Below are 144,179 nucleotides of genomic sequence, written 5' to 3' on the forward strand. Positions count from 1 at the left end.
CACTCAAGCTGCTTTTTTTTATGAATGGCTGGTCTTTGCTCATGCTTCACAACTTCCCAAATCCTATCAAACAAGCAATGGCTGGCTTCAGTGAGCCCCAGGCCTGGCTCTAGCAGCTGCCAGCCTACATGCACAGTTTGGCTTCACCTGGGAATCTCCAAGTCAGCACAAGGAACAGCCATCTCAGATTGCTTTATAGCTCAGGCAGTGTGCCCTAGGTTAAACACAGGTTGGGGCTGACCTTGGCATGCATCACCTGGGAAACCTTAGAGGGAGCACACCCAGTGGGTACCTACAGACAATGCTAGAGCACTGTTACCCTACTCCTGCACAGCTGATCCTCCATGGAGGGTGGGAATTGGTAGTCAGTGAATTTGACTGGCCTGGGTAAATCCCTCCCATTGATCTGCCAACAGCAACCAAGACTCAAGTACAAGAGGAAGGTGTGTTCAGCCTACACTAAGGCTATGCCTTGAGTACCCATCTAGGGAAGGCCTCTGGACTGTACAGGATACATACTACATTAGTTCACACTGATGGGAAACTCCCTGTCTAGTTTCAGGAACCGTAGACCAGCTGACAGTTTGTCCCCAAGGCTGAAAATAAGAAGGTCTTGGAAAAACAGACCACTGAGGAGACGAAACCTGTCTCCCTGTCAGGGGCTGTGCCCCTTCACATCACCCTGCTTGGCCCTGTGATGGTTGGCTAGTCAAGGACAGGTAAGATCTCTCACAAGGAGAGACGACCTAAGACAGACACGGCCAGTATGGGCAGCAGACAAGGAATTGGGGGACATGGAGAAAGGACAAAAAGGCCCATACCCCTTGGCTCAGCTTGGACATGGCTGGAGTCCTCTTTCTATCTGAAAGAAGTCTCTTTGTCTTTTGGTGGATCCCTCCCTCCACCTGACTCATGCTCAAAACAATACTGGAGACAATCCTAAACTGGATCTTGTGGTTCCTGGGGGAAATCAGGCCTAAAAGTAAATTCTTTAAAGCATGCTTTGTTTCTCCCTCAAAAGCTATGATAGCCAGTTCATGCTAGCAAGGAAATTGATTCACAGACTCTAACCCTATCCCCTTTGGTGCTCTCATGTTTATGCTCTCATGTTTATTAGTTTCCTCTCAGATCCATGTAAATCAGCGTGTTCCTGCCATTTGTTTTCTTCAAAACATCATCTATTCTCTGTAAACATTAACATACTGATATAATGAAATAAGCTACACATTCTTATTACCTAGCCCCAATGATAACCCTTTCAATAAAAGCCTTTGGACAAAGGGGCTCGGGGTTTCTCCACTAGAGGGAGGTGCCCTTTCCCCTCTCCTGAAAAACAGATAAGTGTTTGTGACAACTCATTTTTATTTCCCCCATCCGTGACAACCCTGGGACAGGCTCTGCAGGATCCAGAGCCCCACTCCCTCCTCAGCTGGCCCTGGACAGTAACCCTCAGATCCGGGATCCCGCACTCCCTGAGATGCATTGTTCCCCACGACACTGCACGACCAAGACACGGAGTCAAGGCAGCTTTACCTAATACATAGAAACAAATGCAGGAAGGCTGCCAAAATGAGGAGACAAAGAAACATGGCCCAAATGAAAGAACAGATCGAAACTCCAGAAAAAGAGCTCAACAAAATGGAGATGAGCAATCTATCACATGCAGGGTTCAAAACACTGGTTATAACGATGTTCAAGGAACTTAGCAAGGACCTCAACAGTACAAAAAAGACCCAGTCAGAAATGAAGGATATACTAATTGAAATAAGGAACAATTTATAGTGAAACAACAGTAGAGTGGATGAAACCAACAATCAAACCAATCATTTGTAATATAAGGAACCAAAAAACAATCAGAACAATAAGAAGAAAAAAGAATCTAAAAAATTAGCATAGTATAAGCAACCTCTGGGACAACTTCAATAGGTACAACATTCTCATTATAGGGCTGCCAGGAGGAAATGAGAAAGAGCAAGAAATTGGAAATCTATTTGAAAAAATAATGAAAGAAAACTTCCCTAATGTGGTGAAGGAAATAGACATGCAAGTCCAGGAAGCACAGAGGTTTCCAAACAAGATGAATTCGAAGAGGCCCACTCCAAGACACATCATAATTAAACTATAAAACATAACCAAAGGTTAAAGATAAAAAGCGAATCTTACAAGAAGCAAGAGATAAGTTACTTACCTGCAGGGGAGTTCCCATAAGACTGTCAGCTGATTTCTCCAAAGAAACTTTGCAGGCAAGAAGGGATTGGCAAGAAATATTCAAAGTCATTAAAAGCAGGGACCTACAGCCAAGATTTCTCTAACCAGCAAAGCTATCATTTAGAATCAAAGGGCAGGCCTGGTTGGTATGGCTCAGTGGATTGGGTGCCAGCCAGTGGGCCTGTGAATGAAAGGTGGCCAGTTTGAATCCCCGTCAGGGCACATGCCTGGGTTGTAGGCCAGATCCCCAGTTAGGGGTGTGCAAGAGGCAACACGCATTAATGTTTTTACCCCTTTCTTTCTTCCTTCCTTCCCCTCTCTCTAAAAAATAAATTAATAAAATCTTTTAAAAAATGTTTAAAAACACAGAATCGAAGGGCAGATAAAGAGCTTTCCAGACCAAAAAACAAAAACAAAAAAACAAAAACAAAAAACTAAAGGAATTCATCATCACCAAATGATTATTATATGAAATGTTAAAGGGGTTTACTTAAGAAAAAGAAGATTAAAACTATGAACAATAAAATGGTAAAAACAAACAAACAAACCCCGAAACAAAACCCCAAACATGTCTATCAATGATTGACTCTAAAAAGCAAACTAAGCAAACAAGAAGAACAGAGACAGAATCATGGATAAGGAGAACGTTTTGATGGTTTCCAGATGGGAAGGGGATGTGAGGAAATGAGTGAAGAGGTGAGGAGATTAAGAAGTACAAATAGGTAGCTACAGAATAGCCATGGGGATGTACAGTACAGCATAGGGAATGGAGCAGCCAAAGTGCATTTAGGCATGAGCCATGCACCTGGACAAAGGTGCGGGGGCTGCCTGAGGGGGTGGGAGGCGCTCAGTGGAGGGGGGACAAAAGGGGGAAATCAGGACAACTGTAATAGCATAATCAATAAAGTATAATTCTAAAAAAAGAATTTAAAAAGTCTTTAATCTCTTCCAGATAGTACACAGCTATAATAGAGAGGAGGGGCAAAATCACTTCTTCAAACAGAGACCTTGTTAAATTGAGAAAATTCACTTAAAAACTTTTTTCAGAAAATTCACTTTTTAAAAAGTGGGGAGAGGGAAAGAAGCCAAGGGAATATTGGAAAGAGGTGTGGCTTGCCTGACAGCCATAGCTGGCAAGCTGTCACAGAGGGAGGATTTCGCTCCACTAATTATTTCGTACTTTCACAAGTTGTCACTGCCATAACAATTTCATTGTCCTCAGACCTGCCTGCTCTCTATTCACCTACTTCCTTGCTTTCTGTTCTTCTGGAAGAGAAGACAAAGAAGAAACTAAGGCTGTAAGTTTCTGAGTCTCTGCCCCTTGAGAAAAAACGAGGCAGAGCTGATGGATGCAGATTCTCACTCTGAGCTCCAGCTCGGGCCCCTCTGCCGCCTGCTCCACACCCTGCTCGGCCGCTGCCTGCTGTCCCTGCCGCGCTGCCTGCGTCTCAGCTCTGTTCTTCAGAAACCTCTTTTCTGTGTTTGGTATTTCTGAAATTTGCCTATTTCATCAACTGTGCCCCAGCATCTCCAGCAAAACAAACAAACAAAAAAAACAAACCCTCCAAAAAAGAAACCCCACGGAAATACACTGTTTACACCCTTCAGAAGCCCAGCGACCTCCAGGTCAGTGGAAATCAGTGCTGTCTTCCTGTCCGTTAAATCGGACCTTCAGGGAATTTGTTCTCAGCAGTGAGCCAAGTTCAACTCCCTTGAGACCAAATAACTAAATAAAGTCAGAATTTTTTAAAAAATAAACAGTCAAATTTAGAGACTTTCAAAATTTGTTAGTTTTCATGGTTATAACCAGCTTTAATATTTTTGTGTCTCTTTCTAGACTGTCTTCTATGTGTATATTTACATTTGAAAGAATGTGAATTATATCACTTTCTTTAGTATTTCACTATTTTCATTAAATAAGTTATGATAAATATTTATGTAAATTAAGCAGACCGTAAGGTTTCAGCTGTTCCTACCTCTCTGAAGGTGGGTTGGAAGTAATAGCTTAGCAAGTCCTGAAATTCAGATGGACTTATTCAGGGGGCAGCCTTCACTTGGGCAGCCTGGAGAGGCCAAGTCAGGTGGAATCTTGTTTTGAGTTTAATGTTACAAGTTGCTGTGAGCACTTACTGACCAACAAGCATCCAAATTGCTTGGAATAGTGAATGGTCCTGTCACTCAGCCTGCGATGTTATTGAACTTTGGAGCCTAACTCAGTTCCCAAATATTCACTAACACATGAGGTTTTCAAATTTGCAGAAGTACCCAAGGGTGCCATTTCCTTTTTACACTCTCTAAAGCCATCCCCAGATCCTTGGAATGCCCCTTTCAGAATGTTTAAAGAATTCTATAATCCTCTTATTTTGGGAACCTGATTTGCAAACGCTAAGAAGGGCGTTATATGCTTCTAGGAGGCTTATTAGAACTAACAATTGCAAATATCCCGCCAGACCCAGCCATCTGACTTAGGATAAAACTCTGAGGGGCGGTCATCAAATGTGCTCCTTCGACAGACATTTTCTGTGTGCCTTCTCTGTGCCTTGCAGAACACAGGGCAGCTCAAGCCACCGGAAAACATTCTCCTTTAAGATGAAGTCTGACTCCTACAGCTCCCCCAACCATGGGAGGCAGTGGAAAAATCACAAATGTGTTTAACTCTCAATATGCAATCCTTGCTCAGTATGAAGGAATTCCAACATGAGAAATAAAGTGAATTCTCCTCTGAGCCTCTGACAGTCCACAGATGTAGATCTGGAAGGATGCCCAGAAACTTCGATGGGTACGGTTTGGACACATCAGGTTAGTTTCTTTTAACATCGTGGAGTCCAGTCTCTTTGGTTGCTTTCAATCTACGCATCAACTCAATCCATGGATTTTTCAAATAATTGATTTGGCATGTTCATTATGATGGCCCAGCATGTGACTGATTCACTCAATGTTTTATTTTTCACTGGATGTTTGGCACATATCCCTGGATACTATAATTATTCTACCTTTTTTGTTTCTCCTCATTATACATGAAGTGCTGGAGTGAGGCCATCCTTTCTGACTGAACACTGATATTCTCGTTCAGCCCTTTCATGGAATGTGTTGGTTTGCACACAAGACACGGGTGTGGGAATAGGTGAATTAGCCATGATTTTTGAAACAGCTGTCATCTGCATTTTTATAGCTGTCACAGGTCCCATTGACCTCAGTTTCTGTACCTTGAAAATGGAAATGACAAATCTTGTGCCATTTCAAGAGAAAGCATGTTGAGGACTAACCGAAAAGGCCTCAAAATCTCAAAACAAAGCACTCTATGACACCACATAACCCAGGTGCTGACCCTCTCTGGGGTACCCATGGAAGGGCTCCTCACAGTTTCTAAATAGGACAGGAAAACAAAGCCTCCAACCAGATCTGTGATTGACTGGTGATCAGTTGTGAGCCCAGATGTCATTTGTGAGCCCAGCTGTCGGCGAAGCAAAAGGGCAGATGAACAAAATGTACAAAGCGCATCTCATCTTCTGATCAGAGACACATTCCCTGTGGAATGGCTGCGTTCTGAGAGCATCCTGACCTCTGACAGCGGTGGCAGTTGCAGTGACTTTCTAGACCAGCGCCATCCAGTGTACGACACCTCAGAGGCACTGTTTACATGCTGGGTGCTCAGGAGCCACGCATGCTAGCGGCTGCCGCATGGAACAGGACAGGTAGAGAACACTTCCACCAGCACAGAAGGTTCCCATGGACAGGGCGCGTGGACACCGATGGATCTTCCCTCTTACAGCCACTCCAGCTGGCCGCCAGTCCGTCTCTGCACGAACATCACGTGGGGCCATCTCTCCCAAATGAAGAACAGTTACAAGTAACGGTGCATAGTAACAAATGTATTTTCACACTTTGCTTCACTTAAACCCAGCATAAGAGGCTAAGATGAACCAAACTGTATGCTACAAAGAGATTTTCCAACCAGTAATCAATATCTAATTTTAAAAAGAATCATACCATGGGACAGGACATGAAAATACTCTGTTTTCCTTTGTGTGTAAATTCCACTTGATTCATGGTCTGCATGCCCACATTTGATCACTCCTATCCCCTCATGCTGATTCCCATGTGAATTAAAGTTTGATTTTATTATAGGCCCAATTGTTCCTATCTGTGGTTATCACATCTATTTGAAAGAGAATGCAACATTGGCAGAGATTTGTTTTGCTTGTCATATATGCAAAAAAGCTAAACATCAAATAGAGACCCAAGCTAAATGGCTTCAAGTGCATTGTTTATCATGCCTTATTTTATTGCTAATTTCACATAGATCTCACATCTAACAGGAACAGACCTCACACACCCATAAAGAGCCTACAAACCAAGCTATTGAAAGAGTAATATTTAAGCATAGCATTCATAAAATAGGTAATAGAATTATAGAGCTGACAGGTAGCATAAAACTGTCAAGAGATATGGATGTCAAACTATCTCTTTTCAAAAATGAGAACACTGAAGTCGAGAGAGGAGCAGTGCCACAAAGTTACTTTATGAGTGACGGAGTCAGGATTAGAACCCAACTCCCAGGCCTGGACGCAGGGCTGTTTTGGACACCTTTTTCTTTGTCCTCTCCTCTGACAAGGAGGATGAAGGTGAGCTGGGAGGGGAGAAAGTTGGCATCTCTCAGACGGCAGGAAGGTCAGCCCTCCTGGCTCCCGGCCAGCACCTCAGCCATCAGTCACTGCCGTGCATGGGACATGCCCTTTCTTCTTAGCCTGCACTAGCACCTCAAGTGTGCCACCTGGCTTTAGAATTGCCACACCCCAGAGTGACCTAAATGCCTAATCGATGGGACTTCTGGACCCAGAGAACAGGTGGTCTGTCCTGGTTAGTTAACGTGTGCCTTTACAATGTCTTCCTTGTGAAAAGCTCCTTCTCTCAAATGATACCAAAGTATTTATCTTGAAAAGTCATGGTTTTAGGGGTCTGGACATCTCCTGAAAAGTAAAATTCAGCTCAGTCTGCAGCATTCATTAGTAATTATCAAAGATGTCCACAATTGAAAAAGGTTAAGTCTGTCAATCAGGGGAGAAGAGAAAGACGTGCTTTGTAAGAAATAAAAAAACAAAAAACCAACAAAGAACCCAGAAAAACCGGTATAATGATCATAAGGTATAATAAACACCAATTTAATAGAAATGGAGAATGCAAATAAGAGATTACAATGCTCAAGGAGCCCAGAAAGAAATAAAGATGAAGCTCTATTTCTCTCTTTTTCTTCACTCTTTTAAATTCGAAGAGTTACAAATGGACTTCTTCAAGTCAGTGCAAAGGAGCCCCTCCCACCCTGTCCCCAGCACGGCAGAGCGGGGCAGAGCAGGGCAGCGGGGGACAGGCTCACACAGGCTTCCTGACGTGGACCGCAGGGCACTGCATGCGACAGGCCCCGTGACTAGTGGCGCTGCCTTGCCGCCCACACACAGCTATAGGGGTGGTAGCTGTTAAAAGGGGCAAGTAGGCGTCCCGTCAATGTTGCTCTCATAAAAGGATTCCCGCAAACTCTCTCTCATATCTCTGGACTAGACTACGCCATAGGAATGAGAAAAGGCCCCAAATACCATGAATTAACATGGAAATGCAGCACCCCTCATTAGGTGACACTGGAAGAGAACAAGGACCAAGACAGGAAGGGGCAACTTCTGCTTCTGCAGAGATGCTGCTGGGACTCTTTGGGAAAAAATGCGGCTGTAGAGGAGGTGCTGAGGGGCTTCGGCCAGAAGCAGCAGCTGGACCCAAGAGGGCCTGGGCTGCTGCAAACCCTTCCACTGTCCCTCCCAGAAGCTAATGACGGCAGCCGTCACCTCGGTCCATGCTAAGGGAAGAACCAAATGGAAAAATAATTTCACCTTCCATTTCATTATTTGGGGGAAGACATCTATTAATATGTTCTATTCAGTTAAAACAATAGAATTGAGAAGTGCCATATACCAAATAGCAGGGGAATGTTCACAGGAATCCGGAATACCAGCTATAATTTTGGACTTAAAATGACATTGAAAAACATGTGGGAATACAAATCATGAATTTAAAAAATGTTTGAACTAGATACATGGGCACATGGGCCACTAGTACGTTTGCCTGAAGTGTTTGACTATTGGCGCAGCACAGTTCACCTGGCTTTCGGGCTCGTTCCTCCGTGTTTCAGGACGCTGCCCATCAGCATCAGCCTCCAGGGAGTAGTGGCGTAGCCCCGCTGGGTAGCACATATTCCTGATAAGAACATTTCGGTGGAATTTTTAAAAAAGAAACTCTCACTGGTGTTGACTCAAACACACTTTGAAAATATATGGTATAAAATTCTTCAATATCAAAAGACAGGATATAATGACTTATATATTTATTTTGACTTTACATGCGGTGTTAAAAACCCAAAGTACATATTATTTACACATCCACAATACAAGTTTACAAGATCTCTATACATGTTAAAGTACTCTATAAAACAGTATAGAGCCACTTTGCTTCAGGGTTACTTTTTATGCTGTAACATTAAAAAAGATACAATCTGTGTTTACCTTTGCACAAATGGATAAAGCATTTAAAAATTAAATTAACAGGATAGAGACTAGATTTAATGTTAGAAACTTCAACATAAATACTGATAGAACTCACATTACAAACTACAAGGCAGCACAATGTTACAAAATGTTATCCGGGTATCACACAGAGTTACTGTTCCGTTTTGCGCACGCCGGGATTCATATCGGTAAGGTGAACTCAAACGCGTTTGTCGGCGGTGGGCTGCGCGGTGTTTATCGTTGGTTGGTTTAATTTATTATTAATCTGTAATATTTTAGTTGCAAAGCTGAAGTATTTCAAGAACAGAAGTTTTAGCTTTTGAGCTTCCAGAGATCTCAGGGAATCACATTCTTTATAAAACAATATTCTCAAAGGAAAAGAGTAACTGTATCAGTATTCTACATTTTGTATAAAAATGCTCTGGTCTTCTGTCACCTATCCTCCCCCAAGTAATGGATATCACCAGCATTATCACAAGAAATCGGTTGAGCTTATTCGTCTGACTAGGTCAGGAGCATTCCTCTGCCTGGGTCCTTTCTAGATCAGGGTCAATGAACCATGGTGTGACGCTCCCTCAGCAGATTCACTGAAACAGGCATTAGGGCTGCCCATCAACAACTGTGAGAGGCTTCTGCAAAGCTACGAATAAATGACTCTATGGTTTCTGCAGGTGTCACATTACCCTGGAAACCTCATTTGACTTCACATTATCGCCATCTCATCCTTAGGAAAGCAGGAATGGAATGTCTATCATGGCAAAGGACGTAATGCTGCTATTTGGGTGGACTGTTTTACAATTACTTGTTCTAGGTTGTTTTTATGATTTTTTAAAAAGTCCTTTCAGGTGCTGGTTGAAAAACATTTACAACTGGCACTCAGTAAATGATGTGCTATACTGAAAACACTTGACATATTTTAGTACTTCTATCATTCTCATGAATAAGGCACAAAATGCACAGATTCAGGTAAACTCACATGTAATATTTACAGTATTTTGTCATTACCTGCATGACTTAGGAGGAAGTTCTCACATAACACAACATAGACAACATGATTGCACCACTGGTAGGTTTTCAGAGACTGTGTCTTTTAAGCCAATTACAATTCTCTTCACATTTCCTTCTTTTGTCTTTTTAAAAGATTTTTAAAATCTTGGCAGTGGGAGGAGTTAAAGGAAGAGACATTTTACTATGTGGGGGAAAAAGCAAACACAATAAAAATAAAACCTTATTAGTGTGCCCAAGGTTAAATAGAGTGACTCAGGCTTGGATTCACAGTGGACAGGTAAATTTTACTACTGTAAAATACTTTTGGATAAATCAAGGATACCTCTTAACATCTCTGTCTCCTTAAGCTGGCAAGACTGTAACAGAAGTTTTAATGAATAGCAGCACACAAGTACTTGGGACTCATACTCTGGCATTGGGTACAACGTAAGTCAATCATAGTGATGGTCAAATCAGCCTTGGTTTTATGTCTTTCTCAAAGCCGAACCCAATGGACTGCTGTGGGAAGTAGTTATTGTCTCTTATTCAGTCATGCTCAATGTAAACAACTCCATAGCACAAAAAGATGCAATGGGCACCTAAAAAATCCTAGTGAGTACAGAACACACACACGCACGCACGCACACACACGTACCACAGTTCATTGGTGGCATGAAAAAAATGCCCCACATGAAAAAAATGCTACAGTTTGGGTCAGAGACTGAATTTTTAGCAAATTGTTTGGTAATCTACAAGTTTGTTTCTTTGAGACATTACCATTGTTTTTGACATTTGTGCAAGAGGCAAGGTGAATGCATACATAATAAAATGTTCACATTTAATGGGAAGACCACACATAATGGCAGTCTTAAGTTGAACCCATTTTCAAGTATTTGCTCACAGATTCTTCTGCATACTGTATCAGCTCTTTACACTGGGAAGGTAGCCCCTCAGAGCAATACCTCTCTTTAGCTTCAAACAAAAGAAATGGAATGGCCAGCACCTTCCTTTGTTTTCCACGTAAGTACACAGAAGCTTTGTTGCAGTAGCTACACGTGGCAAGTTCTGATGTTGCCAAAGTTTGAAAGAGTTTCTTTGGCCACTTGGTTCTCTTAAAAGACAAGCAAGTCTCTTATCTTAAGGTACCCTTACAACATCATCCTCTCAACAACATGGACAGGATAAAGCCACATGGAGAATAGCACACTTGAGGCCTAGTAAGTGTATTTGTTCAGTGGTCTGACCGACGTTGTTTGAGGAGCAAATGAAGGCTTTGGTGGCACGTCAGGTTTTAAGGACGGTGTCCTCTTTAGCCCCGTCCTCGGAAGGGTGCCATTACTGGTGTAGCTGCTCTGTCTGGAGAGGGAAGGCTGCAGGTGAACACTCACTGGTGTTCCCTGAATGTAGTCCACCTTCGCCCCTGTCGGTGTGGGCATGTACCCGCCACGGTTCATGCTAGGCTGTCTAGACAACAAAACACCATTTGGTGAGTTTAAGTTTTTAGGCATAGCAGATATGGAGTGCCTCTGGGAGGAATTTTTGTGGTAACCTCTTTGTCTTTCCAGAGAAGTCATTGGGACGCTGGGGGTGGTGGGGACATCCACTCGCTTGGTTGGGCTATTTCTGGGGAGAGTTGAAGGAGGAGAGTAGAGCGATGCCTCTCGGTTAGGGACCTTGGGAGGGACCTCAGACATCGGTCCCACTGGATCCAGCATTAGGGTCTGGTGGGCCATTTGGATGTCTCCCATGATGGCTTTGGGGTTACTATTTGGGTCATTTAGATGCTTCAGGAGATCATTGAGGGTATTTCTGGAATCCACAGAACGCCGGTGATCTCTTTTACTAGATGACTTTGTGAGAGGGTGGTCAACGTGTTGAAGCTTCTTTTCAGCTTTGTGAGCATTGGAGTTTGAAAAAGACGTGTTGTAGTCATGGGTAGCATTAGGAAGCACAATGGCACTGGGGATATGCCCATGACTTAATGGGGAGTGGGGTGGAGGACTAGAAGGGAAGAACTGGGGGGTTTCTTTCCTTGAAGCTCCATGGCCATGGGCCTTGTCTGAGTGGCTCTTCATGGCCTGCAGGGTCTTCTGGTGCAACACAGGCGTGGACTCAGGTGTGGGCAGTGCAGCCAGCTCAGGTGGTTGGCCTCGATGGTCCATTACCATGGATTTAGTGTCGCCAGTGGGTGGCAGCTCTTTGCGACTGGTTAGCAGGTTACTATACAATTTGGGAGAATCGATATTCTGCTGATATTCCTTGACTGGGCTGTCAAAGAGACCATTCAGTTTGGCAAAACTTCCACTGGAGTCTGTGCACGACTGGGCAGATTCTGCATCTTTATGGATCTTTCTGTTTTTCCGCATAAACATGTCACGATAGCAGTATACTGCCACACCTGCAATGAATGCACCCAAAACAAAAGCGGCAAAGACACAGGTGATGAGGACATTCATGTGAACCATCTGATTGGACTCTCCGGACTGGACTTCCCATCGTACACCTGCAACAGACACAGGGAAAGCGTCTGAGTGAGGTGCTCTTTGAAACAGCGTTAGCCAGCAAATGGCTCCCATTGAGCCGCCAAACACTCCCTTTACATGGTCTATGTGCTTAGCTTGGAGGGTCAGGTAGACTCTGAAATTCCATGTATATATTTTTTTTCTTTAGTCACAATAGGATCCCCAGAGACATCTGACTGCTGTAAATGGCAGGATAACTCTAATCTCCCATTAATCTAAATTCTCTCTTTCCTCCCCTAATCCCTATTAAATAGTTGCTACATAACATCAGAAATTTTAAGAGTTTCTACCTAAAAATTAGAATTGCAAAGTGTATGTTTTCTAAATGACCTGCTTGAAACTCATGGAGTGTTTTTCTCATGGTTTTCTCCTAACTCATGAATCAGCATTAAAGGGCAGCTGCTAGGATAAGGGAAATGCATGAACTGGCATAAGTATATATGCTAATATAATCATGCTAATACAATTTTGCTACCTTAGCTGGAATAAAAACACATAATCTGTTCACAAACTAAAAGCATCTGCTTGGTCATTGTTAGCTACAAATACAGACTTTTGTGTTTGCCTTGATTTATTTTTTCATTCCACCTTGGGGTGAAGCACTCTTGAATTGCCTGCTGTGAAAGAAATCTAAACAGTCTAAGGAAATATACTTTGCATTAGTTAAGTAAGATGACTCAAGTATCTTAAGATATTTAGAAATATTTAAGTTAGACCAGAAGAAGAGTGAATTAGTTTTAATTACTTGAATTTTTAATGCAACCACAGACATCTAACAGTCAACCAAAGAAATGTTAGTTTAAGAGGTATCCAAGTCTGTTACATGCTATAAACACAGCTATCCCAGATTAAGGTAAGTCAGAGTGATTTTGAAGATTTGGTTGCTTTAAGTTAGTACTAAGGCCTTTGAACGTTAGTTGTTTTTAACCAATGTCCAGGGTTATGTAACTCAGTGGCACTTTGAAAGACAAAGAAGGAAAAGTAGAAATGGTACTACTAAAAAAACAAAACAAAGCAGAAAGAATGATCATAAAATTGTTCACAATGAAAATATATAAAACCAAAATCAACAGATGTGAAACATAAATGACAATGCACTGTCACAGACACTGACTGGAAACCTGATCCCATAGTTCAATAAGCACTAAAGAATAGATCCCCCCCCCACCAGACTAATATATCTAAGAAGCCTACTCCATAAGCAGCTATGTTATAACTGCTTCTATTATGGGCTAAAAAGAATAGTTTTGGATAAACCCTGTTATGTCTTATTGCCTGTGGCATTCAAGCAGCTTAGCACCTCACGTATCCTCTTCATATGCATTTTGAACTGTAGATCAACAAAAGTCTGGGACAGGCTCCTAGGCAAAACATCTGATATCTGAGTGTCTGCAATTAACACGTTTTGTTTTCTGATCTGGCTGAGTGACCCTCGAAATTCCCTGATATCCTGAAGTCTCCAGCTCCTTCAGACAGAAATCAACAGATTAGACTGTCTGAGTGGCTGTTTCACTACCCCTTCGTGAACAGTGTCCCGCCCCTCTTGTCTTTTAAGGAATGCGCTCCAGGACCTGGAGTGACGCAGCCAGTGGAGGTGGTGGGAGCGCCAGCAGCAGCTCCCTCCGGGTTGTCTGTGGAGAGCCCTCAGCCCTAAGGCTTCTCAGAGACAGTAGGAATCAGGTTTCCACTCAGGAAGAGGTGATTTCCCTGGTGAGGCCTTACCCTTTGGGATACCTGATAAATGATCAGTAAAATCAGAAGTGTTTGGGTCATCTTGAACTACAAATTTCCGGGAGCTCGTCAATTTAGGTCTCCAGGTATCAATCACTTTAGGTGTGATTTCTGGGATACTTGCTGTGGTAACAGAAGATGTAGATACCTCCATGTCTGTGGTGGCAAACAGATTTCTATTAACGTGGGTCATGTCAGCGGATTTTCCTGACTGGTCTGTTGCGTTTTTAAGTACAGTTGAAGTAAATTTTCAGAGAAAGCCTGTTCCAAGATTTCGTCAAAACACATCCACAGAGACTACACCAAATCCTTTTCTTACAAGGGAAAAATAAACACTAAAAATTAACGATAAAGCTCTATTAAGCAGATTTCAAAATTCACCATACTCAAAATACTCCTATGGCTGCCCCTGTGGTGACCAACGACACTTGCAGAAAAGGTAATTCAAATCCCAAAGATTAATTGCTACTTTTTTCATCCTTTTGTGAGACAACATCACTTCTTTCCTTTTTGTACGTATTTTCCAAGCACTTCCAGAGACGGCTGGAGACTATATTCCTTCACTGGGGGAGCCTAACTGTAGTTTCATCAGAAAGCACCTGGGTAGGTCTGTGTTAACGCTTGATTTGGGACCCAAGAGACCACCTCTGCCTATGTTGTCTTGCTTTGGCGGGGACCCCATCCATCTGGAGATTATTCTCTGCACTGAGGGCTCACTGTCCACGGGAAAGCACTGAAGCAGGGATGAACCTTGCCCGTGCCTTCCAAAATGCCCAGGGAGTTTCTTCCAAAGAGTTAGCAGCTACTCATGCAAAAGAAACGGCATTTACAAGCTGAATTAGGATGTTCTGATACATAAATCTGTCACCCCTTCCCGCCCGCCCCCGCCCTGCCTGAGGAATGAAACTGCTGGTGAGTTTTAGAAGCAGCAATACGATCGGGAGTAACTTAACCTCTAAGCGTATCTATAACTGATATTTTCCTTCAAAATGTATGCGTATGACTTTAGGTTAAAACCCCAGAGACCCCAATTCAGACTGGCATAATGGTCACAGGTGAGGACTCCAAAACAGATACAGACAGAGGGACGTGGGGAGCCCACTAAGCAACTTAATACATCAGAAACCAACTTTATTCAACCAGGAGCCTTTTTCATACCACTGAGACCATAACATTCAAAGTTTCCCAGGATTACTGCAAACCATTCAAAAAAGATCTCTAAAGTTTATAAATACACATTTTGGGGAAATGTGTATTTGTTTACTAAGTTTGAGGAAAGATGAGGAGAGGAAGGGGAAAATAATGAAATTCTGCCATCCATTAAATGGAGATGGCCAGAGGGAACATTCACAATGCACAAGGGTGAGAAGAAAGCTTGGGTGGACGCGTGCAGCTGGAATGTAGTCTATGTTAATCCATTTGATTTTCCTTAGAGGATGTGCCTTGGCCAATGATGGACTGTTAACATGCTCCACAGGGTGAAGTACTGAGTAAGAAAAAGTCTTTTGGTACCATCAGTGGGCGTATGAGTCAAAGCACAAAAATGAAGGGCTGCCAAACTGCGCAAAAGGAGGGGAGAAGGGGCTGAAAATGCTGAACTGAAGGAAAGAAAAGGTTGTTAATTCAAAAAAATTAAAAAAACTAACCAGATGTTGGACCGCCAAATATTTTGTAATCTGGTGTAGTTGAAGTAGGCAAAATTTCTAAAAGAATTAAAGGAACAAGTAATCAGTAAAAAGTAACCAAAAGAAAGCAAAAATGTATGAGTTCCAATTAATTAAAAAAGTCAAAAGAAAAGACTATAAATGAAAAGATTAATCTACTGGTTAGACTACCTTTCTCTACATTTCCTACAAAATTGTAAATGGTGAAGAAAAAAAAAGTTAGATTCTCTAAGGAAAAAAAAAAAAAGTAAGATTCTTCTCTAATGTATCCCCATGACCAAAGAGCTCAGCTTTTGCGAAGTTTAAGTTAAATGCTAGGTGGCATGTGTCCTGAGTCATTAAAAGGCTGGTTGTAAAATAACGTTCACGTGCAAATGTGGTCAAAAAGAAGTGCCAGGAGGACAAGGAAGATTCGGTCTTACCATGGCAGTCCCCTAGATGGGCCGTGTTGCCGTGTTCCGTGTCTTGTTCATATCCTCCAGTGCTGTGGTTATGGAAAGCAAAGAAGTCTTCAGTTAACAGCCTTCATAGGAACACAAGTGATCACCAGAGCAGAACCAAAAACACAAATCGATTAGTAGTAAGAATAGGCAGAGAGAAAAAAAAATGGACATTTCAACACAGCTGAGTATGTCTGTTAAACTTTTGGTAACTGGAATGCTTAAGAAAGCAGAAGAGAATTGTCTTTCTCACAGGTATTATACTGTCTATAATCTCCCTTCCTTCTCACAGCTCCAGATTTTCCCTTTCTTTTTTTACTTCAACAACAACAACAAAGGAAAGAAAGAAAGAAAGAAAGAAAGAAAGAGAAAAAAGGGGGAAAAGTAAAAGTAGTGTTATTGGGAGTTTTCTAAAATTTCTAGCTTTAGAGACATGGGGAAGATAGGAGCAGATGTGGATATCTTGGCCAACGTGACAAAGTGTACTCACAACATCCCTTGGGTGACTCTACCACAGGCCCCCTCGCTTAACAACCAGCCACAGTAGGGGTCCCGAGATGCAATACAAGACCTGCACAAAACCAAAGAGAAGGTAACTTGGGTTTTCTCATCATCAAAGGTCTTAATGCTGCCAAGACCCAGGGTAAGAACAGAAACATCAGCTTACTTTTTACATGATCCATAACGCTCACAGCGACTGAGGGGGATGCGAATAACGCAGCTGGAAAATGCCACATACAAAGTGTGATGATCTTTATCCAACTGCAATGAGATGACCTTTTTGTCCTCCTCATTCTCAGCGTTACATCTGTATTGTGGGAACACATTGTGAAGCCATACATTTAGTAAGTCAAAAGCTACATGAAGTATACCAGGCAAGTGGGGTTTGCTTTTTGCAATTACTGAGAGCTAGGGAGGTCGTAAGGAATGTTCTCAGTAGCAAACCAGGCAAGTACATAGTTTGAGAAGTAATAATTATGTGATTCATCTTCTACTGCTCTGCATGGTTAGTTAAATTTCAGGCTGGACAAAAGGTTTTTTGAGATTGCTTTCCCATTCTGATGACTGAAGAAAATTATATTTGTGAAGATCATTTTGGACTATACAGGGAAAACAAAGGATAACATTTTAATGCGTTTATTTTATTTTTTTATCCTCACCCGAGGATTTTTGTTTTTCATTGCTTTTGGAGACAGAGGAAGAAAAGGAGAGAGAGCCCTGAATGGTGTGGCTCAGTGGGTTGGGTGTCATCCCACAAACCAAGGGATCACTGGTTTGATTCCTAGTCATGGTACATGCCTGGGTTGTGGGTTATGTTCCCAGTTGGGGTCATGGAGAGGCAACTGATCAATGTTTCTCTTCCTCTCTTTCTCCCTTCCTTCTCCTCTTCTAAAAATAAATAAATACAGTGTTTTTAAAAAGAGAAAGAGAAAGAGGAGTATCGATGTGAGTGAGAAACATCAATTGGTTACCTGCTCGTACATGCCCTGACCAGGGATCAAACCCAAAACCTACGTAGGTGCCTGCACCGGGAATGGAACCCATGACCTTTCAGCCTATAGGATGACATTCCAACCACCAGAGACACACCAGCCAGGGCTGTTTCAATGCAGTTAATCTTTCTGTGCTGGGTGTTTCTGGGATCTCTCTTTAGTCTCTTTTGCTCTATTTCTCTCATCTCTTTTTTGTTTTAATGATCTCAATATCTTTTATATCTGTGGTTGGAAAAATTGTATTCTGTGTATGTGTGTGTGTGCCTGCAACTGTTGGCTGTGTGAAGCACCCTGAAATTTATCTGCAAGGTAGGAAGGGTGGTGCTAAAATGCTCTCAACTTTCACAGGTGAAATAAAAGGGCTGAATTATTTTTAAACTCATCAATGCCCACCTCCAAGCCCCAGTACACTCAGGGAGAAAACAAACCCAGGATTTATTTCAGTGAGAATAAAAAAAAAAAAAACCCAAAACACTAATATGCCAAACCACTGCTAATTTAGAGGGCTGAAAGGAAATGACTAGATGAAATAAACTCCGGAAATTTTTGAGCAGAGCTGAAGAGTATTCTCGTAAAATATACCTACTTTGCATGGTTGTATGCTTCAATCTCTTCCAGTAATACGCTGTCATTCAAAGAGAAAGAACTGGTCTTTGCCAAAATTTTAAGTACCACACCAGCTTCTGAGCCAACGAAGATGACAGTGTAGTTCTGGTAGGGTCCAGCAGAATGGTCGACAGCGATGGCCGTCAGCCTGTACCTGCCGGACAAGGAGGTGAGCCAAGTCAGGGGGTGAGGCCAACAGGAAGGGAAGGTACTGGTTGGAAGCGGGTCACCCCTTCCGAGTGGTGTTACCTGATCCGAGTCTTTGTGAACCAGGGCTCCTCTGCAATGGGTGGGACTGCAGAGTCCATCAGGGGGTGGGATTTGATGAATGACAGGGTTTCATCCGGAAAATCAATGGAGGTCTTATAAGCTTCAGCGAGGCCATGCTTTGCACAACAGCCGGGCCTAAAAGGAAAACAGTGTTTTTTGCCCCCGCATCATAAATCGTATCTAAGGAATAAGTAAGTGTCCATTCTGAAAGAAGAGGTCAAGAGCAAAAAAGAGTAAGCGAACACTAAAGAGCAGTGCTATTTCCCCAATTCCGGTGGCTTTTCCACATCCATGCTCACAGGGTTATGCTGACTGACTGATTGACTCTCTGTCTGTCATGCTGCACGCAGACCCTTCCCAGTGTGGCAAGGTGGCCTGTCTGCTCCCTGAGGATGGGTGCTCCCAGTGGCCAGACGGTTTTGCTAGAGACAAAAACCCTTTTTGTCTTTCTTTACCTTGGCTTTGGTACTTTGTCTTCGGGGACTGCTGTCCAAACAGAATCTGGAGTTTTCTGTTCTTTAAATCGTCCTTTGAATACTTTCTCAATGTCATCCATGCTAAACGCACAGACTGCAGAACCGGGAATGCTGAAAAGGGGGACAACCGTCAGAAACCCATCAGGCAACAACAGGCCTGTTCGTGGGTCCCACAGGCCAGCACAGAATGCCTTTTGAGGTGCCCAGGGTCGGTTCTCACCTGTTGAGCTGGGTGGTGAACACCCCGACCACTGTGGGGATGCCATTGATTTGTATTATGTCTGTAATCGACTGCAGAACATCAAAGTAGAAAAACGAATCTCCAGGGACAGAGCAGTTAAGCCGAGCCTTCAAGAATGACGTCCAGTGCTTCTCCAGGACCCGCTGGGAGCCACCCATGTCGTTTTTACATATGCGGGCCACACGGGAATAGACAGCCTGCCCACGGGACAAAGGAGAGCAAGGGGTTATGGGCATGGAGGGGGAATGAAAAACTAAAGCTGCTATTTACGGGAGCGACAAAACATGCTACAGATATATCTGGTTAAAAAGAATCTAGCAGTCTTGTCTCTAGGGATCTGTAGCCTAAGAATGTAAATGAGAATTACCTGTGAGGAAAAAAAAGGCCGTTTTCCTGTTCTACCAAATGAGCTCCCCAACAAGTGAGCCATGGAACTGCCTGGCTGAGTGGAAACCATTCCCACACTTTATGTCGCACTTTGCTTCTCCTATTGCTAATGAAATGCGCCACCCTTAAACTTGACATAGAAGGGGTGGCAATAATTTAAACTCAGATGGGCTTTTACCGAAGCACTTGAAATTGAACAAAGGCCTCTACTTTCCATCCTGCCTTTGACACACAGAAACAATAAACTATCAATGGATTGCTAAAGAGTTAAAGAAGCATCCCAAGCTCAAGGGTGCCTGGAGAGCACTCTCTGTCGAGACAGGAAAAATGAAACCTTCCCAAGGTCCAAGGCTGTTGTTCCAGGTCAGGCCATTGTTCAGGTGTTTCTCAGCAATTATTCTCATGATAAGCTACTCGCCTCTCTGCACTTGGCCCTGAATGCAGTGAGTGCTGGAAAACATGCAGAGACCCTATCTCTACCGCAGCGGGCTCAATTCCATGCAGTAAAAGTCCACCATGCAAGTCGAGCACATATACTTGCCTTGCCTAAATTATTATGTTCCACAGCAATTTCTCGAAAGAAGAAATAGACATAGTTTCCATATTCTATGGCGTGAAGAAAGTGTGGCTCTGAAAGAAAAATTACAAACAAACTGGTTCTTAAAGGATAATTCAATTAGTGTACAACCCTGACTGCTAGGCATGACTGACAGATGTCACATAGCTACATTCAAGCCAATGAGAACTTGGATGCATCAGTGAGTCTGAGGAGTCCTGACATGGGCGGGTTGAAACTCCAGGGAATGCAGGGTCTTTAATGTCAGCTAATGGGCTGTAAAAAGCCTATAGGGAACTGAACTACAGCAAAGGTCTTTGTTTCAACAGATTTATTCATTAGTCTATTTAACTAGGGAAGAAAACCTCTTATGTTGAGAATTTTTTTAAAATCTTGATTTCTAGACTCCAAAAAATAAAATGATTCTGCAGATATGACCTAATCGATGCTCACTGTTGACTTTCCAGGATAGGTAGATGAGAGGGGGCAAGGAGTATTGTCACACTGAAATGGGATCTCTTTTTTTTTTTTTTTTGAGGTCACCTAAGATAAAATCCTGGATGACTCTACTTTCTTGCCTTGGCAACAGGTCTCTTCATTCCATCAATGCCCCTGTTCACAATCAAGCAGCTTATATTTGGTCTAAATACACATTATAAGGCCATGTACAGAACCTCCCGATGCCCACAGGTCCTGTTCCCACCTGTCCGTCTCGCTACCCCGGGCAACCCCACAACTCTGCTCTTCAAAGATACCTTTTATCCATTTGGAGTCATATTTTATTGTACGAAGGGCAGACCCATCACCCATGCTTCGATAAATAACAGCATCACTGGCCAAGAAGTCAGCCACCGTGGCAGAATACAGTTTCCCATCTGAAATCAAAGTTATAATTTGAATAAAATAATCATAATTATCCTGCAGTGTGTTGACCTATGTAGTGTGTTATACTCTCTGAGTGCTTTCACCTGTTATCCCCATCTATAGAAATAAAGCTGAACCCGATGCTCATCATCAACCTGTAACAGGTTGGCCCATAATTTACCTAATTTTATAGATGAAGAATCTAAGTATCAAAAAAGTTAAGCAACTTATTCAGGGTCACTAGTCTAGCTAAAAACAGAACCAAGAATACTATATTATAATATGCTTACTTTAATTCTTTGTTGGGAAAATTTCCATAGCCTTTAGACTTTGAAACACTTGTATCGAGGTAGCTATCCTATTTTTGAGCTTTTTTCTTCCTTTAAATTCCTTTTGCACCTTCAATGTCATTAATCATTTATATTCATTACACTAAAGGATCTTACCAGCAAAAAGGGCAACATTGGTTTGTCTGGCATCAAATGGGCATCTTGCCAGGCCACTAATTTCTTCCCCATCATATTCTAAGGTATTCAACTACAAAAGAAAAATAAATAGCTAGTGTCACATCTGTTCAATGTACCTGTTTGAAAGCAGTACTGTTTTATTTGTACTGAAATTCTATTTGAAGAATTCTGTCTTTATTCTTCCATAGCATTAGAGATAAAACAAATTACTAGGTTATAATAGAAAGGGTTGAACTTAGCATACTAGTAAAAGAAGAAAAATTAGTGAAAAAAAAGCACATCATATAAAATATACTTACTCTATAGTATCTGCACATGGGATTAAATGCATTGGTACCACATACAAAAACCATCTCATCGTTTCTTGGAACAAATACTTTAATAAAGTTGTGGCATTCATCCTAAAAAGGTAGTAATGACATTAATATTAGATATTCCATAAGCTGACATTGTGGGGTCAAGACCACAGAAAGAATAACTATAGCAGTCACTTGTCTGTTTTACTTACTTTATGTTTGCCTTTCATAGCGCAGTTTTCTCGGTCCTGTTGTCTTGACCGCCATGTCAGCTTCTGTATTAATCAAGCAAAACCAAAGTTCAGTTTTTGACTGTGAAAATTTTGGGAGGGGTGGGGGACATTATCCAAGTTCTGAGGGAATGCAAGTAAATTTGCCAACTACACTAGCTTACCTTGGTCGGTATTACTTCTGTTTTGGGGATTTCATTTAAGTTTACTGTATAAACTTGATCCCTGTTGGAAACAAGGCAGTAAGTCATATCATGTGAATGCATAAAAATGTTAAGCTGCTTCTTATTTTATTTTTACAGATCTGCTTTTATTGTGTTTTTGAGATCATTTGGATTTTCTCTGTCTCCAGCAAAGTCAACAAAGGGTACTTTTTCATTAGTCAGAAGCTTTTATATATCACTATGGTTAGGGAGCAAAGAAAGCTCATCTCTCCAGGCGTGGGTCAAACTGCTGCTCGTATTAGCATGGAGAAACTTCTAATATTTGCTTGAATAATTCCAAGTTAAAAAAGAATAAAAAAAGATTATTTTCCCCTGCTGCTTTAGGAATAAAGAATGATATATGCTTTCTTGATGGCAGCAATAAAACCACACCGCTGAAGGGTTTTGCTCTGCATTTTGTTCCTGGTACACAACACTGACTCTTCTCTGTGAATATTTTTGGCTACTTGCGATTTTTGATCACAATCACATATTAGCTTTTCACGAACTAGACACATTAATGCAAGCGCCACAAGAGAAAGGAATTTTAATCTAATAAGCCAATGAGAGGAAAATTACCTGCCAGCAATATAAAGTGTGTCTCGAATTTTCAGCATCAGCTGAAAGTCCAGCCGGTGCTGCGATTCATTGCCTGAAGGGCGTCCTCTAAAAACCGGATATTGCCTTGAATCTGCAAGTAAAAATGGGCTAAACCATCAGTCAGGATTATGGAGCTAAAGAATCAATATACAGCATTGATTAACTGTATATACTAGTTGTAGAAGGGTTTTAACCAAATTCCTCTCTTCAGGTCTTGAATATAAATGAATAAGGGACAGTAAATGCCAGCAAATGGTCTTTTTCTTTTAACTGAAAATATATAACCTATATATGGGCTGCTTTAGAAAAGCACCCAACAAAACTGTCCCATGTTCTCCAAACACAACTGTGAATAAATTAATATGCAAAATATTTTTAAGGCATTCCTATAAAACTCTCTAAAAACAAATACGCTTAGAAAAATCAAAACCAGGAAAGCTTCCTTCTTAGAAAAGGAGAATGTTCTTGGGATCACTTACAGTGATAGTCAACAGTATTGAGGGGTTCGTCATCTTCAGGAAAGCTGACCGCCCTCAACTGGGAGATCATCAGGAGCAGCATGTAGGCACAAAGCAGGAAGAACCTCATGGTGGGCCAAGGTCAGGTCAGAGCTGCCCCTCCTCAGGAATCCCACTTTGCTACCTAGAAAACAGTAACAATTTGGAAAGACCTCTGTGCTGTGATGTACCTCTTTTCTTACTTGTAATCAGCTCAGTTCTCGCCACCAGCTCCCTCCGAAGCCCTCCTCCCTCCAGGAGCGCTGGCCGTGGTGAAGGAGGTATCTCTGAAAACACAGGCAAAAGACGGCAGTGGGCCAGTCCTGACGAAAGCACCTGCTGGGCATATGGACGTTCTAGGCGAATTTGCAAGAGTTTTTGAGGTAACTATGTACGTCATCACAGCAAAATCCCCAGAACCACAAACAGAAATGCTGGCTGCTGACTTGGCAAGAAGATGGGCAATGCTGGGATTAGAATTTTAATTAAACTCCAATCTGCTTCCCTGCCCCCAGCCCTGAAATATATCCAGTAGAGCTCGCCTCTGCCCCTCATGAAATGCCCAGGCTGCCTCACAAATATCTGGGGAGCTGAGGGTCCTGTGGCCCCTCATCTGATCTTTGCTTAAGGCATTGCCAAATCCCCAGCATTATTCAAGCCAGAGCTCTAAATTCTTAAGTAGAACAGTTCCCTAAGCTTAGTAACACCAACATGGAAGCAATGACATGAATGACCTTGAATCAGGGCTAAAGAGAATTAAAAGAAATGAAATGATTTCACGATCAATCAATCAAGCAAAGCAGGCCAGGGATGAAGCGGCACAGCTGCCGCCAGACCACTGGGGATGTCTACACTTTGCATAAAACCATTTGGAAGCAAACCAATACCCTAAGTACGCCTGTCCTCTTAGCTTTATTGAACTTTAGAGCCATAGGGGGCCTTAGGGACCATCTAGTCCAACCTCCTCATTTTTCAGATGAGAACGTTTTCTGGAAGGGCTGGAAAAATGGAGGGACTCACTGAATTCCATGAAGCTATTTAGGAAAAGAGCAGAGTCCAGACTCACATCACCTGAGTCCCATCCAGGCCCTTTTCATCCAATTAGATGATGGATTTTTGTCCTCAAAAGTATCGCATTACAAAACATCTTTTTGGGGTAGTGAATACATTCATTATTTTTATTGAAGTGGTATTTCACAGGTGTATGCATATATTAAATTTTATCAAATTGTACATTTACATATGTGTAGTATATTCTGTCAATATCTCTATAAAGCTTACAGCATTGATTGTATAATATTAAGTGTCAAAAATTTTTTTTAAATCTTCAAATGCTATTCATTTATTACAAAAATAAATTAGGGCCCTACTGGGCCAGGTGGGTGGGTATTTTTGTGAAACTGTAAATGTTCCCAATAACACCACCCCTTCCTCAACCAAAATAATCACTTACAATTACCATATTGAACAGTAAAAACCTTAAGGTTTATCTTCAGTTTCATGTGTCTAATAACTTTAGGGGAGAAGATAAGAATTGCTTCAAATTCTGGGGGATTCCAACCACTCAACCAGGTACTTACTATGCCTCTTTTATCTTCTGAATGTTAAACACACAGGCGCATAGCGCTCTATGCAATGCTTCACTATTTCTCTTTCTCACTAAAGTAAAAGCCAGGTCTACGTGAGTTTTAGAATCCTAGTTTAAAAAAAAAAAAAAGAGCATGAGAGAGAGAACAATATTGTGATACAATTTTTCTTCACGGATAAGTAATCCATTGGTAAGTTAGTGGGATCTGGGGCAGCGTCTTTTGTACTCGGGTGAAAGAGTGGGGACCTTGCAGTCAGTCTGACTGGGACAGAACTCCATCACTTACTAGCTCATTGACCCAGCAAAGGTTCTTTAATTTCTCTCAGCATTAGTTTTGCTTTTTTAAAATGTATAATATGTGGATAGTACCACCTTCTCTACAGGATGAAAAAGAACTAAATGCCTGGCACATACAGATGGTGAGCAAAGTTAGTCTTCCTCACCCATTTCCTGCTGGACATCATTCATATGACTAAGTTGACCTTACAAGTCTGAGAAGGGCCTGGGAGAAAGAGATCATAAAATATTAAAGGTATTTAGACAAATTTCTTTTTCAAAAATGAAGAGTTATTTTACAATGTAAAAGAATTATTTTTAGAATAAATTTTACAACTTGAGCCCTTATCACTCCTGGAAAAACAAGTAAAAACAAAACCCAACAACCCTACCATTCTAATTCAACAACTGTGATGACTGGGTTCTAGTCTTCTCACCACATGCACCTATTTTCAATCATGACAAGAGGACCTCTTTCAACCCACCACTTCTCCTGAAGCAGTGTCTTCCTGTCTTGCCTTCCCAGGGTCTTGCCATTTATAATAGCCCTACGTAGTCGAAGCAGTATGAAAATACAAAATGTTGCCCTGAAAACCAATTCTGTTGTGACATTAATCCAAAACTTCGTTCTCTGAAAATAAAGTCACTGATGTTTTTTCAGAGTATCAGGGAAAAAAATTAAGACACACCAATCAATCCTGAAGAAACTTAGAAATAACTGTGTGAAAACAAGAAAACAGTTCTGTGTGTGACTCTTTTTTCACCAGGACAGGTAAGTGAATGGTTCATATCACGGGGGCAGAGCTGCAAAAGCAGGGCCGGGAGGGCTCTCACCAGGAAGAGTGTCTGTCACAGCTACCTGTGATTACCGCACTGAGGTTGAGGACGGACTCACTGCTGACTCACTGGCTAGCACCAGGCTGCTGGATGAGTTATCATTTCCTGTAACTCATCCATCTGACATGGCAAAAGGCAATTTCTCCTCAGACCCCTCCCCCTGCCAATCTCATCCTCCAAAAATAAAGCCTCACCACTAATTGTTTCCTGTCCCTGACTACAGCCTTTTTTTTTTTTTTAAAGAATTACTTTTAGATTTGCCATGGAAATTATAAATGGAAGTATTTAATGTAAAATATATATCAAAGAAAGGCTGAGTAGGAGAGGGAAGGATCTAGAAATACCTGAGAGAAGGTACCAGGAAGGAAATTTATTTGCATGTAAACCCTCAGACTACATAGCTATTACCTTATTTAAGGTACTAGCTGAGAATTCTAGGTCTCAGTAAAACCATGAAACTAGTTATGCTGAAAAAGGGCCAGTGAAGAGGCAGGACAAAATGTTGGAAAAGAACATAGACCGTGGGGTTAGAATAATCCATGTTCAAACTTACGTGTGCCATTTACTTCCTGGCTCTGGGACTCTGTTTAAAGTACACTTAACCTCTTTAAGCTTCAGTTTCCTCAAGTGTAAAATAGAAATAATTACATTTTCTACCTCATAGGCTCTCCTAAGGATTAAATGAGATAATCTATATAAAAAAATCTAACATAGAACCTGGTCCACAGTAAGTCTCTAGGAAATTTCTGTGAATATTGTCATGACTATTATTGTTATAGCTACTGCGGCAAACATGCAAACACAAGGCGGGGGGGAGAAGAAATGTTTAGTCTTTCATCTTGCACAACTATTTGCAAAACTGTTTATGTGTGCCATCATAACAACGCTAGGGGGATTACAGCACAGCTTCACAGATGCAGACGCCTCCAAGGCGGGGAAGGGAACGACCTTCGTTATATGTAAGCTTATAGTAAAGAACGTAACTATATAATGTTATTCCTTTCAGCCACAGAACAGATATACCTCAGTATATTTTGCCATTTTTGGTGTTCTAGCAGCTTCTTCCATATATTCCCGACGTTAAAACCAAATTATGAGGGAAGCTCTTAAAAGGAGTTAAGAGCTACCAAGGCAGCCAGGGTTTGAGTGGCAGGATCCTTGAGAGAAGGGTGGTGAAAGGAAATGAGCCCCACACTCAGCATTTGATGTTACATTATGGGATTTGCTAGTTCTTAAACTGTACACATATGAAAGAGTAGTTATAAAGAAAAGCCAAAAGTATGGCAGTCTAAAGTTTAGGACCCACCAGGAAGGGGTTCTAGTAAATGTCCGAAGGCTCTCATTTGGGCCCTTGAAGATCTATACCCCAAGGAGACGAGGCAAACGTGAGATAGGCCAAACCTTACACAAATTCCAACTTGATCTTTGGTAAGCTCAGTCCTAGACTGGATAAATGTTGTCTCCTCCTACTCTAGCTACTTGCAGAAAAGATGAAGTGAATCTTCTCTAGACAACAATAGCATCATCCAGAGACTACATGTTTTTTTACATAAAATTCTCAATATTCAATCAGCAATTACTAGACATTCCAAGAATTAAGACTAAGAAAGAAAATAAAGACAATAGAAATAGACCCACAATTACATCTATGTTATTTGACATAGATTTTTTAAAAATGTGTTTATTTTGTTAAGGAAAAAAGATGATAAAATGGAAAAATTTACCAGAGAAATGGAATCTATTTAAAAAGAATTAAATGAAAATTATACAACTGAAACCCACAATACCTAAAGCTTCCTAACAGATATTTTTTAGCAACATATTTCTTGCAGCTGAAGAAAGGATTTGTCAACTGAAAGATGGATTATCAGATAGAAACATGGAGAGCAAATAAGGTTGGAAAAAACAGATAAGAGAGTAAGAGACACACAGGATCTTCTGAAAAGATCCAACATACTGAAATCCCTGAGTGGGGGTGGGGGAAGATGGAAAGAAGCACTATTTGACAAGATAAAGTCTGCATTCTATTTCAAAACTGACAAAAGACCATAAGTCACACATTCAAGAAACTCTAAGAACTTCTAAATACAAAGAAAAACACACTTAAACACACCATAGTCAAGATGCTAAACACAATGACAAAAAGAGTTAAAAGCAGAAAGATATATTACTTTCAAAGAAGAATAATACTGACATCTGACTTATCAATAGAAACAATGGAATCCAGTAAACCATAGAATGACATTTTTACAGGGCTAAAAGAAAATAAATGTACAGCTTAGAATCTATTACCAGTGAATATATTCTTCAAAAATGAAGGCAAAATAAAGATGTCTTAGACAAACAAAAACTGAGAGATTTGTTGTTAGCGGACCCAAACTTAAAAGAAACACTAAAAGGGATTCTTCAAGCAGGGGAATTTATAGGGTTGCAAGTTCTTTTTTATGGTTAATGCAAGTTCTTTTTATGGTTACAGCACAGTGGCCACATTTGAAATTTATGAATTCCAGATAGAGAAATTGGTCTATGATCCTTGCCTCTCTGAAAGCTATATTAATTCAAAGGAAATGAGAATTCAGAAATGGAGTGAGCTCACTATCCCCAGGCCAAAGAACTGGGAAGACACCTTGCTGCTTGTAAAGTTCTCCCCTGGCTCTCTTCTGAAGAGGCCACTTCTCATATGTCACCTACCTCAGGATCTGAAGGTAGTGTCAGTCCTCCCTGTTCCCCAATGATTCTTTGAGACCTTGGGCTTCCATGATCTTATCAAAAAAAAAAAAAAAATCTTTGCTTACTTGAGGTTGTGCCTCTCCTCCTCTCTTTTAGCTGATAACTTCCCAGCCACTTTCTCTAAGGAAGACATTCCAAAGACTTTAGCAGGCCCAGTGCATGGTTCCACTCTGGGAGTTGTTATGCTATGAAATCAGCTATGAAATCATAAAATCGAGCATTATATGCTTTGCTGCTTATCTCTTGTTTTCCCAGCGTGCCTGTCTGACCACTTTCACCATCATGTCCTTCTCATCAGGACCTTCTGTCCTACCAACTGCTCCCCCTTTACCCCATTTAATAGCTTTCCTGAATCTTGACAATTTTACACATCTTACATGTGATAGTTCTTAGCTACTCATTCCAATAATACATTGGCTATCCTCTAGATTCTCTCATCTTTTGTCTCTGTGTCAGCATTTCCTGCAAAGTTCTTACCCAGGATGCACTTCACCGCTCGCCTTCTGCACCTGCGCCAGTACAGCTGCGCCCTCGTGAAGACAGCCACACTCGGGAGCAATCTGGCAGTCCTATCACAGGATTCTTGATCACCAACTACTGTAGCACTGTAAAACTCTGTGAGGAATCCTATGTTTCTCTACCAGATTTGCTCACTCTGCAAGGCAATAAGTTTAAGTTTTTTCCATTTTCCTCAAGGCCCTAATCAGTTCTCTCCCCTTCCTCTACTGCAATCTTCCCTCCTGCCTCCTCCCCTACCCAGATGCTTCACATAGAAAATAAAAGCTACAGAGGGGAACTTCCTCCACACCCCCCCTTCCCATTACCAAATATAACTTATCTGCATCTTCATCTAGTTTTTCCTCCTTCATTTCTGTTTTAAGAGAAGGTTTCATTCCCAACTCCTCTCCACATGTTTAAACCCAATCCTTTCTGTCTTTCCTGAAACAGAAAAAAGCATTGATACTTTTCTCTCTCGAAATATTCTATAACTTTGTATTGATTAAATACTATACATTGGGACTTCAATTTGCCAAGTCTCTCTCACCCCCCTCAAAAAAACCAAAAAAACAGGGATGAAAAAGCTCCAGCGACGCCAGACCCTCCTGCAGCCACCACCTAACTCTTTCCTTCCATGCACAGACACTGAAAAACAGTTTTTATGCTCAACTGTTGTCACTTCCTACTCCTTCTTCTACTTTATCTGCTTTGCTCCTCTCTCAATACGGTGTCAGTAAAATCACCGATGGCCTCCAGGTACCTAAACAGTCCTGTGTCCTGTAATTGCGCAACAGCTCTAGAAACAGCTGAGTGTCCACAGCCTTTCAAAATACTTCCTTTCCTTTCCTCCCCTTGTATCACGTTCTCCTGCCCTTTACCTACTTTTCTGTCTGCCCCTTGTTTTCCTCCCATTCATTTTCTAGATGAAGCGAGAAATATGCTTTTTAGAACGTGTCATCAGATAACCTCATAATCCTCCAATAGCTTCCCCGAACTCTTAGGAGAAAGCCCAGATGTCTGTAAGTGTGGTTTTAGGTGTTCTGAGTCCTGTCTCCCTCTTCAGTCTTCAACAAAAGAGGACAGTAGACCCAGGGAGGGTGGACCTTGTTCCCAGAGAGCATCCATTTTTTTTCAGCTGAGTGCTTTGAACTGCAGGAGAGAATGGGGGTACAACTAGATCTGAAGCATGAGGGCACCCTTCGCCCTATAGTCCATAAAGTTCCAGGGCGCGTGGTTTGCACGGTAGTTAAGGCAAAGGACAGTCCCTGGATTTACAAGACTCACAGGTCTACCACCCAACAGCCCCCCATGATCAAATGGAAAGGAGTGAATGATGGGTTTAGGCAGATTAAAAAAAAATAGCAAAGAGAAACGAGTTAACTGCTATTCCTTGGAGCCTACCAAGAGAGAGGGTTGTAGCTGAAAGTCTTTATGAAAGAGAGGCTTCTATTTCTACAGCACCCACATGTCTACATTCTAGGCAGCGTGTTCTCTGTAAGGCTGTGGATGTTAATCAGTGCTCAACATCAGTACTGAACCAGAATGGTATGACACCCAGGCTGACAGCGTAACCCTTGGAGTGTAAGAAGGTGAAAGGCGATGATAAACCACCATTAGATACACACGGGTTCCAAAAAGCTCCTCAGTGAAGCCGAGGCAAGGGCCCTTCTGAGCAGTGTGGGCAGATGCTTGCATCCAGGCTCACCGAGTCACTTGACTGATGAGGTCTCTTGGGAGAGCACTGGCTCTTTCATTTAAGGAATCTCTCCTGCCACCCACCCTACCCCCACACAATCCTCTCCTGACCAGGTTTGGGGACCAGGTGCCATGAATGAACAAATATCCTCCCTTACTCTGGACCAGCAAGAGGTGGCTGAAAGGCCCTTAATTCTGAGGCCCTTCCTCCCTCTGGGAACTTGGGTACTCAGGTGAGACAGAGGCTTCTAGCACTGCTGTATTAATGACACCTTACAGTTAACCACATAAAACTTTGCCCATGGCACATTGACAGCAGCTGACTCCCCCTCCACAGGGCTGAAGACCCGCTGACACATCAGCATCCGGCAGGACATGCAAACTGAAGGAGCAGGGAGAGCCGCCCCGGAGGCCTCAGGACTCAGAGCCATGAAGAACATCTCGGGGATTCTTCTGCTCCCATTGACAGTGGCAGCAGGACAGGAAAGGCACCAGGTACCAGGAGGTCTGGTGTCATGGGTTTGCTGTGTGACCATGGACAGGTCGCTTCGCTTTTCTGACTCGAGTTTCTTCAGGTAATAAAAGGTGGGTAAGTTGAAAGTGTAGGCACACATTTTTCATGTGAGTCCCTGATTTCCTTCTGAGGGCTGGAAAGGAGAATCCTGCTTCTCTACCCACTCGGAGAAGCGTCCTGGTGTGATCCCCACCGCTTCTCAGGTTCTTCCTCCTCTGCCTATATTCCAGCACCTCCAGGGGCCCGAAAACAAGCAGTATGCCCCCTGTTTTTGAGGCTGCCTCGGTTACCTCCCCGTCTCTCCCCAGCGTCTCCAGCTTCTTTGAGTCTGAGCCCATTGTCTCCATTTTCTCACGTAAAAATTTTCAACCCACATCAGTCTAACTTCTGCTTTTGCCCATCAACACCTAAATGCCAAAACCAACTCAATCCTCATTTTAAATCTTTCATTTCCCTGAGGAATTTAACTTAATGTTGGTCCCCCCCCATCAGATCTTGAAACTACCTTTGACCTTCATAGTTATCTCACTCTAGCTACTCCTTTGCAGCAACCTTCCCAAACTCGTCCAAACGCACGCACCCGTACCTGTGGTTCATCCTGGCACTTCTGTGCTTTACCCAACATTACACCCACCTTCTTTACTACCGCCAGTGAATTGAGGAATCCCAATGCCCAATGTCCAGCACAGACCACATCCTTCAATTCCAGATCCAGCTGTCCAACTCTCAGCCAGATATTTTGACCTCGGTAAAATATAGGCAACTTAATTTGGTATGTGCAAAACTGAATTTAAGATACTTTGCCTTGATTTGTCTTCCTGCTAAATTCCTCAGAGAGCACAGGCTCCGAGCTCAGAGTGCCTGGGTTCAAATTCATGCATTACCACTTACCAGCCACTGAACCTCAGACAGGCCTGTTACTTCACTTCCCAAAGTCTCAAGTTTTCCTGCCCAAGGGGAGGTTATTATAGCACTAATATTATGATTTTTCAATGAAATAGTCTATGTAAAGCACATAGCAAACCCTTTGTGCCTGGTAAGGATCCAGAAATTACAGCTATTATTAATATTGTTATTGATATTTTTGATATCCTACTTATAGTCACGTCAGCCTTAAACCTGGGTGTCATCCCAGATCTCTCCTTTTCCATTATCCTCTTTCCAAACTGTCAGCATGTCCTATTGATTCTTTCTTGTCTTTGTCCTAGAGTCCACTCTTAACTGGGCTCTGCTCTCCTAGACCTCTACCTCATTCTCTACAAAGCCACCAGAATGACCTTTCCAAAGCACAAATAGTATCATGTTATTTCCCCGTCTAAAAACAGTTTCATGGTTCCCGAAGACCTATATGATAAAGTCCAAATTCGTTTCCAAGATTTACAAGGTCTTCCACAATCGGATTTCTTGCCAGCTTCTGTTTCAGTAACCAATGCTTCCCCGCTTTCATCTCAAAGCAGTGTCTTCTGAATACACCATTCCCTCTAAGATGCCCTTCCTGGAAATTGTCTACTCACCAGCTCAAAACACCCCTGGACTTCTCCCCTCTCCCATTCTTCCTCCTACCCCAAATCCCTCTTCCTCAGCCACACTGCTCCCCTCAGGATGGCCGATCATACTATGATACCATGCATGTAAATACTTTTGTTATAGAAGTTACCACGTCCTAGTGATGTTACGTATTTTCGTATTTGCTCTATCAAACTGGGCTGCTTGAGGAAGAGAGTACATCTTCCTCACCCTCTTTATCTCCAGCATTAGGCACAGGGCCTGGCACCTTGGAGGTCCTTAGTCAGTATTTAATGAACAGAGGAAGAACTAAGTGAAGGAAGTAGCACACATGACTGGACTCGGCCGTGGCACAGGTTCCACATCGTGAGCACCTCTCCACTACCACCCCAAACACTTAAGAGTCTTGAGTCTCCCACGGTTTTCCTCCACTGTTGGCACACATACCTCATTGGCTCCCAGTCCATGAGTTTCCAGGTGCTGCATAGCCAAGAGGTTCTCACAATCAGCAACAGATGCCCCTTTTCACACCGACCCATCATTAACAAAGTGCTCTTTGATGCAAAGGAGATGGGCAACACAGGCCAAAGGAGTAAGTGATTTCTGTCACCTCCCAGAACAAAGGGAAGTAGAGCCATTCCTGAGATTAAAGAGCAGGACATATTGGGCTGGCAGAGAAGGAAGCCTACTTGGCTCCCCACGACCCAACAAACAAAAATAAAATAAAAATCAGCTTGCCTCATGGCTGGCTGACGTCGGGGATTCTGCAAAGGGAAATTCTTTTCCTTGGCTGATAGCCTTTTTTCCAGTTATAAAGTAAGTAGTGTTAGAGTGTAATATAAGCCAGAAATCAATATGAATACATTTACATGACTTTTTTTCTTGCAGCTAAATTCTGATAGAAGAGAAAGGAAAGAAAGGTGGCAGTAGATACCATGGAAGGGAGAAAAGGGCATACTGTGGAATCCAGAGTCTGTTGTGTTCTTTCGTACTACCGTGTTTTTATAAACAATGTTTTCCTAAAAGTTAGGTCAGTTGTGTTTATTTTCATATTTTACATGCATGAGGAAAGCTGGCTATTTAAAGGAGTTTCCTGAAAATTAAAGCAGCTCTTACCGAAGATTTTCCCTTTAAGTCTGAATTTTCATTGCTTCTGGACAAATTATTAATAATTCAAAGAGAAATTGAACTTAAAAGGAACTGGGCAGGAAGGGACACGAAACAGGATCTAACCTGCCTTTGCCAAATTCTAAGCAAACCTGAACAGGGATCCCAGAATTTGACCTCTGATCAGCACCATGGCTCTGGGAAGTAAATCCTAGTGACAACCTGCCTACAAGTTTTGGCCTGTCCACCCTTACTTACCTTGGGCAACATTTTAAAGCTAAGTCATCCTAGAAACAGTCTTCATTTAGAATGATAATAACACAAGAGACTAACAGGCCCTGTCTCTAAGCAGAGAGAATCTGCTATCCAGGCAGATGACAAAACACATTAACTTCTGAGGAGATAAAAACGAGGACTTGCTTTGTGAAAATATAAAACCTAGGAACCTTCTACAATCACAAAAGAACAACAACAGATAGCAGAAGATGGCTATGGCAGAAATGAGCACAAATATGTGTTGTGTTTTTCAGGGAGAGCAGGGCTTTCAAGGCTAACTAGTAACAAGAGAAATTAAAAGGCTTTTCCTTTGTTATCTCCTCCATACAGTGGTCCCAGCCGGGGGTCTGGAGGTAGGGGCGGGGCGGGTGGGGGGTGGCTGCTGCCCTTTGGCTTCCAGGAAAGGAACTATCCCAGACAAAGGAAGGGCTCAGGGTTCCAAGGGACAAGTGAAGACGCCAAAGGACTCAGCCAGTCTTTGGAACATCGGCTTATTCTACCAGACGACCTGCTGGGGCTGCCGTATGGCCTGCGCATGACAGTCTGTTCAGGATAATAGGGCCTGGGTCCATGCCTGTTTCTGCCCTCCGGGCAGGGATCACAGAAGTAAAGCATGTTTGTTCTGATTCCACTGGCTCGTCTGATGCCACCACTGTGGAGCCACAGCTTTCTGTATCCTCCACAGTGCCTTTTCAGGTTTTCAAAAAACACGACTAGTACACAGGCAAGGAAGGACTGAGCATGGGTCTTGCTGCTATTCCTGGGAGAGAGTAAGATAAATTACGGGACTTAGGATCCCAGAGTGGTTAAGCCAGCACAGAACCCAGATGTCACGAGAGTGCAGTGATCTATGTTTATCACCGCTGCCAACAACAAGGGGAATTTGCTCTATATGAAGGAGCTCGTGTCTTCACATTTTATATTCTGCAAACCACCTTGCCAGAGGTTCCCAGGTGATGTCATGATTTAAAACAGTGGATGAAGGGTTCACAAAAGGGTTAAACAACTCTTGAGAAAGAAAAATGGTCTTCTAAAATTTTTTTAAAGCCAAGAATTCCTGGTCCAAGTCCTATAGTTCTCAGCTGCCAAAAATATGGCCTTTGTATTTGCCCTCTGCATTTGAAAACATAGTAACAGTTGTTTGTCTATGGCAAATGGGGAGAGTGACTACTAATGGTTCCGAGGCTCTAGTAGAGCATTACCATTATCCGTGTTCCCTTAGAAAATTCAGTTGTGCTTCTTTTTAAAAAACATACTTTCTGGGTGATAAGGACACGGGACTCTACTATTGTTACAGCTCCCTGTGAGAGTGTGTGTGTATATGAGCGTGTATGCACTTTGTCCTACTGATGGAAATGAGATCCCAGGGAGTTGGGTTCAGCTCCACAGCCCTGGACTAAAAGTGAAGTTGTAACCACGAGTAAGAACAAGTACCCAGGAGGACCCGCACTAGGCCTGAATCAGTTCAAGGTGACTCACCTGTAAACCTTTGTCTGGGGTCCATATCTGATACCCAAGCTTTCCAAACCTCAGGGTCCACAGAGACCAAGAAGGGAGTTTAGGTAAATTGCTGTCAGTTGCTAATGTTTCTAAACTGACTAAACACCCGGAGGCTATGAGAAACACCGGGCTCTTCCTCCTGTGGGCTGTGGAGTCTGACCGGAGGCCAAGCAGTGGAGTACGTGGTCACAAACAGGACCTCTGGAGCCCGAATGCCTAGGCATTCCACTTAACTAGCTATGATCCTGCCTCTGGATCTGTAACCACAAAATGGATTTGTGTAGACAAAGATAAAAACTAGGTTCCACAGTGACATTCAGAAGCGATCTTAAAAATAGGAGGCCTCCGCGGAAACAGACCACAGCATACAGATTAGATGGTGTTTCTCTTAGCGCCCTGCGTTCTTGGGGTATGGATTTGCCTAGTTCCCAAACAGGCCACCTTCTGCCTCTCTGCCTTTGTGTGTGCTCTGCCCACCACCTGGAATGCCCTTCGGGTCCCTTCCTCTTCCTGTACCTGCCCTTGAGCAAGCTGGTTAACTGCTCTGTACCTCAGTTACCCTGTAAATTGGAGATAATACTAGCAGCTACCTCACAGAGTTGCTGTGGGGATGAAATGAGTTAAAGTGACCCAGATTCCTGGCACAGGTCATGTAATCAGGTGAGTACTAGGAAACCTGTTCAAGGCTAAAGGCATTGAGGACGGGTTTTATGATTCTAATGTCATTGTTGGAGATAATTATGATTCAAACATCATATTACCCTTATCTACATTTATTCTTGCCTTCCTTTATGAATCACCCCAGGGAGATGTTAATCTTTTCCCAGACAGCAAACACACCTGGAGATAAGAGCCAGTTAAGAAATGTGGATTCCACTCTTACACAGGTTCTGAGAAGCCAAAAGAACATGTGATAGCCAGTTCACATCCTCCAGCTTCAGTTTCCTCATCTATGCAATGAGCGGTTGAGTTAGAAGCTCAATAATCTCTAAGGACCCCCCTGCCCCTGCCCCAAGGCAGTACATTCTGAGTTTGGGGCCTGGGTCACAAACTGTTCTTTACCAAAAATAAAATGACTCTCAATTTACACTTCGAAAATTTTCCTATAGCATTGGCGCTGCCTAGGATACAGGGTGCATGTGCTCCCTCTGAACCCTCAGACTGGAGAGCGCCGGAATCGTGCCGCTGATCTCTCACCACAAACGGGTTTTGTAGTACAAACAGGCCGGTGCGTTGAACACCGAAGGCGTCTCCGCTGGCACTTTTGAACATGAATTTGGCATTCAGATGGTGTCCCAGATGGGATGGCAGAGGATGCATTTGTTCCCCTCACAACCATGTGGCCTTGGGAAATAATTGCCTTAAGGAGCTGCCTCTAGCTTCGCTGGACCCAGGGGTAAAGTGGAGCAGGGCCTCCTACAGATCACTTCCAATCTCTTCTTTAAATTCTTCAATATGCTTGTGGGAAGCTCAGGTCATACACACCCAGGACCTCTCGGTTTCTTTGCCTTCCCAAAAGTACTCTGTAGCTGATGGAGGTATTTCATTAATCATGAAATGAGGGTGGGGATCAGGGACGCCCAGGGCTCGGTGATGTTCATCACAGACCAGGGGTTGGTCAATGAGCTTTCACGTTTACAGCGTCTTATGCTTTCCAAAGCAAATATGCCTCATCTGTTTTGGTCCTTAAAGGTTTTGGGCAGAAATTATTATCTCTACTGAACTTCATGTCAGCTTCACGGGGACAAAAGGTAACGTTGGGTCTATTTTCTTATTTAGCTTTATAAACTACCATGGTTTTGGGTAACTGGTATCTACTTAGAGAATGTTGGCTAAGTTAGTCAATGAGTCTCCATTGTACAAAAGAAGAGTTAAAAAACTGCTTGAGGTTAGGCTGTTATTAAGAGGCTTCTGGAACACCTGTCTCCAGGTTTACTGCTCTATTACATCAGTGACTAATCTCAGAGAGACTCAAAGTAGATTTGTGCAGACAAAAATAAAAACTAGGTTCCACAGTGATATTCAGAAGCAATCTTACGAATATGAGGCCCAAGTGGGAGCAGAGGACAGCACTCTGTTCTGGGTGTAAGGATTCACCTAATTCCACAACAAACTGGCTTCTCCTGCCTCCCCGCCTTTGCATTTGCTGTGCTCACCACCTGGAATGCCCTTCTGGTCTCTTCCTCTTCCTTTACATGGCCAGCTCCTAATCAGAAACCACTTCCCACCAGGCTTTTCCCTCTTTTCCTTCTTCTGCCACCAAAATCTGGGCTCATTTTTATCACAGCACATACCAAACAATATTACACTTCCTTACTTTGTGCACTTCCTCTCCCCTCCCTTAGCGCCACACCGCCAGTTCCTTGAATGCAGAGACTGTATCATAAATAAATTCCTTTACAAGTGGTTGGTACACAGGTTTTTAATAGTTGTTTGTTGAATGAGTTGTGACAAGCAATCCTGTACCTTATCAAGAGGAAAAAAAAAGTTGAAAATCTCCAAACAGCACTTTTCCCACGGATAGCGAACTGCTAGCAAGGGCCACCCAGGTCTGCAGCGGTGGACACAGACACCCCCCAGACCCCAGCGGAAGATGCAGGATGTGGGGAAGGCATTCCTCTTAGAGCTGCTGATGTGGCTGCAGTAAGACCTGGGCTCCCACTGAGCCTGCACTCACTGGGGTGGACACAGAGGAGGGCCAGAGCCCCAGGATACCTCTGGTCCACTCCCTACCTGCAATAACCAGAGCCTTGGACTTGCGGTCACAAATTCTACCCTAGTCACAGGAAGCATCCTGGGGAGGTATAGAAAAGAGTGCTGCCTTAGGCATACAAACAGGCTGAATGCTAATGAAATCAGGTTAATTATCTTTGGAGGGAAAGGTGTGGCTGGCTTTCCTTTCCCCACCTACCCTTTCTACAGACTTGGGGCTCCTGGATAAAAGGAAAGGATTATAAAACCAGGGAAGGCAGAGGGTTTGGGGTCTTTTGTATAAAGGATACAGGAATAAAGTGGCCTTACAACCAGAGTAAGCAAATCCTTTATAAGGATGTGGAGAAGAAACACAGAAGCACCTCTGGGTTTCTTCCTTTGGCTGGGTTCTACACCGAGCTGGGAGAGAGGAGAGCTGCCCCTTCGTGCTGCACATGTTGAAGGGTCCAGGGTGCCTTCAAAGTGTCGGGACTCAAGGAGAAGCAGCTGTTACCAGAGGCACAATCTCCAACGTGGGCATGGGGTGAGGGGGGCGCTGCTTTTGGAGGGGTTCTCATCAGAAGTTCCCAGGCCCTAAACTCAATCTCAGGTCAACTGGTTACACCTTCTCTGCTGCTTGCATATTTCTGCAGCATCTACCCTGCCCAAGGGACGGGAAGAAATAGAAGCCACTGAGAAGGATCAAAGGAATCCTGCAGCGTGGGCATCTGTGGCCCCCCACACACTGTCACCTCTTTCAAGGTGAGATAAAGGAGCATTGCGGCTGACTAGCTCACTGTAGTTTTTTTAAGGGACAAGTGAGAAAATGTGAATAAAAATACTTTCTAAGTTGTAAAGGTGCTATCTAAGTGTGAAGTACTAGTATTATTATCAGTGCTTTATTTAGTCACAGCTCGCATCAGCACAGTCTACTGGCATCGCTTATGCGTTGGCCCAAGTAAACGGTAACCTTCCTATTTCCATGGAAGCTGGGCCTCTGCAAGTCTCAGCCCCATGCAGCCTCCTGCCACAGGTCCCCAGCTGTTCTCTGCACCTACACCGCCTTCCGAGGCTTCTCTGACTGGCAAGTTGCCTAACAGTCCCTTAGGACCCATCGCCTTCCCATCTCTCTCTCTGGTCTCTTTTTGCAACACTGCATCCATTTGGACTATACGTTTACCATGGTGGGTAGCACTCACTGGCCATCTGCTTACTTGTCTTTCTGACTAGACTAGTGAGTTTCCCGAAGGCAGAATCAAGGACATATTAGTGGATATAAGTTCATGCACCAATACATAAAATATTTCCTGTGCCTGTTCCAGTGAGAAAGCAGTTTGCCTAACAACCTATTCATTTTTGTTTTCACGCGACACACCTGGAGTTATGTGTAATATGCACGTGCTGGAGGCTGGAGAAGTAGGGACAATAATGATCGTAACAAGCCATGGCTGAATGCTAAGCAAGCACTAGGCATTGCAATAAGCACCCCCTAGGAGGTTGGTGCTATTTTCCCAAATTTGCAAATGAGGAAATAAAGAGGTAATCTGGCTTCAGTCACAAAACTAAGGATTCTGGCGGCTCTAGTGTCTGCGGTCTTAATCACTACACCAGAAAAAGGTGATGCAGAAGAAAAGAGGAAAGAGGTGTTTGTAGTTTATTAACATCGGAATACTACCATATTTGTAGTTTGATTTCATGAGTGTTATTTTAAGATACAGATGGCACTATTTCCCTCACATCCCTTCTTCTAGTCTAACTGTATCAGACAAATAAATAAAAGTTTCTATGAAACAATAAAACAAGAGAGGGGTTCCACGTGGGAAGTGAGCTAAGATCCTGCCTCCGTAGGTCTTGGGAGTTGGTTTCCACCTCTTGCTCCTACCTCCCCCTTTGAAGTGGTCAGACACCTCTTCCCTACCATCTCTGACCCAACATCAAAGCCTTTAAGTTGTTCCCAGAAGTGACAGGGCAGCGGTGCAGCAGCAACCCTTCCCCAAGGCCAGGGCACTTCCTCGCTCAGGTGCTCTCGTGTGGAAACAAAGTGAGGGTGGAAGGATGGGCTCCTGTGGCTCCTTGGTCCTTCCCGTGGAAGAGACGCTTCCTCTGAAATCTCTTCTTGGAGCGACGTGAGGGGGATGCATGTGAGGAGGGATTGTAAGTCTCCTCCTCTCCAAGCCTTGTCTACTTTCCTTCCTTTCTATCTTCAGTGACCACAAAGAGAACAGTAACGGGTGAGGGTTTCATCCACACCCCATGAAATTGCTGAAAAAGGGGTGTCCATGTGTGAAACCCAAGGAAGGACCGATAGGATGATGGGTCATCCTCTCGCCACGCCTGAACAAAAAACATCCTCATGCAACCGATGAGGAAACACGGCTTAAAAACATCCTGGCTCCACCACCTATGCGACCATGGAAAAAGTACTTCACCTTGCATCTGTGAAAAATAGACAACAACTGGACTTATTTTAAAGGGTGGTTCTGAGCGTTATGGACTCACTACACAGAAAACCTTTAAAGCTGTGCCTGGAAAATAAGTGCAATAAGTATTAGCTATTATTATGGTTATCACTGTTAGTATTATGATTAGCATCACTCTGCTTCCTCTCTGCCGTGTCCCCTCCCTTTTGTGTGATAATCTAATCTTTCCTGAACACCACTTCTGGTGATCTGTGTCGTCTTCTATGTTCCAAATTTTCTCCTGGAACATTCGTTGGAAGACTGGACAAAGAAGCTGCCTTCAAATAATTTCCTTTTTCTGGCACTAGTCATAGGAATGCCTAAATCAACCACTTAGCAATCAAGTGAGATTCTCATAAATACAGTTGCCAGCATATTAGAAGTTAAGCATTTTACTGGTATAACTATACTAAATACACTTAATGTCATGATTCTTCTTGAGATGCATCACCTCCTCAGGTCCATCTCTAGTACTTATCTTCCTGGAAAAGGGCCATGACACAGGTGATTAAAAGCACTGAGACCTGGCTTCCTGGGGAAGACTGGGGCAGGGGAGTTGGGGTCGGGATACAAGGGATGCCACTAGACTCCCACTAAGGAAAAAATCAGTCCAAGAGACACGGGGCTGAATTCCTTGCTGTGGGAAAGGTGAGCTGGCTCAGAAGAGAACTCACTGCTGGAGCATTCTGAAGAGCAGGAGTGGGCGTTAGTGTTGCGATACCTCCCAGTCCATGGAGTTCTCAATATTGAGATTTTCTGTCTCGCAAAAGACTAGACATTAGTCCCCACGTATTTTTATACTGTTCCCATTAAGAAGTGGATATATCTATCCTCCCCTTGAATCTGCAGTAAGACTGCTTGAATGAGAGCATACGGTGGAAGTGACACGTCAGTTTCTGGGCCCAGAACTTAATAAACGGGCAACTTGTTGAACTCAGTCGCTGTAGCGTGAGGAAGCCTAAGCTGCCTGGGGAGCTGGCTTCAGGAAGAGCCCACCTGGAAAGGAACGAGGGTGGTGGCTCCCTGCCTCAGCTGAGCCCCCAGCTGACAGGCAACACCCATGGCTCCCCATGCGACGGGGCCATCTTAGAAGTGGATCCTACAGCCCCTACCTGAGCAACCTCAGTTGACACTATGTGGAGCAGAGATGAGGGTCTTTGCTGAGCTCTGCCCATACTGTGAATTCCTGAGTCAAATAAATAATCATTATTTACGCACTCAGCTTTGGGATGGTTTCTGATGCAACTAGGTAATTGATATATTCCCTGGTTTGGGAAGAATCCTTTCCGGGATCCTTTCAGGTATTCTCTCTATCCTGAAATAGTGCTTTCTTTGCTTTCTCCTCTTAGATCAGCTGAAAACTGAAATTAGCTGTCAAAGCTGGATATATTGCAGAAAGACAGGGAATCTTCGATCAGAATGCAAATGCTGTGACAATTCCCCAGTAAAAATCTTCAGATGGTCTTTTTATGTGTCAGGCAGTACAAAACTTGTCTCTAAAATGACTTACCCCAGTCTCTTGAAATCAGACTTCTTGTTATTAATCATAGAAATACAAAGTATAACAACGAAGTCCAACTTGTTGGTCAAATTAGCTAGCTTTTTTTTTTTTTAAGGGTAATATTTAATGTTGGTGAAGTTGGGATGAAAAAAATGTATTGCCCACGACAGGATAAATTAGTACAACCACTTAGAAAACAATCTGGCAACGTGTCCCATACAGGCTCCCATCCATGAGCAGTAACAATGCTAACCTTTGACGCAACAATTTTACTTCTCATAATTTATCTTAAGTGATTAATCTAAAGCAAGAAAGGAAAAAAAAGAAACTTATTAGAGGAAGATGCTTACTGCAGCCTTATTTATCATGGTGAAAAAATTAGAAACAGATTAAATTTCTCAACATGAAGGAATAGTTTAAATAAAAGTATACTATGCCAGCGTCATGGAATGTTATGCAATCATTAAGATGCTAATAATGAAGACCAGTAATTCTCAGCTTTTGATGTAATAGCAAGTGGTGGGAAAAAAATCAGAATACAGGAGTGGGCAAAAGTAGGTTTATAGTTGTAAATATGTGAGACAAAGTTTATTCTTGGATTATTATTAATTCTTCTATTATTTATTTTTCATACACACTGTAAACCTACTTTTGTCCGCCTCTGTATTAAATTGTATGCCGGCTGATTACAACCTTATAAAAACAGAGATACACATAAATCGAGGTTAAAAGGGAGCAAATAAAGACAAAATAAATTATTTAATATAATAAACTATATTAATTTTTTTCCCTTTTAAAACAAAACTCTGTATTTTAAAAAATATTTTTTTTATTTATTTATTTTCAGAGAGACGGGAAGGGAGGAGGAAAGAGGGAGAAATACGGATGTGAGAGAGAAACATTAATGGCTGCCTCTTGCATGCACCCCAACCAGGGACCCAGCCTTGTGCAACCCAGGCATGTGCCCTGACTGGAACTCGAGTTGGTGACCTTTCGTTTTGCAGGACGGTGCCCAACCAACTGAGCCACACCAATCAGGGAGAAAAAACTCTGTATTTTTTTTTAAAACATTTTAAAAAGAAGAGATGGAGAGATGATTCATTAACAACAATAAAATGACCCTCCAATCCAATTAGGCCAAGCATTTCTTGGTAAAAACTGTTATTGCCCTTCTGTTGAACAAAACAAAGAACTAATATTGGATCTGAAGGAATCTGTTTCTTGAATTAGATAACTAACTATTTCAATGTTTCTTGAAATGGATAACTTAATGCTAAGGTACTTTGGTAACTTCCTTGAGAATAAATCCTCTATCAAATGACATATTTATAATCTGGGTATATAGTATGAGAAAAAGGAGGTAATTCAGAGGTGGCAGTTAAATTAGCATATAATAATTTTGGCTTTGCTTCCCCTTCCAACCTCCTGCTTTTTTCTTCCCGGGTTTCTAAAATATAAAGCACTAAGATAAAACCAGCAGCAACAATTTGTATTTTTAGAGTGAACTTTAATCCGATTTTCACAAAGATTCATGCCAATTCAAAAAATCACTGCTGTTCTCTTTGTGCTGGTACTACAGTGACTGTCTTTTGCATCAAACATTCAGAATTACAGTCACATAAGAGAAAGAAAACCTGGCTCAGACTTCTCAGTGGTCAAATGTACACCAGCAAAAGCAAATGGGAAACTGATTGCAATTGTGTACTTGGATATTTAAAGCCCACGCCGTTTTTACCTTTGTTGTTTAAATATTGGATTTAAGGTCTCCCTTCTCTACTCTAAAAATATGCACAAAAAAATGGAAAAGAAAAATGTGGTTCATTCAAATCCCAAACTTCCTGTTAAAACCCTGAGCGTTCAGTGGCAGGAAGTCCAACCACCCCCCCGCCCCGCCGCCGCTCTGCCAGCCTTTTTGCACTTGCTGGGGCCACCACCCTGATGCACTGCGATCCAAGACCAATACTGTCAATCTAAAGTGTTAAGTAAACTTTTATTTGAATGTGTAGCAAAACATTAAGTACATGCTTTCATAAACTAATTCCCAAGTGGAACTGTTTACATTTTACCTTAAAGATAAATGGATGCTGGAACACTGAATCTGTTTCAGAATTTTAGTCACATTGAGCCATTCTTCCTAGTCATAAAAAATAAATACCATAGCAGATAAGAATAATTCTGTAATTCTGCCTCTCGCTACTAGACTTCAGCTCTCTCTGTGGCCCTTTTCAAATTAGCCCACTCAATGCAAATATAAATATAAACACGTCAGTCAATCAACCATGAGGGCTGGAGAAATATCTTTTGAGCTAAAATGTAAACTCCTATTTGGTTCCAAGGCTTCTAAGCTAAGCATCCTGTTACACATAATAAAACAAGCAGGAGTCAAGAAGTTTTCCACCATGATAAAATAAAATTAAACAAGGTTAAATTAAATTAAGGAAACAAACCCCTAAACTGAGTGACTTTTAGGAGACCTAAAGACACGACACTTCTGGCTCTCGAAAGAAGAAACATTTACCACTCTTGTTCTTTCTCTCTAAATTATTTGAGTTGTTTAAAAAAAGCTACATTAACACCTCTTGATCAATGTCAAAGTAAAAACTGCTTAATAGTTATGTGATGAAATCAGGACCACTAAGCATCATGACTTTGATCTTAATTGGCTCCTGGTACTGTGTCTTGAGCTGGAGTTGTCTGTGCGCTTTTAACACTACAGAAGGTGCCCCCCCCCCCCATCTCTCTTTTGCTCAAACAGGCCAGCAGCCTGCTTGTGAATTGGAAAGACCCACTTAATGATGCAAATGTTTGGGTGATGATTAGAGACACTTTGAGCTGCAAATTCTCTTGTGATCTAAAATTTGCTCAAGTAGAAGGTGCCTTCCGGCATAACTGAAGGTGTATCTACAGATGACTGCTAAACATGATTTGTATCTGAAGTCTGCTTGCTATTAAAAAGCTCTAAGTTTTATTTCGGAAATTGTAACAATGCTCTCAGGGGTGCCAGAATGACTGAACCAGAAAACATCTTGGTTCTCACAATGAGTAAATAGTGGTACCTCTTTCTTACACCTTGGAGAGACTGACTCTCTGTAAAACTGGATATCTGGGCCACTGTTAGTACACTGGCTTTTCTTCTAAGAGCTAACACTCAAGTGTAAGGCTACATCGAATACATCCAGAGTTGGCATCCACTTGATACCATACTTGGGTCCGTTTTAATTGGTCAACACCCATGCCAGAGGGCTGGCTAAATATTTTGATCATCTTGCAATATACAAAACTTCTTGGATTATAAATTACAGGATTTTCAAGGATGTCAGTACTTATATATCAGAGTTTTATGGTCTTGGATATAGATTTTCTTTTTTTAAGTGTGGCAAAAGTATTGAAGTGAGTTAAATCTCCTCTGGGATATTAGCATAAAATCTATAGAGAGGAAAGTTCAAATCCAAATGAAATGAGCAGAATAATGCCAGTGCTCAATCAATTTGATTTTATATTGTAAAACCACCAAACAGTATGTTTGTGTACGCCTCATCTAGGGGTCAAAGGTTTCAACTACACAGCTCAACTTCTTAAGAAAGAGTTCTGATTTCAACTTTATTTTTTTCTTTTGATCCCATAATCCTCATGTGCTAATTTTGAGTTCTGAGAGCGTGGTCACCACAGTTATCATCCAAATTCAGGCCTGACACCATTTTATACTGATGTCTTACTGTCCTGAAGGGTGAAGATGACCAGCAGTGACCCTGGAGACCAGTCTATGTTATGTTGCCTTAGTTTACAACTGAGAGAACAGGCCCAGGGGAGTTGGGCGGCTTGAGTGTATGATACAGTGGGAACTTAGATCCAGTCTGTGACTCTTTCCAAAGACAGATATATGTCTACTCAGATAAACACAGAATAAACACCATTGGTGAAAAGGAGTAACCAGCACAGGCTACTTGATTTGTAGGGGCCAATGCACAATGTAAGCGTGGGGTCCTTATTCAAAAATATTAAAAAGTTCAAGATGGCTGCAGCAGAGCATTCTAGGCATAGGGCCAAGTGTGACTACACAGGTTAACCTACCCATGAAACTGACGGGCAGTGCAGCTTCACGATTTGCTAGGCTTTGACTCTATGAAGGCAAAGGGGAGGAAACACTCTTTGATCACTGAAGATGCTTGAGAATGATCTGTTGCATAGATAAATGAATGAATAAGTGAACAAGTGAAGGAATGCACCTAGAAAATCGCTAAGACCCAGGGTCAGGTTGAGTTAATACAGCAAGTCACCAAAAGGACCTGGTCCATTTTATAAGTGTCACAATTCATAATCTGAAAATACTTCACAACATAATAAACTTTCCAAGCCCCAACACAATTAAGTCACCAGAACCATGGTGAAAAACGTGAGTGGCAATGAATACATGTGGTAGCATTACTGAGCTTTTTTATGTGATCAAGAAATGCCGATTTTTTTTACCAAAACTGTTTCCCTGTTTTTTTTTTGTTTTTTGTTTTTGTCTGTACATTTAGAAATGGCCATCCAGATGTTTTATGGAACCTATCCACATGCAAAATCTACAAGCCCTTCAGATATAAATATTTCATTCATACATTGCTAGGCAACCTTGATTTGAAAACAATGGTACTAATAATAAAACTAAAACAATATATTGAGTTGTTATTATGTCAGACACCATGCTAAATCCTTTGCATACATTTCCTCCAGAAGAAAGACATCATAACATCTCTAAGGAGAGACATATTATCCTGATTTTCCATAAGGAAACCAAGGCTTTGAGAGATTGAGTGGCAGAATCAGAATTTGACCTAGGGCTGTTTGGACTCCTGGAGAGACAGAGTTTTTTGGAGGGAAAACAGTGCAGGTTGGATACACAGAGAATACACCACAGGGCTGTTTCTCGTATTAAGGAATACAACTTTCATTTGATAAGGCCTGGGTGAAGTTTCACTTAGGTGAACGAAGACAAAACCATAAAACACCAAGTATAAATTTCCGATACTGAAAATCTAGGTGGCTAATTTTACAGCATACTGCCAAAGCAGGCCCGTTGCACAAAGGCGGACCCAGGGGTACAAAGGCAGGTACAAAGTTGAACAAAGATAGAGCCTCCTCACCCATACTTTATGGCGCTTCAGGGACAATTTATTACATTACTGTACCAAGAAAAGAGGTTAAACAACCCAGAGTGAAGGAAGAACCATGCTAAGATTTCCAGTCAGGGAACCTGCAATAATATACTTCACTGATGGCCAAAAAAGAAGAGAAGTGGGTAAATCTCCTCTGTACATACAGGATTTGTAATTTGCAGACAAAATACATGCAATTTTCATGTTAGAGCTTCAGGGGTTAATGATTGTTCTGAAGTAGGAACCATGAGGAAATGTGAATTTATAACCATGGAATGCTTCAGAGTTTAAGAGAATCGAGTTAGTGTTTCTGTCTCTACCTATCAAGAGATAAAAGTGCCTTCATAACGATGGCTTATATGTATTATGATGTTTCAAAGCGTTAATCTGGCAGGGACATCTTATTTCTCATTTAAAACAAGCTACAGGAAAAAATTAAGAAAAACTATGTAAGCATAATGAAGGCACATTCATTTTATATATTCTGTCCCATTTTTTCACAGTATTGTCCTCCAGTGTCATGTCTTTTAATAATTCTTAATTGCCTCATTAAATGAAAATTCTGTTCTAGCTATGCAAAATTTTCAAATAATGGAAGAAAGATATTTCTAGACAAACGCAGGAACACGTTTATGTAATATACACTGTGTTTACATAGTATGCATATGTAACGATGTAAAAATACAAACACGTGGCAAGAATATGCTGATTATGTTCCTGTATCCACAGGTGAGCGTCCTCCATCTAAGTGCTGTGCGGTGGTGGTGGTCACTCTCCTGCCCAGGACTGCATTAGGCTCAGGGCATGAGCAGCGTCATGATGCTGTCCAGGGAGACTGAGGGGACGTCTACTGCTAGGAAAGGTTTCTTAGAAAGGCTTGGCCTCCTGATCTGCTTTCTTCTCACTTGGAACATGCCAGGTTTCATGGGAACATGCAAAGAGCTAGCCAAGGAGAGGCTGACGGGCTGAGAAGAGCATAGAACACAGAAAGCATGCAAGCCTTTGATGACATTGTTGAGCCACCTCATCTCAGGACTTATTATGTGACCTGACATGTCCTCATTGTTTTGAATGCAATTTCGAGTTGGGTTTTCTGTTACATGTAGATAATACCTACTTGACTGAGCATCTATTGTGTTCTAAAACCGATGTCGGCCGATTTGCACACATTCTCTCTAATGAATTTAACATCTCCTTAAGATAAAGGCTGTTTTCTTCACTTCACAGAAAGAAACTAAGACTCTGGGAGAAACTAGTGATATATCCAATTTCTCACATCAAGTTAGCAGACAGGGCAGGATTCCAAATCTAATCTATCTGACTTTGAAAGCTATCATTTAAAATCTCTGTATGTGTCTGTGTATATGTGTGGTGGTGGTGTATTTTAATATATGTCCACACTTATATACTTATGGTGAAGGTGTTATTTGTAGTAACACAATCACTTATCTCATTTTTGACTCTGATAAAATGTTAAAAATAGCGGGGGACATCATTGAGGGAATGTGCAGCAAAAGAAAGCAAATGGTAAGAACTGGGAAAAAATAATCGTTAGCAAACTTCCTGATCCATTAGGAGTTACTTATTTTCCTTCTCATGGGTCAGATAATTCAAAACTCTGTTCTGCGGCTAGCTGAGACATTGTGCCAGGTAACATCCGCATTAAATTCTTATCATTGAGACCATCAATGAGTAAGTGTTTTAAGGATCATATGTGTCTCTAAAGAAAATTCTGGATCAGAGGTGGCAAATTTTCTGTGTAGAGGTTGCCACGCACTCTCCCTTTTCCACAGAAGAATTTGCTCATCAATCGAGGCATTCTTTTTCTCCCTGACCTTGGATGTGGCCCCCACAAATTTCCACAATACAAGCTGCAGCAGTCATTACCAAGCAGCTAGGTTTGGCTTTTTACTTTGAAACTCATTTGCCCTGTCTGTCCTACATACATGTTCAGTGGGGGATGGCTCTTCAGGGACGTGGCTGAAAATTACAGGGAAATTGTGCAATGGTAGCGTATCAACCTGAGAGCTGAATGAGGTGCAATTACTGCTCACTGAAAATATTATCAATGTATATCCGAAAATTGAGTCTAAAAACTATATTAGCAGCAATGAAGTTTAAGTGATCCCTAAAGAAAAGGGCAAAGTGTTGTAAAATGTAAATGGCAATAATAAATTTAAGAAGTTGGATTATTTTTTGTCTGTCTATTTTTACAGATAGCTATCTGCACATGCATGAAGTAGATTCATAGTTTGTAAATCACCATTAGATTTGACCCTACTACCTAGGTAATGACAATATGAAAATAAATAAAGCATTAAGGAATCCTACTACTATAATGAACTGGGGAGATCATCTGGACTCTCTCTGCTGCCAATCTCCCTTCACTTTGTTCTAATGAGAAAACCAAAGCCAGCAAGGCCAGTGCTTTGTCCAGAGGTACCTGGTTGGCTCTAGGTGAGCCAGGCTAGGTTTCGACTCTCAGCTCTGTCCTCTTCTTCCTTGTTCCAATTGCTCTGACAGCCTTGCCAGTGACGGGCGCACACTTTGAACTGTACCATTACCTTAAGCCTTAGATATTAGCTAAGTGTGTAGCCAAGAGAAAGGGGGAGAGAGAGACAGAGAGAGGGAGGGAGGGAAAGTAAAAGAGTGAGGGAGAAAGAGAGCTCTAATACCTTGTTTACAGTTCTTTGGAGATTTGTCAGGACGCAGGTTTCTGATTTCCCTATTGACCTCTGAGGACATCAAGCCCCATGAGCTGGAGATGGTCTTGGCTTTCAGTGAATGGGGCAGGGTAGTTCTACCTGCAGAACCACATCCAAATGGCCAAGAGGCCAGCAAAGCCAGAGCCAATGCCAGAGCCTGCAAAGGATGATTGGCTTATCATCATCACCTTTTGTCAATCAATCTTTGCTGAACTGGTGGCTCCATGAGAACATCTTCCTATAGTCTTCCAAAATGGTCCCCTAGTCCCCAGATTGCTCCTTTATTCAGTTACCTCATAAAAGACAACTGGATTTAGGGACCCTGTGAATTCAGTTCATTAGGTAAATAATATTCATTCTCACAAGAGAGAAATGACTATACACAGTATGCTTTGTACAAAACAAACTAGGACATGAAGAGCAGTAAAGTTCATTTTTTTGTATTGTTACTACTATAAGGATTATATTTAAAAGCCCCCAATTGACTATCCTAAAAGTAACAGGGCCCTCCTCACCACTCATGTTCTACGTTTCTATTGTTTCTTCCACTGATCGCGTCAAGGAGGTTTTATAGTAAGTGGTTGAGATTATGGGCTTTGAAGTCAGACAGGCGTAGGCACGGATTTTGACTCTGCCACTGTGTGTTCTTAGCAAGGTGCTTAACTGTGGCAGACAGAATAATGTCTCTATCCCTCCCCAAAGATGTTCATGCCCTAATTCCTGACCTATCAATATGCTACTTTAAAGAGCAAGAGGGGCTCTGCATATGTGATTAAATAAAGGATCTTAAAATAGGAAACTTTCTTGGATTATCTGTGTGGGCCCAATGCAATCACAGGGAGGCAAGAGTCCACGGAGATGTGACTACGAAAGCAGAAGCCAGAGTCAGGCAATAGCTGACTCTGACTGAAGAGCAGGGAGGGGATCACCAGTGAAGAAATAAAGGCAGCTTCTAGAGGTGGGAAAAGACAAGAACATGGCTTTTCCCGGAGCCTCCACAAGGGACAGCTCTTGCCTTTATCCCAGAGAAACTCGTTTGGGCCTTCTGACCTCCAGAGCTATAAGGTACAACCACCTTTGTGTTGTTTCAGGCCTCTAAGTTTGTGGTAATTTGTTACAACAGCGATAGTAAACTGATGCTCCTCGAACATCTGTGTCCTCATCTATAAAACGGTAAAAAAACATATGTGCCCCAAAGGGCTGATACGAGGATTACATAAGAGAATGTAACTAAAACACTTCAGTGCTTGGCAGAGATTAAGAACTCAATAAATGTTCACTGTCATTATGCATATGATATCATCATATAGAGTAGGGATTTACATATTGCTGATTATAATAAATGGCGATTCCATAAAGTAGAATGCATCGTATCATAATAATACCTTACATTTTGAGCAGCGTTTATGTGGTTTTTACAAAGCACTTTCACCTCTTCTGTATTCTTTGATGCTCATTATCATTGTGAGTCCATGGATGAGAGGAAAGTGCTTCCCTGGGTCACTCAGAGTATGCTATTGGCCAAAGTAGGGCTCTAGGTCATCTGGTTCTAAACATAGCAGGCTTCCAATCTCATCGTGTGGCTTACAGAAATACGCACAGAATGTAGAATCTTCACATGAAACAGAAATGAGAAGCCAATGATGACAGGGTGGGTCACCGCACATGAGACCGTTTCCCGTATGAACTTATCGAGGGGAGTTTTCTGCCAGGGCCTCCAGGCCCGGTTTCTACAAACACAGCCCGAGTGCTCTCTCTAATGCATCTAGTCAATTGTGCAAAACACAAGAGAAAAAAATTCCATCCTGACCACAGCAGGCAATCACCTTATGCCCTGAAGCATGAAGTTTGATTACCCTTATCTCAGTTTATCATTAAATCAAAAAATGTTGCTATGAATACTGGCCCAGAACTCCTTTTGTGAAATTATATAGTCCAGTCAGCAGAAATAAGCAAGTGCCCTTTTTCTTTCTTAATTTTTGCTCACTGTAAAGCTCCTTTGCAAACAGGAAAAAAAAAAAAATGCCTCTTTAGCTTTGAGCAGATTTTATTTCCTTTTTCCGTCTTTCACGAGTGAGCCAGGAAGCTTTCAGCTCCTAACCATTCTCCTTGTGCTGTAGGCAAAAGGCTTCAGCCCTACTACCTAGTGGCCTCCAACGCTAGCCTTGAAGTCTAGCACCTTGCCTGGATGGAATCTGCGCTCTGGCTACCCTAGACCATCGATCCTCAAAGTGTGGTCAAGGGACAAAACGAGGCACAGGTCACTTGAAGTGTTTGTTAAAAACATAGGCTCCAGGGCCCACTCCAGACCCACTGGTGCTGGGGCCCTGAGAATTTGTATTTTAACCCTAAGTGATTCTGATGAATTTTAAAGTCTGAGGGCCATTGGTAGAGATCAAAGAGCGGGTGATGGCAGGGATGGTCTAGGAGGGGCCTGAATTTGCATGGTGTTCTCCAGGCTTTCATCAGCCCAGAGGGCCACCAACATAGAACACATGCCCATCACCGACATTTTGTCCCTCGACACAACCAACAGTGACAGCCGGCTTTCTGACGTCGTGAATCTGAAACAGCTGAAATTTAGGTCAGGGGTATGCAACCAGGCGTCAGGGTCTGGGGTAAATCTCCAGGCCGCTGGACCTCTCCGGCCAAATTCCTCTTTCCAACCAGGCGGAATCTGTGGCAAGTGTAGGGGGTGAGGGGCAGGGGGTAGTGGCTGTGAAACTGGCTTCAAGGTATACGCATCAGTTAAAGACATATGAGGAAATCACAGGTGAAAAAATTGCAGTGTCAGGGGTAAGCACCTGGGCTCTGGAGCCCGAATGCATTTACTTTTCTTGAGTGGACACTGAGACAGACAGACAGGTAGACAGATGCCAAACACTACTCTAAGTGCTGTCCAAACATTAATTCACTTATCTCACAACAACCCTACAGGTGGGTACTACCATCATCATCTACCTTTTACATGGTGAAACTGAGGCTCAGACACATTATGTAATTTGCGCAAGATCACACAGCTATTCTGGACACCACAAAAAGCTGGCTTCAGAATTCATGTCCTTAACCCCTCCTACTACGCAGCTTCTTATGAATCCAAGTCCTCCACTTCCACTGCCCAGTAGCTGTTCAACCTGGGAAAACCACATAAATCTCCCATCCCTCCATTTCCCCGTGTGCTGATGATGTTAATAACAGTACCCACCTCATGGAATGCTGATCAAATAATTTAACAGATACACTTAAAGAGTATAGACATATAGTAAGCAGTCAATAAATGCTACTTCTTAGCTATTAGTCCTACACTCTCAGAGGTAGTGTGAGGATTAAATTAGGTAACATATTTAAAGTTCTAGGCACAGTGCCATGGCACACGGTAAGCACACAGTAAGCGCGAGCTGTTATTATTAGTCGAGCTGAGCCAGACCAGGTTATTTTAGGTCCTGTCTGCAAGGCAACTGTGCTCTGTGAAGGGGAGGTGGGGGCAGCATGCCCTTCACTTCAAAAAGTAACTGGGTGGGAGCCAGACTAATTAGTAGACTCAACAGGTTCTCTGCTTTACATCACTGGAATATTCCTGAAAGGTTCCTGACATTGAATTTGTGTAGGCTCACTCCTTTTTCCCCCATTGACCTATTTCATAATTTCTGATTGATCTTTCATTGGCAATGATTCTTCAGACGTAAGACTGTCTGTCATGTAACTATTAACTTGCAAAAGACTTAAATATACCAAGGAAAATGAAACTACTGGAGCAATTCTTGGCAACGCAATTGGCTTAATCATTCCCTAATGTAAATGTGTTCATTCTAGTTTTCTTTTATTATGTGTTCTAATAAGCATGCTTATACCACACAGAACTTCCAGTCTTTCCTTCCACAAAGCTTATCGAGTCCACTATGACACTTCACCACTGGTCGATTACAGTTTGTGTTAACTCAAGGAGTTAATGATGGCTTGGAAACAACCCCCAGACCCAACAGCGCCGCTTGGAGTAGGAACAGGCATGGAGGGAGGGAGAAGGGGAGGGATTGGGAAGGTGGGGTCTTGGGAAGCCACTGATGGGGGATGAATTTATCTTGAAAGCTCAGGCCCAGAAAGGGGTGCTGAATCCCCAGGGACTCTCAAGGCTAGGGTTTTCCAAAAGGAAGTATTAGTAACTTTCCAAGTCATTTACTGCTTTTTCCCTCTCTATGACGAAAAGGCAGTCAATAGCTCCAACCCCGTTTCTTACACAGTTTACCAGCCGCCATAGGCTCTAACTGCAATGTAATAGAAGGTTAAACTCTGAAATATTTGAGTTTACTGATATTTACTGAAATATCTGCTGCATGTCTATGATGCATCACTCACTCTGCTAACTTAAGAGGGGGAACAGGCAGTCTGGCCTTTTGGGGCTGGAGTCTAATGAGCACCTAGAGGCCAACTCTCATCACTTTCTCTGTTTCAACATTTCTACCCTCCCACTTCCTATTTCCACAGTCCCTTCTCCCACCACCAAAAATTCTCATGTATGTATGCAGTTTATTCTTCTTTATAGAATTTATATCTAGAATCCTCTCAAGTTAAAAAAAGAAAAAGATGAAGCCTATGAGGCAGCAACCTTCTAGTTTGGTTCTGCTGCACAACACTGTGGGAGAAACCATCTTGCTGGGAAATGTGAGGCAAATCATGCCATCCATCCTCTGCAATGTTCACATGTAACACTGAACCATCTGGCAGTTGACGTGGCAGGGAGGGGTTCAGTTCTGATCGTGGAGCAATCTACTAAGTCATCACAAGATTGATCCCATTTATTCTTTTTATTTGTTTGCTTTTTTTTTTAGAGATTTTATTTATTTATTTTTAGAGAGAAGGGAAGGGAGGGAGAAGGAGAGGGAGAGAAACATCAATGTGTGGTTGCCTCTCACACGCTCCCTACTGGGGACCTGGCCCACAACTCATGTACCCTGACTGGGAATCGAACCTGTAACACTTTGCTTTGCAGTCCAGTGCTCAGTCCACCGAGCCACACCAACCAGGGCAGATCCCATTCATTCTGATGGCTTAAGCAGCGCAGCCGTCTGCTACATGGCTCTGTACAGTAGGCCAGAGACTCTCAATAAACATTTGTGGATTGCGAGGCAAACGAGGCAAACTGCCTCTTCACACCTGAAATGCAAGTCTATCCCTAGGTTAGGACTCAAATGTGGACAACTGATCTAGACCCCCACCCCCACCCCCACCCCAGCGCCTTCGCCTAAGCTGTTCTCTATGCCTGGAATGCCCTCCTTCTCCCCACCTCCCCCACTGTCCCTCACTGTCCACCTGTCCGAATCCTACCTAGTTCAAGGACCAGCTCAAATATCAGTGGCTCCACAAAGCCTTCCCTGACCACCCTCGCCAGAAATAACCTCTCACTCCTCTCAGTTTCCATAGATCTGTGTGTATGTTTCCTGACACTTAAAACACTTGCCATTTTATTTTGGCTATGTGTTGACCTCGTCTTTTCCATTTACCACTCAGTAAGACCCTTAGGGCTCTGGAACTGTGTCATGTTCCTCTTTGAGCCCTCTCCCCACCCTGGCACCCACTTGTAAGGCACAGACACTTGGTAAAAAAGTTAGCTGGATGAACAAATGGTCACCCCAGCAAAGGCAAAAACAGAAACATTCTTTATTGACACTGCAAAAACAGTAGCATTCTTTATTTCCTCCTTCTGTAGCTTTACAAATATATTTACTCCACCCACCAATTACCCAGGAGAGATTGGGGGACTCACTCATAAGTACAGACAAATCTGCGGGCCAAAAGGGCTCGCCAGGACCCTTGGAATGACATGTAAGGCCAAGGCCAATGCACATGCTCAGGAAGTCTGAGTCCCTGCTCTGCTGACAGCCGGCACCTGAGGGTGGACGTGGTATTTTCTCAAAGAGCTTCATCTGCTCTGGTTCATATGTGCCAGTTCCTCAGCTGAGTAGAAACTCCAGACTTTATTTTTAAATATGGACTCCAATAATAGACTAATTCAGATCATCCCGAGGCCTTATTATACATGTACCAACAACACACTGGACATTTTAAAACCTGTGTTTCCTTTCCATAAATATATATTGAAAAACCTTAAGTTTCAGCGTTATTATAGTAGTAATGTGTATTTGTTTTTCTTCCCTCCCATAGGAATACTGAATAAAAGAGAACAACAACAAAACACGCTGCTGCGTAGGTGACAATTTTTTAACAATGTGTCTGATGACTCATAGAGGTAAAAGGATTCTCTCCCAATCCTAACTAAGAAAAATGTATGCTACAATGCAATACCTAGTCAAACCTCAGCAGTACACTTTCCCTTCTGGTGCCACTAATGCTTGAACAGCTGCAGTTCTCACTGTCTTTGCTGATGGGGCCCATAAATACTCCTGGGAAATGGGACAAGAATACATAATGGATCTTTACCTGCCAAGATCAGGGAAATGAATGTCAATCGCGCCCTGATGCAGGAGCACTTTTTGGTAGAGAATGATGAATTCTGTCATTTGTCCTCTGCCACTGTGATTTTGGACAGGAAAGTCTAACATGGAGAAGAATGGCGGGAGAAGATAACTGTTCTAGGACTCTCGAAAAGAAGAGCATGTCATAGTTATTTGGCCAACAGGAATAAAAATGAAAAAAGAGCACAATGGTATGATTTAGTTCAAAGAAAGGTTAAAATTGAAGAGCATACCCAACCTGTACATATCATTTTATGCAGTAGAAAATTCTCCCACAAAATCTAACCCTTTGTTTTTGAAAAACAAATATCAGAAGTATCAGGGACTCAGAAAACTACAGAGTGGCCCCTGTTCCTGGAAACAATTCAGCACAGTGATGAAAACGTGGGCCCAGAGATGCGGCAGAACCAGTTCAAACCCTGACTCACACACCTTCTGCCGTGTGACCTTATAGGAAAATAACTTGACTTCTCGGGTGCCTGGGTGTCTTTTTCAATCTTGCACTGAGGGAACTAGAACCTACCTGATGCAGTTGTGTGGAGGTAACATGATATAACGAAGAGAAACATTCTAGAGGGAGCCTAGAAGTTTGTAAGCAGACCGACAATAAGTGGCTGCGCTTTCTCCTCTTTCCATTTACCATTACAATCATCATCGTATTGAAGGGAACCAAGTTTTGCCACCCAGAAGCAGCCTTTCGGAATACTGATTTTAAGCTTTTTATTAATAAACAAAAGACTCAGAACTTTGACCCTTCCCTCTTCCTGCCTAAGAGATTCAGAAAGCTATACTGCTTCAGGAAGGAGATTTTAGGAAGCTGGCCTAACCCTAATTTGAATTAAGTATGGTAAATAAGAGGCCTTTCAGGCAGGGGCCTGTTAGCTAGATGCCCACTGGGTTGTCTATCAAGAATTTTTCTGTGAAGTGTGTTCTCCTCTTTCTCAACTACCTGTAAATTTCTCATTATTATTTTTGAAATCTAATACCTCATTCTATCAATTTATCCTTTGTCCAAAAATGTCTTATAAACCCAGTGTTGCCTCGCTGTCTTTGGAATTTTCATGCCTATGTGAATTATCCTTGCACATGTACTAAATTTGATGTTCTCCTGTTAATATGACTCTGTTACTTTGATTATTAGCACAGCTAGAGGAACTTAGGAGATGGGAAGAAAAGCATTAATTCTTTTTTTCAGTCCCCACACTATCACCCCAGGTGTTTTGTGGCTCACTTCATTAGTAACTATTGGGAAAAGAAGCAAAAATACCATCTCCCACCAGAACATGAGGCACATCAATCTCCCCTTCCTACATCAAGGTCCAAAAGCAATACTTCTAATTATACAAGTTTTTTGTTGTTGTTGTTGTTGTTTTTTTTAAGCTTGGCAACATAACAAATCTATTCACCTAATTCATGTTATTCTTGCTTTAATAAACAATGACTACTGCAGCAGATCTCTTATTGAGTAAAAAGAAAAAAAGTGATAGAAAGCATTGGGTACTATTAGACATGGATCTCAGATTTAGCCACAGCACATGTTTGTGAAAAGAGATGAAACAGTTAACCTGTTTAGTTCTCCAAGGAAACAGATCAGGTCTTTCCTGTTTACAGTCTTTTGTGATCACAAGCTAAAAGATGCTTGATTTTTTTCCTCCTCTTTTCAAATACAGTGAATTCTGAAGGTCTAGGATTGAGTGGTGTCTGAATGGCGCCTTCTAGTTCTGTAATTCTGGTGGTTTAATCGTATCAAGCTTGAGGAGGCTTTCCAGTGGGTCGTGTAAGGTTGGGATTAAGTCCCCTCTTAAGGGGAACACACCACTGCAAGCCAGTCTTTCTGCAGGTGTGCCCCAGGACTGGACGAGGGTCCCCCAGCAGAGGTTGCCAAACAATGGAAACTTCCCGTTCTGGGTGTTAACTTTAGTTACCACAGCCAGACAATGCTGCCAGTGGTGTGGAAGAAAAAAATTGCTGTAGCCAGCTGTGCTGTTCACAGTCGGATGGATTCTGTGTAGCTCCAAATGGTGATGGAGCCAGCAGCCTGTTGTAGCCAAGGACAGGATGATGGATGATCTACACACTGTGTCCAAGTAGAGAGAATGGCAGAAGTTCACTTCAGGGTTGTTAAAATGCTAATCTGGGTGAGTTAACAGAAGCTTAATAGAAAAGAGAAGTTTGAGAAATAAGTACACCTATGTGGACCACTGATTTGATCACTCTTGGTTACATAAACAGTTGCTTTTCGAAGGCAAATGTTGCCTAGCTTTCCTTTTGGGAGAATGAAAGCAGCTTCAGTCATCAACTGTGTTGCCATTGTCAGTGGGGGCTGAAGGGGAGAAATCAGCCAGACAACAGCCACCTCAGCTAACAAGGATTATGATATGCTCAGTATGGTTATAGGATTTTTATTCTCTCCGCATGCCATGGGAATAAACCAAAACACACTTTTCCCCCAACTGGAAGTTGGCAGCAGTTCACAATAATAAGCAGCAACCTAAGACTCTAGCTTTGGTAGGTTGTAATGCTATGTCTCCATTCAGATGAGCCATGGAAAGTGAGAACTTCCCCTTTAATGACACTTTCAATACATGACTTACACACTAATAGTACATTAGATTATTAGTGTTAAAAGCAGGAAGGCTGGACCTTTGTAAATATCTGGTATGATTAAGCTTGCTTTTAAATTTCTAGGGTAAAATAATATGCTTCCCGAAAAAGGGTGCATATTTACATTTCTTGCCTGATGGTATGTTTGCCGGTCTCTATTTTTTTCCATTCTTATTTAAGTTTAACATACAGAAACATGTCTGCCTCACCTGATGCTGGAACACTGACTAGCATAGCTTCTTGCAAACGATAACACTCAATAAATACTGAGTGGTTGGCATACCCCAAGTGCCTCTTCCTCTAGAAATGAATCTAGAATGTGCAGGTTTAAAGTCTATTAATTGAAATAAAAGGTAATATTTTATCCTACAATATGCTAAGGAAGGAGTTCACCTCCTATGGTTACACCAATAATGGTTAGGCATTCAGCCAGGCTCTTAACTCTGCATAAAATGCATCAGAAGGCTGAAAAATGGCCCTATTTCAGATGCGTTTTTCACTCTTTGTATCTTAGTGAAATTCACATGCGAGAACAATGACTAAGCTAATTACCAAGGTTCATTATCATGAAGCAGCAAGAAGTGAAGAACTTCTCTACTTTCAGTAAATCCTTAAAAATTATGGGCATCTTTGTGAATCAAAGCTTTGACTCCTGCCTATTTGCCTGTGTATCTTTCAAGCAGCAGGAACCACCACACAGGATTCAAGGGCCCACTTACCCACAGCAGTAACTGGACAGATCCCTCCCGCGCAGCCTGCAGCCAGTGAACTGAAGTCCACTGGATTGCTAAGTGGCCCTCCCTCTAAGGACTAATAGGTTTACGTCACAGCCATCTTTCAAATCCATCAAACCAGGGGGGACATGACCAAAAAACAAAAACAAAAAAACAAAAAACAGGAAGAGGGAAGAATGTCCATAAATCTAAATCCAATTCAACTTAACCAGCGATCTGGGGGTAGAGAAGTCACAATATTCCTGGCACACTGTCCCACATCACAGAAACGTGCCTCAGAAAAAGGTTATCTATGTAGGGCCTCTAGTAGAAAGACAGACAGGTAGCAAATATTCTGCAGGAGCCAATAAGAAACAGTAGTTGGTTGTTAATCTAACCAAATGTCCCAACTGAGGAAAATGGTCTGTTCAACAACACATTTTGGAAATCTGAGGGTTACTTCTTCAACTGTGTTTTTGAGAGCACATTCTAGAGACCTAAATCAAAGCACATACACTAACCATAAAAAACAAGACTCCGCTATGGCTGTGCTATAGTTTATAGCACATCTTCAGATGTTTAAGTTCATGGTAACATACATAGGCCCAAATCTCAGAGCTTATCTGGCAATTTCTATTTATCTAAGGCAAGGTAAACGTTTGTGTAATGCTTGCCAGGCTGACAGAATATGCCTGTCACTCACTACATTAAACATGACTACACACAACTTAATTTCCTGACTTAGACAGCTAAGAGAGCTAGGGGATTTTTTAACAACATCAATAAACCGGCATCAAAACCTATTGTTTAAACCACCAACAAGGATAGTAAAATCGTCACCTTGAGCTGTCTAAGATTTCTCAGTTCTACCAGGAAGAAACCTTGTAAAAAGCCGCCAAGTAAGTATTTCACCTATTTTGAGAGACAAGAGACAATCCAATCTAGAAAAATGTTAAACTTTACCGTAGGGCTTCAACCTTGAAATAAATGAAACAATTTACTTTATTGCCCCAAATATCAGGTACATACTGCAGACTTAAAATTCTTAGTAGCTGGAAGTTCTTGGGAAAATTGCCTTAGACACTTATTTTCTTTAGAAAACGGAAACACTACCGTTATTTTTATTGGAAAGTAGCCGCCTGCAGAAGTAGACATAGGTCCAATTACTGTTTACAAAGTCTATATATCTATAATAATGATCCACTGTCCCTTCTGTGTGAAAATCACCCAGCTGAGAGCGGTGAAGGGATGGGATGTTAGAACTTGGGTTACTGACTGGTCACCTCCGAACTGGGAGCTCTCGCTGACTTCCTCCAATGCTGTAATTAATACCGCTACTCATTCCGCGTTAGCTCCCTGACATTTAGCTTTTCACAAGTTCAGGATTTAAACAATCACCTGACAGCACTGGTCCCGAGAGTCGATTTAGCAGAAAATTTTCAAACCCAGTTCTCATCCACACCTTTAAGTCCTTTATGACCTTTCATTTCAACCCAAGAGTAAGACACGACGGAGAAAGCGTTAAGCCCGCCTGAAACCCGGGAACAAACAATCGCTGACAAGACTGGAAATAAAAGTTTCCCTACCTTCCTCCTCACCATCCCCCTGCCAGCGGCTGCCGACGCAAGCGGCGGCTCCCTCCCGGCTGCTGGACGCCTCTCGCCGCCGGAGAAGGGGCTCATGCAAAATTGACTCTTCCTTATTTGTTTCCATCCATAATTGATGGGTAGATGAGAACGTAACACATTTCAGCGCCAGGCTCTTGCCGCCTGGCGGAGACCCTGTCCAAGACGCTTCCGTAAATCATTTCCAGCCGGAGAACAAAGCACGGAAAGTTGCGGGGGAGAGTGGCCGGGAGGAGAAACCCGGGCACCGGGTGGGAGGTGGGGTGGGCGGCGGGCAGCCTCCGGCCCCAGAACCCGTACACCGCGCGCTCTGCCAGCCAGGGGGAGAGGGAGGGCGGGCAGTGGCCGCCCTCCCGGCAGGAGCCCGTGCAGGAGCCTCGAGGGTGAGAGTGGCCGAGTGCCCCGAGCCCCCGCCCCTCGCCACTAGGCGCAACAACAGGGGCGCACTGACAGGTAGCCGGAGTAAGCTTGGGAGCTGCTCGGGTCCCCGCAGCGGCGCTATGCCCCTTCTTCAGGCGCGGGCCAGGGCTCGCCCGTCCGCTCCTAGCCGGGCCCGGTGCTGCCGACCCCAGCGGTCCCAGCGGTCCCAGCGGTCCCAGCGCCGGTTCCGGGGCCGACGGGCGGAAAGGGGTGGCCGATCCCGCAGCCCGCTCCTTTGGCCTTGGCTCGGCTCCCTTGCTGGCTGGAGACGCCGGGGCCGGCACCGTAGCAGCCTGGGTTGCCCCTGATAATGTAAGGGCAGCGCGGACCTGGCGCTGCCTGGCAAGAAACTTTTACTTGCCCCTTTCTTCCGCTTCTTTCCCCCGAAGGGGTGCACAGTGCAGGGGGGCCTCCAAGTCCACATACCCCTCCCCCCAAGCTCCCAGCTCTGCCAGTTTTGACGGGTCCGCCAAACCTCTCCAGCCCTCTGCGCGTCCCTTGCACGGCAGGCGGAGAAAGCTGGTTAGAAAAGAAATCAACTCTCCAGTGACAACGCACACAGACTCGCGCACACTGGCTGAGATTCAGGCTCCGAGGATCTAGGTCCGATCCCCACCAGGCGACCACAGCGTTAGCACATTTTTACCAGAGGGTCTTACCTCATGGGGGGAGGCTGGTAAAAATAAAGCTTGTCACGCACAAGAAAAAAAAAGAAAAGAAAGAAAAAATGCAAAATATACATATATATCCCTCCGTCTCTTTAGATCTTGGCTTCCTTGATATAATCCTGAAACTCGCCACCACCGGTCCTTGCAGCAGCGTCAGCAGCAGCAGCAGCAGCAGCAGCGGCGGCGGCGGCGGCAGCAGCAGCAGCGGGACCAAGCAGGAGCAAAACAAATCGAGGCACGGCAAATGGTGTAATTCGATCCATCTCCAAGTCAATCCGTCAGGCGGCGCGGGGCCCACCCCCAGGCGCGGACGGCAGGAGGCGCGGGTGGCCCGACGCGCTCGCCCGAGCCCCGCGGCCAGCGCCGCCTGGAGGCCCCCAGCCCGGCGCCGCGGCCCCGCTGACCCCTCAGTGGCCTCCGCGTCCCTCCTCCCAGTCGCTCTGCTGCGCCCCCTCCCTCTCCCCACCTCTAAAGAGCTGCTCCTTCCAGCAACTCCCAGCGTCTCAGTCATCCAGCTCGCGGTGGCTGCTGCAGCCTGCGAAGCAGCCTTTTCGCTTTTCGCCCTCTCCTCCTCTTTTTCTCACTCCCTCACTTTCCTCCAGCTACCCAGAGGACAAATTATTGCAGCCCAAATGAGCTGCCGGCGCAGTTGCTCCGTAAAGTTCTGCCTTAGTTTCCTAATCTGTGTTTTTTAAGCGCATCTTTACAAACCCGCCCCCATATTATCTTTCTCGCCCTACCCCCTTCCAATTTTTCTTTATAACCACTAACCAAAACAGCTGGGAAGAAGCAATCAAACATTGCTTTATCTTTATAAAAATACAGAAATTGCCTACTAAAAATCCCATTTCTAGTTTGAACGAAAGCCATTCAGTACAGTATAATTTTGCAGGCGAATGAGCCAGTTTTACAGGCAAGTGTTTCGTGTAATATGTTGTGGGAGAAATGAGAATGTCCTTGAAGTGACATCATTTAAAACTGACTGTCACAAATGAAAGGAAAAAATAATGTATTCCAAAACAAGAGGATCTGAATCCAAATTTCATTTCCAAGAATGAGCTGTGTTTTACTAATTTCCAGTTGAATTATGAATCACTGAGGGCTCTAAATGGCTGGAATGAACCATGGTGCTCTATTTAAAGAAAAAGAAAGACGAGGGCTTTTTCGCCAAACTTTTAATTTTCATTTGAGTATGGTTAATTACCCTGAAAGAGAGAAGAAGGGGGCAGAAAAAGGATTTTCCTTTCCTTGAGGGTTCTTGCTTTCTCCTCAGCACAAAGTTACAAGTTTACATTTGGAAAATACCCTATTCTGAGTTGTTTCTGAGCCTTCCACTGACAGCCTTGAAAAGGAACTCAAAAAAGACACCTCAAGGAACTGCTTGCTACAGGACTCATCAGGAGAACTGTTTCCTGGGTAGTTAACACTTTGTTACCAAAATGAAGGAGGAGGGGGTGGCTTTTAAAATATAAACTCTCTTCCTGCTGTTCTTCCTATTGGAAGAAAGGGGTAGGGGGCGGAAAGAACAGCTTTGGCAACACAGCTCTCTCATTTTTCTGTTGTTGTTAAGGCTATTGTTGGCTGGCTGGCTGGTGTTTTTGGTTGTGCTGGGATCTGACATCATTGCAAGTTACTTGGCAGTCAGGGCCCTTCCCCAGCCAACTTCTGACCCAGAAAACTGCCTGTTTTACTGGCATCTAGTCAGTCCGTATTTTCTCCATCAAGGGAGCAAGCCCCGCTGCAGGCGGAGGACTCTGTGCGCTGAATGAAGATGCGAGAAGGTGACCACTGGCTTGTTGGGGAAATAAACTGCCACCCACCTGCAAGCAGAAAGCTCAGGAATTGTGCTGTATCTGCTGCAGCGGCAAAGAAAAGAACTTCAATCCTCTAGATTCCTGAATTCTTTGCTGAGATTTAGTGATAGCCAACTCTCCAGAGTGCCACCCCAGAGAGTGCAGTTGACAGGGTCCTAGACTGAGCTTTTAAATCCAGGAATGAAAAAACTGTTTGTTTACAGAAGGATATGGTGACAGGTCACCTCGAGCCAAAAATTAGACATGTTTCCACTCTTGGTATCTGTCTAGACCCTTAGAGTCAATCCCTTTGGTTTGCTGGGAGAACAGAGGTTGGAAAGTAGACGATCCACTGGCGCCCAAAGAACAGCCCTTCATCTTTTGGTCAGGATCAAAATAATTTCGACTTATTAAGGATTTATCATTTTCCTGGTTCTCAGAATCATAGGAAATGGCGCTCTTTTTATTTAGATTTTAGTGGAAAGAATTCTAAGGAAACTGCTCACTCTTTATGCAGTTTGTTAGCATCTGGCCCTTTCAGTTGCTTTTATACACTTTCAACCCATTAGCCCAATTTACTTTGCTAGTTTGGCCTCCCACCCCTACCCCAACCACCACTGTAGACAAGTCGTTCCCCACCATGTGACACTGTTTCATGCCTTCATGTCTTCGCTTGTGGCACCTCTGATTTCTGGGATATTCATTCCTCATAACTTGATGCACTTTAATTTCTGCTTTTCTTGACTTCCAACAAAAATTTTGTTTAAGTGTCAAAATTTCCCCCATTCCATTGCCTCTGGGATGAGTTTAGCACCTCTCTCCTGCGCTCTCCTAACAAGTTCACCTATGTAACTTACCAAATTGACGGAAAAACATATGTTTAGGATGCCTTCCCTGCTGGCTGCTTCTTAACCACAGTGATCGTGTATTACTTACCTGGGAAGCGCCAGTGCCTAGCCCAGTGCCTGGTTTTTAACGGGCACTCAATAAATACTTGTTAAACAGATCTGATCATGAAACCTTGAACTTGTTCACATTCTTTTATGTGCCAAACCAGAGAGTATAGCCATCTCTAAATTGCTTGCTCCTCCAGAGTAGGGATTTATTCACCTGTATTCCCCAGGGCAAGCAGAGTACCTATGTAAGGACGTTTGTTGAGAGAGTGAATAATGAAGGAAGGGAGGGAAGGAAGATATTTGGCTTTTTCTATACCCAGAAGGAGTACTTAAAGCACTCAAAGCTCTGGATGGTTACTGACTGTGCTTTATAGTGTTATCTGCATAAATCTCCCACCAGTGGTAAGTAGTAACCCTAATTTACAATCTATTTTTTGGTGTGAATTTACTTTAAAAGTAAAGTTCAGAATTTTACTTCTGTTTTATTTCCAATCTAGCTTTAATAATAAAAGCCTATCTGAAAATTAGAGAAAACCTGTGTGTAACAGTCAATAAAATTTTATCAGTCATCAGAGAGTACCACTCTTCAACTATTACAGGTATTAAACAAAGCATTGGTACTAAATATGTACCAAATTCTGTTCTAAGCAAATATTAACTCACAACAAGTCTATGAGGTAAGCACTATTATTACCTTCATCTTATATAAGAGGAAACTGAGGCTTAGAGAGTTTAAATAACTTGCTTAAGAACACACAAGGAGTAACTATATAGGGTCTGAACCTTACCTCTTACTTAGTTTTAATAATAGTTTTAATAGCGAGGTCACAGTTAATAGCAGAAGGCTTTGGAACATTAGACAATCTGATTCAAATTCAGACACTTCCTCCTGGGATAATTTATTCAACGACACTGTGCTTCAGTCTTCTCATCTGTGAAACAGGGGTGATAGCAATACTTCAAATGGGTTTCATGAAGACTGAAGGTGATAATGCGTGTAAAGTGTTTAGCATCTTACCTGGAACACAGCAAGCACTAAATAAATATTAGCCAATGTTATTACATATTCCCTGAATGCAGTGCAATCTTGGAATCCTGTCGAATGAAATTAGAAACTTAATCCAACCTCACATTCAATGCGAGATTTAAAATAAAAGTATTGGGTGCACGGCACACAATGGGCTTGAGATAAATTTTTGTTCCATTCCATTTCATTCATTCCCTCATCTGTGCGTAGATGTTTATTAATTCACATTCACTATTCACTATCCAAAATGAAATAACATCTGGTATGAATTTTAATGAATAATACAGATTAGGATGCAAAATTTCATGTTTCAAAATAAAAACATAGAGATAGTGAAATTTCAAAGGTAGCAACAGCTTCTGTGACTACTTTAATGTAAAGAGCACATGTAGCATTCCTTGCGTTTGCACATTATAGAAAGTGCTTTTGTGGCAAGGGATTGCTTCCAAAACTAATCTAAGCTCTCCATGACGTGATAAATCATTAATAATATCGACCCAGATCTCAGCATCTGCATAGGCACAGCTGGCCTCCTTGTGTCAATAGTCTGCATATATGAAAGTGACTCTGCCAAGATATTTCACTTTAATGAAAAATATTTATCATGGTAAATCTTCAACCTCAAGAGTTTACTGACATAATTCATTTCTACTATTATGTACTCTGATAGTATACCACCACAGCTAGGCTTATATTTGGAATGATAAAAATGTGCTTTTTTAGGCATTTTGATTATTCTCCCCTAGCATGAATAATTTTTGCCATATCCTCTGAATAAAGGAAATACACCATGCATTTATAGAAATAATAAATCAGTGACTTATCTAATTTTACTAATGACTCTGCAGGTGCTGCTGTGCGGAAGGACACTGAGTGTTCAAGCCAAATAAAAAGAGTTAAGGCTTTCTTTTTCCATCAGAAAGATGAACATCAAACAGCCTTTAATAAATGCAAGCTTGTCTGAAAACAGACAAGAGATAGGAATGCTATCACCATTTTGTCAAAGATCTTTTGAACAAACAGAAGCAAAATACATTTGTTGGAGGGAGGATCCAATACAAAGATGGTAATTCAGCTGGAATTGCTTCATTGTACTTCTATGTACTTTGGGAAGAAACACCCAGGGTACAGGTGTGCCAGCTTACATCCCAGCAGATGTAAACTCCTGACAGTTGTCTCTCCACCAATTTACAGTAACCAAGGCTGAGATCTTGAAGGATTGGGGCTGAATAGTATCTGTTAAATGTTAGAATGTCTTAACAAAGAGGAAAGAGAAGGAAAATAACCTGAAGTAGTAGAGAATTAGAACTTTTTATCTGTTTCTTTGAGAACACTTTTAAATCTGTTTTTAAAAACAAACCTCCCTGCTTAATCTTTAATTTTTTTTAATTATTTAAACCAATGGTAAAATTCAAATCAACAAAGGGAGAAGAAACTAACTGGATACTGATTACATCCCAGATACTGGCTAGCCACAACAGTGTCACTTAATTCTTGCCACAGCTCCTGGAGACAGGGATCATTTAGGAACAAAGAAACCCGACTTGTTCAAGTTAACCGTCTTATCAGGGTTTCCAGCCCTAGCAGATGATGGAATCTAAGGTCTAATGCAGGTCTGTTTGGCTCTCGAGCCTAATTTTCTTTCTAGGACACTGTGCTATGAAACAATGAAGAGTATAAGTTTGAAAAAATACATCTTCGATAACACAGAAAATAAAAACATTTAAAAACACATAACTAGATGCCCAAACTAGGTTAAAATGTGCTTCAATTTCTAATTCTTTGGTTGTTTTTCCTTGTCACATAAAAACTAGTGTCAGGAGTTCTGCAATGGGGTTTATAGCATAGTTAAGTTTAAACCTCTGTATGTTATATGCATTTTATTATGTATGCATCTCTGAAGCACTTATAAATAATGAGAAAAAGACCTATTTAACATCATGCACATTTTATTAAAATAAACCTTACCAGTTAAGTTATAAATGTTGCAATTAGTGGTTAGAGCCATACAACTGCCACTTTTGCTTGCGTGCGCACGCACACACACAAAACCAAAACGAAAACACCCTAATCACTGAGTGCATACATAAAGTACTGTAGTAGGTAGAGTTTCAGAGCCAACTCATTGCCAGAATCCGCTTGTGCCACTGGTTGGTTAAAAAAAAGACAAAGAATAGGATTCTGGGTAATTTATGTCTTTCCAAATAAAAGAACACAAAGGATACATTTTTCTTTTCTGTGCCTTCTCAGATAGGATATTTACTATTATGGACATCTTATTACTATTGAACATATTAGATTCATTTTGAAAATTGCACTGCTAATATGCAAGGATTGAAGAGTAATATGTGTGAAACAGGACAGGAAGAAGTTGACATTTTGGGATAAAAATCAACAGCAAACATGTTTGCGTTCTGCTTTAATTATAGGACTTTTCTAAAATCCCAAATGTCCTGTTAGGCTGTGATGAAGTGGCAAGGCCCAGCAGCATATGAGAAGATACCCTTGGCCAACAGCATTTAAATCCGGATCTGGGATATGGTGGTGTTGAGTCAGCAACCACAAAAAAGGAGGTGACAGGAGGTAATGCTCCCTCCGCCAGCCCCGCGTACATGGGTTTCATTTATGTCCTAGAAGCAAGCTCGGAAGAAATCCCTACAGTTCGTCTAACTTTTGGCTGGTTCCACAGAGTGGTCTGCCCAAGTTCTCCTTGTCTCCAGATATCTTTGGCCTTTGAACCAAAAACCTACCATCAGTTGACAGTCAACAGGTAAAAACGCTTAAGGCCGGCAGATTTTTGTAACAGACTTCCTTACCAGGTTGACCCTAGCAATCAAGTTAGACTTAAACACCATCTGATTCACTCAGCCGTAGTCAAGAATGAGCTCCCCTTCAATGCCTGCCTTCTGAAGCCTGAACTGTGGTGTATATTGAAAAAGCCCTTCAGACTCGTCTTTTCAAGGAAAGATTTGATAGGGATCTTCCCAGAGTTTGCCATCGTCTGAATTTGTATTTCAATAAGAAAGCTAAAGGAAAAAATTCTTTGGCCAAGAGCCCTCCTGGAAAATCCAGAAAGGTCCAGAAAGACTGTTTAGAGGTTTTTAACATCGTCACACATCCATTAAATTAGAGTATTTCCATGTTATAGTTGTACTCAGTGATTGACTTTTAAATTCTTAGTGCATCTGGATCCGTGCCCATACACAGGGTACGTGTGTGTGTATTTTTTCTCTAAGATCCTGTTTAAAACCTTTGTGAGTTCTTTGCTATATTAAAATCTTTGGAACTGTGCTCATAAACTATCCCAATATGTTCTGAATTTCTGGGTAATAATTATAGAATAAACAGATTCATTTCTCATAAAAAATTTTAATTAAGAATTCCCGTTATGCAATTATTTGCTAATGAATAATACCTACTCAGGACCAAAGCATACCATTAAATGTGTTTACTCAAGTATGTTTTATAAAGATAGTTTCCACGGGTCAGTTTCTCATTTTTAAGTTGTCAACCTTATATTAAAATAAGAGGAAATTGCTTATCTCCTACTTTATTGAGATGCATGGGGATTCGGGAGACAAGGATAACCTAAAATTTCTGGGAATAACCTAATTTAATCTTAGTCTAATCAGTCATGATTTCAGCTCCTCATAAATATCAAGCTACTGAATTCTGTGATTAACTGTATTTAGATCATTTAGTGAGGCTACCCGATCACCCCTCCATTGGCTAGGTTTTGCCTAGAAAAAGGGGGGCAGTGAAGGCAATTATTTGTATTTTTATTGTGCTTTTGAGAAAACTACCCCACTTTAAGCTACTTATTCTTTAAATATGCTCTTGGTTCCCATATAATAAGGGAATAATCAATTTGCTTTCATTTGACGTATTTGTGATCCTTTACATTGATGAACCAAAGTTCTAAGTACATGAACAAATAAGTAATCCATTTTTGCTATCAAGTAATTGTGCAGCTTATAAAAGGAAGGTGCTTCTAGAAAAAATTGCAAACAAAGTTAACTCTTTCAAGTTTAACCACTGAAAATATGCAAGGGCTGAGACAGACCCTCGGTATAAATGTTTTCCCTGAGAGACAGCAAGTTCCAAGGGAACAGGGACCTTCCAAATCAAATTAGGCATGACAAAATCCAATCAAGGTGACAAGGAGGTATTCCCTCGATAAGAACGCAACTAAAGTGGAAGAGGGCAGGATCATTCACTCATTCATCTTTGCATACATTCATTTCACCATTTGTTATTAATAGCAGTAATCTGCTTTGTGTAAAGCACTGTGCAGAGATAAATGAGAAATACCTTGCATTTAGACAGCAACTTAAAGTTTGAAAAGCAGTTTTATCAATCAGAGTCCTGGCAGGGAACAGATGGTACATTTGACTTGGGTAATTTGCAGCCTTTAATAAAGGGACTGTTTGTAGAAGTGTGGTCAGAGTGCAGAGAAACCACAAGGGAGAGTACCCTGGGGCTTACCTACCCCTAGGACGAAGGAGCCAGAGGAGAAAGCAATTAGCAGAACCTGGAGATAGAGAGGTGATATGGAGACGTGCTTTGAGGTCAACTTCTAGAGACACAGAGTGGAGAAGAAGGACAGAGAGTGGATCTGGTGGAGCAAATGGAAACTCACTATTTACTTTTATTTTGATCCTTATAGAACTCTGCATGGTAGGGGTCCTAATTTTGCAAATGAGAAAAAATGGAAACGAGGAGATTTGCTTATATAACTTAGTTACATAGCAGAGCCAGATCTTGAACGCCTGACTCTTTTGAGTCTAAGTCTTGTGCTTACCACACTGTCTCCCTGCTCCTTCTACTTTCGACTTCGTTATGATGCTTATCTCACCATATTGCATTATTAACATGTTTTTATCACCTAATAGACTGAGCTTCTTGAGAGAAAGAACTAGGTCTCTGTAGCATTAGTGTTGAGAATAGCCGCAGGGTCAGGAAACCTGGAGATACACCTGATAGAGGAATAACGAGGAAGAGAGTGTGCAGCCCATGATAGACGTGCCAGAGGCTAACTTCTTAAGTGGCAGAATGCTGTAGATGCTAAATCCAGAGGTGGAGGGAAAGTGTTGTAGGTAGAAAAAGCGGGAATGGATAACAGTGTGGGCTGTAAAAGACTTCATGACATGGGGTCACATGAGCCGAGCAGCCAAGCAAACTGAAAGGCATGTCAAAGTTAGAGGGATACAACCGAGTTATTGTGGGCTGAGGGGACAGCAAAGGCAAGAGAGGGTGGTAGGGCCTGGTGCAGCAGGCGCATGACTGGCGTTCCTGGGGACATGTAGTAGGAGATGTGACTGGAGGGACAGGAGAGAATCATTGTACGGGATTTCCGTATTGGCACTTGTGGGAGTTTGAATGTTTTCCTTGGGATGTTTAGAAGCCATAGAAGCCATAGTTTTTTGAGGAAAGGAATGCCATAACCTAGGCTGTGCTGTTGAGAGGCAATACTCATGCCAGAGAGAGGAACAAGTTGGAGAAGCAGGAGATTTCAGAAGTAAGGATGCTGGTCTAGCGGTCAGGACCTAAAATGGCTTCAGCGGTGGAGTCGATAGGAAAACAGGAATGTATGGCAGAGACACAGCAGAGTGAGCTGATGTTTAAATGTCAGCAGGGGCAAGGGAGATTTTTCCAAGTTTCTTAGTCTGGCCCAATTTAAGACAAATTCAATTATTATAAGAGATGGAGGCACAGATGGTGGGGCAGGTTTGCAGGGGTCATAATTGACTTTGGTCTTGGACAAACGGAGCTTAAAGCACTGGTATGGAATCCGTGGGAGGATGCCCAGCGGCCAAATTGGAAATTGTTACCATAATTAGTGAATGGACAGGAGAAACTTTCTGTCTTCCAGAGAAACACCATAATCTCAATGAGTCAAATGCATACAAGAAAGTAGGAGGAAATCCAGTTTTCATCAAATGACCTAGGTGAGCCTATGTGACTAAAGTCTCATGTACTCAGAAACACTGAAGTGAGAAAAGTCAGCCCTCCCCACTCCTGAACTGGTTCGTCCAACATGGAAACTGCACAATGGAGAACCATGGAGTTATTCTCATTCTTTGCCATGTCTTACAAACACTGGAAAAGTAGACCTGGCAATCCATCATATTTTATCTAATTCCTTTTTAAGCCAGCTGTTCAGTGATGCCTTTTCAGACTGATACTTTTCAGAAAATGCTGATAGTTGCTTTTAAATGTTTTGTGAAAGCATCCAAAAGTCATTTCAGAAGTGTTAAGGGAACCTTCGTCTTAGTGTGGTGTAGATGAGAAAAATGTTCAAAAATTAATTTACTTAAGCCATTATCACTCCATGTAAAATTAGGCATCCTTTGACTTTGATTATCAATCTTTGCTGCTAAAGTCTAAATGAATTACAGAAATACAGTTCAGTGACTTTTTCTCCCAATTATCTTAAACAACATGAACATTGCCATTTTTCTTGATTTGAAATGTTAACATGAAATATAATAGAGAGTGGATCATTTCAGAGTAAGAAATCACATTTTGACAGCCAGATGATAAAATGTTATAACAATAAAGATTAGATCACTTCCAATTCTCTTTACAAGAAGTTCTGAAAAAAAAAACAGAATATGATTTTAATTCTTCAAGCATATTTTTCCTTTTAAATTGGAAAAAGAAAGTATATGAAAAGTGAGTATGGGAGCCATGTACATCACAGGATTATTTAATGATCAGGGTGAGCTTTGCAGTAACAGTACTTTATAGACAATTTATAATGTAGTAAGTGTAAGATTAGAAGAATGGCCACTTTATGTTTTTCTTATGGTGATCATTTTCTTCATTTATATTATTTAGGCCATTTAAAAATGCATAGCGTTCTGCTAGTATTTAAAAGAGAAGGAGAGACAGGATAAAAGGGGACGGGCAGAAAAAAGAGTGGCAGAATGAAAGAAAAGGAGGACAAATGTGAAATCTAATTAAATTTAACGGCACATTTCCAAGAAAAAGATAAAGTCTTTAGCAACATCTGCAGTTTCAGTTTTCGAGCTGTAGGTACTTACATTGTCAGGAACTTACTTATTTTTCCTTTTTGTTTTATTATTTTCCATTAATGGAAAGAGAAATAAAATGGATATAAGTATTTGTTAATTCCTCGCAAACTATTTCAAATTATACAGAATGGCATAGAATTTATGCTTAATTACACGAGCAACCTTTGTATTAAAAACATCACTTTATTACCCCTTATAAACATTTTTATGGATCCATTTAGTTTATGGTTAAATTAAGAGGAAATGAAAGACAGGGATAAACTACACAGGATTCTTTCCTCATCTTTTAAACTGACTTCATTAGAACCGTAATTTAGTGATATGTATATCTGAGCACTTCAAGAGTAGAGATGGGGCAAATCTACACTTGTATTATTTAGTCAAATGTTGAAAAAGTAGTGTTTAGCTTTTGATGAATATTTAATATGCCAGAGAGCTCTCAAGACTCCACTTTAGCACTGAGATCTGCAGCCACGTTCAGCAGAGACTGAACTGCTGATTCTGGCCTCCTGAGCTCTCTCTACCACTTTTCTTCCTCTGATATTCCTTCCATTGCAGAGAGGTGGAAAAATACAACATCCTCTTGCTGAACAGTCTCCTATGTGTGCTCTGTGAATGAAGCAGATTAGGAAGAGGACTCTGGGACTGTGGCGGTCCCCACTCTGGAGAAGGAGAAGGAGAAGGAGAAGGAGAAGGAGAAGGAGAAGGAGAAGGGGAAGTAGCAGGTTCCCCTTGGTTTGAGGTAGGTTGCAGGAGTGTGGCTATTCAGCAAAGGTTTCTGACTCCCTGGTGATGGCCTTTAGCCTTGAGGGTTTGATAGGAAGTCAACATTTTTCATACCACAGCATAGAATTGGACCCAGATTTGAGCACATGCCCCCCGCTTGCCTCTTGATTAGCAGAAGTCAACGTGGGACAAGAAGGCAGGGCTTTCACAGAGCACTGGTCTTAGGCATCCCTGCAGTTCAGAGGGATTGGACAGGTGCTGGTTGGGATGGCCTGGTGTGCTTCTCTGACTGAAACGGGAAATGGGGAACTTTGGGGTAAAAAAATCATGGAAGAACGAATTCTAAAACTCTCTTCTAAAGATTAGGGAATTATTAAATCAAATAATATATTATTCAATTGTCTTACTAGGGTAAGTGCAAGGAGCACCAATTTTCTTTTTGCTTCGTTTTGGTATTCCAACAATTTCAAGTTTCCATTTCGTCTTCTGTAATGTTGAGATAATATATAACATGAGGTTATTGTTAGGAGTAAAGTTATTAACGTTTATGAAAACATTATATAAATTTTATGGAGTAAAACTGTAAAACCTTATAAAAGGTTTAGATGTTACTGAAGTCCAGTGACCCACCCCATGGCTGTATAAGAATCACCTGGCTGCTTCGCTCAGTATGTGCCACACCTGCCTCTTCTCCTCCACGACCAGCGTGCCCCCCTCCTCTCTCTCACTGAGCATCATTGCTGCAGTGACCCACTGCTACACTCTGTCCCATTAGTTCTTCAGAGTAATAAAAAGGGTTAAAGTAACTGCCTTTAGCAATGAGTGTGAGAAAGATGGAAGCGCGTTTGAATCCCTAGTGCTTAGGACAGTGTCTGGGTAAATATATATTTATTGCATAGACAGGTTGAGTGATGACACAGAAATTATAACCAGAAAGATAAATGTATTTCTATTACTATAATATGTATTTAAAAAACTTTCAAGTACATCTTGAGTATGGCTTTGAAACAAAACTAGAGTAAGGTAATTCTTGAACATGGTCAAAATGTAATCTTCTCATATCAAAATCCAATACAGTTCTTAGTGGTAAAATATACCATTCTTTTCCCAAAAAAGTCATGGAAATCAGTCACCAATTGCTACTTTTATATACCATGATTTTAAATGTGCCAGCTAAAGCAATAATTCATACATAATGAATATATGAAATATATTCATAAATATTAGAAGGAAGGAGGCAAACATCATAAATTTTTTAGAAGGAATGAGAGTTTACCAAGGTTAATAGTTTGTAAAATAATGCAAAAATTGCTAGCTTTTCTTTTCTTTTTTGAAGACATAGTTAATTCTTTATTTATTTACCCAAATAATGCTGACATAATCCTTTGGAATATGTCAAATATCACACAGATATTATTGCAACATATAATGGGGAAAATACGGCATTCACAAAAGCAAATTAAACAAAGATCACTTAAGGATAAACTTGGACAGAAATATGGTAGACATACATGAAGAAAACCATAATGTTCTTCAGAACAACATGGAAGAAGACAAGTAAATGAAGAATCAAACTTTATTCTTATATGAGAAGTCTCAGTGTGATAAATATATCCATAATCTCCAAATTAATCGCTAAATAGTGTAATTGTAATTAAGTTCCCAATGCTTTTTTTCTTTGTGAAGGTATTTATGACTGCTTTTAAAAAACATTTGAGCTATAATTGTATTATATGACAAGTTTAAACAGAGCTGGGCAGAGAAGGTAAAACTTATTTTAAAGCTACAGCAAGTAAGACAGCACTACAGTGATGTAGGAAGAAGCATCCAAGTCAAAGGACACATATAGAGATAGACACAATTTTTAATATAAAGTTAAAATCATCTTAATATGCAAATTAAAATATAAATATGGTCGTATTTCAAGTAACAGGAAAAAGATAAATTATTCGATAACCAAATTGAAACAACTGGTTATCCATTTTAGAAAAAAAGCTAAAATCCTATTTTTCACTTTGCTGCCCACCAAAAACTAAATTTGTAATGAACCAAATATCTAAATTTTCAAAAGAGATTACAGGAATATACAAGTGATTGTTTTCATGAACCTAAAGAAGGGAAAGAATTTCTAAATACGACAGAAAGCCAAAAATAACAGTTAAAAGCACTGATATATTGACTATAAAAATATATATAGTAAAAAACAATAAAACTTGAAAACAGTAATTTAACACCATTTGCAAAACAATAACAGAGAGATTACTCTTTTTTAAATAACAGCTGTATTGAGACATAATTCGCATGCTAAAAAGTTCACTCTTTTATAGTAACAAGTCAGTGATGTTTAGTATGTTATTAACATTGTGCTTCCACCACAATCTAATTCCAGTACATTCTCATCACCCCCTTAAGAAACCCTATACCCATCAACATCCTTCCCCTGCTCCTGGTAACCACTAATCTACTTTCTGACTCTATAGATTTGCCTGTTCTGTATGTTTCATTCAAATAGAATCATAGTTTATGTATGTGGTCTTTTGTGCCTGGCTCCTTTCACTTGGCATAAATTCAGGGTCCATCCATACTGTATCATGTATCAATACTTTATTCTTTTTTATGGTTGAATAATATTCCTTTGTATTAATATACATTTTGTTTATCCATTCACCTGCTTATGGAAATTTGGGTTGTTTCCAATTTTTGGCTATTGTTAATAATATTGCTATGAATATTTACATACAAGATTCTGCATGGTCATATGTTTTCATTCCTCTCTGGTGATTACTTAAGAGTGGAGCTGCTATGATGATCTTGTATTTATTTTATTGAGGAGTGCCAAAGTGTTTTCAACATTGGCTGCACAATTTTATATTTTTACCATCAGTGTATGAAGGTTCTAATTTTTCTGCATTCTCACCAACACTTGCTATTATCTGCTTTTTGAATATAGCCATCTTAGTGGGTGTGAAATAATATCTCATTGTGGTATTGCTTTGCATTTTTCTATGATTAGAGATACTGAACACCTTGGCCATTTGTATATTTTCTTTGGAGAAATGTTCATTCAAATTCTTTGCCTATTTTAAAATTGAGTTATTTGCCTTTTTACTAAAGTCACAAGAGGACTTTATATAATATGGATAAAAATCCCTTAGCAGATATATATGATTTGCAAATGTTTTCTCTCATTCCATGGGTTTGACTTTTCACTTTCTTGATGATGTCCTTTAAAGCCCAAGAGTTTTAAATTTTGATGAAGTTCACTTTTTTGTATTTTGTTGCTTGTACTTTTAGTGTCATGTCTAAAAAACTGTTGCCTAATCCAAGGTCATAAGGTTTTACTCCCATGTTTTCTTCTAAGGATATAATAATTTTAGCTTTCACATAAAATCCTATGATATATTTTGAGTTAATTTTATATGTTGTGAGGTACAGCTCCAAATTCATTCTTTGATGTATGAAAGGACTAATATTCTTAATACATTAAGTGTACTTCAATAAGAAAAAGTACAAATGTGTCAATAATAAAATGGACAAGTGATATTGAGCAGATAATTTCAACCAATTGATCTATAAAAAGATATCAACTTCAATAGTAATCAAAAGGAAAACAAAAACAAATGAATTATTTATATTCAATAAGGTTGGCAGTGATTTAAAAGATTGTAAAATCTAGTGTGAGGATATATGGGAACACGAACATCCTTGAATATACTGGTGGGGGCAATTTGGGACTATGTAGCTGGGGGAAGATGCCCTCACCCTTTAAAGCAGAAGGTCTATTTCCGTAAATTAATTCTTTCAACAGGAATTAGGCAACTGTACATAATGTATAAATATTTAGGGATACTTGTAATAGCAAAAGTTTAAAACAATCTAAATATCTATTAATAAGAGAACATTTAAGTTATAGCATATTCAGTCAGTAAAATACAACTGTTTAAAGTTATGGAGCATATTAATATTTTCTGCATAGAAAATGCATGTACTATATACTAAAAGATAAAGATAGGCTATAGATAAAACTTATTTCATATGCTTTTATTTTTGAAAAACAAAACCAAAATGAGAAGTGTGTGTTAAAATATCCCAAAGTTTTCTTTTTTCTACACCCTCTATGTACTATCAGAAATTTTTCTTTTTTTATTGAGCAAAAATTAATTTTATTAGCAGGAAAAACTAACAACCTTTATTAAGAAAATCTAAAACCCTATAAAACTTCAATATGTTCCCACATATGATACATATGCACACATAAGCCTACCTCATCTTGCTTCCTCTCCAAAAAAAGCAAGAAAGAAAACTGGGCCATTATTAAGTATTAGACCCAAACCTTATTTTTATCTCTATTACTGATCTGGATATTTTAAGGAGGGCCTTTTTTTTTTTTTTTTTTGCCAGAATTATCTAGCTAATTATATTAATTTTGTACTTTGCTTTATAAAAATGTAAGTTCAAAGAATAGAGGGTATATTTCACAGGCATCATTTTTTTGCTCCAAAAAGTTTCTGGAAATAGTCACCAAGTGTGTCACCTCATAATGGGCTCTTTTCTCTTAGGAATAGTGATATACCTATTCCTAAAAGTTTAAATAGCTTACCGAAAATGTGTTATGTTATTGATACTTATGGCATAAATAACAGCTATAGCCAATGTCATAAATTTAAATATGTAAATGTGGGCCTTGATATTTACTTTAAACAGCAAAATATTTCATGTCCTATTAAAAAAGCATAAAAATATTTTATTGATTATACAGAAGGCCCCAAAGTACTATAAAATGAATGGATAGCCTACAAAAGTACAATTTCACCATGCCATAATTTACAGTTAGTTGAAGCTAATGGGCTAGCTATAGTAAAGAGTAAACACTTGATTGACAATATGCACATCTGCTTTAGAAATTAGAAATTTTCTTGGAGGATTATGTCAATAGATCATGTCCTTTTTGAAAAAGTTGTACATGGAAATTTGAAATAAGAATGCTTTTTCTCTTAATAATAAATTCATGGAGCTGTATTCAAAATCCTTCCATCTGTATTCAGAACCCTTCCATCTATCCTTTCCTTTAAACATACACACACATACTGCATCACAATCAGTTTTTGGAAGTGTTGACCAACATTCTGCTTTAAGAGGGTGATTAGAAAGGAGGACTAATTTAAATTTTCTTGGCTTTCTTTTCTTCCTCAAACATTTCCCTTTCTTCCTAGTGAATTGATGCTCAATGGAAGAGGGCAATTTAAACTTCATGTTTGGGTATAGCTTGGCAGGAAAGCTACTAGTCTCTGTGGCTGGTAGCTTAGATTTCCAGGATTTGGTTTGCTTATCTGTTAATAAAAAGAATGCCTAGTATCTGAGGTCTTTTTTTTAAAAGATAATTTGGTCTAGTAGAAAGAACACTGCATAGAGACAAATAAAGTCAGGTTTATATCCCACTTACACTTCTTAATAGCTATTTGATCTTGGAAAAGTTACTTTAATTTGATGTTTTAAATTCCTCATGTATAAAATAGGAATAATATAAATATCATAATATCAATACTATCATAGAGTTGTTAAAGACTTAAATGAGAAAACATAGACAAAGCTCTTAGCATAGTGCTTGACGCTTAGTAGGCTGGCAATAAATATTAAGTCTGGTGCTCTATTACCTAAATCCTATGATTATATGGAGATTAGTTTTGGAGATGAAATATAGGGGCTAATTGAATCATATTAAATAAGAGGAGAAGGGAAATAAAGGCCTTTGAAAGTCTGGCACAGATGTGCCCTTCTCCTCTTCACTGACATGGATACAGAGTACATGTTCAATAAATTGTATAGATAATTAGGATAAAAAAACAATTTAGGAATTATTCTTTGCTCATGTTCTCCATCTTTTATAATCATAGTCATTTCCCTTAAGTCTGCCATTGCTCTCGTAGACATTTTTATTTATTTTTATTTTTAAAAAATTTTTAAAAATTATTTTATTGATTATGCTTGCCCCAGTTTTTCACCCTTTGCCCTTCTCTACCCAGCACCCCCCCACTCTCTCAAGTTCGTGTCCATGGGTCATGTGTATAAATTCTTTGGCTACTCCATTTCCTATGCTGTACTTTACATTCTCATGGTTGTTCTGTAACTACCACTTTGTACCTCTTAATCCTCTCAACTCTTCATCCATTCCCCCTTGCCTCCCTTCCGTCTGGCAACCCTCACATCTTGTGTCTATGATTCCGTCTCTGTTCTTCTTGTTTGCTTAATTTGTTTATAGAGTCAGTTGTTGATAGATATGCATTTTTTTGCCATTTTATTATTCATAGTTTTGATCTTTTTTTCTAATTAAGTCCCTTTAACATTTCATATAATAATGGTTTGGTGATGATTAGCTCCTTTGGTTTTTTCCTTGCCTGGAATGCTCTTTATCTTCCATTTGAATCTAAATGATAGCTTTGCTGCGTAGAGCAATCTCAGCTGTAGGTCTCTGCTTTTCATGATTTTAAATATTTCTTGCCAATCCTTTCTAAATTTCAAGGTTTCTTTTGAGAAATCAGCTGACAGTCTTATGGACACTTTCCTGTAGGTAACTAACTTCTTTTCTTTTGCTTCATTTAAGATTCTCTCTTTATCTTTGACCTTTGGCATTGTAACTATGATGTGCCTTGGAGTGGGCCTCTTTGCATCCATCTTGTTGGAATTCTCTGTGCTCCCTGGATATGCATGTCTATTTCTTCACCAAATTGGGGAAGCTTTCTTTCATTATTTTTTCAAATAGATTTCCAATTTCTTGCTCTTTCTCATCTTCTCCTGGGCACCCCTATGATGCAAATGTTGGACCTCTTGAAGTTGCCCCAGAGGCTGCTTATTCTATCCTCATTTTTTTGGATCCTTTTTTCTTCTTCTTGTTCTGATGGGTTGCTTTTATGCTTCCTTATGTTCCAAATCATTGATTTGATTCTTGGCTTCACCCATTCTACTGTTGTTTCACTATAAATTGTTCTTTATTTCAATTAGTGTACCCTTTGTTTCTGACTGGATCTTTTTTGTGCTGTTGAGGCCCTCACTAAGTTCCTTGAGCATCCTTATAACAGTGATTTGAACTCTTTATTTATTTATTTATTTATTAAAAATTTTATTTTAATTTACTTTTTCAATGAATTCTTTATATGATAGATTGCTTATCTCCATTTTGTTTAGTCCTTCTTCTGGAGTTTTGATCTGTTCTTTTATTTGAACCATGTTTCTTTGTCTCCTCATTTTGGCAGTTTTCCTGTGTTTGTTCTTATGTATTAGGTAGAGCTGTTATGACTCCATGCCTTGGTAGTATAGTCTAAGGTAGAAGGTGTCCTTTAGGGTCCAGTGGCACTGCCTCCTCTATCATCCAAATTGTGTACTCAAGGTTCATACTTTGTGTGGTTTGAGAACAATTTCCTCATGAAGTTGAGACTTGATTGCTGTTGACAGATCAATGGGAGGGATTTACCCAGTCCAGTCAGCTGCAAGGACCAGCTGTGATCACTGACCACAAACCTTTGCCCTCCATGAAGGATCGGCTGTGCAAGGGCATGGTGGTGGTGACCTGATGTAGTCTGTAGCTGTCCACTAGGTGTACAGGCTCTGGGGTTTCCTGGGTGATGTAGGCCAAGGTCCGGCCCACCTGTGTTCTGCCCAGGGCCACCCTGCCTGAGCTATAAAGCAGCCTGGGATGGCTGTACTTGTGGTACGCTTGGATGTTCCCAGCTGAAGCTCTTCTATGATCCATAGCTGGCTGCTGCTGGGGCAGGGCCTGGGGCCATTTAGCAGGAGGTGTGAGGGCTGGGGGCTCACTGAGGCTGGCTGTTTTTTGAGAGGATTTAGGAATATGTAAAGCTGGAGCCAAAACTAGTTATTCATATGGAAAAGCACTGTTTACAGCTTTCATAGGCCCATAAGTTGGGTGGGTTGGAGCCTCCAGGGATCTCCCAGGTGGGGCAGTGTTAGCCAGGTTGATGGAGTCTCAGATATGACACCTGCCTGCCAGGTCTGTTGCTCTGTGGAGGGTTTAGAAAAGAGAAAATGGACTCTGCCCACTTTTCTGTTGGGGAGAAAGCTATCCCCCAGCTCTCACCTTGATGCCAGATGCTTCCGTTCTTCCCAGTATGCCACTGGTGCCTTTCAAGGTGCTACCTGGTGCTTGAGCTCAAAGGGAATGACCCTGAGTAAGCCCATGTATGGGTTCTTAAAAGAGGAACTGCTTGGGATTTCAGAAGTTTTTTTCACTGACTCAACCTCCACTGGTTTTTGCAGCCAGAAGTTACAGAGACTTATCTTCCTGGTACTGGAACCCTGTACTGAGGGGCTTGGTGTGGGGCTGGGACTCCTCGATCCTGAACTATCCCTCCTGAATTTTAATCCACCACATGTGGATGTGGGGCCAGCCTGTTCTATGTCTCCATGTCTCTTACCCATCTGGATGGATGTGGTTTCTTTAATTCCGTAGTTGTCAGACTTCTATTCAACTCAATTTCTGACGGTTCTGAATGATGGTTCTTATATATTTTAGCTGTAATTTTGATGTGGTTGTGCAAGGAGGCCAGTTGTGTTCACCTATGCCTCAATCTTGATGAGACGTTTTCTCACAGGCATTTTTAAATTTAAGTTTATGGAATGATACAATGGAGAGTGTTGCCGCTACTACTTTTGGAATGGTGGTAGGCTGTAACTGGGACTCTAAAACCATGTTATTGGGAACCTAGTTGTTTCTGCTTTATGGGAGGCCAGTAACTGTAATATGTTGTGCCAGCTTTGATAGATAGTGATTACATGGGATGTTGCACTGACAAAAATGATGTGGCTGCAGGGGGATGCATGGGAAAGAGTACTATGATTGATTGATTATGGTTGCCAGGGGCACAACAAAAGAGACTAGGTGCCTGTGTACCACGTATTTCTACTTTACACACATGAATCAGCTACACCAGAGAAGAAATGGAGGAAGGGAACAAGTAACAGGTGATTTCCAGACAGGAAGGGAATAATCAAGTTTATAAATGTTTCTCATTTAGTAGATTCACATTTTTACGTTTCATCTATATCAAAAAAATTTTCATTTCCCTCTTGAGAAGTTTTCCCTGGTAGGAAGATTTTAGTAGCCATGCTGTAAAGAAGTCTTAAGAGAGTTTTATTTTTATTGCTAGAGGCTTTGCAGTAGAAGCAAAAAGCATTTATAAAATTTTGTTGTTGCCATTGGAAAGTTTGATCATTTTGTCTGTTAAATAATGCCCAAGCTTATACTGGCCTTCTTTTTCTCATTTCTCATCTCTTCCATTGGCTACATAAAGTGGGAGGCAGAACATCTGAAATCGCTTGCATTTAAATGTTTATTGACCATTCCACACTTCACCATGAGCACCGTTCAAATGTGAAATTTCATGGATTATGCACAAAAACATGTAATCCCAAGGGGGCCTCAGTAAACCCATATTTTAATAATGGGAAATCGCTACTTTGAAGGAAAATTTAAAAGTGCACAAAGTACCTACAGACACTTTAAGGACCTAGTGATATCTGACAGAATAGACTCACTGTTGAACGGCTTCTAGAGATCATCTATGGCTAAACCTTCTGTTTTACTGTTAGGAAAACTGAGGCCCAGGGAATTTAATGATACTTTTGCTTTAGGGAATTAGGTAAACACTGTGTTGAAATGGGACCCAAGTCTCTTGAGACTCAGTCAGAGCATTTTCTACTGAATGTTGCCCCTGAAAAAAAGTTATCAGAAATAAGACGATAAGTATATGTGTTAAGGGTGATAAGAGGCTTGTCTAAGGGAAAAGGTGAATAGGTCCAATTTGAAAAATGAAGACGGTTTAGTTAGTGATAGACATAAAATTAGATTAATTAGAATTCATCTCAAATCAGTTGAGCTTCTCAATGTAAGGAAGAGAGATTTTGAAAGAGATTAAATAACAATTGAAAAAAAACAACAGGCTAAACTGTTTTGGAGCCTGAATTCTAAGAAATATAATTTATTGCGTTATTATTTAAAAATAATTAAAAATTAGAAGTAAAATAGAATCAGCTTTGGCATCCAATGAATATTAGTCAATAATCAACCAGTGGGAAAAATTGCCACAACCTGTGCCAGTGGGAGAGGAGAAGAGGCCAGGGACGGCAGCACACCATCACTGCAGGAACTGGGTGTCCTGAGAGGTTCTTATGAGGAATTCAGAGAGCAAAGCATGGCAGGACTTGCTCTTTGTAGGAGAGCAGGACAACTGCTAAGCCTCCAAATGCAGACCAGGATACCCCTTCCTGTGCTCCTCTGCTGTGGCAGGGAGGAGAGGTCTTCAGGACCCTCCATCCTATCCCCTGGTTTCTCGCAAGTTCACAGTTACGCATTGTGCTTGACTTTCCTGTACAAAGGAAAAGCACCCAACACATACCTACTGTGTTCTTTAAAACCTGAGTCTGATGTGGAGTGAGAAGAGAAGTAAATGCACCCTTTCCCAGTTTGATAATTTTACAAAATGTATTAGATACCTATGAAGTGCCAAGCAAAGTGTACCATGACATAGCAATATAGGCTTGGGTAGGACTTACAAAATGATGATGATGATGATGACGACGACGATGATGATGATGATGGTAATAGCAGTTTCCGTGTATTGAGTCTCTACTGTGTCAAGTACTTAATTACTTTACAAATATTTATCTTTATAACAAATCTATGAGACAGGCATTACTATCACCGTTGTTATATGTATATTATATGAGTGGGCAGTCCCTACAGCATGGTTCAAATGCCAGGTCTATCACTACCTATGTGTCTTATAGAAAATAAATTAACTGAACCTCAGTTTCTTATGTGCAAAATGGGAGCTTTAATCCCACACTGTTGGGTTTGGGTAAAGTGTCTTTCACGGCTCTTAGCCTCCAAGGAGCTGCAGAGCAGATGTCATTTTCTTACCATCGCCTCTGTCCTTTCTTTTCATTTTTGCAGCAAGGAAGTCTCTTGGAGCTTTTGCCAAGTTTTCTCACTACAGAGACCCCCTCTTGCTCCCCTCTCATGCTCCCCCCTCCCAGCCCTACTTCTAAAAATAACTGCTGAGCATTGCAGTCCTTGAGAGCAATGTCTAAAGTGTGTTGTTCAGGCTGAGAGAAACCCCTGGAAGTCCCTCCTCCCTCTTTACCTTAGCAAGAGACCTCATTCCCCAGGAGACTTTCAGAATTTAAGCAACAGACAACTCTGACTTCTGGAGATGGGTAGAGATTGTCAAATTTCCAACCAACGCTTAGAGTAGATAATACGATCTGCTGGATTCGACAGCTGAGTCATCGAAAGAGACTTTGGACTGCCAACAAGTTTTTAAGTTCCTAATAAAAGTGAGTTTTGGTCATCTTCTTAACCCATCAACCATTGACTGTCATCAAGAAAGCACATCGGAAGTGAGTAAAGAGAAGACTTTTTTTGTGTTAAGGAAAAATGTTATTTCCTAGTGGGTAGAGAAAACAAAACATGTAGCTATGCATGCACTGTTGTAAATATGCATATTCCTTCGTGCAAAAAATGCTAGAACATGTGTCCTAAACTACCAATGACCTGGTCATAACAACACATTCCTGAAACCTACGCTTATTGGATATACTGGAAATACTGGATATACTGATGGCTTACTGGTTACAAAAGTGTCAGCTTAGTTTATCACAGATCAATAGCTCATTACATGCTCCAGAATGTACAGAATCCAATATGGGTCAACTTGCTGTCACATCCAGGCTTTCAAATCCCACACCAATATGGACCTTTGGTCATGTGACTATTTATTTTTCCTTTCCATGTTAGCTTTGGGAATTAAAATACATTTTACATTTTGTTAGGCAGGAAAATATTAAATACTAAGTTTAGATTTCCTTTGGAAATGTTGACAGGTGAAGGGGAGGCATTAGATGAAGATAAGAATTACGAACTTTATTTAACAAGGCCTATAGATTTGTGGGGGTGGGGGAAGCAATTGTGTGTGTGCACAACTCCTCTCTTTCCTGGTTAGAAATGATCAGGGCTTCCATAATTCAAGTTAGCACATCTTTTCCAGCTGATTTTAGCTGAGGCCATTCTTGGCATCTGCCAAGAGAATGAAGATATCCAAATTGTCTCTAGATTGTTTACACCATAAGCTATGAGACGCTGAAGTATAGCTTCATTGAAGGGAACATAATTTACATGGCTATGCTAGCAAGGTTCTTAAAGGCAAACGGGCAGGAGCACATTATCTTTTTTTTTTCCCTTTTTGGCATTTGAACAAGTAGAATTTTGGTCTGCTGGCATTGCTATTACCCATCAGCTTGAGTCCACAGAAGTTTGATTTACATTTGGATATAGATGAGGAACTTCATTAAGTTTTGCCCACCAAACAAGCATTGACCACCTAGCGGTTAGGCAATCTGCTTGTCTGGGTAACTTAGATTTTAAGTCCTAAGGGCATATGCCAGGCACAGTGTTACCATTTAATGAATAAATAATCTTCATCAATATTAACTTTAATTTTTGCCTAAGGCAATGACCTGCTCAAAAGTCTATTGAGTTCCGGGACTCTGGATCCTCTCCCTGGTACTGACATACATTACTGCTATCTCAGTAATTGTAACACGTACTCTAATTGAATACAGATGTATTTTAATTACCAACCTTCTCTACCATGATTTTTTGTCTTTGTCACTTTCATATAAAAATGATTCCAACTTGAGAAAAGCTGCCGTACTCTTCTCTGGCCCTGCTGACAAACATAACTTGCAGTTGACTGGCCACGACAGACACAGACATTGATCTTTTCACAGCTGGGTTGTTTGTATTCATGTGAGCCTAGGAAAAAAATATTGCCATTTGTATCAGGTGAGTGAATGCCCAGATCCACCTCAGGCCTGGAAACCACAACAAGGAAATTGATGGCAACAGCAGGAGGCTTGGGATTCACCCAAGCAGCCCCTGACGTAGCTGGAGAAGCACATGTGAGCAGGACGGGGGAGAGGATCTCCTTGGAAGTCTGCTTATTTTGCAATTAAGAAAGGGTAGAAGGCTCTCTTCTAGATGCATGGTTTGTTGGACTGGAGGGAGAGAGGAGTCTGAAGTTCTTAAGCTGGGATCTGTAGATGCTGAGAGACATGTCCATGGACCAAGGTAGACATTGAATTCTCTGATAGTAAAAACAAGAAAATTGTACACACATACACTTATTTTCAGATTCTATGAGCTGCCGTCATGTAAATCCTCAACGTACTAGACCAGTCTTTTTCAAATGTGAGTGTGCATCAGCATTATCTGGAGGGCTTTTTAAAATACTGATTCCCAAACCCACCCCAAAAGTTTCTGATTCAGTAGGGTTGAGGTGGAGCCTGAGAATTTGCCTTTCTAACAGGTTCCCATGTGACCCAGATGCAACTGATCTAGGGACCACATATTGAGGACCACTGACCTAAATTAATGCAAGGTTTCCAAACCTATATTCATCATGGAAACACTTAAAGAACTTTTAAAAAAATACCAGAGAAAAGGGTCTGTTCTAGGTCTTTCTTTTCGACTTATAAGAGGCAGTCTTCTTCCTGTGTCAGTTGGCATAGTGTTCCCTCCATGTGAATTTCTCTCTGTGAGCACCTCTGTGACCAAATTTCCCTTTTTCAGAAGGACACCAATCACATTGGATTAGGGCCCACTGTAATGACCTCTTTTTACCTTGATTACTTCTGTGAATATTCTGTCTTCATATAAGTCATATTCTGAGGTTAGGACTCCAACATATGAATTCGGGGGTGCGGTGTGGGAGGTGGGGAACATAATTCCACCTATAGCACATACTATTTTTTCTAAAACTGCAAATATCCGAGGTTAGGGGAGGGATCTTCTACTCCTTTTTGCAGATTTCTCATTCAAACCAAAGCCTTTCATAATTGCAGAGAATCAATCTTTTGTAAATAATTGTCTTCTCAGCCTATGATTGCAGATTCCAGGCTTTTCATAAAATGCTTTGAAGCAGAGCAGCGAGGTACCAGAATTCCAGGGTCATTGCTACACAACTAGAAAATAGATGATGGTCATTGGTATGCATTGTGATAAGCTCATCCAGTTGACACCTGGGTCACATCTAAGACTCCAAATAAATTTGAGCACCCTTTCCAGGTCAGCCGGCCAAGATTTTTCCAACAGGCTTACATGACTCTGCTTTGCTCTGAGCATTGGAGAATCAGGTATAATGTGTTTTTAATGTGATGTGACAATATTTAAGGTGCTAGATAACCTTGTTTTCACAGTTTAACTTTCCGTGCTGAAGGGGTGCTATGTTTGCAGCATTCTCAGGGATTTGTAAAAGCAGAGAAAATTGTATAATCAGCAAGTGGACCTTAGCAAGAGCATTACCAGGGTGGCAGAACAGTAGTTGGCATGGAAGAGTGGGAAAGCAGACATTCAATGGGTGTGCATTCCATATTCTGTTATGTTCACAGAAGAAGAGGGAAAACTGTGGATTACATAGCACTTTCAACGATGAGCAGAATTAAGATAAGGGCTGGTGGTGCAGGGGGGTGGGGAGTGAGAAATACATTTCTTAGATGACCAGTGACTTAGAAAATTGCCTAAAACTGAGCAGGACTCTAGATAGTTATTAACTAAGAGACGAAAAAAACATATGTGAATAAGCTTTCTGAAGAGTTTTGGCTGTTAAGTACAGGTAACTCTTAAATTCTCTGTGTTCCAGCCACTCGAGTGAGTCATCTTCCATTTTCTCAGACATCTCAAGCTCTTTTTCACCTTGCAGTCTTTGTCTTTGCGATTCCTTCTGCTAGAACCATTTTTCCTTTGGCTCTTTGTATTGAGCGATTCTTGCCATCCTTTGGGTTTCATCATAAATGTCACCTCTTCAGTCAAGTTTTCTTTTACTAGTCCATCTACATATGTTTCTTCTCTCATTTTTCTTTTATGAGAGTTTCACATTTTATATGTTTTCCATGTATTTGTTGGCTTTTCTTTTATTGGAGCATAAGTCCCATAAAGGCAGAGACTATATCACCAGCATCTGGCTTCTGGTAGACACTCAAGATAGAGTTTTTGAATGAATGAATGAAACACGCTAATAAAAATTTCACGGGTAGGGACAGCTGACCAATGTTACAATGGGAGAGAAACAGCTACTCCATTTCCCATCAAACATGGTTAATACTTGTTATGAAACACCAGCCATGAGTCTGCCTCTACATGAAAACCTTATATTTATAACCTCAAATATTCAAACCAATCCTACAAGATGGATACCATCATCATTATTTTGTAGAAGAGCAGGTTAGTAACTTGTCCAAGACCACAGGCCTATGATTCAAACTGAGGATGATCTGACCCATTTCATTCTCATTTTATCATGACCATAACAATTGTCCCTCAAATCACTATAGTCCCCTGCTACCGTAAACTAAAGCAGCCAGTGACAGTGGAAAGATGGAAGAAATACTTACACTGCCTACCACTGCAGTAAATATAGATACAGATGAGAAAGAGCATGTTTTAGCTGTTTATTTCAAGCACCCTGGGGTGCACACTGATAACTATAATGGGTTACGGGCTCCATGGGCTATATGGTGCCATCCTGAAGCCTTGTCGTTTAAAAATAATAGTTTCAACGGGAAAAATAGTAACACAGTGAAGAAACCTGAGAGACATCATCATCAGTAATAAGACATTGACATAAGTACCTTCTGATATGATGATCTGAGATGGGCTCAATATTGCTTCTTCATTACTTTTGAAAAAATGTATAGATATACTCATTTTAATCACAAGACAACATCGATAACTCCAAATTAAGGCACACTCTAAAAAATAACTAGCTGTACTCTTCAAAAGTGTCCTATGGTTGTGAGAAACAGTCCCAGATCAGAGGACATGAAAAAGACAGGACAACTAAAAGCAAGGCGGATCCTGGGTCGACTCCTAAGCCAGGGGAAGGACATTGGTGGGACAAGTACTGAAATTCAAATGAAGTCTACACATGAGTTAATGTTATTATATCAATGTTGATTATTGTTCTATGATTGTGCAAAATGTTGACATGGCAGGGAAAGTTGGGCAAAAGGTATAATAGACTCTGTATATTTTCGTAACTTTTTAAAGCTTAAAATTAAAACAAAATGAAATGTCAAAAAAGCATATTTTCTACAAAAAAAGTTTCAATTTCTAAAAATTAAAACTAAAACAATAACCTACCACAGCGAGTTCAGAGCAGAACTTGTTTGTAAGATGGGAGATCTACGTTTGGTGCCACTGGGTAGCACTCTGCACAGTGCCCAAGTTGTTCAGTGAATTCTGAAGCTGTAATACAGTAATTCTTTGCTATTATTGTGTCTCCTAGAAGTGGGATCGAGAAGAAAAAACATGTACCATCTACAGGCTTACCCTGGCACCCCATTTCCTGAGAAAATGAAAACTTCCTTCTGGAAAATATGAATAAAGTCTGACATCAAGAAAGGATATTATACTAATTGCCTATACATAACTATAACCTCTCTTAAGATTTGTGGTTCCTCTTTTGTCCATCTATCATTAAAGATTAATTCAAATGTTACCCCTTCCCTGTCTTTACCATACATACCGCCCTTGAAACAGACCAGGAAAGGGTTCACAATAATTTAATTATGAAGCAGCCTCTGGGAGCAATGACTTCTCAAAACCACAAGGAAGAGTCACCTAGGTTTTGAGGCTTCTGAGCTTTGCAGTCGCTGCAAGTTGTTTCCTATTGTAGCTGACCTATAACTTCATAAATGGGCAAAACGCCATGCCTGCAGATGGGCAGCACTGGGCGTAATTGATGGAGGGAGCCAGTGTCTCTGTCTTTATGACAGTAACACTCCACTTAATAAAGGAATGGAGACATACAGCCATGGAGGAGCTTTTTAACAGCAGGACTGGCCAGCCTAGACAGTGTGTTTCAGGGAAACACTTTGCTCTAAATCCCTGCTTTCCCCGCCCCATAGCAAATCTGCTGCTGCCCAGGAAACCCCTGAGGAGCTGTGAATAGGAGAGATGATGATGAGCAAATTCATGCATACAGAAAAGCCGTGTGCCTCAGCAAGCTCATTTCATGAGACTATTGTGGAAGCTGATGCTTTGAGGAAAGGCTTGCCAAGGAGAAGGGGCCAGAATGGAGTCAGGAGCTTGTGCTAAACCCTACAGACCAGTTCATTTCCCAAGTAAGTTGGCAGTGCAGCTGCAAGAGGTGGCAGGGCCAGTAAAAATTAGGCTTTTTAGAGGCCAAATATCCCCTTTGCTAGAGCTTTTAGGCAGACTGGGACTCTTCATGGAAGGCTCTGAAGGGAGAGAGGTGCTTTTTCATTTTATCTAGTGCCCAGGGCCAGCCATGACACAGTGACATTCTGGGAAATACACTGCACAAAGCAAGGCTAGAGACTACTTATTTTATTATTATTATTTTTTTAAAATCTGCACCCGGGGATACGCTTTTATTGCTTTTTAGAGAGAGAGGAAGGGTAGGGGAGAAGAGAGAGATAGAGAAACATCCATGTGAGATAGAAACAGATTGGTTGGCTTCTGTTATTAGTGCCCCGACCAGGGACTGAACCCCTAATCTAGGCATGTGCCTTGCCTGGGAATCGAACCTGCAATTTGTTGATGTTTGGGATGGCACTCCAACCAAATGAGCCACTTGGCCAGGGCCAGAGACTACTTACTTTCTAATGTTCTTTTGTGTCACCTCTTTGAACTGGAAGCTGACTTCACAAGGCCAGAATCCTTACTCTAAGATACAACCAATTGACTCTGCATGACAGAATTCTCTGGGAATTGTCATCTGATTGGTGTGATTTTATATAGGCTCATTCATGAAGGAACCAAACCAACTTTTACTAGGAATTCAGTTACATGCTGTCTGTAACTGACTTCCTATAGCAACTCTTAGGATTTTAGCCCCCTCTGAACAGGTCATCAAAACCTAGAGATGTTCCAACTATCCATATTAAAATGAAATTCAAAGGTGTTACTAAAATTAAAAGCATACATTTAAAAAAGTCTGAATATAATTGTTGAGCTTGACAAGTGTTAACAAGTATCACTGGCATGCGTTGTAATGTAAAATCTAAGCTAATATCTCCCACTGGCCTCTGGACCCTCCTTTTCCTGGGTGGGTCTTTGAGCAATATTAAATCCATTAAACTCATCATGATTCAAAATGGCTTATTCATGACTCAAAATTGGCTTACCTTGTCTGCCAACTTGCACAATGTGCCAAGACTTATTTCCTTTTCCTCCCCAGTCCTCTTTTTTAAAAAAGTCCTTCCATCCAACCACAATAGGCATGTAATAAATTTGCATAATTAAAGCTCATTGGCTATATGTGGGAAATGTGGGAAGACAGTCTAGCCAGAAACAATGGCTAAAGAGTATGAAATCTGACAGAATTTCAGGACCTTAGCAACCATCCTGTCAATCCCTCATCTTTCAGTGAGGGGACTGAAGCCGTCGGCTGAGATTGCCAGGTTATACTATTCAACGGCCAACTCAGAACTACAAAACAAGTGCTCTCCTAGGTAGTGCACTCAAATTATGTTGCCTCATACGTGTTCTTTTCTCATCCATAGTCAGTATAATCATAGAATCTCAAGGTTGGAAAGTACATTAAAATTTGTTAACCTACCCATCTGTCTGATCTTATTACTCTTTCTACAAAAAATTTACCAGCTTATGATTAAATAATCCTGTGACAAGAAATGTACTACTTTTGATTTAATGAGTAATTGTGGAATAAGTGAGTGCATAATAATTATAAAGATTTTTTTTTTACTTATTTATTTTTAGAGAGAGGGAGAGAGAGAGAGAGGGAGAGAAAGACATGAAATAGAAACATTGATCAGCTGCTTCTTATACGTGCCCTGACTAGGGAATGAATCTGCAACCCAGGCACATGCCCTGACCAGGAATTGAATCAGTGACCCTTTACTGTGGGACGGCACCAGACCAACTGAGCCACACCATCCAGGGCAATGCATAATAATTTTAATACAATTTCTGTCTGACTGCCTTTTTACTATTTGATGAAGAATCATCTTTTATTTAGACTGAACATTTATGCTTGCTTTAGTATTTCTTAGACATCATCTTGGTTTTCAGTCTCTTCATCATCTGGACCTTCTCTTCTGAATCTGCTTCTAGTGTCATGTCCAATATAATGCTTAGCATGGTCTGGTCCGCTCCAAGGAGAACAGGTCTCTCTGCTACCTTATTTAGAACCAAATACTCTATTAATGCATATTATCATCACTTTGCCTTTTTGGTAGCCATATCACATTGTTGACTCTACAAACAGTGTATATTCAAACCATATTTCCAATATATTCTATCTCTAATTTTCTGGTTTTATCTACTCCCATGACTTCAGTTATCTCATATATGTTGATTCTCAAATATGTACCTCAAAATACTTCCAACTCATTCATGAGTTCTAGATTCTTATGTCCAACTATACTGTGGCTGTGTGTACTTGGACAGATCATAGATATGACAAGTTCCACATGACCCAAATTTTAGTCCTTTTTTCTTCTCCTTAAACTGCTGTCCCCTTGATATTTTCTTCTCAGTGAATGGCTTAATCATATAATCGGGTACCGAACTGGAAATGTTGGAATCCTCAATGAGTTTCCCCATCCCCTCACTTGTCATATCCAATAACTCACGATATCCAGTTGATTCAACCTCATAAACCGCTACGTCCTTCCATTCTCACTGTTATTTGCCATCAACCTGGATTTCTCCTACACATGCCTCCACTTCAAACATTTCCAGGTAAATACTTCTAAGACTCGTATCAAACCATGTTACTTCGCTGCTTAAAACTATTCATTGGACTTCCATTGCTTTGATAATAAAACCTAATCACTTAACATGGCTTTCATGATCTGGCTTTTGCTACATTTTCCAATTCTCCCAATAAACCATACCACATAATGTTCCATTCTGAAACAGCTCTGCCTCACCTACCCAACTTCTGATCTTTCTTTAGATTCCAGCCTAAAAGTCACTTCTTGGGGCTAGGAAGAAATCCCCCAGGGAAGTTAGGTACCCCAACACTATTTCTGCTATCATAGTATGTAGCCACACATTCTCATTCTGCTAGCTGATGACCTTCCTTCTCTGCTTACAGGCCCTGCTGATCTCCAAGTGCTTTGAGGGCAGTGCAGTCATCTCAAGCTTGCCCGTGGCTGCATCCACAGCACCTGGCACAGAGGCAGATATACAGCAGGTACTCCAAATTATTAATATTTGTAGAAGGATGAAAGTGTAGGAACTTCTATTTTATTTCTGTAAAAGCTGCATATTTCTATCTCTGTTCCATTGCTTAAGTCTTTTGAATTCCTTTAGGGTATTCTGTCTGTCATAATTAACACCACTTTCGTTTTAAGTCACCTAAAGTTTGGATAAGACTATCTTTTGTGTGTTTCTTCAAGGAATTTGACACCCATGGTGAAGGGTGATGTGCTCCTATGCTGAGAGACGGCTGTGACGGGAGAGGTGGAGCAACTGCAAGGGTGGCTGACCGGAAGGATGGGAAAACAATGGCGGAAATACCTTAGGGCCTCGCCCAGTTTGGCGACAGTGAATTGGTATGATACCTTTTCACGGTTTTGTTTGTCCAAAATGTGAGCAACCTAGGTAAATGTATTATTATTGAGAACACCCTAACCTCTTTGAGATAGCTTTTCTTGCACAATCTCATTCCGTGAAAGCACGTGTATCTTTTCTCTAAACATTTTTTGAGTCTGTGTAACCATGGTTATATGCCTAACCCTTTATTTTATGTCCTGGGAAAAAACGGTCATTGAAACACTTCAGGAAAGTTTCAGGAGGTTGGACCTTAGTTAAATGACCCTTGTAAGATGTAAATGCTGAAAACTTTTCTTTTTTGCCCCCAATTCATGACTTAATTTTAATTTTACTTTTGAACCATTTCATGTGATTTTACCATAAAGCTTATCCTCCTAGAAACAAGGTAGTTTATAAATGACTGAAGTCTTCATAACAATATATCTTGCCACTATGCAAGGACTCAACACCACTTCTTCCACCTGGACAGTAGCTGAGAGTAAATATCCACATTTTCATTTAAGTAAGTAATTAAATGAAAAATAAATATTTTCATTTCATGCAAATAATCAAAAATATTTATTTTTCTTTCTCTTTCAACCCCTCTTTCCCTCCCTTTAGGGAGATGGAGAGAAACATCGATGTGAGACAGAAACATCATTGGTTGCTTTCCATATGCCCCGACCTGGATGAACTCGCTACCTAGGCAAGTGCCCTGGCTGGACTGGAACTGTGAGCTTTCGGTTCTCAGAGGAGACCCAATCACCGGTCAGAGCTATTTCTATTTCTCCCTGAATATCCAGACCCACCTGCTCCTAAGTAGACTCTCTGTGTCAGTAAGCATACACTCTGCCACTAGCCCATTTCTCAGATATGCTTTCTTTTTTTTTAGGAGCACTGGAATTTTAATTTTGTAAACTGTATATTCAAGTAACAACAGACTGCTGGCCATGTAGAATTGGCGCCTGGGTCGAGACCTAAACTTTTTCTCTTCCCAAATTCAAGGTCATGCTGCATTTCGATGGCTTTGGAGAGAGCTGGGCTCTTCCAGATGACTTGGTGGTAAAGGCTCAGGCGCAGCTGCTGCTGTGACGTGGGCGGGAGCGGGCAAGTCAGACGCGCAGGGCCCAGCAGGTTGCGCAGCAGCCTGTGGGAGCCTTGGCAACAACTTTCTGCAGGTGATCGCGGCTGGCCGCACTGTTGCTGCGTCATGATCTCCCTGGCCCCCCCAAAGAGACATTGGAACTGGGCAGCCCCAAAATACTGGAACAGGAGTCAAGAGCTTGTTCACTGGCTTCTGGAAAAGTTTGATATCATGGTTGCTCTTTGCCATAACCTCTCAAGATATGTTTTATAAAATCAGGTTGTGTCTTCCTCTGTGACAAGTTCTCCCACAGGTGTCGAGTGGAGTCCAAAGAAGATGTAAAGCCATAACAGGAATGTGGTACATCTTCCTGGGGTCAGTTTTATTTGCAGGTTGTATTAAACTCTTCATGTGGTCACCCCAGATCCTCTGGGCCTCACCTGTCTCCAGGACCCTTGGTCCCACCTCCTACCATGGCTGTATTGGTTTGGGACTCCTGCGCAGGGTCTCAGGACCCTCGGCTCACTTCTGGTCTCGAAGAACTATCTCACCTGGGAGTGGGAGGTGTGACTTGCTGTGAGTTTTTGAAAGGGCCATGTGATCCAAGCCAGGCTGTAGGGGAGAAACATCCCTTGGGGGGAAATTGGATACATATACAACAGAATCAGCAGATGAATTCGCTGCATCTCTTCCCACATCCCTATCAATGAACTGTTCAGCAACACGGTATTGCCCAAATGGCCTTTAAAAAGACTTCCTACCGGACCAGACGGGACAATCAGCTCTGTCTGCTAACTTGGTGACACCCCTCACATTCACTGCCCTTCTCTGCCTCATCCCCTTTCTCCGTCCTACCTGCCTCCCTGGGATTGCCCTACCCAATGAAGTGTTAGAGTGAAAGCATTTGAGTCAGGCTGTGTTTTCTAGGGATCCTAGGAAAACTTGTTAGATGGTATTGCACAGGAATTTCATGACTGTTATGATAAAACACGGCTCTCCAAAGTTAACACTTGCAGGGGGGCCCTTTGTGACACGCAACCAGCCCCCTTCAAAAGGCAGGCTTGCTCTGCTCCCAGGAGTTCTTCAGTGGGAACATTTGAGGATTGGAATTAGGTGAGAGTTTGTCAATGTACTATTTAATCTTACATTTTAGCTCTCTCTATCTTCTCCTCTTGCTGCTTCTTTCTTTGCACGTATTATTTCACTTTGTTTATCATTGGTTTTTATATTAAGTTTCCCTATATCTCTGATTTTGGCATTGAGTCTGGCATATAGAATCCATCCAATGAATATTTTAAAAGTCAATATTTAAGTGAATGAATGTATGAATAAATGGATGAGTGGAATAACTTTCATTTCTCTATTATGATTAGATTGAATAATTGAAACTGATTGTAGTTGGAATATATCTGCCAATACCAATTTTTAAAAACAAAATTCCCATATTAAAAAGTCTTACAATTGCTAAATATTTAACTTTCAAGTATAATTGGATAACTCCTGGCATAGTAACCTTAGGCAAGTTACAGTCATTCATATATATTCAACAGACAATTATAGAGCCCCTGGTATGCACCAGGTATTATTAGAGACTCTGGGAAACACGGAATTGTATAAGTAGTCAAAAACTGCTGCATTTTCTGTGCCATGTCTCCATGCTTTCATATTAATTGTAAAGTGCATAGTTCTTACCTCGATCTTTTTTAAAAGAGAGAATGATGATATATAATATGGTTTTAAACATATATGTTTTTAAGATAGTACCAAACATGTAGTCAACACTCAGTAAATACTAGTTTGTTATTTTTTATTATTAGACCTGGGAATATTCCATAGAACTGCATAAACGGCATAAAAATAATGAAGCACGATCCCCTCTTAGTGCCGCAGCATTTGATGTGCCCTTAGAAAGGCATTAGCATCTTTTAGGGATAGGGTAATGGACCTATAATACTTTTCTCTCTGCTAAAGCTGCTTAGTATGAAGACCATTCACTGCCATTCTGAAGATGATTCCATATTGATACAGAACATATCCATTCCTTTAAAGAATCCTGCCTCTTTTTTGTCTGTTTTCAGCACCTCTTGGGTTTTGCTATTTGAGGGATCACGAAATGCATGTTGTTAGAGAGAAGTAACCTTAGTTGGACATTATCAGAACTGAACTCAATGAAGATTTGATGCATTTTTTTTTTGTGCCGTCAATATTCCATTCAGCCATGGCCTCAATGCCTAGACTCCCAGAGAAGAATGAATCATTCATGTGCTAGTACAGCCACACTAATACTTCAGTCTATGGTACTAATACTAGCAATACTTAAGTAACCATTTAGGGCATGCTCAGATATATGATGTCAGTTTATAAAAATAGAGCAAATAAATAATGAAACAAAAATAAAAACAAAACAAAAATTAAAGAACAAAATAAAGTATTGAAGGTTGATCTTTTTTCTGAAAAAAATACAGACAAGATATACAACTAAAGATACTGCATTCTGCTAAACAGTAAATACAAAACACAAAAAGTGCTGTGCTTTCCAAGTGCAGAGTTTATAATATAATTCAGATTTAAGGATTTTGCAATTTTTATAAACTGCTAGTTTTTATATTTTCAGAACTTGGATATCACCGCTTTTAGGTGATGATCCTGACATAAAAATATGCGCACAGACAAATTTCTCTTCATGGTCTCCCGTTTGGGCCCCCGATGCAGCCATGGGAATTAAACCTGAGCATGTTCACTGTGTGCAGGAAATCAATCAACAGCATTTATAAGCTCTTTTGCTGGGGAAATCTGTCCTCCTTCTCTCAAATGGTGTTTCTGTGCTATCCAGGGTTTCTATCTTCATTTTTCTCAGTGGCCATTTGTGAGCAGTTTTATGTACTGCTCAGGCCAAAAGAACTCACATAAAATTGATTTAATTTTCAGCTGAACTAGAATATTATATTATTAGTTGGGAGAGTTGTATTATTCTTAGAGTATAATACCAATTGATTTGCAATATTTTAATTGGTTTTTAGTTGCATAGGATGACAGGACTAAGCCACCCTGGGAAAGAAGACTCCAACACTCGGTCTCCAGGGTTGGTATACCAGGCCCTGGAATTGGGGGAATTAAGACAGATTTGATGCATTTTTTTTTTTACTTATTTTCTTTTGAAATTGGAAGATGTGATTTAGAATGATGCACATATTGCAGATGTAATTGACACAAAAGTGGCACATTTGGGTCAGGCAGTGGCACCTTTGTTTCCTGACACATTAACTGGTCCTAAGAGACCTAAGAGCTTACTTTACCTTTTCAGGGTCTATCTATGTTTCCTAAATCTCACCTTACACAGTGACAATAAGATTAACTTTGGCTTTTATAAAAATTGAGTATTATTTGAAACAACTATGCCATTAGACTCAAAAGCTTTTTCTTAGAGAGTAATTTTTATGGCACATACATTGGTACTGATTACTCTTGAGAAATTTCTCCAGCATCAACCACATATCCCTACGATACTCTCTTCTCTGAGTAGAAAAATACTAATACAATTTATGATAACATTTATAAATCCACCTTTCACTTTATATGCTTTACAATTAATAATCATTTTTATGCCTTAAAATGCTTTACAATAATAATTATTTCATTGCAATATCACATTGCCACTGTAAAGAAGACATTAGTATCTCAGGATTGTAGAGGTAAATATCATGTCCAATGTCATGCAGTGATTGAATGACAGAGATTGGTCTGAAGCAGGCATTCATTCATCCATTTGTCTATTCATTCATTTTTTTCTTTTTTATCGTGATAAATAAAACATGATGAGATCTGCCCTCTTACAAATTTTAAGCCCAATATCATTATCTATAGATGTAATGTTGTATAGTAGGCCTATAGAATTTTTTCATCTTGCATGACTAAAATTCTATACCCATTGATCAGCAACACCCCATTCCCTGCTCCCCCAACCACTGACAACTACTCTTCTACCCTTTGCTTCTATGACTTTGGTTGCTTTAGATACTTTATATAAGTGGAATCATGCACTATGTGTCCATCTGTGCCTGGCTTAGTTCACTTAGCTAAATGCCCTTAAGGTTCATCCATGTTGTAACATGTGTAAGATTTTCATTCTTTTTAAAAGCTGAATACGATTATGTTATATGTATATACCACATTTTTAAAGTTCATTTACCTGTCAATGGGCATTTAGGGTTTTATTTGTTTGTTTGTTACCTCTTGGCTATTGTGGATGCTGCAATAAATATGGAAATGCAAAGATAGCTCTCTGAGAAGCTGATTTTGATTCTTCATGATAAATACCCAGAATTGGGATTTCTAGTTCATATGATTATTCTATTTTTTAATTTCTAGGAGCTTCCATATTATTTTTCAAATATGCTGCACCATTTTACATTCACCAATAAGGGTTTCAGTTTCTCTGTTTCCTTGCCAATACTTGTTATTTTCTTTTTTAAAAAAATAATGGCCATTCTAATAGGTGCGAGGTGACATTTCATTGTAGTTTTGATTTGCATTTTCCTGATTATTAGGGATTCTGAGCATCTTTTCATACATCTGTTTACCATCTGTAAGCCTTCTTTGGAGAAATGTCTATAAAGTTCTTTGTCAATTTTTTAATCATTAAGTTATTTGGTTTTTCTCTTTTGGTTACTGAGTCATAGGAGTTCTTAATATATTTTAGATATTAACCCCTTGTCAGATATATGGTTCGCATATATTTCCACCTTATACCACCTAGTAACTATTTACATTGAGCCATTTGAGCAGTGGACGCTGCTCCACTTTGCCAATATATGTATGACTTTTTAATGTGTCTAGGTAACTACTTTTATGTCATTGGCTTCGCTTCTTTAAGTATAAGGACAGAAAGTCTTTTAAATGCATGCATGTTATCTGGAAGAAGCAATATATTAACTAATTAGTACCCATGCTTTCATATTAGAATGAATTTATTCTTTGGTCTGAGCAGAATTTGTAAATAATATGACATCGAATACAAGAACTCTAGTGAGTAGAGTGTGTCAATCAGTTGAAGAGAGAAGATATATCTAGGAGAACAGATTTTGGAATGTGTGGATGCATTTCAGGGAGCACCTCTGAATCATAAGAATTAGTATGAAGAACAGTGTGAAGATTCTGGGTATATGATAGTTGCTGCCACAGGCATATGATGAAAAGGGTAACAGAAGCAAATTTTTGCTGTTTTGTCATGGAGAGGGAAAGATAGTTCCTATGATCTTACCTGGGAACCACAGGGAGGGGCCTGTTCACACTCTGCAGCATTCTCTCCAGGGTCTCATGCAGGTTTGGTGATGGGGTAGGGCCCATTTCTGCCGTTTAACAGCTTAGATTTATGAGACAATCCAGGTAACCACTCAGGAGAATCACTTAAACCATCTACATCCCCAGACTTCATCTCTGTGAAAAACCAGGATTGGTTTGAGGCCCAAGTGAGCCAAGAATTGGGAAGGTGATTTAAAAATGCAGAATGTCACAGACATATTATTTGTGATTATTACAATTACTTTTTTCTTCAGGTGTTTTAATATTTGAAAAATTTGTCAAGGGGAAACTGATTTTAATTTTTATAAATTAAGAAAAATATATACATCATGAAGCACTGTGAGAGGAAGCTGTGAAGCCAGAACAAAAAACACAGGGCGTTGCCTCTCTGGCAAGTTTGAGAATCAGCGGGATTCTTACAAGGGCTTCATTTCCCTCAGCAATAAAGTGTGGACGATAGTATTCAAAGTAGTTAGCAGTGTCATAGGGTCGAGGAAAGGGTCAAATAAAATAGCTTAGACAGCACTTTCTGATATATAACCTATCCATAAAAAAGGATTGAGAAAGACAGGAAGAATGACAGGAAGGGAAAAAAGGAGGGGAGGAAGGATATGAAAACATTTGAAAATCATAAAGCATTTTTTTTTGACTGCCAGGATCTAAAAAGGGACCTCTGCTATTGTGTGGCTGTAAAGTTGAGAACTTTAGCTCCTTGCCACAGCTCAGCCACTGACTCATTGTTTGATGCTGGGGACATCATTTAATCTCTAGATTATGATCTCAGTGGGTGTACATAATTCGCACTATTCTGCCCTGTATCACTGCACTGGAAAAGATGACCTTGAGGTCCCCTTCAGCTCTAATTTTCAATGAGAAAATTTTGTTTTCTGTGCCAGTCATACCTCTCCAAAAAAAAAAAAAAAAAAAAAAAAAGTGAGACCTTAGGCTGGTGAAGGTGTCAAATGCTTTGAGATTTGCAGGAGAAAAGTAATGCTCACAGAGTGGTTCTCATTGAGAAGGGATACTCCCTATTTTCACACTCCCTTTTTCTATTGAGGACTTTTAATTTAGTGAAATGATACTGCTTCTTTGCTGCTCTACAGCTTTCAAACATTGTGTGCTTTTGTGAAAAGTCTTTAATCATCTAATTTCTTACATTCTCTGTCTAAAAGCTACATCATGAAAATTGCTGGCAATTTAAGCTTTTCTTTTGCTACTACTTCTTGGTTTCCAGGACCTATATAACAGTGTGAATATACTGTTAAAACAAACAAACAAACAAACAAACAAACAAAAAACTTGTTCAATTGTTTCACTTGAGAATTGAATATCCTGTAGCTCAGAGAGCGAAAGCCTCTAACCTAAGGCCACACAGGACTGGACCCCCGCCTCCTGGTTCTCGGTGACTATGACAAATTGCATTTTCTAAAGATGGTTGTAATATTATTTCCTCTTCCCATATGTTTGTCTGCAAAGTGATTTCTGCCAATCTCCCATTAAGATATGGAGGCTAATTCTTCTCCCCTTGAATCTGCTTGACCCACTAAATGTGACAGAGTGACATCAGAAAATTGTAAGGTTAGGTCATGAGAGACCTTTGCACCTTTTGCCTGGACCCCTTGGGGCACTCTCTTTTAGAGCCAGCCCCTCTGCTGTGAGAGGCCCAGACCACACGGAGTGGCTACGACACAGTCAGCAGCCCCAGCTGAGCGCCCAGCCCGTAACCAGCAGCTGCTCCTAGCCAAGGATGTGTTTTCTTGGACATCCGGGTCAGCCAAACCTTAAGAAGACTGAAGCCCAGTCATTGTCTGTGACCTCATGAGACACCCCAAGGGAGAACTCCCCATCCAAATCCAGCCTACCCAGAGAACCATGAGAGGTAATGAATATGTTTCAAGATATTCGTCTTGGGGATGCTTTGCAATAAATAACCTGAAGAGTATATGGCGCTTCACTAGCTCTCAGATTCCACGCTACTTCTTTTTGATACCACACTATTTCTCAAACTATTTGGGATTAGCAGGATAATATAATTAGTGCGCTTGTCTCAGTTGTTGCACAGAATTGAAATTGACAGCCATTAATTTGAGTTTGATTGGAAGAATTCTGAATGTCAGAATTCCTGAAATTGCCCGAATAGTAACTTGCCATCTTTTGCCTGGGAGGAAACCTTGCCTTGGCCTTTCAGATTGCTGATACTGGAATAGCTATCTCTAAAAGTATCAGATCTCATAGAGTTTGATATGAAAGGAAACAGGCAGAATGATATGGAAGTCCTTTTTAAAGATACAGTGGCAGAAATAGCAGGGAATTAGTTGTACAGGTATTGGAAAAGCTGCGAAACCAAACAGAAGGTGAGAAGACCTACAGATCAGCAACAGTAGGAAGTCACTACCGGTGTCATACTGGGAGGCAAGGGGAGGAAGCAGTATTGCTGAAGCCCAGAGTGCAGATCCACCCAATACAAACTGTGTACAGTGGACCTGTCCTGCTGGAGCTGGAGCCCCAGAGTGACACCGCTGCTCCAGGGTGGGGACCCAAGGTTGTTCCTCCTGTCCCCTGAACTCTGGCCAATACTTCCTACTGGCTAAACTCATTTGGAAGCCAATGATCTCAGGAACTAGGGAAATATGAACTGCAGAGGCCAGTTTGCCTGCGTACAGGGTGGATCAGGGAACAGCTTAAGAATGATTCCGAGGAGCTAATGATCCCAGGACCACCCCAAAATCCAGTGCTCAGATGGTGAACCAGAAGGACAGAAAGATGCTGAGCTCTGACGACCATGGGTTGACATACGAGATAAATGCTGATCGTCTGTAAGTTGTCATTATTTTGAACTTTCTCTCATACACAACAATGCACAATATTGATTGATATTAATGCCTCCTAGGGAGGAGAATGTAGTAGTTTGCTAAGATTACCGTAACAAAACCCCACAGACAGGGAGGCTTAAACAACAGAAGTTTATTTTCCCACATTTCTGGAGGCTGGAAGTCCAAGATGAAGGTTGTAGGTAGGCTTGGTTTCTTCTGCAACTCTCTCCTCGTATTGCAGATGGCCGTCTTCCCACCACATCCTCACAGAGTCTCTCCAAAGTGTGTGCATGTCCTGCTCTTCCTCTGTGTGCCTGTACTTCCTTTTCCTACAAGGACATTTTTATGTAATTACCTCTTAAAAGGTCCTATCTCCACATATGCTCACATTCTGAGGTACTGGGGGTTAGGGCTTAAATATAAATTTTGAGGAGATGATTCAGCTCGTAACATGAGGGGAAAAAGGTAAATCAGAAGATAGGAAAATTAAGTCAATCTAAATTGTATATGCTAACTAGGAAATACTAGTGTTGATAATACCAAAAGCGAATAATCTAAGAGGTGTTTTTTATGTAGCTTTATAATACTGTGGTCACGCCTTGATTAGACACCTCTTAATCCTGCTCTGTATTTTGCATTGTTGATACTCTGTTGTGTAACCCAGTCTGTTTTATTTGCTCATGCGGAGGCCCCGCCATTAGTTTTTACTTAGATCACTGAGCCAGGAGTCTTCCAAGAGACCTAGGATTTGGCAGGTGCTAATTATTCGCTAACCCTCAACTAATAGGAATTCCCACTTCTGCTAGGGAAGAGAGGCATATGCTTTGTGAATCCTCAGTAAAGGGGCAGCTGCAAAAAATGGTGTCACTTCCATAGTTTGCCTCTATAATTAGCTCCACCTTAATCCTTGTGTACACAATGCCTTAGGAGACTACAAAAGCCCCAGACTTGTCCAGCTGCCATCCCTCCCCTCTAAGTTTGCCTTTGGCTGGACAAGGCTGCCTCTGAAAGTGTCATTTAGTATTTGAAAAGCAAAGTCTGGCTCAGTTGGTTAGAGCATTGTCCCAATACACCAAGGTTGCAGGTTTGATCCCTCATCAGAGCACAGACGAGAATCTACCAATGAATGCATAAATACATGCAAAAACAAGTTGGTATTTCTCTCTCTCTCTCTCTCAAAAATCAACCAATAAAAATTTTTTTAAAAGAAAAGTCTAACAAGTAATCTTGGGTGGTGATAACAGGCTTCTCGCCCTTCTTACCACAATGGCTGCAAATAGGGTAAGAGAAAGCAGAGGGGCAGTGAAGGGATTAAAAGTGACCCAGTGGGTGGGAATTTCAAGTTATCTTCTTCATCAGAGAATAGCTAATCGAGGTTTTCAACATGAATCAAGCTTTCTTGAAACTGCTTTATTCAAGTAGAATGATAAGGGTTTAACATGGGCCCCGTGCCTTCTGAGGACCATGATGATGAAAAATCAGACACTACTATTTCCACATCCTGCCTCTGTCCTTCCAACTCTTCCTTGCCAGTCTCTACTCTACTAGGAGAAAAGGCCAGGCTTGAGGATATTTCAGAGATTTGAAAATGACCCAAAAATGATTTTGGAAATGATTCTGCCACCAGCAGCATATTTTCCATATTTTACTTCTACAGGTTCAAACCAATAGGCTCCTGGGGCACCCAGGAGCCAAGGCTCCTGCCCCATAGTTTGCACAGTGTGAAGGGAGATCTAAAGAGAGTGGGGACAAGTTAGGTGTAGCTACCAATAGGACAGGATGCAGCAGATGGGAGACAATGAGATAAGAAGCAGAGGTAGCAAAACACAGAAACACTAGCTTGAGCAAGTAGTGGACAGCAGGTACAGCCTGAAGCCATGTCCTCAGGAATGGAAGGAAGCATAGCATTACTTCTCCCAGGGAGACTTCTAATTCGTATACCTGCAAGTCCTCCTGTGCGGGCAGAGGGGGAACTTCTGCTGGCACCAGCATAGTTGGGAAATTAACTCCTTGGTTTCTCTTCATTTTTTTCCTTCTCTCAATTATCCTGGTGTGCATCTGGCCCTCTGATTCCGCCATCACAGCTCCCTTCCTCCTTTTCCTACTACACTGCAGTTCCTGAGCAGAGCTGGCTTTGCCCCATACACCGGGCTGGTTTTCAGCTGATTATGAAGCTTACGGTGTTGCCACTGCATTAACACAAGTTTTCCCTGCAAAACTTATCCTTGGATTGAACATGACATCTCCCATGAATACTCTCTGGCCCAGCCCAGTCACTGTGCGACAGGCATGTAGGCCTCATTCCCAGCCGTGGATTCTGGTAGACAGCCATTTGAAAGCAGGGGTTAAGTTGGAGAGGAAAAGGGGAGGGGAAGAGTGTTCTTGACTCATGTTGATTTCTGTCAGCTTTCAGTTGCGGTTTGTGAAGAGATAATTGTGTTATATTTTCTCATCCTTCACAGCCTGGTGGTTCCTGTATAATTATATATGCTTGAGCTTAATATTATTTCAGAAGAAGAAAAGTATACAACAGATTTTTAGCCTCAGGCTTCTTATGATTGGGTACAGATTTTTCGCTTGCAAATAATTTAGTTCTTTTTCCTTTTGCAGAGTAATTGTAGGGATGTGGCTCAAGTGGGTAGTTGGCCATTGGGGGATTTCCTGGGGGTGAGGGAAGATTGCCAGGCTAGGGGCACATGTCATTCAGGACTCAGTGAAACGTGCAGAAGTGGTCCTCTCGTGTTTTCGACAGCAACCAAGGAGATGACGGATCTTTCTGCCTCTGGCCTCAGAAGCTAAAGAAGATGGCTTGCAATAAAAATCCCATTTGAAAAAGTTCCTCGTTGTTCTGATAGCCCAGACAGTTTATTTAAATTGTAAGAACATTTCTGAATATCATTTAATTTTTGCCACTTACAATATTAATGTGATTAAATATTATTAGGTCATATTTATTAGGTTGCACTGAATTATTCTGATCATTATTAATATGTTGCCTAGAGTGGAAAAATAAAAAGAAGCAACTCAAGTTGAGTGTAATTTTCATATTGATGTTATATAATTATCACATTTAACCAGAAAGAGAAGCCAATGCAATTAGGAAAATAAAACCTAGTACAAACGTTTTTATTGATGTCATTAATACATGTACTCAGGATTGGCAATAAACATTTTAATACAAGTTGGTGATAGAATAAATTACATCAGTGATATAATTATTCCAGGTTAATTAAAAGATTACTGACATATATTTTTCTTAAAATTCAGGATTTAACCCTGTGTTCCTTACTGTTTAAAACATTTTCAGGGTTTGTCTCCATAGCCTCTATATATAACTTTGGTTTTGCCTTTTTTTGTGAGCTTTTGTGGTCTATAGACAAGAGAGAAATCAGCATATTCCCCAAAATGTTAATTTCTAAGAATCAGTTTTCTATCTATAAAATGGGGATAATCAGGAGAGTCACTTCTCACTGCTTTTGGGCTCTACTGTGCTGTGGTTGGTTTAGGCAGGTACAATGCTCCGCAGCACAGGGTAGCTGTTAAGAGTTCAGACTCTGCAGCCAAGATGCCTGGTTTTTGAATCCTGGCTTTGTGTGTGAACTTTGGCAAGTCACTAAGCCTCTCTGTGCCTCAGCTGCTTCCCGTGTAAAATGGAGATGAATATATCACATAAGGGGATTCTAAGGATAATATGTGGTGATAATAATATCATATACGGATGCTAAAAGTCTTCTTTGGGTTCACATGGGTAACTTTTTAAGAATAGTGTCTGGCACATAGTACTTACAATGCAAATGTTTGCTTTGATTATTAGCACGCTACTTGGCATGAAGTACATGATCAATAAATAGGAGTAGTTGCCATTTTTACAAACAAACCTACACACCCTTGTCCTCAGAGCAGGACAACCCAACTTCCTATTCTGCTATATGCATTGGCACCACCTTCCGCTCTGTCACTGAAGTTCTTTCTCTCTTGCTTGCCCTTATATCGACCCTGCTACCAAGCCTTATAGCTTCTTCTTTCACAACTCTTTGATTCCATTTTATTGGTACCGCCACCAGGTTTTCAAACTGGAAATACTGTTAAGCCTCTGAACTGCTATCCCTGCTTCCAGTCTTCTCCCATTCCAATCCATCTTTTGTCGTATTAAAAGATGTTTTTCCTGCTTAGTTACTGCTTGGATCTCCAGTGTCCAGACTCCTTACTTTGTCAACCTAAGCTTTTCATCTCTGGGCCCCAGATATGTTATTGCCTTCCATTACCCAGTACTCTGGCTAGGCTTATTTATTCCTAGCGCTTCCAAAAAGCTATGGTCAGGATCACTTTTCTTTTGCCTGAATTCTTCCTACCAATTCAAACCTCACCTGCTTTCCTGCTTACATATCTCTTCCTAAGTCTTGGACATTTCTCATTAAGTTGATTCCTGTAGGTCTCATCTACACCTTTTATACACACGCCACAGGAACAAATGCTGTATTGCATTATTTTATAACTTGAATTGTGTCCACATTTTCTATGTACCTTTGAGGGCACAGGCTACTTCTGACAGTCCTCTCGTATACCTTGCATTGTCTTGTACAGTGACAAGCAAATAATAGGTATTTCAAATATTCTTAGAACCACTACTATATCTAGCCGAATCTACTCAGTTTCATTTTTCAACTCAATTCAGCATCATTTTCTGGTTCATATTCACTGTGTATAATGAGATTTGCTTTGAGTTATCAACACTGCAGGGAAATGTTTAAATTAAAAGGAAAAAAACCACCACCAATTTCTTTGAAAATAGAATAAAAGTACCAAGATATTTTTCTATATTTTATTATCAAAATATAATCTAAATCCAAAGCTATCATCTCCACAATACCATTGTTTTCTCCAGAAAACAAATTTGATTTACAAAATGTTCTTATTGAAAGTAAATACGTGGAAAACAAAATCCTTATAAAACACTGCTGTGTAATATTTCTTGCTACCAAAAATGGAATTGGCTACCACCTGGTAACCAATAGAGCAGGACGAAAACACAGATGGCCACGAGGAAATTACTGGACTGGAGAGTTTAATAGCAGCCCTTCAAAAATGAGTGAGGAAAGAGGGAGGTGAGTGGGTTCATAAGTGCTGAAGTCCATGTGTGTGTACAGGAAGGAGACACTAGGGATTCCTTTTGTTCTTCAACCTTCAACCTCTTAACTATTTAATCCCTTAGACGATTTTTCTTGCACATACGGAAGGAGAAAATGTACTAAGCCTCTTCCAAGGGCGTCTACAATGCCAGGAAGGTAACATCAAGGCACCGCTTCCCCGTGTGCTTTGGTCCCCAGGTCACATTGCCTTGTTGCTGTGAGAGGACCAAGACTCACAAAGTCTTTGCTCTGGTTATCCAGGCAAGCACACCGCTAAGCAAGTAAGGACAGACACATGGAAACCCGTCCTTCTCACGCGAGACATCCGTGAGGCCTAGCTGTGTCTCAGATAATGTACCACGTCCTTGGTGGCGGGTTTGGCACATGTGTATGTAAGACAAATAAAGACACAGCAGCCCACAGAGCAGTGAGTATGAAAGATCCTCAGCAGGTGTTCACAATGTTACATAATGAGTATTTTGTCACGGTGTTTATTTACAGTTAAGGGAGCATCGAAAAGGGATCGACTAATTCTGTTTTTTGTTCGTGAGTGTTCAAGTGGAGTAGGTGATACTGCAGGAATGTCTCACAGGTAGTATGTCATTTGAACAAGATCTTAAAAGATGTGCAAAATTTCTCCCATGGAGAGTTACTAGGGACTTTTCAGGTAGGGGATACCTGCCCAAAGGCACTGAATGGGTGAAAGAACTTGATTTGCTTTGGGGAACTGAAGAAGGATGGGGACAAATACAAACCATCATATGCCAGATAACAGTTTTACAAATGCTGAAACTTACAATTATATGATAACAATACATTTGCCATATTCTAGAAGAAGAGAGGCTGGTAAGAGTGGCAAAATTTTAGAGAGAGAATTCAAATCCAGGTCAGCTTGTCCTACACCCAATAGAACGGGATGTGATGAATCACAGATGCAAAGGAAGAAAGATGTTTCTTTCTCTGAAACAACTGAGGAGGAAATGACAGAGACAGGTATGAGGAGAAAGAAGCTGATGGAGAAAGTGATAGATGTGAGTGGACGGATAGGCGGGTCGTCTTTGGATAGTAAAAGGATCAAGGCTGGGGTGAGAGGGTGGTAAGAGTTCTGAGCAGTAGCCCTGAAGCATGGGAGAGGATTGCCAAGGCAGTCATGGCAGATGGCCAAGAGGACGAGGGGCCTCGGAGTTCTGGGACAGGAAACCACAGGAAGACTAACCTTGTTCAACAATTCATTACTGTGCTCATCAGTTAACAAACATGCATCATATGCAAGGCACTGGGCCAGGCACCGATGATAGAGAAAAATAAGCAAAGCAGCTCTACCTTTAGGTGCTTATAGCCGATCAAGAAGATACAGCCTTAAAAACAACTCCATGCATGTATGAGTTACAGAAGCTAAGACTGACTGATGTGTATATGTGAGAAACAGGGAGGAGGAGGAGGCTCCAAGGAAGAGGTAAGGATTCCATTTATGTGCAGGGAAAAGACTTCAAAGATGGTGCTTTAAAAATGGCCTTGTTCTGAGGAGCTATGTGCCCAAATAGTCAGGGGTGAAATGATCTGACAGCTCTTCCTAACTTATTTTCAAACCATTCAGCAAACGGAAAGAGAGATAAAAAGATTTGGATAAAGCCAAAGGCAGCAAAATGATAACTGGTAAATCTACACTGGTGTTCTTTGTAATAGTTCCCAACTTTTCTGTAACCTTGAATTAAAAAAAAAAAAAAGTGGTGGAGAACAAAAGGAAATACCCTACCATGAGAATTGAACTGTAATTTACTTTCCTGCTGGTGGGCGAGGGTGGAGGTGGAGGAAGAGCTGGAAGATAGGAAGGAATTTCAGCAGAGGAAGCTGCCACAGCCCGGAGGCAAGGGAGCCTGGAAGGGAACTATGTGCAGAAAAGTTAGAACCTCACCCCAAACGGGGAGGCGGGGCAAGACAGTGGCAGACAGGCCAGTAATGGTCAGAGAAAGGAATTTATCCATTAGGTCAAGGAGCAATGATATTAAGGTGCTGGAAGAGACTGTTCCTTCCCAATCTGCTGAGGGTCTCACTCTGTAGGTTCAAATAAGCTTTTGGTTTCTTGAAGTGGAGCCAGCAGAGAGAGGTGGATGGAAGGCAGGGTGGCATTTATCTCATTGATTTTGTAATTTCTGAGATGTATGAAACCAGAGCAAGCAGCTTGGAGCAGAATCGAGCCCATATATTACCCAACTCTTTATACATAAGATGTTGAAATAGTGTAAACGTTATAAACAGCAGTGTGGAAATGAGTTGGCTAAGACCAGGCTGGAATAGGTCAGATTTCATTTCAGTCTTAATGCTTGCCAGTGTCAGATCAACTAGATGTTTATAGCATGACACAGAACAAACTGACTCAAGTTATTTCAGAGCCATTAATACTGGGCATTGTTTTAGATTATTGTTTTTACGAGAATATTTTCGAGGCTACAAGGTATATCAAAAAGGAAATGCAGTCAGTGGAGTTCAGGATCAGTGATACATCTCAGAGATAAAGAAATACACCACAGTTGTAATGCTAAGGTGTTAACTTCTTCAAAAGAAATTTTATGGAAATTCTAGTTAATTGTGTTTGCTTAAGAGGACTTTAAAACAAAAAAATTAAAACTCTCCTATGTAACAATAGGAACAGAGAATAAGCAATGATGGGAATAAATACAGAGGGAAACACTCTTTTCATCTTGGCACCTGCCTGGGTGTCACCTGGACACCTCCCTCAGTGTCGCAGTTCATGGAGCTGTCTGGGCTCCGTGGGGAGTGCCCAACCTGAGGTGTGAGGCCTCTTCATGTAGCCTTCCATAAAGCGCAAGGTCTGATGTGCTAGGGAAGACTTTAGCTCTGCAGAAAATTAGACGGCATTGACCTGAACTGCGTTTTTAAAAACACTTAGTGTTTCACACAACCACTTAGGGGTTCAGAAAATCAAAACTTCAGAATGACAAGTTTGTGAATGATGATGATGGTGACTGTTCCAGTTGTTCTTGCTTTGCAACATACCGCCCCGAAATGTAGTGACATAAAAATGGCAGATTATGCTCACAGATTCTGTGGGTCAAGAATTTGGACAGGGCATAGTGCGGGTGGTTTGGCTGCATGCCATGATTTTGGGGGCTTCCCTGGAAAAGATGTAAAGGCTGGAGGGTGACTAGACAACTGGGTGCTGGAATCACCTAGACACTTCTTCACTCCTCCTATGTTGGACAACTGGGCTTTGCTGACTCCAAGGCTGACGTGGCTGGGACTGTTGACTGGATGCCTGTTAGTGGCCTCTCCATGTGGCTTGGGCTCTCACGCAGCATTATAGCCTCAGGGTAGCTCGACATCCTATATTGTAGCTGGTTTGGGGCTATTTAAGAGCCATGTAAGAGCCATGATGACAATGATAACAATTTAGAAAGGTAAGCTTCATTTGCTGTTCATGGTGTGAGGAACACACATTCCCTAAATGTAGATTATAGGGAACAGGAGCCAAAGGAGCAGGGGATTCTGATAGGTGGCACATAATGAGAGTGCTTTAGCTGTGCTTTGATACGTCTATGAAAAAAGAATCCTGTAAGGGCAGGGAAAATTTAGCATTGGACTCCACACACAGAGTGTATAAACATACGGTCTTTGTCTCTGTTTTACTGCCCCTACATAGTTTTCATTTTGGAAAGATGCCACTTGTTTTGCTCGAAAGCATTTTCTTGGGTGTGGCCTTCCCGATTCTTCTAAATACAAATAAGGGAGTTGGTGCCTAAGCATGGGATTATCCTCTGAATGTCACAATTTTGTCCCAGCCAGGCTGGTGTTAAACATAATTGCTAGTACGGTTACTGAACAGGGATAGAGCAGAGATTTTCTTAGGGCACTGGCCTTGCCATTACCCATATAGACATGTCTGGACCCAACTTCCTGAAGCAGGAAGACAGTTGTTTTCTCTCCAGTCTTCTTACAGCACAGTAAAGACACAAACACTGTTAGACAAGGACATTTGAGGAGGAATTGAGAAACAAAAGCATTTTTGTAAATTCACAGAAAGGTGTCATCTAAAATTTAACCATGAATGTTTTAGAAATCTAGATGTTCGTGCTGTTGGGAGTATCCATATATTCTTGACAAGGTCCTAACTTTAGGAGAGCAATAGTTTACAATCTAAGAATTGGGACATATGATCTAACAGTAGGAAGAACCCTGGAACTCTGAGTTTATTCTGGATGCTCTTTGTTATATTGTAGCCAAACATAATTCCCTAAGGTTGTTTCTTCATCTGTAAAATGTGAGTGCTAAAACCGATCTAATGCTGATGAGTTCTTCTAGGCTAGTTACTAAGCGCGGGGGTTTCTTTAAAAGGGGCTGAATGTATTTTCCCTAGTCAACACCTGTCCACACTCTCTCTCTAATCATGACCTTACTCTTTGTCCACCTACTTTTCTAGCTTTCTGAAAAGTGTAGAGGATGGGGAAAAGAATGGAAGGAAAAATGCAGAAAATAAAGACAAAAACTTGAAAAAAAGGCAGAAAAAGCAGGAAGAAAGGAAGACGGAAGAAGTAGATAAAAATCTTCCTTCAAATGTTTTTTTAACACTTAACAGTAGGGGAGATGATCAAATATGGCAAAAAGAGTGAAGAATAGTTTTCCTTTGACCTTCTTTCTTCCCACTCAAGGACTGAGAATACCAAGAATCATTCATCACCATGATTTAAATAAAGAAGTTAAATAACAAGCACCACCAAGTCAACACACATTTACTATGGCTGAGGTGGGGGCTACTTGAGAGAGAAAAGCTTCCCATTATGGAGCAAAAAGGACTTCTGAGATCAGAGAGGATTTTCTAGGTGACACTCAGACTGGGAAATTTTACCTACTTCGCCCAACCTCTTAAAGCCAGGGATTCGATTGCAGCAGTTCTGTTGCAGCCACGGTTGCTGAGGTTGTCCACTGATCTTGCCCGACATTTGCATCTCCCTGTCCAGATAGTGCACAGCATACAGAGCTGATTGGTGGAATTCAGCTCTAAGGATGAACTTTGAGCAACTGCAAAATGAGTGCTTGAAAACTTCGCAATTAGATGTTTAGTTCTGATACTAAAAAGTAGCTGATCACCACAGATTGCTGTGATTCAAGGACAAGAGGTAGGCACTGAGCACAGAGGAAGAGGGACACCAAAAGTGGAATGAAAGAAGGGATCTCATTCCTGCTGAGGAAGTGTCTTCACAGAGATGCCAGATGATCTGCCCTGGGTCACTTTCTAGTGAGGAGGAATTGTTAATTGTGTGTTACAAATTGTAATTGTGCCTACAATTGTATGCTACTTGTTTTTGAATATTTTGTAGCTGGGATGCATGACAAAAAGCTCAGTTGCCATCACAGTACAGATCTGTGTCTAAATAATTTTATTGTCTTTTTAAGTTAAGCAGCCTTTTTAAGTGGAATTACCATTACCTAAAATTTTGCCTAGCACATGTGGTAAGAGCTCACTAAATGTTGTATAAACAGAACTCGACTTTTACAGAGGTGTGGAATCTTAAAAAAATAACTCAATCAGAGAAAATTCACCTGTAGTTGTGCCTGCATTTGTAAAACATAAGGTAGGCATCTTGTCAATGTAATAGAAGTGTCGTTATTTTGTGTGTGTATATGTGGGTATAATTGTATGTTAGAAATGACTATAAATATATAATATCTGCAGTAGATACAGTACCACAGGTTGAATTTTCTTTTCTTTTTTTTTTCTTTTCTTTCTTTCTTTCTTTCTTTCTTTCTTTCTTTCTTTCTTTCTTTCTTTCTTTCTTTTTTTTTTTTTTTTGCTTTGAGGCTTTATTAATAAATCCAGTGTCATTTGTCTTCAGGTTTGTTCTAGCACTTATTTCTAGAATTTTTATTCATAAGAAAAATATCTACTCTGTCAAAATGAGGAAGTTTGACAGTAAGGTACAGACAGATTCCAAAGTCAAAAGACTCAAGTTTTGATCCAACGAGTACTCCTTATATTCCGGGCATCCATGGGCAACCACTTTGCACTTCCGGAGCTGTATTTCTCACTTTCAAGCAAGAGAGCTGGGTGAGAGGAGTTTAAGTATCATATCAAACTACCTGGATTTTCAAATGTTCTTCCTCTTCTCCCATCCAAACTATTAGGATATTTGGAAATTCTAGCAGTTCAGTTTTCAAGTTACATTACACGGGTGGCCTTGAACTTGGAGAAGCACTGAAATCATCTGGTCAGTTTTGTTTCCAGAATTTTGGCAAAAATAATAATCACTATATTCCAGGTGTTTTCTTCCTATGACACTAAATATCACAGGTTTTTATTTCTGGATATCAGAAGGTCTAGTGCCAGTTTACGTATTAATGTCTCTATTCAAAGCTCCCAACACTATTACTACTGCGAAAACAAAACAAAGCAAAATCTTGAATCTGTTATTTCAGAGATCAATCCAGGATTAATTCAGGATCGGGAAGTAAGGTAATTCAGTTATAGTGACACTGAATTGAGTCAGAATAAACAGTTTACTAGCCAAAGGGAGTGAAAAATTTCAACAACCTTACTAGTTGGAAAAAGGAATTTTCCATTGCTGAACGTGGCTGACCTTTTTCACAGCGAGCAATGTGCTTGAAGCATTCTTTTTGGAAATTATCTGTGTCTGTGTAATTTTTAAAATATTCCGCTGCCCACACAATGAAAGGACTTGGTGTTTACTGGGCACCTACATTGTACCAGACACTATTCTCTGCCTTATGTATATTATTTCATGTGGTGACCAAAATTACTTTAAATTTTATTATGAATACTTGACTCTGACCTTCAATGGCTTCTGGAATGTGGTCTGAACTTACCTTTTGAGCCCCAGCATGTGGCATGGTGCTGTTTCATCTCAGCTAAACTATTTGCTATTCCCAAAACACACCTTTGATCTGCTATAGATATAACTTCTCTCATTCCAAATGAGTCAATCCTTTTTTTTTTTTTTTTTTTTTTTTTTTTGGTAAGTAATAACTACTTACTTTGATTTCTAGGTAAAATGTTATCTGCTTAAAAAAAAGTCTTTTGTGTTCTACTCAACAAAAAGTTGGCCCGTGGTTGTACTCAAAATATAGGTATTGGGTTGAATTGAATTCATTTATCCTTTGATTAAAATATAAGTTTAAAAGAAATTAAGTGCAAGGAGTGATGTAGATATGTGTACATAGATGGTGCCTAATGAGGCAGGTTATTGCTGAAATGTATTTGGACACACTTAGGTCTCAAACAGAGACAAAGGGAGATAAATTCTAAGAAGGATGTTTAAAGAGTGATGAGCTAATAACAGAATTTTCTGGCCTTTCTGATTTTACAACACTGTCATCAGCAGATAAAACTGAGATGAATGCTATTTCATAAAGATGTGGCTAATTTTAAGTTTCAGCGATGCATTCAAAGAGAGCAGCAGAAGCACAGAAATGGATCGTTGTCACACCACTGCTCCTTCAGTTGGTACTCAGGGACTGTGAGGACCCACAATCACACGCGTGCTCCCCTGATTGCCTGTGTGCGTGTAAGTGCGGGGGTAGTAGAAATACTCCTGATCCAACACTGCGTCTCTTTTGCAGGCATAGCATGTTGGGAACGTTGCAAGCTGTCACCTTCTCGAACACTGCAGATACATGTTGACGCGCTCTAACATGCAGCAACACTGGCTCCTGAGGGGGAGTCACCCCACAATGTACCTTCTGGGATATTGATTTTAAGCTGTTTATTAACATGGGTTGGCGGAGGAGAAGAAACTTTCCTCTACCCTGAAGTTTCTTTCAGCTGGTATAATAATCAAATAGACATGAGATAGATTAACAAGAGAAAATTATCAAATTTAACACACATGTTTGTCTGGAACCCTACTTGCAACCCCACTGGCATGAGGAGTTCAGAGACAGAAAGGGAGGTTGAGGTACACAAAACATTCTGGGCTCTGGATAAGCTAATATACTTCAGGGTTTCAGAAGGTAATTGTGTAATGGTGGAAAATTTAAACTCTGGGAAATTGTAACCCACCCAACCATTCTTTTGACATTGTTTCTGTAAGTGCTGACTCTGAAAAATATGTGGCTTGTAGATAAACATGTTTGTGTAAGAATCCTGGGAACTAATTTCAAAAGATACAGACTCCAGCCTTCAAGCATCCCAGTTCTGGGGGATGTGCTGACCTTTAACTGTAGAGTCAGGGAGACGGGAAGCCAGGATGACTAACCCAGGACGACACACGCTGGACAGTAACGCGCCTCATCAGAACGGACTGTGCTCCTCTGCACGGAGGGAGCTCCTCAGCCCCCTCCCTTGATGTCTTTGTTCTGTTTCTCTGTCCCTCCATATAAACATCTCTGCCTCACCTGAGATGCGGAGATAGGCTTTGAGACATGAATCCCCCAGCTTCCAAGGAGATGGGCTTTGTGACCTAAGTTCTCCCATTTTCCCAATGAGTGGCATCTGAATAAACCACTTTCCTTTTCACCAGTACCTGCCTCTCGAGTATCGGCCCTCCTGGCAGCAGGCAGTCAGACCTGCTTTAGGTTACAATCGCAGGGAGAGCACACGCTCAGGAATTATTATTTTGGCCTGCCACGTAGAGAGCTAAGAAGTCATTTCTGTTTTGAGTTCTTATCATAAACCAGGCTGCTAATTTAAATTCTTCTAGATAGTTAAGGAGAAAAAGCATAAACTTCTCTTGAGCCCGCAGGATCTCGGTGGCCTTTAGCTCAAAATAATCTACGTACCACTGAGGCATATCTTGGGGTGGCTCATTTGGAACCCTGACATTAAGAAACAAAAGACTCAGAAAGAAACTTTGACCCCTTTCCTCCTTTACTGCCTAAGGAGATTTAGACAGGAAAATCTGCTTCAGCAAGGGACACTTAGCATATCCACCTTAGAGCTATGAATTAGCACGTAGGTGACCGGACAGGAAGAAATCTAGCAAAGCCTGTTTCCCTCAGTGTCACATTGTTTCTGGATGGCTAGACTAGAATTTGTTTACCACAAGGCTGCTCTTCATCTTACCTGGGAATTGCCTAAATTTCCTTAGGGATCCCAGCCCTTTGTCTCCCTTCTCCTTTGGCCCCTGAGCATATAAGCCTCAACTGCCCAATGGGGTTTAGGCCTGTATTCTTATGGCACTCCTGAATGTCCATTCACATAATAAACTGGGCATTCTCCTCTGTTAATCTGTTTCTGTTAATTTGGTCGCTAGCCCAGCTAGCATTTAGAAGGTGCGATGAAAGTTATCTTTTTATTTTTATTTTTTTGCACCCCTACACTCTATTTGTGCTTCCAAGGTGAGGCAAATCACATGCATACCTGGGCTTTGCATACAGCATTTGAAATCTGCAGCGACAGGCTGGGAGGGAGACTCAGGTGAACTCATTGCTAGTGTTAAGAACACCAGGGATGAAATGAAGAAACTGAGCAGTTTTAAGCGCTCAGTTTTAAGTGCTTGTGATTTGTGCAAGAGAGCTGGGCTGATTGTTCAGTTGGGACAAAAAGTATATTTGAATATCAAAGTTCTTTATTAGCATCGCTTTTTAAAATCTCGCTTTATTTTAGAGACGTGAGTTCTAAATCTACTCCTGCCTGCATTTTGGACATTTAGAGCAAAATCTCTCTGTAACCAGGCAACGTGGTCTCTCTTGGAACAAAAGGACTCCAGCATCACCTTCTCAGGACACAAGCTGGTCATTATTATTCTTGGAAGCACAAACATTATTACCTTCAAAGTCTCCATTTTCCCACAGAGTCAGGTCCTCTGTTCACTTCCTGGAATGAGCTTTTCAGTACTGCTGTTTTTCTCGGTGAGTTCCTCGCTTCAGGAGAGAATGTGAGAAGCCAGTTCTTCATGCAGTTTCCATAGCTTCACTCCTCACCCAGAAAATCGTAAGCACTGTAGATTTAGCTGGGCAGTGCCGAGGTGTCGACGCCAAAATAGACTTTAAAAATTTTAATTCAGCCTGGTAGGCAGAGATTAGTATATTATCAGTATTTTCATCATCCATTTTTCTTTTTCTTTTTTTTGTATGTGTTCAAGTAAGAAAAAAAATTGAATGTAAGAGTATGTAAGAGGACGGAATTTAAACAGCTCATCTCAAAAACAGAGTCAAGTTTAATCTTTACACACATATCTTATGAAACAGTTTCTAGGGGAAGTGCATACTGGAAATTTCATGGGGGAGGGGAACAGGGAAGGGTACTGTCAGGAAAACGCCTAAAAGAAATGCACAATGATGAAGGGAGTGTCTACAGCTGGTCATGAAAGAAAACCTACTCTTCTTTTACTTGGCTTCTTAAAAAAATTGAATGATTATGAAAAAGAGCTGGTATCTGTAACTGAGAGTCCAAAACCGACAGGCTCTTTTTCTAAGAGGATATTTGGCAAATATGGCTGTTTCTTCATCCCAACCCAACTTTATTAACAGTTGAAAGCAGCAGACTACACTTGCTTTTCAAGTTAGTTAAACCTGCTTTTGAAAATATGATTCTCTCAAACTAGCCCAACAAATGTAAAGAAATATAGTGAAAAATCAGCTCTTCGAGATCTTCAGGAAGCTTGTAAGTCATTCTGGATACAGAAAAATACCATGTATGAAATCAAAACTATTTTTAAATAAACTAGATATCTTAATTAAAGAGCAATATTACAAATTTCTTTATAACATAAAAATAAAAAAGCAATACACATCTCTGGCAAAAATTCAAATATTACAAAAAATGTTCACCAAAAGGTGTGCTTTCTCCTTACCCTGGTCACTGGGTCAACTTCCTCAGAGCAACTCCTATTATTAGTTACTTGTTTATCCAGAAATAGAGCCTATGCAAGCACATGTGCGTACATGTGTGCACATGTTACTTTTGCCCACAGAAAACATACATTTTCCTGTACCTTGCTACTGTTATTTTTTAAGCTTAGAACATACAATAGGTCTGTCTATATATTTACATATAAATCCACCCTATTAAAACAACAAATAATCATATTGTGTTCATCTCCATAATTTATTTATTTTGGACTCTTATTCATAGACATATAGGTTATTTTCAGATGTTTACTTCAACATTTCAAGAAATTTCTTCCCTTACAAGAAGCATGGCCTCAGGGAAGTTATTTAATCTATGTCTCAGTTTCCTTATTTGCTAGTTGGGGACAGCAATAGTACTTATCTACATCAGATACTTTTGACCGCCCACCCAGCAACTCTTTTCTCTTTTTTCAAGTTTTAGAGTGGTGGCTTGGTCTGAGAGGCTATACAGCATGCTCAGGTACGTTGAGCTCCCCTCCCTGCCCTTCTTCATCCAGTCCTAGAGGATAGAAAATAATTTGTCTTAGCAAGACTGGCGATAACATTCCCCTTTGTTAGTGATCAGTTTGAGCATAAACGCAAGATCTGGGAATGTAGTTAATTTTTAAAGAGTGTGACTTTGGAGTTAGCTGCCTGGGTAAGAAATCTGGGTCCCATGTTTATTAGCTGTGTAATGTTGGGCAGGTCACTTTAACTCTTTGCTCCTTAGAGATCATAATAGTACCTACTGTATAAAGGACATTTTGAAGACCAAATGAGTGAATAGATATAAAGAGCGTAGAGCAATGTCTGTTAATTATCAAGTGCTCAGTAAAGCGGCTATTAATATTATCTGTCCAGTGAAACCTAAGAGAAAGCTTGTGCTGGGTGAAGCTTCTAGTTAGGTTTTCAGTCCTGACCCACAGGTGGACTAAGGGGGCATCGGTTGGCTCACTTCCTGCTTCTGAGGCTCCGTGCGAGCGGCGGGGACTGTGGCGGCTGCCGGCCGTCCTGCCGCCTTGGGAGAGCTGAGAGCACCGCCGGGCAGCGGCCGAGCCCAGGCTCCGCACAAACCTGCACTGCAAATGCGCACCAAGGACTGCACCTCCAAACTGCTTGTTACTTAGGTAACATACTTCTAAATGGCTTAGCCCACTTCAGTGGGCATTTCGTTGTTTCCTGCTAAGAGCACTCCTAATCGATACGTAGTTTATAAGGTGTTTGTGTGGATTAAATAAATTAATATCATATAAAGCGCTTAGACTGATGCTTGGTCAATAATGAATATTCACTAAGTGATAATCATCATTATTATTTGTTTATTGTATTTGAGCATATATGTAATTATATACTTTACATAAATTGTGAAAAGAGAAACTTCTGGGTCACACAGCATGTGCATTTCAATCTTTAATATGTATCATCAAGTTACTTCTTAAAGAAATTACATCAAATTAAAATAACAGTATCTGTTTCAACACACTCTTGCCAATACTTCTCTAATTTTTATTTAATGTAACCACACTTCTCTAATTTTTAGGTTGACATTTTATTTCGATTTATGTATATTTAATTGTTGGTGAGGTTGAGCATATTTCATATATTTATAAGCCATTTGTATTTCTTTTTCTATGACCTGTATATTCATGACCTTCACCCTTTCCTTTATTGAATTTTAAGAACTTTGTATAAATAAACTATCACTTTGTCATGCGATCCAAACAGAAATTTGTCCCTTAAAAATACTTTTGTCATGCAAAATCTTAATTTTATAATAAAATTTATGTCATTATTTTCTTGCTTACAAAAATTTTTCCCACTCCAAGATTTTAAATAACAACACAAAAATTATGATCCCATATACTCTTCTATTACTTTCATCTTTAGAAAACATTTGACTGGTGGATCTATTTGTATTTGATAAGTGACAGAGCTTTATTCTTTTGCAGAAGGCTGGCCACTTTCCTAATACCATTTTATTTAACAATTCCTGTTTCTCCATTGATTTTAACATTGTATATATTATATACTAAATTTTCTACATATATTTGGAAGTGGACTCTATCTTGTCTTATTGTTCTATTGTATATAATGTGCTAGTACCAAATTGCTTACTGTAGAAATATATTTATATAGTATATAAGTTATATCTCACTTGTTATTTCTATATTTATAAAGTTTCCTGGTTATTCCCATGTATTGATTTTTTCCATAAGGACTTTAGATTCTGTTTTTCTAATTTAAACAATTCCATTGGTATTTTAATTTGGATTCCATCAAATTAATTCATTAATTTGAAAACTGACATCTTTACAATATTGAGATCTACTCTTCTCATAACATAAGGTATGTTCTTTTTGTTCCTCTCACATGGCACCTACTAGGGACCTGGCCCACAACCCAGGCATGTGTCCTGACTGGGAATTGAACTGGCAACCCTTTGCTTCGCAGTCCGATGCTCAGTCCACTGAACCACACCAGCCAGGGCCCATCTATCTCATAATAAGATACTACAACTGTTATATTAAGGTAAGGATAGAGAAATGAAGTCTCTGTCATTGCATGAGATACATTTCTCTATGAATTCTAAGTTTTGATGGATCACTACAAAAGGCATAAATGTTGCTAAGGAGGAGAACATGAATTGTTTAGATATGTTCTTTCTTTTTCTGAATTAAATTTTAAAGTAAATTTAATAAAAATGCAAAGATCAACTTTCTCCTATACCCTCTAGTTCAAAATTGAAGTGGAAAAAATACTGTCCATGACAGTAGCAATAATGTTAAAAACTTAGGAAATAACTAAGAACTAGTAGGGACAAGTTGAGGAAAATCATAAAACTCTGCTAACAGACACAAAAACAAACACATGGGGAATCATAGTGTCTGTTTATACAGAAATCCTAAGTATGTCACTATGTAAAATTTCAAGAACCTACAAACATTTAACAGCTTTCCCTCCTTAATTTTGATTTTAGAGCTTAAAAGTTTACTACTCAGTTGACTCATTATCATTTGTCTGTGCTCACCCAGTTTTGTCTGTAAATGTTAGCAATTACTTTTTTGCTTCTGTCTTTTGCCTTTCACTAGAGGAAGAAAAATCAAACTGTACAGTTCCTCCAGAGCTCTGCTCCACTGCAGGGATTGCACACATCCTATTAAGAGCAGCATATTTAGAGGAGTTCTAGCATTCGATACAATAGGTGACCTAGAGAATACATTTTGTTGGATGACCTGTTTTCAACATGGCAGCCTGATTAGCCTCTATGGTTAGAGGCATTAAACGGGTATTCTTTGCACCCTAAAAGTTGTAGCTGTTTTCTGGTTTTCCTCTTCTGTCACTCATTATTTTCCACTTTTAAAGTGTTTACTGGTTTCCATGCCTATCTCTGTTACTAAATGATGTCAGCATGCTGTCCACCGTCTTTCTTCTCTGCGAGAAGAAAGTTTTCATAGTTTTTTGCAAAAGATAGGTTTCATAATTCATCAATGGTCTCTTCCCACCCATGCAGCAGCTTTTACCAGTTGCATTTGGTGCTGCATTTCTTCTTTGCTGCTAAAAAGTTACATGTGTTTTTCTAACTATACGTAAGTGTGAAGGTTTTCTGGAAGACTTGCTATTCTAGAAGGCTCAATTCTGGACAGTGGAAGCTCACATGGAATTGTCCTTACAGATGAAGAAATAAACAAATTTTATTACAACAAAATCAATGTGTCCATTCATATCTGGACTTAATAAAAGAATTTTATGATAAAAAATCCTAATAATGGGTGACAAGATTACAAAAACTGACATTTTCTAGCAAGAATTATGTGTGAGGCATCATACTGGTCACCCGACACAGTCAATTCTCATTATTCATAGTTTTGTTTTCTTTACATTTTACTGAATTTGTTGGAGTGACATGGGTTAATAAAATTTACAATTCTATAATACATCATCTGTATATTGTTCTGTATGTTCCCACTCTGAATCATAGTATTTATATTCTATAAAGTCACCACAAAGGCTGAATTAGAAAATACTGAATCATTGCTCTTAGGGGAAATACAGGGTTACGTTCCTGGGAGCCCCTGTCAAATTTTTTTGTCAACTAATCAATACATAACTTTGTTTATGAGTCTTCTTATTTCAAGGCACCCTATTTAGTATATATTGTTCATTGATTCATTGACATTGAACTCATGGCCAACAGGACTATAACTCAGGCTGAGTGACGCTGATCTAACACGTGTATTTTTTCTATAATATACATTGCAGCCTCTTGTCCTTGGAAACACTAGACAACACTTCAGCTCTACATTTGGAAGCCATTTTGTGAAAAAGTAAAATTACTAACAAAAAGGAAAAAATGCAAAAAAATAAAAATAAGGGTACTAAATAGTTTATGAAAAGAACAACTGTTTACAGCAACACTTTTCAACCGGTGTACTGCAAGAGTTTTAAAAACATGCAGTACCTAACTATTCTGTCAAGGGCACTGACCCTTTTCCCCTTAGATTGTCAAATGAAAGAAGAATGACAACTGCCAACACAACAGTAGCCATTCGGGGTGGATGAATCAAAATTATGGGTTTTTTTTTTTTTTGTTCAGATTGGCAAAAAGTATAATATATTTTTGGTGTGCTTCAGAATTTTAGTAATGAGTTGAAGTGTGCCATGATATGAGAAAGGTTGAAAATGGCTGTATGAGGGCTGAAACATGAAGGCAGGACGTAGCCTTGTTCCACTTCAGCTAGGAATGTGTGTCCGGCAAATCAAAACTTTTACCACTCTGTGCATGTCCACAAATGCCTAGGAAAGTGCCACAAGTATTGATCTTGAAGTTACAGATAAATTTTGGCAAGTAGCCTAATTCACAATACTGAATCCATGAATAATGAGAATCACTTGTATTTGAATTTCCATTTAACATTTAAAGTACATCTCAAAGATGAACTTTGGTATATCCCCCACTTACAGATGAGAAAGCTGAGGTATAGAGAAGCTTTGTAATAGAGAGTTTCCAAGAACACATTGGTAATTTGCAGAGCTTTGTTTGTTTAATTCTAAGACCTTCATTCGTTTCATTAACAGGTTTCCAAATATGAATAATGACCTTTTCACTCATCTTCCCCGAAGAAACCTGAATATATTTGCAGTATTTAAAATGAAGTGCATGCTCACTTAAAAACAGTCGCATATTGATCCATGTAATTTTCCTGGACTGCTTTTAATCTTTAAAAAGATATTTGTAAGTATATATAGCAGCAATATATGTGAACATATTATTCCCTCTTAGGTTCCTGACTTTTTATGCAGAAAGATTTAAGAATATAATTATGGAGAGGCAGAAATTATGACAGTAGTTCTCAACCATAGCTTTATATCAGAATCACCTGGGAAGTTAAATAAAAAAATATGAATGTCCAGACCCCGACCTGGGCCAATTAATCAGCATCTCTGTGTGGGAAATCTTGGCATTTATAATGTTTTTAAAAGCACCCCAGGTTATTTGAATGTGGAGTCAGATTGAGATCTATTGAATTGGGGATATAGAAACCATACAACTCCATTCACTTCATCTTCCTCAATAAGGAGTCATGAAAGGCATGAAGAGAAGGATAAAGATCCATCATGTAATTTAAAAACTAGCTAAACAGTTGTAAATGATAATCTAACATATTAAACTGAAAGAGGAAGAGCCTTCCAATTTGAGATGGAAAGGTTATCATCATTCCTTCTTTCTTCCTTACCTCAGGTTAAGAAAAACAGTATCTCATGGGACCTTGGCAGAAGACTTACAATCACGTCATCATGGAAGATATGATTTAAGATCACTATAAATACCCAAAGGCAAGAACTATCCCTATTTTGCTCACCACTAAATTTATAAGGCCTAGCATAGTACCTGGAACAATGTAAGTCTTATTAAATATATGATGAGTATATTAATGATGCTCCTCACTTATTTGGGAATGTATGAGGCAGGGACTTTTAATCCTTGATTAACTTCCTATTCATTTATTCATGGCCAAGCAAGCCTTCTGTGTGGCTGTTTACCATGCAGCCTATAAAAAAAATTGTTTTCTATTTTCTTACCACAAAGAAATGTATAATATTTTTGCATGGACAGGCCTGTGAAATATTAGTAATCCATATTAAATAATTATTTTAGGAGCAACTCATTGTATCACAAAGATAGTAAGTGCTGCTGTTGAGAGGGTGTTTAGGCAAAGTTTTACAGAAGCACTGGGTCTCTAAGTGGCTCCTGGAGAACCTTCAGGCTCTGTGTAGGAAAGAGCAAGTCAGTCAAAGGAACATTCAACCATGAAGTGGCATCTTTTCTCCACAGGCTTGGCTCTGAAGACGTTTGGGTTTGGAAAGAGTGTGAGTACTAGGAATTAGCACCAGCAGTCGATTTTCTCTGCTTTTTCAGATTTTTACTTTCATTGCATATTTGAAGAGTCTCTATTATTTCCTGAGGAGTCAAGTTTCTTTTTATGTGTAGATTGCATTGCACATTAAGCACGCTTACATGAGAACCGCTTCAGGTTACAGTTCTATTTGAAGTTTTTCTATGTAAAGAGTGATTCAGCCTTGATTTAAGAATATTTCTCATTATCGTACATATTCCTCATAAACTGATCTTCCCTCAATTATACTTTGCCAGGTGTATGCGCATGTTTATCTGCTAAGAACATAGAAATATTTTTATCATTCCCTTTCCTAGCCAAGAGAATCTGAAGGAATAATTACACATAGAGAGTCTATCAATGTTCTTGGGTTCTTAGCACAATCTCCAGGCACAGGGAGTACCAATGAGCCAATGATAGTACCAACCCAGTCTTGGAATCTTTGTTTGGACCTTGTTTTCTTCTGAGGTGTGTGAGGCACTGTTACACATAAAGTCTTTAAGTATTATTATTATTGTTACAATTAATGAAAAATGTATGCCATAGGAGCATTGTTTCCACTTGGAGTGGACGTGCACTCCTGCACAAAGAATGCTCTGCAAGAACCTCTGTGTGCCTGTGACTCAATAGCACTCAGCATTATCTAGCTACATAATTCCAAAGTTGCATTTTTAAAGCTCCCTGGAAAGTGGAGAAGGGTGTGGGTGTTCAAGAAGAGAAGGGGGTAGTTGGGGTATGGGGTGGGGACTGGGGAATTCCATAGACGAGTACAGACTTCAAAGTCCTATTCCTGCTAATCTCATAATGTCCTCGAGTTCCCCCACAAACAGCTGCAGATGGAAAACTTTTCTTAACCCCAAATGCACTAGTCCCCTGCAATCCCAGAAAACCACACAAAGACCAGGTGGCATTTCTTATGATAACAATGGATTTGTTTTGTGCTTTTCTCTTTTATCATTTTATATTTTAGAAGCATTCGTGTACTTGATATTGACTGAGTAAAGCTCCTGTGGGCAAAACACTGTTGAAAGAGAGTAGGGAATTCCAAATACAAAGAATTATTTCTTGGTCACCAGGAATTTTTATTTCCCAGTGAAGTAGAGCAATATATAATGTATGGCAAAACATGATTCAGATGATCAGATTATGAATAGTAAGAGTAGGATGAGATCACCACCCCTTGGAAAATTAGGGAAGTATTCCAGTATTTAAGCAGGCCATTCCTGAAGGACACCTAGACTTCTCATCGTGTGAGGTGTGCTCAGGCAGGGGCCAGACCCAATGGTTTCAAAGCACGAGGCAGTGACTGGTACAGCTGGGCTCACAGAGGATGGCCATGCTGAGAAAGCTGAATGGGGAGTCTGGGGCCTAACGGTGTAGAATGATGAAGACATTCTCATTAATAAGCACATAACCAAGGGGATGCTTTAAGAAAGCGATTGCGTTGCTGGTGCACGCTACCGTGTGGAGACAGAACGCGGGCACGCTGTAGAGTTTAGGGGGTAAGAACAATAATTTTGTACATTTCCGTAGAAGTTTACCTTCTTATGAAGGGCTTCCACAGTTATTTCATACAAGAGGGGGAAACTGGGACTCAGGGAATTTCACACCTTTCTTACCAAAACCAGAACTCAAATATTTCTCTGTGACTCTAAAGTAGGCTTTCAGGGGCGTCTTGCAATCCACCACTGTCCCAACTCTTCCTTTAAGGGCTTAAATCTGTGAGCTGAGATGGTCACAGTTGGGGAAAAAGAAGGGGATGAATATAAAAGAGACCGTAAAGAAAGGATGTGCGGGCCTTGGTGACTAATCTGCGGGCATGGCACTGGGGGCCAGAGAAAATCTAGACTCAATTCAACTCCTGATATTTTTGAAGCTTTAATTAATAGTCTTTCACTTTGCTGAATTCCTAAAACACATTGTCCAAAGCACAGTCAGTCCATTTATTCCTTACCAATACATTCCCTGTTTTCTGAGTGTTAGTCTTTTATCTCCTGGTCTATTAAGTGCCTAAACATGAGACACTGCTCTGTTTATTTTCATTGTATTCCTCATCTCAACTACTTCGGTACTGGGAAAATACAAATAGATTTATGAGATAATGCTTTATCATGTACTTAAAATACATCTTTAGGAAATAGTTTGGCAAAATATGTACATCTTGAAAGAGAGGAGAGTATAGAATAACAACACTGATTAATACAATGTTGACATATTATGATTTTTCCAGATCTAAGAGGAACTAATGTTTGAACACTACTCATTTATCTATCAATGTCTTACGGTTTCTTTTCCCAGAGGTACTTATGGTGAAGAAGAACCTTTTTGTTGTTGCTATAAAAGTCTTGTGCTGAGATTATAGTTATTTACTCATTCAACAAACATTAATGGATGCCTCTTATGATATAGGGACTGTTCCATGGAAATGAACCAGCACTCTGAAACTCCGGTCTTTCATGGGCCAAAGGGGTTGGTTTCCTTTGGGACCAGATACCAAGGCAAGCAGTCCGAAACTGAAGCAATTGGAAATGCTACTGTTAATAGTATATCAGAAACTGCTTAGTTTAGGTTTTTTGTTTTGTTTTTTGCCAAGTCTTGCTAAGTAACTGTTTATTTGCACGCATTACATGGGGGAAAGTATGCTACATAGTTAAGCCACTGTGACTTCAGATGCAGCAGAGTAAGAGAAATACCACCCTGGACTTATGCCTCGGGTTGCTGTGGTACCAGCTTTGTGGTTTTGGTGAATTACCTAACCTCTTTGAGTCTCATTTTTCTATCTGTATAGTGGAGACAAAAATGATTACTTTGCTTATGTTTCAATGTTACTGTAAAGATAAAATGACAATAAGCATGAGTTTTGAAATGAAAGCTACCTGTGATACAAACCACTATATAAATGCATGGTACCTTGATTATTAAGAGGAAGTCAGCAATTGATTACTGATTTGGAGGTCAGCTATGTATATTAGCATTTATGTGGAGCCTCTCTTATGGTGGCATATCTTCAAATTTGAATTAAGCAAAACTCACTTAGCTCTGAGTTCTCAAGTAGCCAGAGTGGTGTTCTGGTCTAGATGTTGTTACACTTTTGCATTACAAGCCGCTCCCCAGGTGACATGAACATCTTCATCTACTGGCTGGTGTATGCATACCATGAATGAGACTGTAGAGTGTGGCCGTTTGGGCTAGGTCTCCGGAGTAAGACAAACCTAGGTCTGCCCCTTCACCCTGAGTTCAACCAGCACTATAGCCTTGAACAAGTCAGTTAACCCTGTGCTAGAACTGTCTTCTCAAGATCACTAGGAGGATAAAATGTGACCATGCCCATAAGTGCCCAGCACACAACTGGCATGTTACAGATGCTCAGTTCGTGTTGTCTGTGTTGGTGGTGATGACTGAGAAAGGATATCAGAGGCCAATAATCTGTCTTCAAACCTCTATTTTCTTATCTGGGGGTGGTAAGCAGCTATGTTTACAAGAAATACTTTCAGTGCATACTTTTTCAAGCCCATACTATTTCACGCAATGTTTCTTCAGCTGAGATTCTTGAGCTGGTGGAGAAAGAAATTTTAAGAGTACACCATTAGCCCTCATGCCTTCATTACAGAAACTGCCTACAGGAGCTATTTTGTGCAATATCTTTGAAAAGTTGTAGAGATTTGGCTTCTATGAAAGCGAACTGCCATCTGTTGGTCCTCTAGGCATTTGCACAAGAAAGAGTTGTAGCCCTTCCTTTGGATGACTAGTGGCTGGTATCCTTTCCCTCTCGTTTTGGGTGAAGGTCTCTGAGCGAAGCCCCTTCCTGGGGAGGGCACTTGGATTGCTGTTGGGTAGTCGTTCCCTGTCAACTGGTAATGTCCCAATGGCTCGTGCAGTTCAGCTTTGAATGACTCAGTGTCATCTGTGTCAGGCATTTATTTTTAGTACATTTTGCCCCACAGATACTTCTTGGAGATGTGTCTCTTCCATCTGTCTAAGTGACTCAATGCTTCTGTTTAAGTGACACATAAAGCCTTGTATCCAATTCTTTATACCTAAGCCCTTTTATAGTCTTTTTCTTCCTTATACCATTGAAACAGCCACACCAAGCTACAGGAATGACTGTTTATTCACATTATGAAATGGGTTCCTTGTGGCTGTGAATTCAATAGTATAAATACTTATCACAGCAGACCCATTCAAAGCACACACACATTTACATACAAATATACATGCATATTCATACATAAAAACACATCTAGATGTATTATATATATATTTTGTATCATCAAGTAACACAGATACATTGACATGTTAAAATAGCTACATAAAAAGATTTATTTATACATAAATAATTTATACAAAAACATACAGGTGGATATATATTACACGTAGATATTTTATATGTTTTGTGTCATTAAGTGGGTTTGGATTCTTTTGTTTTCTGTTGGGTTTTATATCCTCCAAATTGTCCTGAATGTAAACACATGAGCGTGTAGAAAAGAATATTTCAGCTACCATCCCTCGGTCCCCACTTTGGGATGGATGTGAAGCCTCTGTTCCACTGTCAGGACGTGTTCCACTGCTTTGGAGCTGTGCTATGGAACAAGCTACTGACATCTCACAATCTGTAGAATAAGCCAGGCTATTCAGATCCTCTGCAGCATTTGCCTCGATAAAGGCTGTCAGTGCCAAGTTTTTTGTCCACAATTGGGTGTACTCAGTGTGAATTCTGATCTAGGAAAACTTCATTCAGTAGAACTTTCGAGATTCAAGATGTGTGAATTTAGTTTCAGCTGCAATTGACCATACTGATTTAAGAATGAATGTGTTCCTATTTCTCCTTCTTTTAAATGAACGTGTTTTGTCTGCCTCGCCAGTGTGGCTCACTTGGTTGAAGTGTCATCCCCGGAAACCAGAAGTTCACAGGTTTGATTCCCAGTAAGGGCACATGCCTGGGTTGTGGGTGCAGTCCCTGGTTTGGAATCCATATGAACATGCATATTTGCACATGCTAAAAATACTCAATACTTCTTAAGTGTGCCCCTCCCCCCATTTGTCAAGCTGAAAAATAAAGACTCTCAATGAATGTAATTCCAATCATGTAATCCTGTTAATTCAATGTGAGCTTCAATGGCCCTTGACAGATCCCAGCAGAACTAGCTCAGTGCACGAACACAAGCCACACAATTCTGCTTTTATGTATACTTTGGTACTTGTTGACATACTATTAAATTGTTTTAATGGAGCTTCCTTAGAAAGGTGTGTATCTGAGTAGTTAAAACCCACTACATTGTAAAGTACACTTTATATCCAAAATATTGCTCTCATAGGAAAATTGTAATTACAGCATTTAAACCACATAGCTAAACTATGTTGCTTTGTCTTGTCTTAGGAAAACCCATACTAAGCTAATGTTGTACCTGTCATTGAATCAGTAGTGACAAGAGAAAAAATGATCACCTGGGGATTTAGTGGAATATGGAGGGTGGCGGTTGCTGAACAATTAACCACAGTTGGGCTTGGTTATTTTTGGTCACAGCGGCAGTCTGGAAGAAACCTAAATGCAGACCTTTTTTAGTCTCTGAAAATCCTGTTCTTATATGGAATTTGTTTATCACAGCTTTCTCTCAGAGAAGATGGTGGAGAGTGATACATTTTTCAGCTAGTGACATGCTTTGCCAAAGGGGACATGTTTGCCTAGTGAATTAGTAAGTCCAGTCCTACCCACACAGCAGTCATTTCCTTTCACTGTTATCCTGAAGTTGACTCCCTGGCTGCTTTTATCATCATATCTGAGAAAGTGAATGCGTGGGCCTACGTATGAACGTGGATCAGTATACACTCAGCCCGTTGGGCTTAGAGAGAAATACAGGGATTCAGAATCATACTGCCCACAGAGCATTTCCAGCTCAGCTGCGGCAATTTGAGCTCCTTCTTTCTACTCTAAAATTCTTGAAAATACCTTTGGGAGATTTTCTTTTTCCCCCAAATGATTCCATTGATATTTCTTCAGAAGTATAGTTTTCTTGTTAAAAATTGGGATGCTTCCACCATGGCCAGTGTGGCTTGGTTGGTTAAAGCCTCCTCTGGTAACTGTAAAGTTGCAGGTTCAATTCCTGCTCTCGCCGTGTATGATCCCTGGCCTGGGCAAGTATTGAAAGCAACCGATCAATGTTTCTCTCACATCAATCTCTCTCTCTCCTTTCCCCTTTCTCTAAAAGCAATGAAAAAATGTAAATGTCCTCATGTGAAGAATAAAAAAGAGATACTTCCAACTCTTCAACAAATTCTCTTTTATGGGTAGGCATTATGGTCTCAAACATCCTTCTTCAGACGGCCTCCTTCGGATGGGTGTCAGGCATACACCTCGCACCCATTCTGTGACCACCTTGAAGCTAAGCTCATCTGCAAATAAATTAGTCTATGTAAAGAGAAGACTGAGAGAGAAGGCCAGGGAGTGGGCTAGACAAGGAGCAATTGTGGAAGGTTTATCGTTTCCTAGATGTTTTGCGAATTACACATGACAACATATGCTTGCCCTGTGCCTTCAGAGAGGGAGAAGTGGCTGCTTAAGTTGGAAGTTGTTATAGTGATGACAACAGCAGTAACACAATAGATGAGAAGAGGAAGAAGAAGATGAAAGGAATATGCTCATTATCCACACAACTTGACTGTTCTCTTAAAGATGTTTCCAATAAGGGGCGAAAGCACCACATAATTTGCCCAGGCTTCCTTTTTCCTTCTTCTCTGAATTATCAAAGCTGCCAGCAATGAAACAGATTTGAAACCCAACCAGGTCTCAGATACAGTCCCAGCACCCGGAGACTCACTTCACTGTGGACAGGCTGATCTCAACATCGTCGCCAGAATGGATACTTTTTTTGTTGTCTTGGAAACAGATGTGTTTGCCCTTTTAGAGACATGCAGATCAACACATTGTGTCCCCCCAAATCTCCAATATGCTAAGTTTAGTCCCTCTGCTAATGTTAGTAGCTTCATTTGGTCCTTTGGGACTAAGTCAGGCTTCCAAAAGAAAACACCTACAGTTGGTGGGAGCAGGACAGGCCCAAGGGTCGCTTCAGGTATTCCCATGACCCACCAGCATAAACTGTTGGGCGTGGAGAAGGTCTCCTTATTGCAGGTGAGTGAAAAGCCAGGATTAGTTCCATCAAACTGTATGGTTGATGCAATATGATTTTACTATAATTAAACAGTTTTGCTTAAATGATATGACATTATCCATGATACAATGATTTTTAATGCTGACTGTGTAATTGTGTATGCACTTAACATCTGTATGTCATTTTCACTCATTTATCAACCATTCATTGAGGATGCACAATATGCCAGAAACTGATGAATTGTTTAAGGTTTCTTTTTAATTTTTAGAGAGGGGAAGGCAGAGAGAAAGATGGGAAGAGAAACATCAATGGGTGAGAGAAATATTGATCAGTTTCCTCTCATATGTGCCCCCACTGGGGACTGAACCTGCAACCCAGTCTTGTGCCCTGACTGGGAATTGAACGAGGGACCTTTTGGTTTGCAGGTCAACACACAACCCACCAAGCCACACCAATCAGGGCTAAAAGTATATAATGTTTGAAGGAGTAAATATTAGGTAGGAGAATAAATAATGGTGCAAATATTTTGATCTTTCAGTGTTTTTTATCACAGTAAACAAAACCAGAAAGGCTGGAGGGAGGCCTGCCATAGTTTTTAAAGCTCTCCAGATACATCCAAGAAAGAGGGTCACCAGTCTAGACAAGGGGGGATTAATTGACTGTCCTCAAAGACACGCTTTGCATCCTTGCTTATGACAAGTGTCAGCATCCCTTGGAAATTCATTATGAATGCAGAATCTCAAGCCTCTTGATAGATCAACTCAATCAGAACCTACATTTTAATAAGGCCCCCAGGTAATTAAGAAGTATGTAAAAGTTTGAGAAGACCTGCTGTGCCGTGTCACACACAACAGCTGGGTTCCAAATCTGAAGCCTATTGCTGAGCCTTGCCCCTTCCTCCTTCAGATCTGCATCAGAAGTCTTGCTCGAGGCACTGAGAGGCTGCACTATACAAGAAAGACACATTTTCTGGTATTTGTCAGGTCTTCCAGAGCAGTGAGAATTCAGGCCCTGGATACTGTATGTGGCAGGGAGAAGGAAGTGCATTCGTGGCAATTAGTCCAAAATATGTTCTTCATCAGAGAAGCAGAGATCACATCTGCAAAGTAACAGAGCGAAGTCTCTGCACGCACTGTGTGGTATATCTGTCCCGAGCTGCCTTCTTGTCACTACAAGTGTGGTGACCATGGAGAAAAACATCTCCCATATATGATTCAGTAGAGATTTGCACCATTCTGACCTCTTTTTCCTTATGCACTCAGGGAATCCTTCCCCATAGTTTAGCTGTAGAATAACCCCTCCCTTAGCCCTATTTCTACGTCTCTTTCTCTCTCACATCTCCGTCTCTATCCTATCTCACTTTCCATTTCTACTCCTATCCCTGGATCCAACTTCTTCTCCATCTCTTAATATATCTAGCCAGTGTGCCATGTTCCAAACACTGTCTGAACTGGTTCACAATAAAAGCGGTGGATGAAGTCATATATCGCCCCCACCCCTCCTGCCTTACTGCCCTGCTCTTGCGTTCCTGGAATGGACTTCTTCACCATTATTGCATATTTCCACCCTCCTGGAGGTCATGGTCCACTCTCTTCCTGTTCCCCTAAATTGTCTCTTTTGCTCCTTCTCTCCCAGACTCCTGGCTATACCAACCCAGGTTTTCTGATGCCTTGTGCCTCCTCTTGGATTACACCTGGCTTTTATCTAATGTGTGCATGTCTTACCTCTCCAACTAGACATAAACACCTTTGAGGGTAAGGCCTATGGCTTTGGGTGCCCCAAAACCCACGCCCCTTGCTGTGCTGGTGGGAACTCAGCAGCTATCTATTGAGGGTGTGTTGCCTTCTATTTTTACCACAGGGTGAAGAAGCATGGAAAAAGCAGAGTTATGAGTCAAAAATTTGCAGTATTCTCTGAATGGTCTCTGCCAGGATAGTTAAACTCTGCACCCAAGTTTACTCATTTGTAAAAAGAGGGAGTTGAATTAGTCATCTCTGTGTTTTTTTCCATCTCAGACTTGCTCTATTTCTGTTAACACCCAACGCTAACACCTCTGCTGGTACTGGCTGCTTTAGAATCCACTTTAATAGGTATATGACTTATCTGTACATAGAACAATAATGTCCATCAATTTCTCTCTAAAATATAGAAAGATCTGATTCTGTCATGCTCACCAAGTTAGGTAGGCTGCCTCCATTAAGGAGGCTGGGGAAATGGATCATAATTCATTTAGCGAACACTGAATAGCTATCAAGTGTCAGACACTGTGCAAAGCCCTGGCAATTTCCCTCCAGGCTAGAGGGAAAGGCAGAAAAAGGAACCAACAGTTTGTAGCACAACATGCTCTGTTTTACCATAGAGGTACACACAGAGCACTGTCCCACAGTAGGGGTGCCAGGATCATCAAAGAGGTGACAGTTCAGGTGAGTTTTCTAGTGTGAGCAGGGTTGAGGAGCACTATGTTTCATGGCAGAGGGAGTCATGAATACAGAAATGATATTTGGGGGAAATAAAAACAGTTCACTGTGGTCGAAGGGCAAGAAGGTGTGAAGGTGTGAAGGTTGGAGAGGAGCAGCAATCAATGGTCCTGCCAACCTGCATGCCTGCCTAAGAAATGGGGATTTAGGTGGGATAAGCCAGGGGAATTCCCTCTTCCTTGCAAAAGGAACCTCGTTTTACACAAAATCCTGGCCAAGAGCTCTTGGGAAGAGCCCAGCCAGCCTGGATGCGCCTCGCCAAGACACAGGCTCTTCTACACAGAGCTCTAGGCACCACTCCATGAGGCAGGAATCAGGAATTTTGGAAAAGATAGAAAGAGAAAGAAGGAGGGGGAGGCGAGGGAGAAGGAGAAGGAAGGGTGGGAGGAAAGGGAGAGAGAGAGAAATGGAGAGACAGAGAGATGTTCTGTAGGCTACAGAAACAGCAAATAGCAGACCCAGGATTCACAGCTAGAGTCTCTGCCAGGGAACCCAAGTCTCACTCCCTCTTAGCTCTATGTCTTGAAGATTTTCAATGTGTTTTAAAAATCTTCTTAAAGCCACGATATTTCCATAAGTGGTTCTTGTTTCCTGCTGTCCTTGCTTGCTCACCACAGCCACTCATTTTTCTCAACCTGATCCCTAAGCTGTGTAAACGTGTGGGAAGGGGACGAAGAAGAGATGGGTGCTGGGGGCCAGGAGTCACGTGGACCTGCAACTCCTCCCTCCTCCCACTCTGCCCCATTTAACTTGGCTTTGGGAAGGCAGGTCATTGGGGACTGTATTTATCACTACGGACTTCCTTTCCCTCAAAATGTGAACCCTCTCGATGTGAAAAAAATAACTGGTGAAGTACTGAGGCTTCTTGAATATAAGGGACTGTGTAGGTGTGTAATATCATTAACATTCTCTGTTCAAGAAATGATCTTTAAAAAAAAAGGTATGTAATTTTCAGCTTTCCTCCTAGACTGGCCAGTGGCCATATTTAACATGAATATCTTATTCCTTTGGGTGCACATAATTAGGATTTTTTTTTTGTGACAAGTCAGCTCCCAACTTCAGAAGTATATTATATAGCACCATCTTTGCTCCATTACTGATAGTGAGAAACCAGGCAGGCAACCCTGATGACCTTTAGTTCTTAAAAAAGAGAAAGAAATATCTTCAATATTGCAACTAAGTCTGTTAAGACAGAATACTTCCAAAGATCTCATGGATGTATAAGATTCATTTTAATTAATTAATAAGCAGCTTCCTTGATGGTGATCCCTTAAAGTGCATTGCAGCTCATTCGCGGGTACTGACCTATTTGTGAGTCAGTCACATATTTTACTAGCATATGAGACAATTCTTCGAGCTCCCTCCAGGCTCAGATAATTTTCCCAGTTCACTCTACGGTGCAGTTGAGCAGGATTTTAAAGGTGGCTCTACAACCACAGCAAGTTTTTGAAGATAAAACACTTGTATTTGTATCTTAAAGGACAGGCCTGATTCTGTATTTATTTTCTTCCTGAGACACCTTGGTTCGTCCCCTCTGAGGGTTTTCCGCGCTGACAGTGAGATGGCTCATACATGGAAATCTTGCTTTGGTTCCAGCCTGTTTTTTTTCTCACATTTAAACTATCCTTGGTATCCAATTCCTTAAATAAAAAAAAAATTACAGTTGGGAGTTACTAAAAAAAAAAAAAAATAGACCTTATATTTTAGAACAGTTGTAGGTATGCAAAAAAATTTAGAAGATAGTTACAGGGACATCATTTATCCTCACACCTAGTTTTCCCTCTTATTAATAGCTTATATTAGTGTAATACATTTGTTATATTAATAAGCCAATAGTGGTAACATTCTTTTTCTGTGTCAAGATCCTATCCAGGACACCACATTACATTAATTGTCATGTCTTTACAGGGTCCTCCCAGCTGTGGCAGTTTCTCAGGCTGTTTTTAATGACCTTGACAGTTTTGAGGAGTGCTCACTGGGTATTTTGAAGACTGTCTGGTACTGGGATTTATATGATGTTTTTCTTGTGTTAGGATTGGATAATGGGTTCCTGGGAGGAAGACCACACAGGTAGAGTGCCATTGTCCTGACACCAAAGCAAAGGTACCAACTGTCAACATGCTTTAGGAACGTGGCTGTTGGTGGTAGGGTTTATCGCCTGGCTGAGGTAGGGTCTATCAGGCTTCTCCAGTGTAACGTTACTCCCCCACCTCCATTCTGCCCTCTTTGGAAGGACGGCACTCCGTGCAGCCCGTAGCTAAGGGGTAGGGAGTTATGTTCCGCCTCCTTGAAGGTGCTGCACCTCCATAAACTACTTGGAATTCTTCTGCATGAGAGATTGACCCATATTTTCCATTTCTTAATCTATTTATTCCTTCATTTATAGCAATATATCTTCATGGATATTTATTTTCTCCTTTGGGTTATAATTCAGTGCTATTTTATTTTGTTCCTCAAATTGTTCCAGCTTTGGCCATTGGGAGCTGTTTCAGTTGCTATCTGTGCCCCTCTCACATACCCCTTAATATGTTGGCTCTAAAAATTTTTTTATATTAGTTTAAGCAAGTCCTTACTTTCTGGCATTACAAGATGCTCCAAGCTTATCCCGTACATGTGCTTTACATGGGTGGAAGCCATCTGGTCACTCGTGGCTGTCCCTTTAAAGAAATTTGCCCCCAGCCTTTGAATGAACCTGAGAGTAGTAGTTTAAGACTCCACACTGATTGGTACCGAGTCAGGGCAGAGTCCTGTCCTTCCATCTAAGCAAGTCGCCCAGGTTCCAGGTGCCACTGTGGTGCAGGTGTGAAGAAGGATGTCGTTGACAGGTGGTGACAGGGGACAGGAGGATACCAGACAGAGGTTACAGCTGAGGGATGACCTTCCTCCTGAGACCAAATCCCACTTTCTCAGGCTAAGGGGACTGATCATCTGCAGCTGAGAGCAACCAGCCAGCCAACCTGCTCCATCTGCTGATGGAACGTCTGAGTTGAGCCAGCCAGTTTTAAAAGACATTTGGGGGACTCTAGATGAGACGGGAGAGAAATAGGGCGGGAGGGCAGTGAGGGAAGCATCTCCTTGGTGCCATGTGCCAACCCAAATTAACAACTAATGAAAGCAGATTGTATTGAGCAGATTTTAATATAAATTAGGTTAATGATGACACATTCAAAATAGTACACTGAAAAATAAGTCTGTAATAACAAGCTAACAGATGTTGGCATTTTTATTATTAATTATACATTTCATTATCATCTGATTATTGTCAAACATCGTTTGACAGAAAAAAATCATATAAATGATTCATACACAGTGTTATGTTGTTAAGGGGTACTAGGGTCTGTTTTATTAATGCAGTGACTTGAGTAGTCTGATATCATTCTAAAAATCTCAAGTTTAATCAAGACTATTGATCCATACACATGTATAACAATAATCCTTATTTAATTGTGCTTATCATTAGAGGATTGTGAAGGATTTCATATTCTGACTCATCTTACCTTTCTATCCTGTTTAGTGCAAGGCCTACAGAGAGGAGGTTCAGGTTCTTAGGGAATATTACTGAACAAACATAATGGAATCATCGCACATCATATTGTCATTTCTCAAAAAGATCTCACAGAGAAACTGTAATGAAATTGCAATTCTACCATCTGGGGAACTAAAAAATTGGGTTTTTGCCTTCTATAAGCAAAATGAAATTAAGAAATCAGTAGCCTAGATAGCCAGTCACTAGACCAATAAAATTTTAAATGAGTTTGCGCCCCTCATGCTCTTGGTCAAATCTGTTAATGCAATCTCTATGTCACAGATAGCCTGTTTGTGCCAGCAGTATAACTCTTCTGCTCAGATATTATTCTAGTTCTTGTTTGCCGAATGCTTCAGATAGTTTAGGCACCATAAGAAAGCCTTGTGTCGTCTGGGACTTTCATGGGGCTGGTGGCCCCTCCACCGTGTTAGGGTGTGGACCATTGATGGAGACTGCCAGGGGTGGTGCGGAAGCATTGGCTGTCCCCTCAATGAAGGATTGGTAATGTAGTCGGAGATGCTTAGAAGACAGGGCAGCTTGTATTATTAGGTCAGTGAGCAACTATTTTATTTGCATGATTGAAAGGTTCTAAAAGCTCTTCTGAAAATATCAGCTCCCAAAGCTTATCACAGCATCACAGCTATTTGCTAGCTGGTGTGTGAGTCCCAATGTGAAAGTCACTCTTGGAGAATTGGTAAGATGCTGGCAACAGAAGGTGAGTGTGAAATGTTTTCATATCCTCAGCATAGAGGATGGCCCATGGGCTCTCTGCCGTTGATACACTATGAAAAAATGTCTCCTATATCATCCAAGTGATAGTACCCTGGGGGCCATAATCAGATTAGTGGGTGGCCAGCTGTGAGATTCCCAGCCCATAAGGGGTCACGGGGCATGAGCCGAAATGTAACAAGAGTCAAAATACCATATTAGTCGTCAGAATCTTGCTCAGGGAGAGTGCTGTTTGTGGGGGAAAGGAGTATCTTACTAGCTTCTTGGAGTATAAGTCAATGTTTTCTGGTGTATGCTCTCGTAACAATAGGTGGGAATCATACTGGCTTCTTCATAGAGGAGGTATTTACATCAAAGTGGGCCTTTGATTTTGCTGAGAAGATGTGCAAACATTATGTCCAGGAGTGATTGCTGAGAACCATGAATGCGGTCTGAGCCTGTCACTCCTGGACCCCCTTCTCCGCCCTTCTTTCAACAGTGTCACACTCACATCTGCTTAAATAGTGGTTAAATGCTCAACCACTATTTCAAGAACACTGATTTAATTGGGTATCAAAATATTAGCCTGCTAACTGCATCCACATATCTCAACCCAGCTGACTGTAGCCAGGAGCAGGTATGGGGCTGGTGAAAAAAAATTAAGGACCCTCCAATAAGGAGAGATCAACTAGAAACACTGAAAGGAGATTTGCATACACCAGGTAGGGTTTGCCTTCTGTGAGGCAGGTTCCAATGCTACAGCGGTGCCACTGTGGGACAGAAACTAGCATACTGGCCTCTTCCTTTGACCCTGGTACGTTGCTGCCTGCCTGCTGGGACCAGAAAACTGCACTAGGGTCAAGAAGAGTCTCTTGCCTGGCCATGAGATGTTATTGCTGTTTGGAGGTGTGGAATCCTAAAAGAAAGTGAAAGAAGAAGACTAGCCAGAAGGCACCGCCTGGGGTTTGGGTGATTGCAGAGGTGGGGGGCCCTGAGAGTGTACCCTAGCCAAGGCAGACTCAACTTGATGAGAAATTTGAGGCAAGCAAATTCAGAAGATGGCTATAATCCATGTTGAGATAGAGACGGTGGCGGGAGGGGAGGGGAGGGAGAGAGAGAAAGAGAGACAGAGAGAGATAGAGACAGGGACAGAGACAGAGACTTATAAACAATCTGCACTGCCCTCATAACCAGAGTTTTACCAGGAACAAAGAAGTGTGTTGGGTGTCATGCTAGTGCATCCATGATCACCATTAAATACCAAGAATAAAATTCAAGTTTGAAAAAAACTCTCAATTCAGAAAAGGGATAATTCTATGTGGTGCTTTTAAATTTTGTTTTATTACTATCTTATTTTTTATAATTTAATGATTTTCAGTAAATTTATAAAGTTGTGCAACCATTACACAATCCAGTTTCGAAATGTTTTCATCATCTCTAAAGAATTTCTCCTACCTGTTTGCAGTCCATGCCGCTCCCCATCTGTGTCAGTTTTGAAAGCAAAAGCAATATACGCATGTTGAATATTCAAGGTTGCCTCTGTGAAAACAGTTGTGTGCTTGAGGCTCCTAATAGAATGATCCTTCTCAATAATAAGATTTTTTTAGCACTTAAGTTTTGTAAATTTTTATTTTTTGGTCAAGGGTAGTGTTTGTTGATAGTAACAACAAGGAGAGACTTTCTGACTCTTACCCTGTATATTTAGTTAAAACATGCACAGCATCTGTCACGCGTACCTGCTGGCGTGGCTTCCTGAAAGCCAAAAATCAAATCTTCAATTCTGGGTGCACATTCTAATGCCCTGGTGTGGGGTGTTTTCTGGCACCAGTAACCAATTCTCTAATTCCCTGGATGCCAGCTGTGAGTTCAACAACAAAATTCAGTTTTGACATCAACTACCCAGAGTTAGCACAGAACTCAAAGCTTAAGGGCTCAGTCCTTCTGACAACAGTGCTGCCACCTCAGATGCCAGTCCCGTGTCCTGGGACTCCTGTAATTTTGACTGACTGGCTGTAAATCAAGGGTTCCCACGACCCCTTCCTCAGGTCTGATAATTTGCTGAAACAGTTCAAAGAATTCAGAAACACACTATATTACTCTCACTAGTTCATTATAAAGGGTGTTAGAAAGGGTACAAATTAACAACCAGATGAAGAGGTATATAGAGGTCCAAAAGAGTCCAGAGAGCAGGAGTTTCTTCTGTCCCTCAGAGCTGGGGTGCACCAACCTCCCAGCACGTGGATGTATTCACCAGCTTGGGAGCTCTCTGAACCCTGTCATTTAATGGGTTTTATGGAGGATTCATTTTACAGACAAGACTGACTAAATCGTTTGCCACTGGTAATTAACTTACTCCTTAACCCCTCTCCTCTCTTTGGAGGCTGGCGGTGAGGCTGAAATTTCCTAGTTTCTAGTCAAGGTTTGATCTTTCTGGTGACCAGCCTCCCCGCTGAAGCTAAAGAGTAGCTGCCAAGCATTACCTCATTAGAAAAAAGACATTCCCATCAACCTATCACTCAGGGAATTCCAAGAGTTTTAGGGGCTCCGTTGTCACATAGGGGTCAAAGATCAGAGGTCTTTCTGTGATACCATACCTGGAGACTCCCTGAAAAAGTTCCTGGGCTCTGTCTCTAGATTCCGATATAGTTGAGCTTGGTAGGGTGTGAGCATAGATCATTTTAAAAGTGGTCTAGATAAGTCTCAGATATAGCTGAAGTTGATAATCACTGTAAACTATTTGTTGATCGTCTTCTATATGCTCAGTGGGGCTATAGCGGACTTTATGGCAATCACAAAGAAAAATAAAGATTATTTCAATATCTCAAAGGATTTATAATCTAGGGTTAGGATCAGATAAGTAGATATATGTATTATAAAAGAAATAAATATGATTAAGCTATTCTATTAAGACATAATCAATAAGCAATTTCTCTTGTCTAGAGGGATTGGAGAAGGCTCTACAGAGCTGGAAGCCTATGGGCTGGGCTTAGTAGACCTGTGACAGGAAGAAAATGCGGAGTAGTCACTGCAGTCCCAGTATGTGACTTAACTTCAAATATCATAGACAACTCTGTCTTGCAATGTTGCTCTGGAGGAAAAAACAAAACAAAACTGTTCTATTGAAAAATCTAGTTACACATTTATATGTTTAACAAAGATTCTTTATTCCTTACTTATTCTACATGGAAATTGTGGTGGGCAAATCAGTAATTTATGCAAAAGTCAATGAGGACCAAAATAAATATATACAATGTTCTTGTACACACCATTCTGGCATATGAGGTGTGTTCTTGGGATATATTTTTGCACAAAGACGCTTGACCCATTTCATACCAACTTGCCAATGAACGGTCTGGGAAAGAAAATGTGGTGAGGTAGATGCATGGAATAACATGTATCCTGATGTCAGTACCAATTTGCAGGACTGTTTATTTCATTAGCGGAGGGTGTTTGAATCTCAAGCCAAGTTTGTGCCTTTTAAATCTGCCATGATATGGTGTAATTATTTCCTAAAGGAAAGTTAAATGTTTATTACATCTGGCTTACATTAGGAAGTTGTAGAGAAAACACAGTCCATCCAGGGCTTGTCATGGAGCAACACAGTCCAACACTCAAAGTTCATGGCACTGAGATGACTAAGTAGGTGGCTTTAAAGCATCACAGAAGAATTGTACCCAACATTTAAAGAAGAATTAACACCAATTTTATTCAACCCCTTCCAGATAATAGGTAAAGAGGGAACACATCACAACTCATTTATAATGCTATTATGATGCTATATGATTATCTCAATAGCAAACCCAGATAAAGACAGCCTCCCCCCCAAAAAAATTACAGACCAATATTTCTTGTTATATTAGATGCAAAATATTTTAAAAACTAGCAAGCCAAATTCACCAGTATAGAAAAAGAATTATATGTAATGGCCAAATGGGATTTAATGTAGGTATGA

At 40.8% G+C, this 144,179-nt stretch overlaps 1 protein-coding gene across 1 annotated transcript; it reads right to left on the reverse strand.

Moving 5' to 3' along the window:
- Nucleotides 1-8,634: 8,634 nt before the first annotated feature.
- On the reverse strand, nt 8,635-63,076 carry SEMA6D (semaphorin 6D). Its single transcript, XM_054565462.1, has 19 exons — nt 62,802-63,076; nt 23,272-23,434; nt 22,772-22,883; nt 22,154-22,214; nt 21,972-22,034; nt 21,763-21,864; nt 21,443-21,533; nt 20,888-21,007; nt 20,118-20,206; nt 19,169-19,386; nt 18,928-19,059; nt 18,452-18,607; nt 18,183-18,356; nt 16,771-16,911; nt 16,594-16,674; nt 16,086-16,186; nt 15,646-15,702; nt 13,991-14,155; nt 8,635-12,249 (listed from the first exon to the last, which is right to left on the reverse strand). Exons 2-19 carry the CDS (start codon nt 23,378-23,380, stop codon nt 10,961-10,963), a joined length of 3,261 nt encoding a protein of 1,086 aa, XP_054421437.1. The 5' UTR covers nt 23,381-23,434; nt 62,802-63,076; the 3' UTR covers nt 8,635-10,960.
- Between the last annotated feature and the right edge of the window lie 81,103 nt (nt 63,077-144,179).

The sequence above is a fragment of the Pteronotus mesoamericanus genome, unplaced genomic scaffold (genome assembly GCF_021234165.1).
Source record: "Pteronotus mesoamericanus isolate MK-2021 breed Mesoamerican mustached bat unplaced genomic scaffold, CSHL_Meso_final contig_164, whole genome shotgun sequence".
NCBI classification, from domain to species: domain Eukaryota; kingdom Metazoa; phylum Chordata; class Mammalia; order Chiroptera; family Mormoopidae; genus Pteronotus; species Pteronotus mesoamericanus.

Excerpts from the sequence above, each read along its gene's own strand:
- SEMA6D (XM_054565462.1), bottom strand. The coding sequence starts at position 23,380 with ATGAGGTTCTTCCTGCTTTGTGCCTACATGCTGCTCCTGATGATCTCC. Across the intron at positions 15,703-16,085 it reads CCATCTAGGGGACTGCCATG|AAATTTTGCCTACTTCAACT; the intron begins GTAAGACCGAAT and ends TAATTCTTTTAG. Across the intron at positions 14,156-15,645 it reads ATTTGGCGGTCCAACATCTG|ACATGGAGGTATCTACATCT; the intron begins GTTAGTTTTTTT and ends TTGCCACCACAG.